Source organism: Neomonachus schauinslandi, chromosome 12 (genome assembly GCF_002201575.2).
Source record: "Neomonachus schauinslandi chromosome 12, ASM220157v2, whole genome shotgun sequence".
NCBI lineage: Eukaryota > Metazoa > Chordata > Mammalia > Carnivora > Phocidae > Neomonachus > Neomonachus schauinslandi.
This window is the reverse complement of record NC_058414.1, coordinates 64,046,854-64,171,322: the sequence shown is the minus strand read 5'-3', so window position 1 is coordinate 64,171,322 and position 124,469 is coordinate 64,046,854. Positions and strand designations below refer to the sequence as shown.

At 39.5% G+C, this 124,469-nt stretch overlaps 1 protein-coding gene across 1 annotated transcript; it reads left to right on the top strand.

Annotated features, from left to right (window-relative positions):
• Positions 1-63,237: 63,237 nt before the first annotated feature.
• Positions 63,238-116,075, top strand: TBX20 (T-box transcription factor 20). The gene is made up of 8 exons (XM_021699403.1): positions 63,238-63,364; positions 66,691-66,943; positions 67,980-68,144; positions 71,915-72,023; positions 75,899-76,057; positions 84,756-84,832; positions 114,169-114,281; positions 115,735-116,075. Exons 1-8 carry the CDS (start codon positions 63,238-63,240, stop codon positions 116,073-116,075), a joined length of 1,344 nt encoding a protein of 447 aa, XP_021555078.1.
• Positions 116,076-124,469: the final 8,394 nt, after the last annotated feature.

Sequence of the window (124,469 nt, the reverse complement as noted above, 5' to 3'; positions counted from 1 at the left end):
CATTCTTCCCCTCCCGCTACCTTCTTCTTCTTTTTTTTTTCTTAACACATATTGCATTATTTGTTTCAGAGGTACAGATCTGAGATTCAACAGTCTTGCACGATTCACAGCGCTTACCAGACCACCACTATTTCTATCATTATCACCACACTACCAACACTGCTGCCCACATCTGTAAAAACCCAGGCTGGAAAACAAGGATTCTACTGTGAGCAACCTACTCTTGGTGGAGAGAGGAGGTAAAAGTGTGATAGGTGCCTATGAATTTTCCAGTTACATCAATGCCAATAGTTCTCCATAATTAGCTAGTCCTGAAAACTTACTGATCTCCCATATCAAACGATCCCAAGCTTATCTGATCCTCCATTTTCAATCAGTCACTAAATACTATAGGTTCTTATTCCTAATCTGCCTATATCTCTTCCTACTTTTCCATTCCTGCTGCCATCATCCCTCATTTGACAAATGGGTGATTACTGCTATTTCTTAACTGGCCCTCTGCCTCCGATATATTTCCCTCCAAAGCATATTTCATGTCCTGCCAAATGAATCTTTCTAAAATACTGATTTTATTGCTTTTCTACTCTTTCAAAAGAGCCAAACTTTTCCGTATAGAACTAAAAGCTCTCAATCCAGATTATTTTTCACATCTTCTATCCTGTGACTCTCCCCCTGAAACTCTGGGGTCATTAGGCTGAGTTACTCATTATTCTTTAAACCTAACATAGTCATACCCATCTCCACTCTGCCGCTCAAATGTGTCCTCTACATGGTCTGTCACAATCCTCTGTTTCTATACAAATCCTACTTACTTTTCAAAAGTGGGCTTAAATCAAATATCTTCCATGGAATTTAAGAGAGTCCTCTAACATTAAGGGATTTGGCTTCAAGATGACAGAGTAAATCCCCATGTTAAACTCTCCATCTTCTGAACCCTCAGAAAAATGACAGTAAAGCAACAAAAAGGCATAAATCTATCAGAGCAAGTGACTAGAACGTTACTCATCAACAGAAAAGAGATCGTAACAAATTTCAAGATGATAGAAAGTAGATGCAGAAGCATCACTGGCTTGAAGCAAAACAGGAAATAGCAGCCTTGAGGAAGCTATGGGATCCAAAAGCAGCAGAACCATAGAACCTCTGGACTCAGAGTGAACACATACTGGAGTGGAAATAAGACGCAGAGCTGAATGGGGCACCTGGGCAGCTCAGTCGGTTAAGCATCTGCCTTCACCTCAGGTCATGATCTCTGGGTCCTGGGATGGAGCCCCATGTCAGGCTCCCTGCTCAACAGGGAGTCTGCTTCTCTCTGTCTCTCTCTTTGCCTCTCCCCCTGCTCATGCTCTCTCTGTCTCAGAGGGAGAAGCAGACTCCCCACTGAGCCAGGAGTCCAATGTGGGACTTGATCCCAGGACCCCGGGATCATGACCTGAGCCAAAGGCAGATGCTTAACCATCTGAGCCACCCAGGTGCCCAAATCTTTTTTTTTTTTAAAGAAGCAGGTAGGAGAAGGAAGAGAAAAATGAAAAGGGGGGGAATCAGAGGGGGAGACAAACCATGAGAGACTATGGATTCCGAGAAACAAACTGAGGGTTCTAGAGGGGAGGGGGGTGGGGAGATGGGTGAGCCCAGTGATGGGCTCATATTAACCCCAATGGATTAAAGAGGGCACGTATTGAATGGAGCACTGGGTGTTATACACAAACAGTGAATCATGGAACTCTACATCAAAAACTAATGATGTACTGTATGATGACTAACGTAATAAAAAAATAAAAAAGGCAGGGTGGAAAACCAGGGAAAAAGTGAAAAGACTATAAACAAAATAGTAAATATCTCCATTCTTATACAAAGCTCCAGCAGGCAGGCATTTACCTCCAGTCAAAAAACAAGGACATTTTTCTAAAAGATAAAGAAAGGAAGAGAGAGAAAGAGAGGGAAATGAAGAAGGGAGGAAAGGAGGGAAGAAAAAGAAAAGAAAGAAGTTACAATATACCTTAAGTGAAGTAAGTCAACTAACTACTGAAGGTGTTAGTGCCTAAAAGTAAAGCAATCTTCATACTGGCTTTTGGAGGGCCTTCAGAATAATGGCTCTCCACTTGTTCATGTTAAAGACATGCCTGCCAATAACAAGCCCACACCCATGCACAGAGAATTCCTGATTCATCTTCCTAGCCACACTTTTAAAAATCAACAAACACTTGAAGGTAGCAGACATTTTAGGAAAAACAGCAGTTTGAAAGAGAAAGTCCAAGAGAAATCGAACATGAACATAATTCAAGTTCAGTGATTTTTTTAAAAAAGTCTAATCAATAGGCTCAATGAGATTTGAGGAACTGTTTAATCCACAAATCAGAAACAGGAAACTATGCAAATGAATGACCAGGGTATAAGAAAGTAGTTTGGGAAATTAAAAATATGATTGATGAAATAAAAATTCAATGGGAGCATTGAGGGAGAAGTCTAGAAACCTGTTAGAATATAGAAGTAGAGTGGCAAAGGGATGAAAAATATGAGCAATAAAGATGAGACATAGAGGATCAAGCCAGGGGGTCCAATATCCAACTAAGAGAAGTGCAAAATAAAAGACAACAAATAAATGCAGAGGAAACAATTCTCAATGAAAAAAAAAAAGGCCCAAAAAATAAAAAATGAAGCTTTCCAGAGCTAAAGATAGATGATAATTTCAATTTGAAAAGGTCTACAAAATACAAAATGGAATGAATGAAAAAAAAAACCCACCCCTAACATATCATTGTCAAAAATACTTATTTTTATTTATAAAGCCAGGTAGGAATACATAAATTTTAAAATATATATAATATGTATTATATACATATACATTATAATATACATAAAATTTAGTATTTATAGTCATATATATCTTTAATTAAAATATAAAATATATGCTATACATGCCTTTAATAAAAATAACAAAGTTGATGGGAAAGGAATGGAGGTTTAATATAATATAATACTAATACTACTTATGCCTACAAATAACTCCATAGTGGTTATTTTGATATCTACTAAAGTCCTCCTGTTTTGTTCTTCAAGACAGTTTTGGCTATCTTTAACGCTTTGCATTTCTTTGTAAACCTTAGAATTAGCTTACAATTTCCACAAAGAGAAAATAAAAATGCTGGGATTTGCTTGGCATTTCACTGAATTTATAGATCATTTGGGTGGAGAAAGAACTCATATCTTCTAACAATAGTTTTCCAATCCGTGAACATAGTACAACTTCATTTATTTAGGTCTTCTCTAATTTCTTTCCATAGTATTTTACAGTTTTCTGGATAATAGTCCTGTATATCTTATGTTAGACATAATTCTAAGTATCTGATGTTATTTTTATTCTATTGTAAATGATATATTTCTAAAATCTATACAATTGATTTTTGTAATATTGTGTAATACTGACATTGTAAGTTGTATATCAACTTACTGATTAATCCATATCTATAGATTCTTTGGCATTTTCTATATACTGCAATACAACATCTGATAATAATGACAGGTTTTTTTTCTTCTTCAACATTTTTATTTAACTAGTTAGTTAACATAGAGTGTAATATTGGCTTCAGGAGTAGAATTTAGTGATTCATCACTTACATATAACACACAGTGGTCATCATAACAAGTGCCTCCTTAATACCCATCACCCATTTAGCCCATTCCCCCCAAATCCCTCCATCAACCCTCAGTTTGTTCTCTATCATTAAGAGTCTCTTATGGTTTGCTGCCCTCTTTTTTTTCCCCCTCCCATATGTTCATCTGTTTTGTTTCCTAAATTTCACCTATGAGTGAAATCATATGGTATTTGTCTTTCTCTGACTGTTGTATTTCGCTTAATATAATACACTCTAGCTCCATCCATGTCACTGCAAATGGCAAGATTTCGTTCTTCTTGATGGCTGAGTAATATTTCATTGTATATATATACCACATCTTAATCCATGCATCAGTCGATGAACAGTTGAGCTCTTTCCATAGTTTGGTATTGTTGATAATGCTGCTATAAATATTAGGGTACGTCTACCCCTGTATTTTTGTATCCTTTGGATAAATACCTAGTAGTGTAATTGCTGGGTCATAGGGTAGTTCTATTTTTAACTTTTTGAGGGACCTCCATACTGTTTTCCAGGGTGGCTGCACCAGTTTGCATTCCCACTGACAGTGTAAGAGGGTTCCCCTTTCTCTGCATCCTCACCAACATCTGTTGTTTCCTGTGTTGTTAATTTTCACCATTCAGGTGTGAGGGGGTATCTCATCATGTTTTTTTTTTTTTTTAAGATTTATTTATTTATTTTGTGGGGGGGGGGGCAGAGGGGCAGAATCCTCAAACAGATGCTCCACTGAGTGTGGAGCCCAGTGCAGGGCTCATCTCACGACTCATGAGATCACAACCTGAGGTGAAACTAAGAGTTGAATGCTTAACTGACAGAGCCACCCACGTGTCCCTCATTATGTTTTTTTAAAAATTTTTTATTTAAATTCAATTTAGTTAACATATAGTGTATTATTAGTGTCAGGGGTAGAATTTAGTGATTTATCAGTTGCATAGAACACCCAATGCTCATTACATCAAGTGCCCTCCTTAATGTCCATTACCCAATTACCCCATCCCCCCACCCACCTCCCCACCAGCAACCCTGAGTTTGTTTGACTTGTATTTCCCTGATGATGGGTGATGTTGAGCATCTTTTCATGTGTCCATTAGCCATCTGGATGTCTTCTTTGGAAAAATGTCTATTCATGTCTTCTGCCCATTTCTTAACTGGGTTATTTGTTTTTTGGGTGTTGAGTTTGATGAGTTCTTTGTAGATTTTGGATACTAACCTTTATTAGATATGTCATTTGCAATATCTTCTTGCATTCCATTTTAGTTTTGTTGATTGCTACATTTTGTTGTGCAGAAGCTTTTTATCTTGATGAAGTCCCAAGAGTTCATTTTTGCTTTTGTTTCCCTTGCCTCCCGCAACAGGTTTAGTAAGAAGTTGCTGTGGCCAAGGTCAAAAAGTTTGCTGACTGTGTTCTCCTCTAGGATTTTGATGGATTCCTGTATCACATTTAGGTCTTTCATCTTTCATTTTGAATTTGTTTTTGTGTATGGTGTAAGAAAGTGGTCCGGTTTCATTCTTCTGAATGTTGCTGTCCGGTTTTCCCAATACCATTTATTGAAGAGACTTTTTTCCACTGGATATTCTTTCCTGCTTTGTCAAAGATTAGTTGACCATATAGTTGTGGGTCTATTTCTGGGTTTTCTATTCTGTTCCATTGATCTATGTGTCTGCTTTTGTGCCAATCTCATACTGTCTTCGTGGCTACACCTTTGTAGTATAGCTTGAAGTTCAGAATCGTGATGCCTCCAGCTTTGCTTTTATTTTTCAGGATTGCTTTGGCTATTTGGGGTCTTTTGTGGTTCCATACAAATTTTAGGATTGTTTGTTCCAGCTCTGTGAAAAATGCTGGTGGTATTTTGATAGGGATTGCATTAAATATGTAGATTGCTTTGGGTAGCATAGACATTTATTTTATTATTATGTTAATCACCATACATTACATCATTAGTTTTTGATGTAGTGTTTCATGATTCATTGTTTGCGTATAACACCCAGTGTTACATGCAGAACGTGCCCTCTTTAATACCCATCACCAGGCTAACCCATCCCCCCATCTCCTCCCCTCTAGAACCCTCAGTTTGTTTCTCAGAGTCCATAGTCTCTCATGGTTCGTCTCCCCCTCCGATTTCACCCCCTTCATTCTTCCCCTCCTGCTATCTTCTTCTTCTTTTTTTTTTAACATATAATGTATTATTTGTTTCAGAGGTACAGGTCTGTGATTCAACAGTCTTACACAGTTCACAGCGCTCACCATAGCACATACCCTCCTCAATGTATATCACCCAGCCACCCCATCCCTCCCACCCCCCACCACTCCAGCAACCCTCAGTTTATTTCCTGAGATTAAGAATTCCTCATATCAGTGAGGTCATATAATACGTGTCATTCTCTGATTGACTTATTTCACTCAGCATAATACCCTCCAGTTCCATCCATGTCATTGCAAATGGCAAGATTTCATTCCTTCTTATGGCTACATAATATTCCATTGTATATATATACCACATCTTCTTTATCCATTCATCTGTCGATGGGCATCTTGACTCTTTCCACAGTTTGGCTATTGTGGACATTGCTGCTATAAACATCGGGGTGCACATACCCCTTCGGATCCTTATAGACATTTTAACAATGTTTGTTCTTCCAATCCATGAGAATGGAATTTTTCCCCATTTCTTTGTGTCATCTTCAATTTCTTTCATAAATATTCTATAGTTTTCAGAGTACAGATCTTTTACTTCTTTGGTTAGGTTTATTCCTTGGTATTTTATTGTTTTTGGTGCAGTTGCAAATGGGATTGATTTCTTTTTCTGCTGCTTCATTATTGGTATATGGAAATGCAACAGATTTCTGTACATTGATTTTATATCTTGCGACTTTGCTGAATTCATGTATTAGTTCTGGCAAATTTTTGATGAAGTCTTTTGGGTTTTCTACAAAGAGTATCATGTCAGCTGTAAATAGTGAATGTTTGACTTCTTCCTTGCCAATTTGGATGTCTTTTATTTCTTTTTGTTTTCTGATTGCTGAGGCTAAGACTTCCAGTACTATGTTAAATAGGAATGGTGAGAGTGGACATCTTTGTCTTGTTCCTGAACATAGAGGAGAAGCTCTCAGTTTTTCCCCATTAAGGGAAAAAGCTGCAGATCTTTTGTATATGGCTTTTATGATGTTGAGTTATGTTCCATATATCCCTACTTTGTTGAGGGTTTTTGTGAAGAATAGATGCTATATTTTGTCAAATCCTTTTTCTGCATCTGTTGAGAATTGTATGGCTCTTATCCTTTCTTTTGTTAATGTGGTATATCACACTGAGTGATTGGTAAACATTGAACTACCCCTGAAGCCCAGGTGTAAATCCCACTTGATCATGGTGAATAATTCTTTTAATATACTGTTGGAATCAACTTGTTAGTATCTTGTTGAGAATTTTTACATCCATGTTTATCAGAGATATTGGTCTGTAATCCTCCCTTTTTTGGAATTTTGTCTGGTTTTGGAATCAAGGTAATGCTGGCCTCATAGGTTTTCCTTCCACTTCAATTTTTTAGAAAAGTTTGAGAGGTATAGCTATTAACTCTTCTTTAACTCTGGTAGAGTTCCCCTGGGAAGTCATCTGGCCCTGGACTTCTGTTTGTTGGGAGATTTTTTTTTTTTGGTGGGGGGGAGGATTTTTGATTACTGTTTCAATTTCTTTGCTGGTTATGGGTCTGTTCAAAATTTCTATTTCTTCCTGTTTCAGTTTTGGTAGTTTGTATGTTTCTAGGAATTTGCCCATTTCTTCCAGATTGCCTAATTTGTTGGCATATAATTTTTCATAATATTCTCTTACAATTGTTTGTATTTCTGTGGTGTTGGCTGTGCTCTCTCCTCTTTCATTCATGATTTTATTTATTTGCATCCTTTCTCTTTTCTTTTGGTAAATCTGGTTAGGGGTTTATCAATTTTGTTAATTCTTTCAAAGAACCAGCTCTTAGTTCTGTTGATCTGTTTTACTGTTTTTGTTTGTTTGTTTCTATATCATTTATTTCTCCTCTAATCTTCATTTCCCTTCTTCTGCTGCTGGCTTTAGGCTTTATTTGCTGTTCCTTTTATAGGTCTTTAAGGTAAAAGGTTAGGTTGTGTATTGAGGCTTTTCTTGCTTCTTGGGGTAGGCCTGTACTGTAATATACTTCCCTCTTTAGGACATGCCTTTGCTACATCCCAAAGGTTTTGGACTGTCATGTTTTCATTTTCATTTGCTTCTTTGTATTTCTTTTATTTCTTCTTTAATTTCCTGGTTAACCCATTCATTCTTTAGTAGGATGTTCTTTAACCTCCATGTATTTGTGGTCTTTCCAAATTTTTTCTTGTGGTTGACTTCAAGTTTCATAGTGTTGTGGTCTGAAAATATGCATGGTAGAATCTCAGTCTTTTAATTTTTGTTTGTTTGGGAAACTCTTTATCTCTCCTTCTATTCTGAATGACAGCCTTGCTGGATAAAGTATTCTTGGCTGCATATTTTTTCCATTGTTGAATGTTGAATATATCATGCCATGTTGAATATATCATGCTGAATAGATCATGCCACTTTCTTCTGGCTTGTCAATTTCTGTAGATAGAGCTACTGCAAACCTGATCCGTCTTCCCTTGTAGGTTAAGGACCTTTTTCCCCTTCCTGCTTTCAGGATTCTTTCCTTGTCTGTGTATTTTGTGAATTTAACTATGATATGTCTCGGTGGTAGCCAGCTTTTGTTGAATTTAATGAAAGTTCTGTGGGCTTCTTGGATTTCAGCGTCTGTTTCCTCCCCCAGATTAGGGAAGTTTTCAGCTATAATCTGCTCAGATAAGCCTTCTGCTTCTTTTTCTTTCTCTTCTTGTTCTGGGACTCCTATGATATGAATGTTATTATACTTTAAGGAGTCGCTGAGTTCCCTTAGTCTACATTCATGATCCAATACCTTTCTTTCCCTCTTTTTTTCCAGCTTCATTATTTTCCATAATTTTATCTTCTATATCACTGATTCATTCCTCTGCTTTGTTCATCCTCTTTATCACCGCATCTATTCAGTATTGCATCTCAGTTATAGCATTTTTTTATTTTGGCCTGACTAGTTTTTAGTTCTTTTATCTCTGCAGTAAGGGATTCTCTGGTGTCTTCTATGCTATTCTCAAGCCCAGTTAGTATCCTTATGGTTATTGTTTTACATTCTGGTTCAGACATCTTACTTGTATCTGGATTGATTAAATCCCTGGCCATGACTTCTTCCTGTTCTTTCTTTTGGGATGAATTCTTCCATCTTGTCATTTTGTCTGGGTCACTAGTTTTTGTGTGTGTGATTGTTAAGAAAGCCTGTTGTATTCCTGCTCCTAAGAGTAATGGCTATACTAAGAAGAGGTTCCCCCACCACCACCACCAAAAAAAAGGAAGCTAGATCCTAGGTGTGCTTTGGTCTGCTTATTAAAAGAAGCTAGATCAAGCAACAACACCAACACCACCACCAACAACACCTAGATCCTATTTCCCCTAGAGCTGAAGCTTTACTGCTCTCTATGATCAGTAGACTTGGTGGGTGAGGAGTTTGTGCTGGTCTTCTGGGGGCTGGGCCTGCTGCCCTGCTTCTCAGGAAGACTTGCCCTGCAGGGTGCAGGGGGGTGGGGCTTGGTGTAAGTGGCTCCGGCCTCCACTGGGTGGTGCTGTTTTGCTCAGTGAAGTCAGTCAGTGCTGATGCATGGGGGGGAAATGGTGCCCTGTAGCTCTCTGGATCAGGAGAAGGAGTTTGTGACCAACACTCTTGAGGAAGCCCTCACAGAAGAGGAAACAATCACCTTTCTTGTGTCCTCAGCTGCTGCCAGATCTCTGCCTTTACCCTGCCTGTGTCTGAGCTGTCCACCTGCCAGGTGGCACAGTACTCCTGTGTTTTATCTCCGGCATGGGGCTGGGTTTCAAAACTCCATGTTTTAGAGATCCCCATGGCATGGACCTGCACTGATCCCCAGGGGGAAGGTCTCTCTGTGCTGTGGGCGGTGCTGGTTTGTCCTAGAATTTGGTTGCATGACCACGCCGTGGTTTGGAGTTTATGGTAAGGTGCAGCAGACAGCTAGCACCAAGGTTTGCAGGCTTCAGCTGGTGTCTCTGTTCCTATGCCGGTGAATAGGGCAGCATGTTGGTGTCACCAGTTCTCTTGTCCCCAGAGAGGTCATGCCACCATTCCCTAAGGCTCTCCAAGCAGAGGAACTGCTTCTCCCTATGAGACCCAGGGGATCCTCAGACTGTGCTGCCTGATTCCAGGTCTCTGCCCTCCTTCCCCACCAGAGCACCGCCAAGCCTGCCAGGGTCAATGCTGGCAATGGTTCAGATCTCCAAAACTTCAGCCTATGCTCTGCTGCTTATAAAAACTTGTGGTAGTCAGTCTTTCTCCTTTTCCCAGTCAATGGTTTTAGGGAAGAGTTTTTCTTGTGCAATCCACTGTGAGTGCTTTCACTCTCTCTCTCTCTTTTCTTTTTCACTCCTCTCTCCATAATCAGGGCTCCCTCCCCTCCCCAGCACCTGCAGCTCTTCTCTCCCCCAGATCAACTCTCCAAGCCTTCTACTTTCCATGAGGTGGTCGTTTTTCTACCTGTAGATGTGCAGTTTTGTTATCTCAGTCCTCAAATAGATTTCTTGGGTGTTCAAAATGATTTGATATTTACCTAGATGTGTTTGAAGGACGAAGCAAGCTTAGGGTCCCCCTACTCCTCCACCATCTTATCTCCTCCTCAGTAATGGCAGTTTTAAATAATTTCACCTTTTATTTCTCTTTCTTGCTATTACACCAGCTTGAACATCTAGACCAATGTTGTATAGAGGTGAGAATAGCAGCATTTTTTTTTCTCCTTTCCAATCTCAAAGGAGAAAATTTTAACACCTTCCCATTAAGTATGATGTTGCTGCAATTTTTAGATACCATTTATCAGACTAAGGAAGATTCCCTCTATTCTTAGGTTGCTAAGAGGATTTACATGTGTGTTTTGTTGTTGTTTATCATGAAAGGGTAGTGAACTTTTAAAATGCTTTTTTCCCTGTACTTGTTGAAATAATCATAAGGCTTTCCTCTTTTATTCTATTAATTGATTTTGGAATGATAAAATTATTTTGGCATTCCTGGAACAAATCCAATTTCATTGGAATGTATTATCCTTTATACTTGGTTCGGTTTGCTAATATTTAGTTAGCACCTATTTTTAAATTTTACATCCATTTTCTAGAGTGAGATTGACCTATAATTTTCTTTTTTGTACTGTTTTGTCTGATTTGGTATTGAGGTAATACTGGCCTCATAAAATGACTTGGAAAATGTTGCCTCTTTTTCTCTTCACTGGAAATGTCTGGGTTGATTGGTCTTATTTTAAATATGTGATAAAATTCTTCAATTTTATTTTTGGAATAGTTTAAATTATGGGTTCAATTTCTTTAGTAGTCATCAGATCTCTCAGTACTATTTCAGTTATCTTCAAAATGTTTAATCTTGTCTTTGACTTCCTTGAACATATTAGCTTATGTGTCTTAGATATAAATTTTATATCTGATAATTTTATTATCTGCATATCATGTGGCTTTGTTTCTATTATTATTTTTCTTAGTTTTCATTTGTAGTGTTCAGATATGCCTGGTTGTTTCTTATTGTATGATGGACATTGTAAATGAAAAACTATAAAGGCACTTTAGTCTAAAATGATGCTACTTCTTCCAGAAAGGATATTTTGTTTGCTTCTGGTACTTGGCTGTACTGGGGAAATCTACACCCCCCCCCCCCCCGCCCCCCGCAATCATTTTCATCTAATCAAGGATTGAGGTTGTGTGAACCTGGTCTGCTCTCTGTCATTCTCCTTACGTATACTCCCTCCAGCTCTCAGCTTAAAGCTTTTTTGGTAGGTGCTAAACTCCAATTTTGTCCCCCTAGCCCTATGACTCTGTCAAAAGTTCTAAGTTTGACAACTTTTAGCTACCTCTCTGGATCTGCAAAATACTTCTAGGGACCAGTCACCTCTCTGAGTTTCCTTCCTCTAGTATCTGGCTCTGTAATTCTCCACTGAAGCCTTCAAATTATTTTTTTTAACATTTGCCCAGTTTTTTTTCTAGCTGTCCTCAGTGATAGGGTCATTCTAAATCTAGACTGGTATTATTGCAAGCAGAGCACCTCCATATTATTCAATTTTTAAACTGTATACTTCCATTATTTTGATTTAAATCAACAACAAACAAAATAAGGAATAGATTTACAGAATCAGAATCGCTGTGGACAAAAGCCTAGAAATTTACCTTTTTAAAACAAACATCCTAAGTGACCTTTGTATATAATAAAATTTGAGAAGCACTTTCCTAAACCATCATTATCTACCAGTAGCTAAACACTGTGTTTGTTTCTCAGATAAATGAGTTGGAAGTAGAACTCCAAAAGTGGTTGGGGTCACAAGAGACAGTTAGTTTGGGGGTGTGGTCAGGGACCTGGACTCTTGTCAGGAAAAATGAAGATGGGGTGGGAGTGAAGGGTTATGTTGAAAAGCCCTAGTCAGGAGGAAAGACCTGAGTGTCTAGCAAGTGTACTGATGTGTGTACTTGTGTGTAGAGAGATAGAAAGGGCTGTGCTTGTGGGGAAATGCCCCGAAAGACCCAAGTCATGGAATGAGGTCCTGTCCCTAGGGAAATGAAATCTGCTCCCTGCTGCACTTAATACAAAAATCTGTAAGGTGGTAGTTGGCACAGAAATCTACACTGAAAGGACAGATTAATTCTCTCCAGTTAGCCCTATCCTTCGTGATATATTTATTCAGTGGCTCCAATAAAATGTCCATGAGAAGTTAACACAAACGAGGCCCCAGTTAATGACAGTAACTCATACTTCACAGATGGGACACTGTAACAATGAGGTTTGGCAGGGAGTGGGAATTACCCCAAAATAAGACAAAAATAAACCTACACCCATAATAAGTGTTGGATGCCTTAACGAACAGAAAGGCGGGCGTTTTTGTTCATAGCCCCCAGAACAAAGCTCAGGGCTACTGAGATAGAGATGGCTACTCATTCACGGCTTCCTGGGCCATGTGCCATATTTGCAGCTAGCCCATCCGACCTGTCCTTTCCTTGAAGAAATCGACACCATAAACAAAGAGTCCGGCTCTCTCTGCATGTTTGTTTTTGCTATGACTCTCTTGGAAACTGGCTGAGAAAGGCAGGACATTGTTGGACTATCACTCAGAAGCACACCATTTCTCTAACTTGGCTTATTCCTACCACCTGGGATGGGGGAGAAGAGGGACAAGCCAGTTTTGATGTTGCATATAGCAGGAATTAGGTGCACTCACACTTGGCTTTGTTTTTTCTTTTCTTTTCCTTCTTTTCACCAGGATTACATATAGGGAAGAGGTACCATCGTAAAAATCCTATTGAATTTTTTAACTTGTATTTTTCATCCATAGGCAAATGCATTCTCATGCTCAGAGTCTGAGAGAGAAGGAACTTGCTCTGTGTGCCACACAGTCACTGGCCTGCTCCAGCAGCTTACTTGCAGACTTACAGAGGCCTCGCGGGATAAAGAAGGTAATGGACACAAGACCCTACCTGATTTCACTAATATTCATGGTGCAAAATTCTGGGCTAAGGGTTGGAAATCTGAACTGCTGTGTCCCTTTACCTCCCTTCTTTAATTAGTTAATTTACCCATTTTGCATACCTACAGAGAATTGTGGAGATAAACAGGATTACTATACTAAAGCAGTGTCTTAACCTCTATCAAAGGCTGACTGAAAGAAACAGTATTGATGGACTACTGCATAAAGAATATGCACTGTATTTATTCTTCTGGATATTCTTTAAGTTATCCTTGAATTAAGTCATCTCACTAAAGAAAGTATTTGAGCATTATTATATAGCTCCCTTGCCCCCACCTACCCCTATAGAACCACTCTTGTTGAAGCATCCTTTGTTGTGTGCAATGTCCCTGGCTCAGCCTATGAGGGGAGAGTAGCCAAAATGGCATCAAGTGTGGTGTGGTCTCTCCTTCAAGGATGATGTTCATTAAACAACACTGCATTCTCTTTCTGAAGAAGTTTTTTTTGGTTTTAGTATCAGGAATACCTTATACTAAAATGTTTTATTGTTCTGTTACTAACATTGAATTAACTGATCTGGTTTCCATTTTCATGTTGATTATCAGAAAGCTTAGGTCTAACTTTGAGGTCCCACAGCATAGAGAATTTGTTTAAAAAGTGAGATTTTCTTCTAGTGTGCTCAGTGTTAGTCCTCAACTTTGGAAATTCTGAGGATCCAAAAGATTCAGAACTTTCTTTTCCTCACCAAAGAGATACATACAATGCAAGAACACTTTCAAGGGGCTAGAAACTCAAAGGTGATGTTATCAATTGCTATGTATGTTACAGTTTATGTAACTTTCATGTGCCCGCTAATTTCTAATAACAGTAGATTAGCATTTTCCCAGGTTACTACAAGGACTTTGAAAATAAATTGGTATTAATGATATAATATTTCAGCAGGTGAGTGTATTATATTTCCCTTAGTCATTGCCATGTTGTTAGTCATTAAAGCTTATTCAGTGTTTTGCTGTCATCAATACTGCTGCAGCAGACATCTTTGTGCACAAAGCTCTTCCATAATCTACATATTTTTCCACAGACCAGATTGCCAGAAGTAGAATTACTGGGATAAAACATGAATGCTTTCAAGCTCTTGATTCATTGTCAAGTTGTGCAAAGATCACTTGAAAAATATTTTTGGAAACATAAAATAAAGTGGTTTGGGGGAAGGGAAAGATGTGTTTTCATGTTTTTAAGAGGAAAACATTCCTATAGAGGTAGATTTACAGTGAAGATAATGAAGTGTGCCCTGCAGAGCTCCTCATTTGCACAGGCTTTCTCCCAGGCCTTGGACGATCACCAGTAATGTGCTCATATGGTCATATGTTGCTTGATTGCTTTGTAAGTGGCTAAAGTAAGACATTTTAACCCAGTTTGCAAGACTGTTGTCTCTCTCCACTCCATCTTCTACTTTATCACACCTCTCATCAGGTTGGTGGTTTTGAAATATCATGGTCATTTTGGTGATATGCCTCAGGGGAAGTTGAATACCTAATTTTGTTTTTATAATATTATATAATTTTTCTTAAAGAGGGCCCTTAAAAATTGTACCAGCTTTCAAGCCTCACAAAACGTGCATCTGACCCTGGATTTCTACTTAAGATAGGCAAGTTGAAAAATGACAGTATCCATATACTAAACCCTATGGAATTCATACCAAGCAGAGTCAGTTTTGAGAAAAGCCAAGAGCTGTGCCTGGGCCAACTCTTGGATGCAAGAGCAGGATAAAAGCTCTGAAAACTGTATTTGTTGAAAGCCGGCTTTCCTGGACAGATGGAAAAGAAGTCTGCCAGTGGCTGGGCCTTTGAGAGAAAGAAAAGGCTCCATCAGGATCCTTGCTCTGGATTCCAGGAACAGGATCTGAATTCCTTTCATCTGGGTGGTTGTGCTCACAGTCCTCGGCACCATTCCAAAGATCAGACTGAAGGCAGGGCTCACCATGGTTCCATGCCAGGGCTAGGACTTAGTGGCATGAAAAGTGCCAAAGGGAAATCAGGAACTGCCCTAAAGTGGCTGGGATGGTTAAGACCCAAGATATGGTTGACTAGTACCCACCAATTCCATCCTTTAGGCCTTGATTAGGGAAAGGGAGTGAAGAAAACTTATATTCACACACATAACTCTATTCCCTATGCAAAGTCATTTGTTTTCCCTTTGCTTTTGTAGGACAATAGATATAGGAATAAAGATAGATTGAGGAAGAAAAATGATGATGAGAGGGACATCTAAGGTCTCTTAAAAGTGGAGGGCAGGGAAGAGGTACCTAAAGCTAGCCAAAGGGCTAGCATATGCCTTTGATTTGGGGGAACAGTCTCAATTCTTAATGTTCCTTCCTACTGTCTTGATTTGGGGTTTGGAACTGATGGAACACGTCTCTCTCTGCTTCTCAGAGCTCCATCTTTGCTATTGAAAGAAGGGTCATAAAAGAGAGAAGATAGGATCTGACTTTGAGAAGAAAGGGTAGTAAGGGGACTAAGGAGGCTGAGAGCCTGGAAAAGGGATCACAGTCTCCACAGAGTGCAGTGACAAAGCCCCACATTCTGGTTTTTGAATTTTGATTCATACATTAAAGCAAAAAGAGACTTCAAATTTTTAAGTCAGAATTTTGCATATACAATAATAATCAATAAACAAATTAAAGCTTTCCAGGGACTGATTTCAAAACTCCACTGGAGACCAATCTCCCTTGTCTCCTGCAGCCTGCTCCGCCCATGCCCCCAGAAGCTGGACTACAACACTCCACCACCACATGTGAGGAAGAATCCAACCCAGACTTGATGGATGCTAAATCTTTCCTAGTCCATGGAATGTAATTATCATTAAGGTTGAAAAATGAGGGCGATGAACAGTAGTGGCAGGTTTTTTCAAGTTTACATAAACACTGGCTGCAGGGAGATGGCTGGAACATTGGAATCAAAGCATCCTTGTCACATCAGTGCTTTAAATCTCTAAGCAACTCCTTGAAGATCATCTGGCCTCTGTGAACATAGCAGCTGATAAAAGGCCCCTCTAAGCTCACTTCTTATCTGCTCCCACAAGCACAGACTGCCCTAAAGTAGCATCCTGGGGAACCCAGCCACCCAATAGTGCATGGGAAGTGCCTGCAAGCCACAAGACAGGGACAGGCTTCTGGAGCAGTTCCTGTAGGTGTATTGGGCTCAGGAAGGCTTCTGGACTGTAAAATTGTCCCACAGTAAATCACGCTTCAATCCCCTCTGAGGCCACATTTATTTCATTTGGTCAAATGAATTCCTAGGCTACCAACAAGAAGCAAGAGAGCTATGGCGTACTTGAGGAGAGTGAGGAGAAAGAGAAGGAATGTGTCTGTGTCCTTTGTCTTAAAGATCAGGAAATCTATGACTTGAACAAAAGCAAAAACTGGGACTAAGATGTCTTCCCCAGGTCTTGTCCACCAGGGAATCCTCTGAACTCCTTTCATTTTTGAGCAGAATATTGATGTGAGCCCGCATCCTCTGTGGGCCTTGTATGGTGGCTAAGCTCCCTGACACTACTCTTGATTATGGTGTTAAATCATGAAGATAAACATGAAAGGGGAGGAGGGGCTTCTTAGCTTCAAATTAGCAAGCAACCAATGATCAGTAGCTAGTAGATAGTTCAACTGAGTGATTTCAGCCAACGAATCCAATTTTCCCTCAATTAAAGGCCATTTCAGAAAAAAAAAGAAAAAACAACCACTATACATTGCCTAGTATAGTGCCAAGGATGTCATAGTCCATCAATAAATGTTGGTTCCCATTTAACACCTGCCCTGCATTTCTTCGCTGTGGATGGTTCATGAATCATCTATGCTCAAAGGAAGGTCTGGCATATAGAAAAGCTGTACCAAGATGCAAGGTTTTACTCCACTGTTAGGATCGGTATCATTAGATCAGTTACTAAAATTAACCATGGGAAAATTTCTAAAAATGAGAAGTAAAAACCAGAAGTAATTTCTTCACAATGGTATGCTGCCTATTATTTTTAATAAAAGAATGTGAAAATTTTCTGATGACACTAGCAAAGCAGAATAGAGATGGCACTAGATTTGTCCATGAATCTGAGATTACAACTTGACGGATTCTATTTTTGCACTGTGATATCCATCCTTGACTTTGAGATATTAAATCTGGGACCATGTAAGGAGCTTCACTTGGGCCATCTTCTTACCTTCTTTAAGAACTACACCAAAGCCATACCAATTGTGTGGGTTGCAAACTAGTTTAACCTACTAAGCTAATAAAAAAGCAATGATCATAAAAACAATTCTGAACTGATTTGTCTAGTCAAACAGGCAAACCTTGATTCATTTGTTCATCTACTGTTTTATTAATTTAGTATGTTCTAGGAACTATTTTAGCTCTTGGACACAGAGATAAATAAGACACAGTCTCTAACCTACTGTCTCCCACAACCACACACAAACACACACACATATATCTATAGGATTTGATAGTCAAAAAGGGAGACAATTCCTATAAAAAATGAATCACAATACCAATCTGTTAAATAGCTTAGCAGAGATCGCCCCAAAGTGCTCTAAGATCGCGGGAGAAAGGATTGTCAACCCATCCTTCCCAATCCTTCCCAATAAAGGAAGACTTTACCAAAGAGGTGAACTTTCTGCTGGTCCTTAAAGCAATCAGTCTGGTTTGCGTGTCTAAACACCTACTCAGTTAGCCGACCAAACTGACCAAGACCTGATGTCCAGAGGGAAGTTAGTTCTTAATGTCATGCGAATATGATGACAAAAAGAGAGAAGGAAAAGGAGAGGAAGGGAAATCAGAGAAAATGTACTGTCATTTTAAAAAGTACCTTCTAAGGTACACTGCCGACTGTACCTTCTTTGGAGATATATCAAGAAGAAAAGAAAACTTTATTGATGAATAGAGAATGGATAGATATAAGATAAAGCAAATAGGGTTAAATGTAATTGTCAAAACTAAGTGAGTATATGGGTATTTGTTGTACAATTCTTTCAACTTCTCTCTGTTAAAATTTGTCATATTATAATCCTAGGGAAAAGTCACCTTGTGTAAATTTTCCTGAATGATCTGTGCAGTTTTAGATTTTGATTATCTTTCATTATTCGTCCACTGCTATTTTAAGTACTCCATGAAAAAAATTTTTAAAGGGCTTTATTCTAGTTCTTTTTCCTGAAATCTCCTAGAGAGTGGATTAGAGATTTCATTTAGAAACTAAAAGATTATTTAAACTAAAATCTACATACTGGCGGCAGCTTCCATTTGATTAGCCTGTAAAAACCTTAACTGTGAATCAAAAATAGGTAAAGACTTTTATTTTAATATGGCAAGCTAAGCACACACATGTGTCCCCGTTCTCTGCCAAAATCTATTTTAAATGACACAAAGTATATAATATAAAAATAAATTTATAGCAACCTGGGAAACTGGAAAGGATACTACCAGTAGACCATCTATTTTGGAAAATTTCTAGAAATTAAAAAACTAATAAGATCGGAATGATAGAGAAACCAGAATAGAATAAACTACAACACAAAACAGAGGGGGGAAAGCCTGCTGCAGAGAAGAAAGCAGTTTTTCCCCAAAATAGCTCTTCAATCTTCAAACTCAGAGAACTAGAGGAGACCCTGGCCATGGGGCAATTCTCAGGACAATTAAGTAAGGGACCGCCTGCTGAGTCCCTGGGTCTGTAGTCCCCATCCACCCCTCTATATGAACTGGGAGGCTGGTCATAGTGTTTGCCTCCAGGACAAAGCCTTGAGAACACTTCCCCTGGTTGCAAATCTTCCTTTTGGGGCTGGGAGGACAGGGTGTCCTAACATTTTTGAGTTTGAAAAAAGAGAAAAGTAGAACAGAACTCCAAGAAATTCCAGTCCTACATAACAGCCATGCAGGGAAAAGTGGGTAGGGAAGAAAGGCAGCTCTCCCAGAAATGAAAACACTAAAGTATTCTAGTACTAAGGTAAAGTCTTCCTCACCTTGGCAAGCTTATGGGACCCCACTGTGCCTCTGTCCTCCACTCTAAAGAGAAACATGCCCATCAGCAGGCCCAGTCTACAGTTATCCCTTTTAGTTGGGGAGAAACCTATTATGGAAACGGATATACACAAAAAAGGAAATCTATAGCAACTTCAAACACATATCATCCAATATTTCATTTATAAATATAAATGAGCAATTAAAGATCATCAAACATTTGAGAAAACCAAGAGTGATAAAGAGCAAAGACAAAAAGGCAGAATGACCAATTTTAAAGAAAAGGGAATATGTGAAAAATGGAAGAGAAGTTTTAAAATTTGAATTAACATCCTCTAAAACTTTCAGGAGGATTCGTGAAACAAGAACTAGAACTAGGTGTTATTTCTAAAGTAGAAGTCAAAAAATAAGAAGCAGTTGCTCAAAAGAAATGCTAAAAATTGAAGCAATTAAAATTTGGCCATCCAAAGGCCAAATTAGAGATCTGGAAAATAAAGCAATATCCCATAAAACAGAACAATAAACAAAGAAATGAAAAATCTGACATAAAAGACTTAGGGTATATATTTAGAAGTTCCAGCATCTACTTAGTAGAAAAGAAAGAAAAACAGACTGGAGAAACGAGAAACAATAAAAGAAATAATCAAGGATAATTTTATTGAGATGAACAAAGATTTGGGACTTCACTATTGACCACTAAGCAAAAATAATTAATAAAGATGCTTATCTAGTCATCCTAGAATATCTGTTAACTCATTCTAAAATGAAAGTAAGGAATTACTTACAAAGAAACTGGCATTTGAGCAATATCCAACTTTATTTTTACAATATAGAATTCTAGAAGACAATAACATTATCACTAATGTGTAAGGTAAAAAAAAAAAGCAAATATATCTTCAATTTTCAAAAAATTTATGCAAGAAAATTCTTCAGCAAGACAAAAAGTAAAATGAGCAAAAAGGAAGGCTTGAAATAAAAAGCTTGGTGATAAGTAAAAATAATTTAAAATATAAGGCTAAAGGATTTTATTATGGTTATGATCTTGATACAATTGTTATAAAATATTGAGGCAAAATATTAAACAAAATTGAGCAGTCTTGAACTAAAATTAGATATAATTTCAACTAAACAGAAATTTGTGGTGACAGGGAAAGTAAAATAATTGTATTTGTATAGAAAACCATGTGTGTATTTTTTCATCAATATATCTGAAAGTGTAATATTTGTTAATAACTTTTCCAGGGGTATGAATGGACTTTCACTTTTACTGTTTACAATTCATGCTAATGGAATTTTTATAGCAACTTTGTATTGCTTTTATAATTTAAGAAAGTAATAAATACATTTCTAAAGATGTTCACTAAAAATTTAAGAACAGTCACTGGAGTAATGAAATAATGCTCACCAAAGAAGATATATAGATGACAAATAAGCATACGAAAAGATGTTCCGTATCATATACCATTAGGTAAATGCAAACTAAAACAATAATGAGATACCACCACACACCTATTTAAATGGCCAAAATCCAAAACACTGAAGTAATCAAATGCTGGCAAGGATGTAGAACATCAGGAACTCTCATTCACTGCTGATGGGAATGCAAAATAGTACAGTGAAAAACTGAAAAACTGAGGGTCACTTTGGAAAACAGTTTGGCCGTCTCTTACAAAACTAAATATACTCCTACTATATGATCCAGCAGTCATGCTCCCTGGCATATACCCAAATGAGATGAAAACTGTTCACACAAAAACCCACACATGGATGTTTATAGCAGCTTTATTCATAATTGCCAAAACTTAGAAGCAATCAATATGTCTTTCAGTAGGTGAATGGGTAACTAAACTGTGGTACATCCAGACAATGGAATATTATTCAGTGCTAAAAAGAAATGGACTACTAAATCATGAAGACATTGAGGAAGCTTAAATGTATATTACTAAATAAAAGAAGCCAATCTGAAAAGGCTTCATACTGTATGATTCCAACTATATAACATTCTGGAAAAGGTAAAATTATGAAGACAGAAAAAAACATCAGTGTTTGCCAGGAAAGAAGAAGGAAGAAGAAAACAAAATTGAAATTATAAGCTAGCAATAAGTGGTAATGAAAACACTACAGTTTGATATCTTTAAAATTTGACCAAAGAGTATTCAGAGAAAAATTAACAGCTTTAAAATAAATAAACCAAGCATTCAATGAATGAAGCTAAAAAAAAAAAAAAACTAAGGAAGAGATTAATTAAAAATAAGAACATAAATTAATAAAATATAAATTATACAAGCCACCAGAGAGGAGTAGGTAATTATAAAATCAAAGGCTGTTATTTTAAAGGTCAATTAGAAAGTTAAAGTTCTCAGAGAAAGACAAATACTAAATGATTGCACTTATATATGGAACCTAAGAAACCCCAACTAAAGATACTGAGACAATTTAAAAAGTTAAAATTCTGACATATCTAATCAGTAAGGAGAGAGAAAGAGAGAGAAAATATGTAAAATTTAGGAATGCATAGGAAGGTGGTTACATTTATTAGGAAATACTACATGTGAATTTATAAAAATATAAATTACTAAAATTGATGCAGGTTTGATAGATAATGCACAGATACAAGAACAACTAAAAAGTGTATTGATTTGGGACAGGGGAGAGACCAAAGTGGTTTTTTAAGCAGAAGTTACAATTGTCTACCTAGAATATACAAGAAACTAATTAAAACATTATTAGAATTAAAAAAATTTTAAGTATGTGGCTGGATATTAGAACAAAGTGGAAAAATTAATAGCTTTTCTATATACCAACTCAAAAATGTAATATTAAAAATGTTATTTCAATACCAGAATCACACAAAGACATTATGACCAACAACTCCCATGAACATGATGCAAAAATTTTCAAGAAAATATTAACAAATCAAATCTAGTAATATATAAACAGGATATACAGCATGACCAAGTGGGGTTCTTCCCAGGAATAGCAAGTCTTGGAAAACCAACTTTGGAAAACATTCAGTGTGATTCATTATATTAACAGATTAAATAAGAAAAACCATACGATCATATCAATTGAGGCCAAAAAAAGCACTGGACAAAATTCAACATTCATTTATAATAAAAACTCTCAGCAAACTAGAAACAGAAGATCCCAGATAAACAAAACCTGAGAGAATCCCCTGCTATCACCAGCCCTACAAGAAATATTAGGGGGATGAAAAGAAGGGACACATGCACCCCAATGTTCATAGCAGCAATGTCCACAATAGCCAAACAGTGGAAGGAGCCGAGATGTCCTTCAACAGATGAAAGGATAAAGAAGATGTGGTTCATACATACAATGGAATATTACTCAGCCATCAGGAAGGATGAATACCTACCATTTGCATCGACATGCATGGAACTGGAGGGGATTATGCTAAGTGAAATAAGTCAAGCAGAGAAAGACAATTACCATATTGCTTCATTCATATGTGGAACATAAGGAATAGCACAGAGGACAATAGGCGAAGGGAGGGAAAACTGCATGGGAAAAAATCAGAGAGGGAGACAAACCATGAGAGACTCTGGACTCCAGGAAACAAACTGAGGGTTACGAAAGGGAGGGGGATTGGGAGGATGGGGTAACCAGGTGATGGGTATTAAGGAGGGCATGTGTTGTGATGAGCACTGGGTGTTATATGCAACTAATGAATCATTGAACACTACATCAAAAACTGATGATGTTGGCTAACTGAACATAAAAATAAAAAATAAATAAAAGACACTACCAATTTAAAAAAAGGAAATATTAGGGGGAGTCCTTCAAGCTAAAAGGAAAACACAACAGAGTAACTCAATTCTCCATGGAGAAATAGTTACAGAAGTAAATATACAAGCAAGTATAAATGTATAAGGGCACAAAATGTATATGGAATAAACGTATATAAAAAAACTAGAAACAGAAGAGAATTTCCTCAACTTGATAGTCTATAAAAATCATACAACAGTACAATGATGAAAACCTGAATGCTTTTTCCCAAAAATATGAAACAAAGCAGAATATCAGCTTTCACCATTCTTATTCAACATAATACTGGAAGGTTTATCCAGCTTAATAAGGCAAGAAAAGGAGATAAAAGGCATAGAGTTTGGAAAGGAAGAAATAAAACTTTCCCTTATTTCATAACATGATTGCTTATGTAGAAAATCCCAAGGATTCTCTGGAAACAAACAAAAAAAAACCCAAACAAAAATACTAGAACTAATTGATTTTTAACAAGGTTACACAGAATATAAGATCAAAAACAAAACCAATCATATTTCTATAGCAGGTGAATGTATGAAAACTGAAATTAAAAGCACAACGTCATATACAATCACTCCAAAAATGACATACTTAATATAAATCTTTAAAAAAATGTAAGATACATATGCTGAAAATTACAGAGTTGATGAAAGAAATAAAAAATCTAAATAAATAGATACACCATTTTCATGTATTGGAAGACTTAATACAGTAAAGATTTCATTTCTCCCCAAACTGATTCATAGGTTTAATGCAATTCCTGCCAAAAAATCCCAGCAAGATTTCTGTAGGTATATGCAAGCTTATTCTAAAATTTATATGAAAATACAAAGGAACTAAAACAACTAAAACTATCTTGAAAAATTCCACTTTATAGACTTACTACATAGCTACAGTAACCAATAGTATCTCCCTATTAAGGCTATTTTGAGGATTATAAAAGATAATATATGTTAAGACATTAGGTATGTATCTTGCACATAGTAAGTACCTAACGAAGTGAGCTATTACTCAAACATTTTACATCTGAGGAAGTGACATTTAAGTAAAATAAAATGCCCACAGTCATACAGATAATAAGTGTTGGAGCAAGAATTTGAGCCAAGTCCCACTGACTCCAAGTCCCAGTGACTTACCACTGTATTATAAACATCACCAAAAAGAAATTACCTTACCACAGGCCACTCAAAACTTCCCACTCAAATCTTATTTGTCTATGGATGATAACACTCTGAGATCTCTTCAGAGTATCCCAATTTACAAATATTAGAATCTTTTGTGGCCCCAACTGGTCTGCCTACTCAAGTCATTTTTTTTATATTAGTTTTTTTCCTTTCTAAGAAGTGAATCCCATGGTTATCCTTGACTCCTTCAGTAATGGGACTCTGATAGATATTTAAGGACCCAAAAGTCCCATTCTGTAAAACATAAAATGCCTTGTCCCCTTCCTATAAATGATTCATCACAAGTATTATCCCAACAAGCCTATGATCGATAGGAACATCTTCATTTGTGTGTAAATGATACCCGTCTTCTTGGGCCAGTGCTTTCTCTCACTCCTACACCTGCAGACACTAAAAGAGATTAAGTGGGTCTTCTCAATACATCCCATGAAATATTGATTAAAGGTCTAGTTAAATAAGTGTATTAATGTAGACTTAAAGCACTCAAGTGAGTAAGAACACCCCAGGGGGAAACATTTCTACAGAGCAAGTGAGACAAAAATTGGATACTTTGGAAATGGTGAGAATGTTCCTGGGTACACAGATCCTTTTTGCAATGTCACACAACAAAGTAGGACTTTTATCAAATGATCCCAGTGATAAAAGCCTGGCCCTTGGAGAAGAGCTAAGATGGGAGAGGGGAGGGGAAGTTAAAAATGAAACAAACGAGCAAGCAATGACATTATAAATTATTTCTCAGCAAATTCACTTAAAATCATGAAACTTTTTACTGTCTCTTTTTATTTAATCTCCTTCCCATTCCCCTCCCAACCCCCCAAAATAGAAATAAGCCATAATGCCCGCAATTCACTGCCTATGTTTCGTTTCTTTGGGGAAAATCATCTCAGACTTAGCTTTTTCCTATGATTTGGGGGTACACTTAGTCTCTTTTTTAGAATCCAGGAAGACCCTTCATATTTCTATTACTTAGAAATTGTAGATTGGGTGGATATAAGAGCTGCAAGAGGTCTTATAGAACTTCTAATCCTTTACATTTTCAAACATGGAAACTAAGATCTATAAAGGTAAAAAAGACTTATCTAGAGACTCACAGTTTGGTAGCACTGGAATCATGCCATCAGATTTTCCAATCTGGGATAGAGGGGGAAAAATGTTGTCATTCTTCAGAAGGAAAATCTCTTTAGATAAATACCAAAAGTAGAAATATTCCTCTCCCACATCACAGCTCCAACTGTGTACAGGAGGTTGAGAATCTGCACATGGCCACTTTGCTCCCAGTCACCAGGGATCAGAGAAGGAACGGAACACCCCTCAGGGCATCCTGGATATCAGGGCAATCAGCCCTGGCATTTGCTATGTGTAAGGAACCAGGTGGATGGGACTGAGCTGGCTGGCCAGGCACATTGGCCCTGCCTCCCACCCCATGTGCTCCCTCAGATAACAGGACTCTGAGAAACAAAAAGGAATGCCTCAGAGGACCATTTCTTATTACTTGTTTGGGTACCATCCAGAGACACAGAAAGGAGTTTCCTAGCCAGTGGCTACAAACAAGTCTTACTGTCTACAACCCCAAAGCCAAGCTGCTAAATTGGGTCTAAATTTTTTTTAAAACAAATTTAGCCCTATTACACTATTATAATACTTCTCACTACATAAATGGATGAAGTACTCCAATTAATAGACAAAGATTTGGGTTTAAGAAGAAAAAAAACCCAGACTGAGTTTAAGAAAACAACAACAACTACAACAACAATATATGGCTTGTAAGATGAACACCTAAGATATAAGGAACAAAAAAGGTAGAAAGTAAAAAATAATTATACATAGAACATAAATAATATTTTTATATAGTCTATGAAAACAACAACCACATGAAAGCTGGTGCAGCCATATTAATATTAAACTAGGTAGACTTCAGGTCAAAAAAGTCACTACATATTAAAAATACACTATATAATGATAAAGGTTTGGTTCACCAACATGTATACATCTAAAAATAGGCCCTCAAAAAATCTAAAGAGAAACTTTGACAGAGCTAAAAGGAGAAATAGACAAATCTACAAGAATCTTCTGTATTCTTAGTGTCAGACAAAGGAAGAATGTGGAAGAGAAGATATGAACAACACGATTATATATGCTCACCCACTGACATATATAGAACATGGCTAAATGCACATCTTTCATCTTTCAAACACAAGTAAAATGTAAAAAGAAGGGGGGAGGCAACATATACTAGGTCATAAAGAAAGTCCTATCAAATTTCAAGTGATTGAAATCATGTGGAGAATGATCTCTGATCACAATGAAATAAACCTAAAAATTAGAAAATACCCATATGTTTGGAAATTAGAAAATATACTCCTCAATAATCTGTGGGTCAAAGAAGAAATCACACTGGAATGAGACATTAAGTTTGAATATAAAGCTAACAAAAAAAATCTACATTTTAAAAAGTGTAGGCTGCAGCCAAAAGAGTTTTTAAGGAGGAAATTATAGCCTTAAAATGACTATATTAGAAAATAAGAGGGACCTCTCTTGTTTTTCTTGATCAGTTCTGCCAATTGATTGCTTTTTTTTTTTTTTTAAGTTTATTTATTTAAGTAATTTCTACACCCAACACAGGGCTTGAAGTCATGAACCCAAGATCAAGAGTTGCATGCTCTACCAACTGAGCCAGCCAGGTGCCCCTGGTTTCTTGATCAATTTTAATAGTCTTCAAAAAAACCAAACTTTTGGTTTTGTTGATCTGCTCTATTGAATCTGTGTTTTTTATTTTATTAATTTCTGTTCTCAACTTTATTTCTTTTCTTCCACTTTATTTCAGTTTATTTTGCTGTTCTTTTTCTAACTTCTTCAAATAGATGTTTAGGTCAAATTGTTTCCTAGTTCCCCCTGAAAATTATACTGTAGCCTCCAAAGGAAGCCAATCTGAGAACCAGACAACATGTCAATTGGTCAGCTCAAGTTAAAAGTGTTCATCAAGAATGTTATTCTTTCTAAAAATTTCTATTTTTCTAAGAAAGTTAAAAATAAGTGATATGAAAAGACTAAAAGTAAAGTACCTTCATCATAGTCTGAAAAATTTTTAAGTCCATCAGAAAGAAATAACAGGGACCAAAAAACCCCCACAAGAAATATCACTAAAGAGCTCTTCCTCTCCCTCTGCTCCCCCTACTCAGGCGCACTCCCTCTCAGTCTCTCTCTCTCTCTCTCAAAGTGAATAAATAAATCTTCAAAAAAGAAAAAATAATTTGAATATTCCCAAATAGGAAATAGGAAACAGAATTTACCCTTTCTGGCACAGTGGGGTATATCCATGAGTCTACCACAGTGGCTAGAAGTAGCTACCACATTCACTCCACCTCCCAATAAGCATGAAAGTAAGATAATTCTGGGGCTCATTTGTGAATTTGTGGAGACAGGCCATCCACAGCTTAATATGACTCCAACTTTCAATCAACAGGCCAGAGAATCAAGTGGAAAATTCCCTTCTTAGTCATTTTCTAAGCTAATGATAAGAATAAGAGGAATCACTAAAAACAGATGAGACCATTTTCCCCAAGCAGACTGAGTCATATCCCTTGACTCCCGAGAAATTTCCAGAGGTGCCTAAACATTGCTAAGTTCCTCCACATCTTCTTTTTTTTTTTTTTTTTTTTTAAAGATTTTATTTATTTGACAGAGAGACGCAGCGAGAGAGGGAACACAAGCAGGGGGAGCGGGAGAGGGAGAAGCAGGCTTCCCATGGAGCAGGGAGCCCGATGTGGGACTCGATCCCAGGACCGTGGGATCATGACCTGAGCCGAAGGCAGACGCTTAACGACTGAGCCACCCAGGCGCCCCACCTCCACATCTTCTAAGCAACCAAAAACACAGCTTATTGCACTTTGAACAATTGCTCAACCATACATCAGCTGTATCTAAAAGAATAAAAATACACGCTACTGTGAGAGAAACTGAGAACTCTTAAGTGGGACCACATCCACACCTGTCAGTGCAGCTTTGCAGAAGTTAAACTTTTCATCTCTTATTCAACAATAAAAGCATTCCTTGTGGTCTGGAGACAATTTCTGCCTAAAGGAGGATATGTAACTGAGAGCACAAACAGGGTAGTAGAAATCCTGTGTTCAGCTTTGTCACCACCAAATTACACCAGCAGTGTATTAGTCAGGATAACTTCACTAGCTTCTGTAACAAATAACTCCCAAGATAGTAGTAGTCTAATGCTGTAGTTTCACCCATGTCATGGTCCAATCAGGTGTCCAGTCTTTGATGTAATAGTTTAGGGATGCCAGTTCTTTTCATCTTGTTGTGCTTCCATTTTCTAGGATTTCCTGAGTCTCCCATAGGATCCTTTGCATTCACCTAGTGAGTGACAGAAGAGGATTGTGCCCAGCTCAGAATAGCACACACCACTTATGCCCATATCTCATGGGTAGTATCATAACTCTAATCTAACCACAGGTTTAGTAAATGCAGCGGAAGTAATGAGATGGATGAGCACCTGGGCAGTCTGTCCTGGTGAGAAAGCACATCATTCAAATACTCTGGCACTCACTTTAGAATGATACATAAAATGAGGTAGTGGAACAATAGAATCTCTAAGTTCACACCCAGTTCTCGCGTTCTGTGATTCTCAAATAGGAGAATATCCCTAGCTTGGGTTCACAGACATGGTCTGCACATAAGAGAAGGTGTTTTACCATTCTGCTATTATCTGAGACTTTTCTTCCACTTCTTGACACGACATTTGTCTTTAGCACTTCTAGTAATGTCCAAAAAAGTAAGGAAATGCATGTGATTAAAGCTGACTGACGGGCGCCTGGGTGGCTCAGTTGGTTAAGCGACTGCCTTTGGCTCAGGTCATGATCCTGGAGTCCCGGGATCGAGTCCCGCATCAGGCTCCCTGCTCGGCAGGGAGTCTGCTTCTCCCTCTGACCCTCCTCCCTCTCATGCTCTCTGTCTCTCATTCTCTCTGTCTCAAATAAATAAATAAAATCTTTAAAAAAAAAAAAAAGCTGACTAAGCCATCAACAGCAAATCAGGGGCCCTGCTAGCCCTAACGTTCCATGATCCATTGTGTCATGCTCCTCATTTAGCAAAAAAGTTGTCCAAGAATCCCTGGGACTGGAACAACCATATGGCTTCAGTAGCAGTTCTCTCATAAAGGCTGAGCTTCATGGTTATTGCTACGGTCATAAGAGAGATTAAGAGGCTAATGATCTTAGTGGACTTCATATATGTGTGTTTTTCTGAAGATCTCCAAAGTCCGATTTTCTCCATGGTTGGGAAACATTGCTGACATGAGCATAAATGAATAATCTGTCATTGATATGTATCTGACTATTGCTATCAAGATTTGAATAAGCATTTAAATCAATAATAAATTTGAAACAAAGTGGTTAACTACCAAATAAATCAGCCCGATGTCATTTCCTTTGGTGTCTTATTTTCTTTGTTTTGTTTTACAGTATGAGATGTAAAATGAGAGATAGAGAATATCAAGATGAGATAGAGCATATCAGTCCTGATGATGTTTTCCACTTTATCATAACAAGTAGTCCAGCTTTGTTGTTTAAATATTCTAAAAGTCGGGGCACCTGGGTGGCTCAGTTGGTTAAGCGACTGCCTTTGGCTCAGGTCATGATCCCAAGGTCCTGGGATTGAGACCTGCATTGGGTTCCCTGCTCAACAAGGGCCTGCTTCTCCCTCTCCCTCTGCCACTCCCACTGCTTGTGCTCTCCTGCTCTCTCTCTGCCAAATAAATAAATAAAATCTTTAAAAAAAATTTTTTTAATTTAGAAAAATATACTAAAAGTCGATTTGAAGAAAGGTTTAGATAAAATACCATATTTTTCAGTTAGGATCTTGTGACAAAAAACAGGTAAGTGTATTTGTTAATAGAGATCAGATGTGGTGTTTTCACAGCTAGAACTGTAACTGAGTATCAGAAAAAGAATTTTATATATCAATATTTTATTAAGTGGGGTTATTAAAGGAGAACTTGCAAAAATAATTGCCAATTATCTTTTTTTTTTTTTAAGATTTTATTTATTTATTTGAGACAGAGAGAATGAGAGAGAGAGAGCACATGAGAGGGGGGAGGGTCAGAGGCAGAAGCAGGCTCCCTGCCGAGCAGGGAGCCCGATGCGGGACTCGATCCAGGGACTCCAGGATCATGACCTGAGCCGAAGGCAGTCGCTCAACCAACTGAGCCACCCAGGCGCCCGCCAATTATCTTTTTTAAAATACTATTTTCATTGTCTTATTTTATAATTTGACCTTAAATAAACAACTCTTTCTATAATATTTGTTTTTGCTACAACTAATATATATAAAGTGAGATTTACACAATAGAATTTTCTTTAGAATACCCTCTCTGTAGACTGGCCATATTTCATCAAATTCTTTGCATGCATTACTGAGTATTCTTATAGATTAACAGTTGCCTGATATCACCTTGAACCAGAGTTGGGCAATTTCATTATGTAAGGGAACTATAGCACCCTGGCATAATTTGGTGAAATTTTCAATAGCACAAATCTATTTTGTTTTAAGTGTTTTTATAATATATGCATCTAATTATAGTTGGCCAAAAGTCAATAATTTAATTCAGCTGAAATTCTCAAATCAATCAATGTATCATACTATATCATGACCAAGTTACCATTACCTAAGAATGTAGGGGCAAATTTACCAATGAATAGCATTTATTAATAATCAAAGACTAAAAGATCATATGATTATCCTCATAGAAGTCAAAGAGGATCTTAAGAGTCAATAGCACTTTCTATTAAATAATCTTTAAAAACTATAAATAAAAAGAAGATATTTCCTTAACATAGTAAGGATCAAATTAATAATGAAACACTACAATGTTTGCATTAAAGTCAAAAGCAAGCCAAGGATTCCCACTATCACTACCATTATTCAACACTGTACAGTGACTTTTTGCTAAAGAGGACAAGAAAAAAAAAAAGAACTAAGTTTAAATATTAGAAATGAAGAGAAAATATCAAGCAGGAGAACATCAACCCAGTTAATGTCATCTCCTTTCAATTTATCCCTGGTGTTCCCTGGATCAGTGGTTTGTTTAAATCATAGGTCTAACCCCTCGTCCCTGAAGATTTTATACTTGGGGTTTTAACATTTTGGTTTTTAAGTCACTAAGTATTGGAGTTGGGAAATAAAGAGATGAGGTACTTGGGCCTGAGTTATCCAATGTGGATCCTTTAGAGTACTGGCATTAATGAGTGTGATGTGAAAATGGAGTTGTGTGGCTAAATAAGGTAAGCGAATTCTACATAAAACAGGACTTTTTTCCCTACAGGACTCCTCAGAACTACCATGTGCAGCTTTGTGTTATGAATATCCAGGAAGGCATATAGCATATAGTGTTCCCCAAAGTACCTGACCATGGAGACCCTCCTTGCCCTTTTCCTGAGAAGTGTCTCAGGGGATCAGGGTTCCATGAAACACATTTTGAGAAACAGTCTTCTAGGATTATCCCCTCATTTCACAGATAAGAAATCTGATGCCCAGAAGAAGAAGTGACTTGTTGAAGGTCATTCAAGGACTCCATAGAGAGGCAGGAACTAAAAGCCATGTTTCTCCCCTCACTCTCCCAACTCCTGCCTCTCTGAGATGCTCCTGTAACTGCTTTCTCGCCACACCCTGCCCAGTATGATTAAGTGCTATCCTAGTTTGCTAGGGCTACTATAACAAAATACCACAGGCTGGGTGGCTTAAACAACAGAGATTTGTTTTCTCATAGTTCTGAAGCTAGAAGTCTGAGATCAAGGTGTCAGCAGGTTTGGTCTCTTCTGAGGCCTCTCTCCTTGTTTCTACTTCCACCCAGTTCACAAACCTAAGCCACTTGGCATGTATGCACATGTCTGTGGAAAATCTCCTTTTCCTATAAGACACCAGTCATGTTGGATTAGGACCCAACTCTATGACCTCCTTTTACCTTAACTACCTCTTTAAAGGCCCTATCTCCAAATGCAGTCACATCTGAGTACTAAGTTAGGACTCAACACATGACCTTGGGGAGGACACAATTCATCCATCACAGGTGCCATTTCTCAGGGTCTTGTAGTGCCCAGTGCTTCTCAGTCATAGTTGCATCTCATTGAGTATAGACAACTATGGTATGTGTCTGGTATGGTATCTGTGGACAACTTGAGATAGGAATTGTGTTTGTATTACTGTCAAATGTTACAGATCCCGGAATACTCTAGATGCTAAGTGAATGTTTGTTGTTGCATATATGAATTACAGAGTCAAAGGACCTGACTACAAGCCTGTGCTCTACCACTTACCAGTAGGACAACTGCTGAGACAAATGGTGATAAGAGCCTCCCATCATTTTCGTGAGAATTCAATAAAATATGTCCCTGGCAAAGTGCCCAGCATATGGAAGGAGCCCCATAAATGTTAATTGAATCTGAGGTTGTATCTTCTTCCAGATCTCTATAAAAAACTAATTAATAACAGTGATTGCTAATGCTTAGTAATTAAATTGCTTTATAAAAACAATAATAATGAGGTGTGCCAATGTGGGCCACATAGACACATAAAGGATTTGCCATTGACAACAATATTCCATAAATTTTGTCTCACAGGTCAAAGCCAATTTCAAATCTAGGTAATTAAAGACTTTTAGCCAAGGATTTTGTCTCCTCCCGGCAGGGTAGACACCATGTGACACCTTCTTGGGCAAAGTAATGAACAAAAAAGTGCCCTCTAGGGGTGGAATGTCAGGTCTGTTGCAGGACATTCTAGGTCTAGGTGATACTGTTGGCCAAGAACATTTTAAAACTTTGATGTTGTTCAAGGAAAAGATTCTCCTCTAGTTTGAGTCAAAGAGACACTTTTAGGGTAAAGACCGGTCAAGCTCAGGCCATAACAAAAATCCCCAGAGGCATTGAAACCTGTTTGCCCCATGTATGAGTAAGCTATTGTCCCAGTTCTGCTGCATAACAAACTGCCCGATGCTGCTCAGACCTCCTGCTGCAGGGGAGTATAACTGAGTAATAGCCCCAGCTGCTGCCCTTCTGGATCCACCTGGAAGGCAGTGAGGCCACACTTCCAATGAGAAGCACAGTAGGGGTACTAATGCAGACCTACTCCTTTCATAGTGGACTCAAGGACTCCCCATCAGGCTGGCCAGAACTTCCTTAGCCCTGTGCTGCAACCTGGGACTTTACCTACTCACTCCTTCCTTCCCTCTTTCTTATACAGAGGCCAGACTTGTGGCTCAATCTGAAGGATCTCCCTACCTTCTCTGTCTCTCTCCTCTTTATCCTTCAACAGCATTTCATTCAATAAATCTCTTGGACATCTATTTCCAACTTGGCATCTGCTTCTCCAAGGATATGGACTAACATATACCCCAAAGTTTAATCACTTAAAACTATAAAGTTTTCCTTTTGCTCATAAGTTCACAGGCTGGTTGGGTGGTATTTCTGGCCCAGGTCATACTAGGTTGACCTCAGCTGGGCTTGCTCATGATCTCTCGTCTTTGCACTTGTGTACATTGTGTACACAATGTACATTGTGTACATTGCATTTTCTCAAGAGAAGAGTGTAAGTGTTCAGGCCTCTTAAGATCTGGGGTTGGAACTAACATCAACTTATTTCCACTGCATTCAATTTGTCAACACAAGTCAAAAGGCTAGCCTAGATTGAAGGTTGGAGCAACAGACCCCACCTCTTGAGAGAAGGAACATTCTAAAGGGCATGGCCATAGGGTGGGGTAAAGAATTGCAATCAATCTCTCACACCCCATTTACCAGCATTATCCCCAAACACACTGCCATGTCTGTGCCAATAACTGCCTTGGCCTTTGGAGAACTGTCCGAGTAGACCTGGCCAATAAGTATCCCTGGTCTCCTCACTTGGGCTTAGCTGCCCATCACAGAGCCTGGCACTGTCCTGGGCAGAATTCCCAGCAAGAGGTAGCCATGTGAATTGATAAACGCAGCTTCAGGAAGCTGCTCCTAGTGGTCCAGTCTTCCTAGTGGGGAACTTGAAAAGGTTAACTCTGAGTACAACAAGGAGTCTTTCCCGTCTGTTCCCTGTCACCCCGCATCAGTTTCAGGTCAGGAATGCTAAAAGAAAACAGGGCACATAAGCATTTGAACTCAACCTTACTTTCCTGAGGAGCAAACTGACAATTAGGACCAGGACCTGCATCAAAAAAGAGCAACCCAGCATGAAGTCCGTCTAATTAGTCATATGAACAGAGAGCTTCCCCTCCGCTTCCTCTAGAACATACGCTTGTCAGATCTTATCAGGAAGGCTTTGTTCCCTGACATGCTATTGAAAGGGGATTGGGTACAGGTAGCTTCACATTAAAACCATGAGTGCCCCTCTCCAGGCCACAAAACATTCTTCTGAAAATTACTTTTAGATTTATTTTTGGCCTTGTGAGCTGCAAATTAATTTGTGAAGTGAGGCTTTTAATTATGCCTCGAAGATAGACCTATAAAGAAAACCAAGCACATGGTCTCTGGTTCAAAACCCCGACCTTCTTAATACCTTGTCTCGTGTTAATGGGAAACTGAGCAAGATGAAGAATTCAAGGTGAAGGCTGGACATGGTCTGCTAATCCTGGGAACTGGATTGTTTAGACTTCTGTACTTTATACTTTTTTTCCCCTTAAAAAGTTTTTGTGTGCCACTGAAGGTCACCAGGCCTGTCATCAGAAAAGATTAGAGAAGACATACACATTGCACCTTGATCCAGGCATTGCAGAAATGACTTTCCTACTTTTGAGGGTTTGGCCAGACCCAGACCTCCAGGAAGACAAGGCCTGCCGGGGTATGAGATCTTGCTACTTCCTGCATTCGCACAGTGGGTTGGCCTGGCTTTCTGCCGTGTGTCTGTATTTTATTCAAGTGTTAGGTTTTTGGGCAAGTCACATCTCTTCTCTGCATGCAGCTCCTGGCCCAAGCAGATTGTGACCACATGACTATTAATGTGATTTGAGTCATTTATTTTCTGTTTGGAGTTCATGCCCATATGTAAAACTATTCTCTCTACTGGAGCCATGTGCATAGAAGCACGCTTTTATTTTCTCTTTAGACCGTTGAATAGAGATGCATACGGCATGTCTAATGTATGGAGAATGAGAAGTGGAATATCAGCTCTGCTACCTTCACATTCCCAGCTCTCTTTCCCATCTGAGAAAAAAATTCCTTTTATCAATTCTAGGGGGCTTTGTTACTTAACTGGGTTGTAAACTCCTAACTGCCCTTCAAGATCTTCTCTAGGAAGCCTTCCCGGGCAACGCTCCCACAACACTTGCCCCATGCCCCTGGTACTGATGACCTTGCCGGGACCATTCCCTTTCATGCCTGACTCACTTGTGTCCTGGAAGACAGAGCCTCTGCTGAGCCAGCTGTTCATCCCAGACACCTGGAGGCTCTCTATACCTTTGCCCAAGGAAGGGAGAGAGGGAAACCACTACACATAAATGAGACTTAGTTATTGCTACAGCAGAACGGAAGTCCTATATCTTGAAGCTTTTCCATAGCACTGCCCAGTATTTGGTAAAAGGAGAGGTGCATGGACATGCCCAAAGGAGGTGAGTTACCCACGTCTGAAAGGCTCTCCTAAGAAAGTAGCCTGGCTGCTGAGACCCCTCAGAATAGAATTAAAATGGAGGTCCCAGGCATTGGCATGGCTTTCTATGTTCAATTGTGATGCTTCAGCGGTCCCAGAAGAATGATCCATCTTGGGGTGGGAACTTCTCAAAGAGGTGGTTCACACCTGTTGATCCCATTTGCTGGCCACCCAGTCTCACACTCACCCCTGTGCTCTGGCCTCAGCCCCAGCAACTTGCACAAACGATTCTCCCAAAGGTCACCAATCACCAACCTGATCACCAAATCCAATAACTCTTTTCTTTGATGCATTGGCTGCTACAAGACCCTCTTTACTGCCTTGAAATGCTCTCATCTCATGAGTGTGTGCTTCTGATAGCCCCCTCCCTCAGAGGGAGTGGCTCTGTGGTTTCAGCTTTTCTGTCTTTGGGACTGTCTCCCGTGCAGTCACTTTCTTTAAAATACTTCTGGGAGCGCCTGGGTGGCTCAGTCGTTAAGCATCTGCCTTCGGCTCAGGTCATGATCTCAGGGTCCTGGGATCGAGCCCCGCATCGGGCTCCCTGCTAGGCGGGAAGCCTGCTTCTCCCTCTCCCACTCCCCCTGCTTGTGCTCTTTCACTGTGTCTCTCTCTGTCAAATAAATAAATACAATCTTTAAAAATAAAATAAAATAAAACACTTCTGTGTATGATGTGCATGTGTGTGTGACTTAAGCTTAGTCTACACCCTAGGCACTGGTTAGCTAGCAGGGGAAGAATCCACACCCTCCCTACCCCCACCCCGTGTGCCTGTGTAACAAGCACTTCTAACGTTGTTATTTACATCTGCATTAGAGGGAGTGTTATGTTGTACAAGGGCTGTTAACAATCATTTTAAATCAGTGAAAAGGTGGCATACATGATACGTGGTTGGCTAGAGAGATTTTATGAGCTCTGCCCTTACAGAAAGAGGTAGAGTAAGCTCTCTGGCTGACCCTCGGTTTACCACTGGGCTCACCCTGTGCCCATTCCCCCACTGCACACACACACTTAATGGGTGACTCTTGCCTGATATGACCAAAAGATTGTTTGCTCCTGGCATCAGAATATCCTTGCATCCATTACATGAAGAATATTTCAGGCGGGGTGCTTGTCAGAAGGCCTAAGGACAGACAGACCAGGGTTTCTCCAAGCTTGCAGGAACAGGTTGCTTCACTGTTTGATATAAATGTTCATGAGTCTGTCTGAGGCTTCACTTGCATATAGAAGTTTGTGGGGGTAGGGGGAGAAGGGAGAACTTTACCTACCATTAAGGCCTAGAGGTTACTCCAAAACACTAACAACTGTTATCACAACTCCTGTTTACATCACTTTGCTCCATTCCAACTCTGGCTGTGGGTCATCTGCACACAGTGTTCTGAAAATCACAAACTCACAAACTCTGGAGCCAAACTCACCATCTATTCCCTGACTTTCATGTCTCTCTACATAGTAAAGTCATTCTTCCATCCAAGAAGATCTAAACACTGCGAATTTTCTGAGACTTCTACCTTTCCACCTTCCCTCTTCCTTCCAAATCTCACCCACTCTCCACAAAGACATCTTTGTAACCACTGGTTATCAAGGTCTGTTGGCCCTTCTTTAGAAACTTCTCTCTCCTCTGTCCCTTGTGTGGACCTGGGACCTTGCATCTAGACCATCAACCGCTACTGTCTGTCCCATCCACTATGTCTGCTCTGTCTCTCCCTCCTTTCACCACCATTGGGTTGTCATAAAGCCTGCAAGGTTCCCAACTCTCCTTTCCTACAGAATACATCTCTATATGAAAGACCCTCCCTCCTCAATTTGTCCTCAACCTGACTCTTTATCCTTGTAGTACTTATGTGATTCTTCTCCTCTGGAATTTCTTTTCACCCATATAAATCCTATTCATCCATCATTTCCAACTGGATCCCACTTAGGACCTCCCAACCTCCTCCTCTGAACACCTGCAATTTAATCACATTCTAATCTGATACTGCTGGCTGTTCAATCATACATCCCCCAAGGGCAGGAGCCAAGTCCTACCCTTTGCATCCTTAGGTGCCCAGCACATTCATAATTTATTGATTATTTACCCAGAAAACATGCTGGTACTTGAGATTTGGTTTTATATAATTCATGTAATTCCAGATTCATATAATTCATATTCATATTAATATAATTCTTCAAAAACTGGCACTGTCCAATTCTGAATTATCTGGAGGGCATGTCTTAAAGAGTAACAATTTCCATACACTAAGGCTACTATCATTTTCCTCTCTTATTAATAGGTCACTGCTGTTTGGGGCGCCTGGGTGGCTCAGTCATTAAGCGTCTGCCTTCAGCTCAGGTCATGGTTCCAGGGTCCTGGGAACGAGCCCCGCATTGGGCTCTCTGCTCCGCAGGAAGCCTGCTTCTCCCTCTCCCACTCCCTCTTGCTTGTGTTCCCTCTCTCACTGTGTCTCTCTCTGTCAAATAAATAAATAAAATCTTTAAAAAATAAAAATAAAAAATAAGTCACTGCTGTTCATCTGACAGAAAGAGATGGGATGGAGCCCTCTCACTGTGAAGGGTGTCTTGTGGCCAGCCTGTCACCATGAACTCAAGAGACAAGCATTTGCAAGAGAACTTCCTTAGCACTAATGAGCAGCATTTGTGCCATTGCACTGACTATTCTAAGTGAGCATTATCCTAGGGAATGTTAAACAAAGGGAAAGGAAAAATTGTGATGTCAGAAATTCATTCTGAAGCACAGCTAGCTGGCTTCAGAATAGATACTACTGATAGTATCTATAAAACCAAAATGGACAGTAACAAACTATTTTAGATAGTGGGAAAATATTATACATGAAATAAATAGCATAATCCAAAATTATCTTATGGATGATATTATAATATTTCTTATTATTAATGGTTACCACATATTGGGCATCTATTGGATGTATATATAACACATACTTTACATGTATTATATAATTTTCCTCATCACCACAACTCTATGAGATGTGTTTTATTATCCTCCATTGTATAGGTAAGACAACTAAAGTTCAGAGAGGTTAAGTAACTTAGTCACAAAGGTTCCACGACTAGCAAGAAATGGAAGCAGGTTCAAACTCCATTGTATCTGACATCATAGTCTTTTGAATGTGTTGTTTATCATTGCTAATGATTGTATTTTTTCAATATAGTATGAAGGTACATTGAATGTGAGAGTGGTCTAGCTGGAGCATTTATTGCCCTATTGATTAATAAGGTTAATTCATACAGCAAATGACATTAGCACTCAACACAAATTTGTTTTACAAAATAACTTTCTTGACCACCAGAGTTGATTTATTTATTTACCATGACCATGAGTATGTTATTTATTTATCACGATTATATTAAACAAAACCTATCAGTTTGTCTTAGGTCACACAAAAATAATAGTTTATAAGTCATAAAAAATAATTATTTAAATAATTATATCTTTTTCAATTTATTCATACTTATTGTTGGTCATAGAGAGAGGTCTGGAACTAAGTTGGTAGACTATATTAGCAAGACTGGTCTTTGAATGATATTTTTAATGCTTTTTTGGAAATATACATATAGTGCATAAATCATATAGGTATAGCTCAATTAACTCTACATGATTATATCCCCATGTAATTGTTACCCAAATCAATACACAGAACATTTCTAGTACTTCAGAAGCATTTCTTGTCAATACACTCCTCTCCCACCCAAGCACTCCTAGGCAGACTACTATTGCTACCAGAACAAGAGGAGACTTTTCATCAAAAACTACAGATTCCAGAAGATAAGGAAATGACATCTTGAAAGTGATAAATGAAAAAACTAGTGAAAACAACATTAAAAAAAAAACCCCGAATGGCACTGTCAGAACCATGTTGAGACTAAGGTGAACTGTGACTACGTGGAATGTGGGATCCCGGATGGGGTCCTAAACAGAAAAAGGACATTAGGTAAAAACTATGGAGACCTGGATAAGATTTCAGTTCATAATAATGTATCAATAATCATGGCGATGATGTATCAATGTTTGTGAATTATTTGTAACAAATGTACCATACTAATATAAGATGTTGACAATATGGGCAACTTCGTGGGGTGTATTTGGGAACTCTATCTTATCTGTGTAATATTTCTGTAAGTCTAAAAACTGTTCTGAACTAAAGTTAGGAAAATTAAATAAAGATGAAATAAAGACATTTCATATAACTAAAAGCTAAGAAAATTTATTGTCAGCAGACCTGAGCTACAAAAAATGCCAAAGCAAGTTCTTCAGACTAAAGGAAAGCAATCTCAGATGAAAGCATAGAACTTCAGGGAAGAATGAAAAGCACTGAAAAACGTAAATGTATGGGTAAATTTTTAAAATATTAATTGTTTAAAACAATAGCAATAATGATGTCTTGAGTCTATGAAATATGTAAAGTAAAATATGATAATATGGCATAAAAGGTTGGAAGGGGGCAAATGGAATGAGATAGTTATGAAGTTTTTGCATTGTTCAGGAAGATCCCATAGCCACTAATGGAGTACTGATCACATGTGGCATGTGATGACATTCAGATTACTTTAGTTATTATGTGTGGTTGCTTAGGATGACTGCTGGTTGAAGGCAAGTCTTTAAGAGATCAAATGACCACTGCATTGAGCCATTATGGTATAAATAAAATATAACAAAGACTGGAATGGGCTAGATATTTCTAATAGCCCTGGAGAAGTAACAGAAATAAAATTATAAGCATGGTGATTTAACTCCCAACTCAAGGTATGTTCAGAGAATCAGAGAGATTCTACAGCAACCTTAAAAAATGTAATTTCTTATAATCACAGGGCAGACATAGCTAATGATCAGATTTGACCTGTGCTGGGTTACTGAAAGTTGAATAATTGTTAGACCTTATATCATATAGGCTAATTTATCAAGAAGGATATACTTACCCAACTTTCTGAATTTAGTATGCTAGCTCACCTGGCTGCAAACGGATCTAATATTTTGCTTGTTTAGATAGATGAAACTATAAGCGGACAATCTATATCCAATGAGTCAAGATGCCAGAACTTCTCTGGTATAATGTGGAAGAAGGAATCAAAAAGCTTAGGGAGATGTAAATATTGCAGTGAATTTATTATAGGCAACCTACCCCTGTGTATCCTGGGAGGTGTCAGGACATAGTCCATCATGGAATTTAAAAATGCACTGGGGAGGGAAGAAGAAGCATCCTTAAAAAGCTCTGTGGTGGCTGTCCTCTATAGGCTGAAGATACTGCCTACTAAAATAGGTGTGCTGTTTCAGTGGAAATGATGGGATTTCAGAGAAATGGTAGCCAAGTGGCAGCATGATGGGTGCAATTGCCATAATGGGCAGCAGGGTTGGTTCAGCGGCAATCAGAGCGTTTAGACACATAAGGCTCTATGATGGTAGTTAACTGATCGTGGTGCCTCTAGGACTGAAATAGGCTGCCTAACAAAATATTACTTGATTTAGAGTATCAGGAAAATTATAGATTTAGGAGCATAATTCTGACTTGTGTTGCCACAACAAGAGATAAAGAAAGACCATTCACCCAGTTCACAAACCTAAGCCACTTGACAGAAGCAGAGCCTTTGATCTGAGGGAAAAGCAGCTCCCACTGCCATAAGTATGTACTGTAAATCTTTCTCCACACTTTCCCCAAAGGGACCTATGACCATTTAATTAAGTGACAATATACCAGGAAGAGAAAAAAAAAACAGTAATACCAACTTTTCAGAAGTTATTACACTGGCTTTGAGTTTACATTTCACTGTGATCTACTGGTCATAATAGGAGGTTTATGTATGCCTAATGTGGCAAATAGAGCTTGGGTCCTAGTCAGTCTCAGAATAGGCCTAGAGAGCCTGCTCCCCCATCCATGTGGTTATTTCCCAGGTGTTGCATTGTTGGAAAAGACATTAACAGTAGAGAACTGGGAGAATATCTTCACTGGCTCCCTGACTTAATGTAAGGGCTTCTATGGGAGGAAGGGCCATGTTGAAAGCCCCGGAACCATCACTTTTTACCAAAACAGTAAACCAAAGTAATGTCACGTATCTGGTGGAATTGCAAAGATTAATGCTAGCATCTAAGACTTGAAAGATGCAGGGGTGGTGATTCCTATTCTTCTCCATTTTAACCCACCTTTTTTTGGTCAGATAGAGAATGACTCCATTTACAGAATGATAGGAATTATTGTTAAGTTAATGAAGTGGTATATTAATTGCAATTGATGTTTTAGATGTGGATATATTTCCTGGAAAAAGGTAATAGAGTCCCTAGCACTTATTATACAGCTAATGATTTCACAAATGCTTTTTCTTTTTTATCAATTAGCAAATTCAGTCAGAAGCAGTAGCTGGTAAGAACAACAATACACCTTTACCATCTTGCCTCAGGGTTATGCTACCCCTCTTGCTCTTTGTCAAGTATTGTCCACCATGTCCCTGATCATTTGGACATTCCAGAGAACATCATGGTGGCCCACCACATTGATAACATCATCTTGACTGGACTTGGTGAGTAGTAAGAGCAGGTATCTTAGATGCCTCAGTAAGACGTGCATTTTAGCAGGTAGAAGGTAAATCCCATAAAAATTCATGAGCCTGCTGCTTGGTTAAAGACAAGTGGAACCTTTTGGTGAAAATGAAAGATAATGTAGTTCTATTTTTGTATCCTTTGGGTACTAGATATTTACCCAAAGGATACAAAAATAGAGATTCGAAGAGGTACATGCACCCTGATGTTTACAGCAGCATTATCAACAACAGCCAAACTATAAAAATAGCCCAAATGTCCATCAACTGATGAATGGATAAAGAAGATGTGGTATAGGGGAGCCTGGGTGGCTCAGTTGTTAAGCGTCTGCCTTTGGCTCAGGTCAGTATCCCAGGGTCCTGGGATCGAGCCCTGCATCGGGCTCCCTGCTCAGTGGGAAGCCTGCTTCTCCCTCTCCCACTCCCCCTGCTTGTGTTCCCTCTCTCGCTGTGTCTCTCTCTGTCAAATAAATAAATAAAATTAAAAAAAAAAAGAAGATGTGGTATACATATATATGTAAATATATATGTATATATAGTGGAACATTACTCAGCCATCAAAAAGAATGAAATCTTGCCATTTGCAATGACATGGATGGAGCTAAAGTATATTATGCTAAGCAACATAAGTCAGTCAGAGAAAGACAAATACCATACGATTTCACTCATATGTGGAATTTAGTAAACAAAACAGATGAACATATGGGAAAGGGAAAAAGAAGAGAGAGAGGGAAACAAACAATAAGAGACTCTTAACAATAGAGAACAAACCGAGGGTTGATGGAGGGAGCTGGGTGGAGGATGGGCTAGATGGGTGATGGGGATTAAGGAGGGTACTTGTGATGATGAGCACTGGGTATTTTATGCAAGTGATGAATCACTGAATTCTACTCCTGAAACCAATATTGGACTATATGTTAACTAACTAAAATTTAAATAAAAAAAAAAGAAAATGAAAGATAAGTTGATTCGTGTTGCTTAGTGGGCCTCTTTACATTTTGAAAGCAATGGGCTCCTCATTGGAATTTGCTACTTCAAGTCTTTTATGGAGTTACCTGGAAGATTGCTAGTTTATAGAGACCCTTTAATTTCTCCAAGCTGTAATACCAGCTGCTCTGCAACTCTCAGATCTTCTGACTTGGCAGGTATGAGAGTGCTTAAAGTGTCTGTTGCAAATTGGGATGCTATATGGGCCCAGTGGCAAGCCACAATAGAAAGATTCTACACAGACTCCTAAATTTTGGAACATACCGTATCTCATTCTGCTGATTTTTTTTTTTTTTTTTCCTTTTGAGAACAACCTCTGGCTTACTACTAGGCCCTCAACTCTTAACTGCAGGACACCAAGTGACTATGCTACAGAATCACCCGTATTAAACTTGGGTGTTCATTTGAGCCATCAAGCCATAAATTAGAGTGGTCACAAAAGTAACCCATCATCCAATAGGAATGGTATATGTAAATTTGCAGGTCTGGAAAGCTCAAGAAAAATGCTTGAATATGTAGTTGACTTAGACTATCTGGGACCATCTTCAGTGCATCACTACCTCTCCCTCGATCCATGCCTATGGTCATATGAGGAGTTCCCTATGGCCAGTTGTTGAAGGAAGGAAATACTTGGGCTTTTTTACATATAAATCTACATGATAAGTTGGTTCCAGCTGGAAATTTCAGCTAATAAAGTTCCATTCTAGGGTGGCTTTAAATACAAGGGAGAAGGGAAGCCTTAAAAAGGAAGTGAGAAAATCTTTAAGGGGTACATCAGGTTGTCCACTTTGCCTGGAAGGAGAGATGTCCTAACATACGGATCTATTCTTAGTCATAGGCAGTGTCTAAGTCTCCCAGTTGATCGAAGGCTTGGAAAAAATGAGGCTGACTGCAAGAAAGTACATGAAATAGGTGGCTGACTTACCTAGAATGGCTACAGAGTGTGAAGATATTTGAGTCCCATGGGAATGCTCTGTAAAGGGCCTCCACGATAGAGAAGACTCAATATTTGGGTGGACAAGGTGGCCTGTTCCATGAACGAAAGTTGTCCTCTTTCCTCCGTTACCCCAGTGCTTGCTTGCTCAGTGGACCCATACACAGAACTGCCATGGGTCCATGTACAAAATGGCCAGGTGGTATAGGAAGAGATGATTCATGGCACTTATCTTCATCCAGTGTGATAGGGATACTCCACAGATTCACCTTCTCTGCCCACAGTGCTTCTGCCAACACCACCACCTGTGGAATTACAAAATATTTAATTCACTATTACATTTCTAACCAAGGAACTCACTTCATAGCGAGAAAAATCTAGTAATGGAATCACCCTCATAGAACTTACTGATCTTACAATATAACCAGCACTCAGAAGCATCGGCCTGATAAAATGGTAGGATGGCTTACTGCAGATTCAGCTACAACACTAGCTGGGAGATAAATGCCTTGTAAGACTAAAGTACTGGTATTAGTTTTTTGTTGCTGCTGTAAAAAATCACCACAAACGTAATGGCTTCATCAATGCAAACTTATCATCTCAAAGTTCTAGAAGTCAGAAGTCTGACACAGGTCTCACTCGTGTTATATCTTTGGTAGGATAGCCTTTCTTTCTCTAGGCTCTGCGTAGTATCAGTCCCCTTGCCTTTTTCCAGGTTTTAGAGGCTGTCTACATTTCTTGGTTCATGGTTCCCTTCCTTCTTATTCAAAGCTATTAAAAGAGTCCTTCTCACATATCATTACTCTGACCTTGCCTTTATCATCACATCTGTTCCTCTGATTCTCTTCCACACTCTCTTCTCCTTTTAAGGATTTTTTGGGTTACAGTGGGCCCACCTGGGTAATTCAGGATACTCTCCCTAATTTAACATCAGCTTATTAGCAACTGTAATTCCATCTGTAATGTTAATTCTTCTTTGCTATGTAGGCTAACATATTTATAGATTCCAGGGATTAAGACATGGGCATCTTTGGGAGGAGGGGTGGTGTTATTTTACCTACCGCAGATGTTATCCTGCAGGATGTAATACATACCCTGAACCACAACCGATATATAGCGCTGTTTCTCCGTAATACAGAGGTCCAGATATAAAGAAATGGAAACAGAAGGGGCCACTTTACACTTATTGGCTCCCTTGAAGAATATTCACTTCCGAATCCCAAGATCTTTGGCTATGATTATTTGGAGGCCTTGGGGATGAAGCTTCCACTAGGAGACACAATGTTTCTACTGAATCTGCTTCTGAATCTGTGCTCCTCATGGCATCGAACCAACAGGAAAAGAAGGAGGTATGATGCTGGTTGAAGAGTCAGATCCTAATTACCAAGAAGTTGAGTTGCTGCTACATAATCGGGTCTTGGAGAACTCTTTAGAACTGAAATTCACTGGGACACCTCTTACTTATTCTATATATGTGTAATGGAAGACTACAGAAATTCAGTAAAGGCAATAGCACTGAGACTTCAGGAACTTTAAGAGTGAAACTTTGGATCTTCCCACCAAATAAAAATCCCAGACTAGCTGAAATGTAAGCTGAGGACTAAGAGAACATGAAATAGTGGTAGAAGAAGAAAGTGATAAATATTAACATGGCTTCCAGTTACAGAAATGAGGACTGTAGTAATAATGCACATTTTGTTACTCTATATATTCACAACATTATAATTAATATATCATAATAAATATAGTTGCACACACACACATACACACAATGATTTCTTTTCCTTCCCCTCCATTCCCCTATTATTTGAACAGGGAATTTGGGGGCTCTTTATTTATCGATTACCAGACCATGAGGAGCCATATCTGATCCTAAAGGGGACAATTGTATCACTTGGTGATTCCAGACCTTGAAATGGGCAGATATGGACTTTGATATGACTGATGCAACTTTGTGTCTCCTCGTCATAGGAGGGTGAGAGTCTTCATCTGTATGCATAATAGACACGTAAAGTTGATATTGCTTGGGAAATAAATATGGGTAGGAATGTGAGAACAGATACTGAGTAGCAAAAAAGGTGGACTGGGCCAGCTGTTTGACTTTTAGCTCTCAGATCCACTCCCCACCCCTCCCCTGCTCTGATTCACAAGGGGATGACTCTAGCAAATCTTATTTCCAAGGTCTGTTTCTAAAAGGATTCTGGTTAGGCTAGCCCACCTGGGACTGGCGGACAATGAAGGCCAGTGGAGGGGACAGAGCCACAGCATTTCTCTCAGTTTCTCTCCACTGAGGGTAGCAACTCCAGAAATAGCTGCTTCTTCTCCAGCCATGCTGCTTTCATTGTTGTTCTAGTCCTGGGCACATGACCCTGGTTTCTCCAGTCAGACGGGCAATAGCAGCTTCTCAATATTGCTAATCTGAGTTGCCTGTGCCCCCCGCCATTTCCTGTTTGGCTTTTTAGCTCCCTCAACTCTGTGACTGGACCCCCATCTTAAATTCCCTCTACTGAGCTATTCAGCATGGGCTGTTTTCCTGAGGAGAGCCTGACTAACCCTCTTGCTTCTCAGAGGTTCCTCTTCTCTTCACACTGCCCAGTTGCCTCAACTGTGTGCTATGATTTGTCAAGGGCAACATCAAGACCAAAACACCCTTCATTAGATTAAATTACTGTATATGGACATTTTGCCTCTCACATCCTTACTGAGGAGTAAGGAAATGTGTGCCCAGTAGGCTTTCTTGGTCAAGTTCTCTGAAGTTAAAAGAATTCCTCATCAGCATCTCTGCCTCTTTACCTCCCTGTTAAAACCTGTATAAATTATCTATTGCTGCCTAATATAGCATCTTAAAATAATTAACATTTATTATTTCACACTGCCCATAGGTAGAGAATGTGAGAGCAGCTTGCCTGGGTGGTTCTAACTCAGGATCTTTCATTGGGTTGCAATCAAGCTGTTGGGGGAAAAAATAAAATCATCTAGACGCCGGACTTGGGTGGAGAATCTGCTTCCAAGTTTAGTTGTCGGTGGGAGACTAAGTCCTAGCTTCATGGGCTTCTGTATGGGGCTACTCATAACATGTCAGCTTACTTATCCCAAAGAGAGAGAGAATAAGAGAGGAAAGCTTCATTATTTTATTACCTAATCTTAGAAGAGATATATAGTATTGGTCACAGAGGCCAACTCTGGTATAAGATATCACAAGGATGTGATATCAGGAGGTGGGTTCATTGAGGGCCATCTTGGAGGCTGGCTACCACAGAACCTATGATCAGTTATTAAGGAAGATCAGCGTCCTTCTCTTCTGGATATTTTATGTTTAATTTTTACTTCAAGAAAGCTGAGGCTAGCAGGGGGAAAAAAGAAAATGGAACGTTACAGTGTCAATAAACCTATCTCAACCTTCCGAAGTATCTTTTATTAGGATTTATAATTTTCAAAGGGGAATTTTATAGCCTTTATTTCATTTGTGCCTCACAAAAGTGCCATGAACTTTACCACAATTAACTAAAAGAAAGAAAAATACTGTGAAGAATGTGGGGTTGACATTTTTCTCTACCTTTCATAGATGAAAAATTCTGAGTCTCATAGGCCTGCTGAGGTTACTTGGAAGGAGTCAGGAGAATTCAGTTTTCTGACTTCTAGTCTGGCAGGCTCTTTACTACACGTTGCTGCTTTATCTTTGAAATGTAAACAGATTCCAAATTCATTTGGTTTTTGTTTTAAAACAACACCTTGTGAAGGACCCAGGTTGGTTATTTTTACTGATGTAAAATCACTAACGTAAAATTAGACTCGTAATCGGACCTCATGGATTCTCTTTCCAAAGCAATAGTTAAAGTGGTTATCTCCCTTTTAAGAGGGCCGGCCTGTGTACTTAGCAAATCCACATAATTTATTCTAAGAGATCTGAGGGGATTTTCATTTTCAGGTTTCTTTTACTCTGTAGCCTTTTAAGCTAGAATACTAATCATTCTGCATTACAGTAAACATCAAGTCAAGAATGGAAGGCTTTCTGTATCCACAGGCCCCAACATTGACAAGTTAATTGTATGGGTTTGAGGGTTATTGTTATTATTACTATTATTTTCTGGTAGGAGAATATTGCTTTTCTCTATCACCTTGGCTTAGTTAAATAAGAGTTTAACTATTTAAGGACATTCAAGATAGCTCTTCCAAAAATCATCATTGTTAACTTTCATCTACTTGATTTTCTTTTTTCCTATGAAATTCTGCTAATTTAAGTAAAAATAAAAACACCCATCAGGATCCAATGTGAAGCAACCAAAACTTAAATTAGTAATACATTAGTAATTTTTATATTTGACAGACAGAGAGACAGCGAGAGAGGGAACACAAGTAGGGGGAGGGGCAGAGGGAAAGGGAGAAGCAGGCTCCCTGCTGAGCAAGGAGCCCGAAGCAGGGCTTGATCTCAGGGGAGGATCCCAGGGGACACAGGGCTCCAGCCCAGGACCCTGGGATCATGACCTGAGCCGAAGGCAGACGCTTAACTACTGAGCCACCCAGGCGCCTCTTTTCTGCAGCCTTTAAATGCAAGGTTCGCTTCCACCCACCTCCTCATTTCCCATTGTCCTATCCCTCCCCGGGAAGAAGCAGACAGTACTGACAGGCCTGGCTTGTATGACCACATGCACAGATTGAATTATAAAGCTAGCTTTGAGTCATTAGCAAGTATAAAACAGAAGAAAACAAGTAGTGCTTTTCCATTCATGTGACCCACAGTGTCATAAACGCTGTTTGAACAGTGTGTTTGACACATCACATATCACAACGCAGATTCCCCACTCAATTTGGGGCCAGAGTGTTCTATTTCCACAGCTGCTCAGTCTCCATCCTTCAGGGCCCCCAGGCTGGCTGCTCCTTGCTGTCTAGGACCAGAGTTTGATTCACATTCTGTAAATCCCAAATCTCATGGCTAGTAAAGGTCTCCATTCCTCTTTTCTTTCTTCATTCTAATATAATAGCTGCATGGTTTGGGAAATTTAATTCTTCAGAAGTTAGTAAACTTGGAAATAAAACTAAAAATTCATGATGGATGGACACTGAGGAAAGGAAAGAATGGAGGAAAGAAGGAAAGAGGTCAATAAAGAAAGGGCTTAATGGGGTTTTATAGAAAATTTGCCTTACTACATGAAGAATAGAGAAAAACCCAATCCTTGCTCTTTAAACCTATCTGAACATTAATAGATCTGGCAGGTCATAAATGCATACCTGAAATGGGAAAAATGGAAGGGGTTTGCTAACAATCAATATGCCTAAATCACTGCCTTCATGTGAAATCAAGATATGCTAAGCAGTGTTTGCTCTCTGGAAATTAACCAACAAATAATCCTTATGCCAAAGTAATTAGATAATTAATGACATTTTTAAAATATAGTATTAATCCTCTGTTGAACAAAAAGCCACCAAAATCCCACCTGAGCTCTGAGGCCAATTGTTTGGCTCATACCCTGCCCTCAATGAATTTGTCATTGGATCTCTTTTAAAGCATCTGCACCAGTGGTTCTCAAAAAGAATCACAGATTATGTGATCTGCTTATTTAATATGTAGATTCCCATCCCCCTGCAAAGAAACTTCGCATTCAACAAGTGGGGGTAGGTGAGAGAGGAGCTCCTCTCAGGTTTCTGATAAAGGATATCCTTAGAAGAATGACTGAAAAATCCTCCAAATGTGGTCTATCTCCGAACTTGTTGAAATGCAGAATCTCTGGACTGACCCAGACTTACAGGATCAGAATCTGCATTTTCCTAAGATCCCCAGGTGCTTTGTATGCAAATTAAAGCTGGAGAAGTACCACGCTAGAGTAAGGGTCAGCATATTTTTTTCTGTAAAGGACCAACTAGTAAATATTTTAGGCTTTGTAGGCCATGTGGTCTCTGTCACAACTACTCAGCTCTGCCACCACACTGCAAAAGCAGCCAATAAAACGGGGCTGCAAATTATGGCCCATGGGCCAATCTAGCCAGTTACCTGTTTTTACACAGCCTGCTAGCCATTCATGGTTTTTACATTTTTAAGTGGTTGAAAAAAAAAATCAAAGGAAGAATACTATTTTTTGACATGTAAAAATTATATGAAAGTCAAATTTCAGTGTCTATAAATAAAATTTTAATCAGAACACAGCCATGTCCATCTGTTTACATATTGCCTATGCTGCTATTATGTTACAATGACAGAGCTGAATAATTGTGACAGAAACCATATGGCCTGCAAACCTAAATGTTTACTATCTGGCCCTTTACAGAAAAAAGTTTGCCAACTCCAGCAATAAAACTTTATTCATGGACACTGAAATCTGAATTCGTATAATTTTCACATGTCACAAAATACTGTTCTTCTTTTGCTTTTTCTTCCCAACCATTTGAAAATGTGAAAGCCATTCTTAGTTCGTGGGATGTGCAGAAACAGACAACATCTGAAACCACCTATGTTCTGCAAAGCTTCATTTGGGAAACACAATCCAGGTTTCCTGCAAAGAACAAAAATCTTCTCAAGCCAAATTTCTGAAGCTCCAGTATGCAATGGTAATCCCATTTTTCCTTAATGAAGTCACCCCTTTGCTGGTCTCAGTTACATGGTTCCAGAGGACTTCCACTCTCCCCAAACTCCAGGGGTAGACCCCTGACTTGGTTAAGCCAATCCTTTGATCATGATTTTGAATTCAAGGCACATGATCCTAAGCCAGTTCCAATGAGTGTAAAGATATTGCCTGGACTCATTTCTCTATAGGTGCTACTGAAGGAGAGAGCCCCTAATGGGTGCAAACACGTCAAAATGTAGCCATGAGACATGCTGATAGCTATCTTGTGACCCCAGGAGAAAGCCTGCCTAAAAATAGCACTAACAGCAAGAAGCCAGAGATGAGAAATGGAGATTTCCTTTGAGCCTTGGATGGCACTTCATCAGAAGCTATATCTAAACTATATAAGTGTGGGGTAACAAAGTCCTCTTATTGTTTAAACTAGATTGATAAGGATTTCCCATTGTTGGAAACAGACTCTTAATTGATGCACATATTATTTCAACCCCCTCTCCTAAAAATTTTGTTTCAAATACTTGCATTCTATCCGGTCATATGTAAGTCTGCCCCCACCCCCTCAAAAAAGAGCAAATCAGTCCTACAGGTCAGTCAACCTTAAAATCCAAAGATGACTGTTGTCTGTAATCCAGATAACAAGGAACTCCTCTGGAAGTCAAATCCTTATGCCAAGGGCAAGACTCCCAAGTTTTCTTCCCTGCTCATGGCCAAATTAAGCCATGCTATAGAATTCAGCTTCAAGTCTTAGAGAAGTTGTGTGGTCTTCATGATCATCCCCCAAAAGCCCAATATGCGTGGGCCACGACTCAGCGAGTGTAGTTGCATATATCAGGAAACAAATGATAGATAATGAGAAGGCTTTCCTACTCCTAAGGAGAGCTCCCATAAAGGGGTCAGTATTAATTCAAAGTCAGCCAACCTGGGTTCAAAGATAATGACCAGCAATGTGACTTTGAGCATGTCACTTCCTAACTCAGCTTCAATTTTCAATTTCCTCATCCATAAACAGGGAAAGAGGGGGATTTGAGTGACCCTGCTTGTCTTTTCAAACATTCTGAAATGTCTTGGTCCCTGCTGTAGTAATCCAAGCTAAAGACCTCACCTCCAGCTCTGCCCTCTCTGTAAGGTGTGTGTGGTGGGGATGGGACTTGCTGGTGGCTTTTCTTTTCCCAAGTTGCACAGAGTCAGTCATCCAGTAGTCCAGTATTCACCTTTGAAAGAAATAACAGACATATCAGAACCAGAAGTCACCCTTTCTGATTAAAAGTGTGGTGGGAAATTATAAAAGTTATAGGTTTCAATGTGGGGCTTTTTGATTATTCACAGATGGCTTCTCAGAAGAGGTGAACAGTCCTTGTTTCTCTTTTGCTCTGGTCAAATCTAAAGCCAGATGTGGCCAATAGGAAGAGTGGAATGCCATGAAGAGGAATAGTTGTTCAGAAGCTTCTTGGGGTGCTTGGTTCAGAAGCATGTTCATCCCCCGTGCCTCACCCTGATAGGCACTGCGGACCCGGAGTCCAGTCACTCTGGGTGGAGCCAAGAAATACACAAAATTCCTAAGTGCTTTGGATTCAGGTAAACTTTGAACCACGTATTGAAAAGGATGTATTTTTTTTTTCAAAATGTTTAAAATCAACAATAGTTCTAATAAGCTCTTATTTTTTAATACTTTCAAATAATTTGGCTCATTGGATCATTGCAAAAGCCCTGTGAAGTAGACAGTATTTATTATAAAATAAAATTTATGAAATTTATTTTACAATGAAATGATGTACCTAAAAGCATCTACCACAGGCTTTGATACATTAGATCTCACTAAATGTTAGTTATATAACAGTTATACAATGTAAGAAGCATGCGATCATTTAATAAAAGAGTAATGGTGGCTCAAAGGAGAAGGGACTAACAAGAAGTCATTCTAACTAGTAAAGGCCCTCAGACCCCTACCAGGTATTGTATTCTCAACCCCTGGGTGCCTCCTTAGAAGCAGAGAACATCCTGAGGTTTCTTTGTTTGTTCCTTTTCCTCTAGACTCACTGAGTTGCCATCCTCTTTGAAGTGTTTTTGGAGTTGTAGAAGAGTGGAGACTAAAAGCAATAGGAGATGGGGACATAGAAGCCTTGGAAAAAGACAGATAAGAATTCCAACCTATCATCAACTATCAGCAGTCTGACTGATATTAAGTTACAGAACCTCTCTGTGCCTTACTTTCCTCATCTGTAAAATGGGGAGTATCAAATGAGATAGTACAGCTAAGGTACTTAGGATATTGCCAGGCACATACAAGCACTTGAAGTAAGTTAATCATTATTATTATGAGCCATTTGTTTACATGCCAGAGGAAGAAAGTCAATCCAAAAGCAGGACGAGGCTTTGGGGAAAGCAAGAGAGCTGGGGCCAGCATTGGCTGAAGCTAAGCACAGTCCTTAAGGATTGGGCTGTGTGCCCAAGCACATCTCACTTAAGAACCATTTACAAACATTCACTACTTAGAGGGTCACTTTAATAATTAGTCTTGCTTTGCTAATTACACTTCACTGATTAGAAACTACCGCTGACAACACTGGGGTTGCTGCAAGTGCTAATTTTTTAGCAGCCATCTGAAAATAATAGTGACTGATTTTGCTGTCCGCCTTTTATCTTAAATGGACAGTGTCAATAGGGTATTGTGGTGGGAATGCAAAGAGGAAACTCTGGAGGCTAAAAGACACTGTCCAGTGATTCACAGTCCCTTTCCCTGGCATTTTCAGCCTGATATTTAGCTCTGAACCTAAGTCTGCCACCTCCCCACTACCATCCCCCCATAAATATCCCTTAGGATCAGAAGACAGTTGCCTGTTTGTTGGGAGATTTAGAGGAAGGAAGGAAGGAAGGGAGGGAGGGAGGAAGGGAGGGAGGGAGGAAGGAAGGGAGGAAGGGAGGAAGGAAGGAAGGAAGGAAGGAAGACTGGTTTGTAAAAATTTTGCTAATAACAACAAATAACCTGTGCTTGAGGAGCCTACTCCGTGCTCAGCATTCTACGTGCATCATCTCATTTTTTTTTTTTTTAAAGATTTTATTTATTTGAGACAGAAAGAATGAGAGAGAGAGAGCACATGAGAGGGGTGAGGGTCAGAGGGAGAAGCAGGCTCCCTGCCGAGCAGGGAGCCCGATGCGGGACTCGATCCCGGGACTCCAGGATCATGACCTGAGCCGAAAGCAGTCGCTTAACCAACTGAGCCACCCAGGCGCCCCATCGTCTCATTTCTGTGCACAACAGTGCAGCAGTGCAGGTGCTAGTACTTCTTCCATTTCACAGCTAAGGCAAATGAGGCACAGAGAGAGGAAACGGAATGCCCGAAGTCATATCGGTTAGCCAGTGACATAGGTGAAACTGGAACCCAGTCAGTCGTGAATAAAACCAGCAAGTCTGTAAGCAATCTTGGACTTCTTTGAAACATTCAACCTCTGTCCCTCTTTTCCCCTCCTTTTTAATGAAACAAACAAACAAACGGGTGGGGGCTTTTTAAAAAGGCAGACACATTTCTAGTGTAATAATAGCAGTCACACCATTTGTGCACATAACACTTAAGATGTATCATCTTAGTTAATCTTGAGACAGTTAATCTTCACGACAACCTTGAGTTAAGTATCTTTCTGAACCCATTTTACAGATGAAAGACCGAGGTTTAGGAAAGTGCAGTGATTCGCCCCAACGTCACAGAGCTAGTACGGGTCGAGCTGGGAGCTGGGAAATAAAAACTGTCAGCCTGACAAGGGCTGGGTTGAGACTGGCCAAGCCGCTGCCAGACCCCGCGCCTCGGCCTTACTCTAAGCGCCCTCAGAAGCCCTGCAGCTGCGGCAGGACAGGCAGCGATCTAGGGGCCCAGCCCCCACCCCGCCCTGAGCTAATGGGGGTAAAGCTCCGCCGGCGCCATCCTGCAAGCCGAGTCTGATAATAGCCCTGATTAAATGGCGGGGCAGCCAAGGGAAGGCCCCCGCCGCCGCCAGCGCCACCATCACCGCGCCGACTGACCGGGGACCGGCAGCGGCGGGGGCTCTAACTTGGCCGTCTGTGTCCCAGCCCCGGGAACGGCGGCGGCCGGAGCCGAGGGCGCCGTCTCTGGCCTCAAGTCCTGGCTGGGAACCGCGTGTGTGGGAGGATGGCCCGAGCGCCGCGAGCGGAGAAGCGGGTCCAGGTCAGCTGTTCGCAGGGACCAGACAGCGTCGCCCTGGGAGGAGTCTTTAGGAGCTAGAGTCCGCTTCTCGAGTCCCCAAGCGGTGGAACTAACTAAGTAGAACGGGGCGTACAGCGCTGTTGTCCCCTGTCCTCTGGTCTGCCTTGGCCTCTCCTAGGTGGGAGGTCTGGGACTGACGACCGCCGCAAAGGCTGCGGTGGGTTGAAGGAAGAAACCCAGCAGATCCCGGCCCCGAGAAGCGGGAGTGAGCCTCGCTAGCCCCTTCGCTAGGTGCGCCTCGGCGCTGCTCGGTTGCGGAAAGTAACCTGCTTCCTGCCATCGCACCCCCCTAACTGGGGTCGCTGCACCCAGTGCGCTCAGCCGGCGCCTGGCACTGGGCGAACCTCTCTCTTCACAGATATGGAAACTAAGTCTCAGAGCAATCCAGATAGCTCAGATCACACCGCAGGCAAATGACAAACCCGGCTTCGAAGCTCCAAACCTTGGCAGTCTGCCTCCAAAAGTTGGGGGTATGCGGGCGGTAAGCCTGTACAGACTCCTGCCAAGGAGTGCGTGATCTCCCGGCCCGCCCCGCCACCCCCACCACCGCCACCCCGCCGGCAACTCTGCTGTCTCCGCGGAACCCACAGATTACTCGGTAATTACCCCCAGAAAAAGAAAATTACAAAGGCCGCCTGGTCCCGCGGTCCACGTGCGACACCGAAAGACCTTTTACTTGGTTTGCCTTTTCCTTTGCGCGCTTTGAAGGTGGACCGTGGGCATGCTACTCACACCAGCCCACGTTTGAAGGAAACAAGTCCCCGGGCGCATCGGGCGGAGAACAAAAACATGCACGTGTTCCCGGGCCCTGGGGCTGCTGTTTACAAACAGACCGAGAAAATTGAGCCCTCTCCTCCGAACTGCCTCAGCTTCCAGAACAGGAAACCTACGAAGTTAGTGATAGAATTCGATATGGGGTGGAGGTGAAGATCGGGGAGCAATCGGGTCACACAGTTCGGGGTCGCCTCCTGCTCTACCACGAAGCTATCCGTGTGCACTTGAACAAGTGAGCTAGCCTTCGGAGACTCATTTTCTGCAACTTTAAAATGGACATGATAATGCCACCCTACTGATATTATCAACATTATATGTTTCTTGGGAAGCCTAGTGTAGCGCCTGGCACATATGAAGTGCACAGTAGAAGCTCTTTGTAATGCATTGAAAAACTAGCTTCCAGGACTTGAAATGTATGCAAAATGCCTTCAAACTAGGTGAGTTAGTGAAGAAAAAAAAAAAAAAATGCAGCGGAGAGGCCTCCTGTGGGCCTCCAGCCTTTCTAGCACTGGCTTCATAGCAGGGAGGCTGAGTGTCTGAACATCTGCAGGGAAGCTTTCCTCCTGGAGGCACATGGGTTTCTCTTCCACCATAGAACTGAGACCCAGAGCCTCTACAGACCCCACAGAGAAAGCTGTTTCTTACATTCTTTGAGTGCAGGGTGGAAATAAGGGCTCCTGAACACAGTTCTTGATCAGATTTAATCTATATCATCTCTAAATCGCAATGGAGGCTTTTTCCAAGTTCCAGAGTTGGCCAGTAGTAATATCTATGAAGTCCTTTGCCCTCACACCAATATTACACCATTTAATCTTCACAACAAACTCTCGATGTAGATGTTTCCATCAGTAACCACATTTCACAGAGGTGGAAAAGGAGTCAGCACAGCTTGCTCCAAACCAGTGTTTCTGATGCCAGACCTCAACACTTTTCTTCTGCCAGGATTTTTATTAAAGTTCTTTATTCTGCTTTATTTTCTTAACATTAAGCCATTATGCCTCCTCATTCATAGAGCTCCGTGTTGAGGAGAATGTAATATATATTCTTCATGTTGGTGCTTTTTTATACGTCCCTAAGTGGGCTTTGAAACCTGGAGGGACACGGATTGCATGCAAATTGTCCAATGCTAATCTCACCCCACCAAGCCAGTGCCTGGTCCAGAATGAATGAATGCCCACAAATAGATGGGACTAGCTATCTTTGCTCCTTGTTTCCTGGAGTCTATCACAATTTCTATTTCTTGTGGTTTTTATATGCTTATTATTGGTGTCTCCCACCAGACTGTGAGTTGCATGAGGCAGGAATATTAGGGTTCTGATTACTGGTCAATTCCTGGAATCTGGCACAGTATTCAGCCCAGAGTAAGTACCGGGTAATATTGGATGACTGAACAAATACTCTGCATTCTTTCTCTTTCTGCATACATCTTTGCTCCCTTACGTAATATATGCTTCAAGTCTCTGGTGCATGCTCACATGGGGATAGGAACCCAGGTCTTACTGGGTGTCTTTTCCCCTCCCCAAGGAATAAGAGGAGTTTCAGTAGGTTTCTGGGGTGACTTGCAGGGGCAGCTGGCGGTGGAGAGCTTGGAGGACTATTTCCTGCCTGCGTCTTCCCGTACCCTAGTCTCCCAAACCTCCTGACAAAGACACAGATAGATTGTCACTAAACAGCCAGCTCTGGTTCCTGAAGAGGGAAGGCAGGACGTGCCCCTGGAATCACCAGAGGGGACAGGGAGCAGTTGGCTGTTGGAAGGCTGGATCATCTGAAATGTGGCGATTGCTTTAAGTTTAATTAGGTGACATCTTCAAAACTGACGCTACTTTGTGAGAGGAAGGGTGCTGGCAAGCTGTGGTTGCTCATCGGCGGAAGTTGTCTCATTAATTTTGAGTTTGTCTTCAAACACCTAAGAAACTGAAGCTCAGGAAGCTTGCTGGGGCCACCTGTCTGACTGTCCTCTGGGCCCATGAGTCTGTGTGAGCAGACGAGGACACCTGGCCAACAGGACCTTCATCCTGAAGCAAGGGACTGTCCTCTGTCCACGCTCTCCTCCTCCTAGTAGGAGTTCTTGCTTAATCAGTCTAGAGTGCACCGCAATGGCAGGAGCGACGCTTTCCAAGCTAGAGATTGGCCTCAGAATCCCCGTTCTACCGCTTAAATCAGTGTAATTTGGATCAGATTCTTAACCTTCTTGACAGGGCTGGGAGTAGGGTGAAAGCCCCCAATTTAAGGGTCGACAAAAACCTCAGTAATCGAGAAATAATATTTTAATGCAGCAATTTAAGACGCAAAAATTCATGGTGTACAAAATATTTTAGCTTTAAATAAAGACTGGATCCGTCAGCAGCCGGGCTGTTGGGTGCGGGAAGACCGGGACCGCCCAGGAGGAGCATTGGCGGAGGAAGGCGGGAGCACGCGTGGAGGAGGAGAAAGGAAGGTGGAGGGGCGAGGGAGAGTGGGTCTGGATTCCTCGCCCCCGCGGTATCAGCAGAAATCTTTCTGTACTGGTCTTAGGATCACGCTGCGAGTTTTGCACCCAACTCTAGTGCACGGGTTCTTCTCTGGTCAGGGGGAGATCTGGGGGGCGCTGAGGGCCCATCCCTGCAATTGCGAGCTCCTGGGGGACGAGGATCCGGAGGATCGAGGCCCTGAGGGAGCATCCTGTGAGGAGTCTCTGAGGCCCCACGCCTGACCTCTGGCCTCAGGCTGAGGAGGGTGGGGGGGGACCCGCTTGATGAAAACCGGGGTGGGGGGGGCCCGGGGTGGGCAAGAGCGGCGGGCACCCGCAGCGGCAGGCCTCCACTAGCCCGGTCCGGCGGGGTAACGTCGCAGTACCACGGGCCGCAAGTGCTTTTCCCTTCACCACCTGAGGACAGGGGCCCCGGAGATGGGCACGTCCTTCCCTAGGCGCACAAGACATCTCTTTTCTGGGTCCCACGGGCGGGCACGAGTGTGAAGTCCCGAACCAAAAGCGCGCACACCTGGGACCAAACAGACGACAACCTCCCGCCTCACCCCTAGAGGAGCTGATCTTTGCCTTGCCCTTAAAGCCGGAACTGGGCGAGGGCGCCTCGAGCGCCAGGCCCAGGGGCCTCCGGGGTGGGCCCGAAGGCCTGGACGCTCCAGGCCCGTTCTTGGGGCCGGGGCTGGAGGGGCCCTTCAAGGGGACCATTTGGATTCAAGAAAACTTAACCCCGCCAGGGTGTGCGTCTGAGCCAAGGCCCGGACTTCCCCCCGGAAAGGCTTGGACTAGCAGCGCTCTAGCCAAGCGGTCGAAATCCCGGGCCTCGCCGCGCGCTCCCTTGCCGGCGCGGGGACGCGCTTTGCTTTCCCCTGGGACTTGCTGCGGCGGCCTCCGAGGGGCTGCGGTCGCGCTCCCCACGCTGCTTCGGGCCTTTTCTGTTCCGTAAGCCGAATTTAGGAATCCAAAGGCACCATTTCTGTCGCTTTTTAAAGCATTTACCAGAAAGAGAGGAAAGGAGGATGAGGACGGGATCTCGGACCAAGTTCGCGAGTAGCTGCCCTTGTGCCCTGAAGCAGGTCTCTTTTCTCACCTTCTCTCCCGCTGTCACCCTCAGGTGCACGGCGGCGCTCTGGGTCTGGAACCCGGTCCCGCAGCCCTGGCGCAGCTCTCGCTCCTGGTGTTGGCCGCGGGTGAGCGAGCCCAGGCGCTGACGGGTCCCAGCCGCTGTCGGCGGAGGGTTCTGCGTTAGCATTCGTTAAGCGAGGGATCATTGGCCAAAAGCGGGAAACCAGTTCCTTCCAGGGCTGTTCTCTGCGACCACTAATTTTTGAGTTCCCGAGACTACAAATGGGAATTTGAAAGTGTGGAATGTATAGGGAGACGTCTTCCAGTTCTCCAAATTCCGTATAACCAAACTCAGACGTATAACCAAAATGTTTAATTCTTAGGCTCCAAAGTTTAACGGGATGTAAGGAAGGGCTCATTATCACCATGTGACTCCACTCTGCGCACATTCCAAAACTGTCTATACAGTTACCTCGACAAGCGTGAGCGAGAGATACGTCTCTACGATCACGAAGTTGCCGTTCAAAATTTAAATATAATAAAATTCTGTACTTATGTTTTACATACATTGGTGTTAAGGTTATAGTTTAGGGGTTTTACACGTTATCTCATGAATCCACAGAGCCATCTTCCAGGCCCTTTTTTAATGTAGATGGTGAAACTGAGGCTTTGAGAGGTTTAGATAACCTACACAAAGTCTTAGGGCTAAAGCGGTCTAAAGTCAAGATTCAAAGCCTTCTACAAGTCCGATTGCACGTTCCCGTATCCGAAAGCAGCCCCCGCCCGCCTGTCGTCAGCCTGAGCAGGGCCTGGAGGGAAGTGTTAATGTGATTGCTTTGTTCCAACCCCTGTGGTGGCTCTACCTGTAACCCGCGCTAACACTGAGATTTTGAAGGGACCTCAGAACTTCAGCGCTCTCCGCTTCAGGACGGCTTCGAATCACCCTCTGACCGCATCTCTCTGCCAAGCACCGGTTCCCCGTTTTTATAGCACCATATTGACTTGCAAAGGCAATAAATCTAAGAGAAGGGACGGGGTGCCCCCCCCCCCCGATAATTATATTGTAGTATACATTTTACTGCCACGGTTTCAACACCAACAAGATACATAGCTTGTTAGGGATCCCCAAACGGCTCACCTCTCGCGCCCGGATTTGTTTAAAGTGGCCTTTTCAATTCCTCTGGTTTGCCTCCTGCCTCCGCGCGCTCATTTAGCTTTTTGTGCTTTCTGTTTTACCTTTAATACGATGAATAGTCGGAGTTTTGCCCACAAGAGACTCAGAACTGGGCTACCGCCGAGGCAATTGGAAAAGGAAGCTGAAGCTGATTGGGGGCAATCAGCTTTCCCCTCGCTGGGCCAATTTTTCTAAAAATGTCCCTGTCATGAAATTATTCAAATTCCATTCTAAACCATTAGGATAATTACGAAAAGAAACGATGTTTCCTCTGTGTAGAAAAGTAATGGTAAGTTTTTAAAAATTGCGGTATAATTCTGTAAGTTTTTGAAAACTAAAACCAGCAAAAAGATCTTCACCACCCATTTGAAGCATATATTAAGCTCTGGACCAACCATGACATCACCCTCACTCCGATAAAAAGTTAAAAACAAACAAAAAACCCTCTTATCAGAAATCTCCCTTTCTGAGACAGGAAAGGAACCAGTATGTGCCTTACATTCAAGAGGGAAATGTCACTGTTGCATTGAGATGGGGTATGTGCTGGGGGACGAAGTCGTCTTCAACAACAACAACGGAGGGTCTGGGTTGTCCAAAAACAGCAAAAGACTAAAGGCTCGAGAATGGAAAACGGATCCTTAGGCACACCTGGTTGGCTTAGCCTCTGTTCTTCCTGAGGTTTAATCTGAGAGCCCTCTGCTCTCAGCCGGTGTTAGCTCTACTATCAATCTCCCAAGAACAGCCCAGGCGCAGCTGCAGGGCCATGGTGTGACCAAGACAGTGGCCTGGAGTGCCGGTCTGGCGCTCTGGGGTCTGCCTCTAGCCGGCTGGGCCGACTGGAGAGATGTGCCCCTGCCAAGCCCTACCTGGTGTTTCCTTCTCAAAAGCAAATGGAGATACGCTACAGAACGTGCAAAACCCTTCCAGCAATAAAGCCTATGATTTTACGAATTTCCCCAAATATTTGCACATATTCACTTTGTACCTGGAGACTGAGAGCAGAATGAGTTTTTTTAGTCACTGCATGCAGCACCTTGTTAGAAACTATCGATACACATTGGCAAAAGTGGCTTAAATCACGACTCTCCCAGATGTCATCACTTCACTTTCATAAAAGTTCTCAACTTTTTAGCCTTTTCCCATAAGTTTATTTCAGGAGACTGGGGGGCAGGGGGTGCAGGGAAGGGAGAAAAGGGCTGGTGGGAAATGGAAGTTATTTTCTCTTTCTTTTAAATTTTAAGACCCACCAAGAGGCTCCTAATCGCCAGACCGACCGGCTGGAAAGGAGCGCAAATATTTACATGTACAACTTGAGTGTGTGTGTCAGCCTGAGTTTACACGGCTCCAAGTGAAGCGGATTACCCTGCGAATTCGGAGAATTTGAGTTATTCAAGCTGAACAGGGCCAACAGGACGACCCCCATAAGGCCGTGGGAAGTCCTGGTCGCAGCCTAGTTTGCGAAGGCAGAAGAGCCCTTGTCTACCAAGCTCAGGCGCTGTAAATCTCGCACTCCCCCACTGCGTGTCGCGTGGTCCCCGCAGGGTGCCGCGCCCCCGCCCCGCGCCTTCCCTTCGTGGGGGCCCCACTCTGCGGAGTCCCTTTCGGCAACAGGAACCCCGCATAAGTGGCGCACTGCTGTGCAGCAGAAGTTGTGTCTCTCCAGTTCCCCGAAAGCAAACAGATTTTGGAGCCCAAGGAAGGAGGGGACCAGCCCTGGGAGCTGTCCCGCGAATAGGATCTGGCCCGTTAGGTGCTGGCTCTGTGGCGCCGGTTTCCGCTCTACTTAGAGCTTACCAACTTTCTTTTGGAACTTTGAGCGCGGGGAAGAAAAATAACGGAAGAAGCAGGAACTCCCCCAGGCTACCTCCGGTCTAGGTTCCCGCACTGGGCCACTCCCAGAATCCCGCGTCCTAGCCGCTTCAAAAATACCCGCTCCCGACCGCGCGCACGTCCCTTCCGCCCTGGGACTTCGAGACCAGGCTAGGGGCGTCCGCAGCAGCTTCGTGGTGACACTTTTTTCCGAACGGGCGCCAGGTCCGCGGCCGGTAGCTGCGCGAGGCCGTGCGGGCACCACGCCCGGGGCGCGCCCTCCCTGCCCAGCCCGCGGCCCCGCCCCCGGCGGCGGAATCAGGAAGCGGTGACGTGAGGCGGCGCTGACTGGCTGCGGGCCGCCGGGATAGCTGCCGCCAGCAAATTAAGGCGCAGGGCTGCGAGCGCCGGGGCGCAGTGTCCTCCGCGCCGCGCCGTGCTCGGCACGCCTGCGCTCGCGCTCCCTGACGTCCGCCCCCTCGCAGCGGCGCCCCACCGGTCGCCACCTTCCTGCAGCTTGGGCCGCTCTGGCTGTTCCCAGCGCGTGGAGGGAGAAAGGACGCAGAGGGGGTGCGGCAGGACCCCTGGGCTTTGGGCGTCCGATGCTCGTCTCCACCTTCCGGCCGCTCAGCCGGTGGTTCTGCGGAGCGCCCCAGTGTTCGCGCACCCGGTTGAGCCCGCTGCTGGTCCTCTCTTGTCCTCTCCGGCTAGTTGGAAGTCTCTGGGGCTGGAGGGCTTTGCGGTGAGGGACAGAGGCCAGTGTGGAGCTCTTGGGAGGTTGGGGCTGACTCATCTGGAGTTGCCGACTCCGCTGAGACTGCACTTGGAAACTTTGCGCTGTGTGTCGGTTTTTGTCTCCCTTGGGGAAGCTGGACGGCAGTTCGGCAGGCCCCGTCCGTGGCCAGGGCCGTGCGCTGGGGGCCATGGAGTTCACGGCGTCGCCGAAGCCACAGCTCTCCTCCCGGGCCAACGCCTTCTCCATCGCCGCGCTCATGTCGAGCGGCGGCTCCAAGGAGAAGGAGGCCACCGAGAACACCATCAAGCCTCTGGGTAAGTCCTGAATGTCTGCCGTGGGCAGGGGCGGGGCTGCAGCGCATCCGTCTGGCCCTCCGTCCCCTGCCTGCGGGAGGCTCGAGAGGGTGGCCGCCTTTCCCTGCTGGTGGCGCCTTCTGATCCTCAGGCCAGGGGCCCGACGCTAGGGGTTGAAGACTCTTTCCTTTTCCTCCCAAATTTTCTTTGGGGACTTCACGGATAGCCGGTTTCGCGTCTCCTCTATGCGCTAGCCACTTTCCCTACCTATTCGTTTAGAATCCCCATGTCAAGTCGTATGTATGAGAGTGTGTGTAACTTTTTTGGGATAAAAACAGTCAGGGATAAATAATAATTAACCCCTTTTAAGACTCAACAGAATTTACCAAGCGTGTACACCTGTGTGTGCATTTGATACCAAGGAGACTAAGCGACTTCACAAGGAACTAGTTGAATTTTGTTTTTCCTCTGACTTCAATCGATTAAACAGAACCAGCTCCTTAAAACCACCGTCAAGTGCTGTAGAATAAGCCAGTTCTCCCCACATGAACCATTTTCTTCACGGAAGCTCCAGACTTATCAATGAGGCATCGTTTTATAGCTGCCATCATTTTCAGTGGAGGTTGGCAAAAACATTAGCCAGTAACCATTTTCCAAATTCCTCAACTTTTAGCTATACTGTTTATTTAACAACCTTTACCATTTATAGAAGACACGAGGCTCAGAGTAAAGGGAAAATAAGGATTATGTTCCCCGAGCACAAGTGAACTGTGTGGGAAAGAAACTGCTGGACTTGAGTGTTTCAGAGTCCCTTTATAATTGACAGAGAAAGAAGTGTTATCATCACCTCTTGGGTCCCCTGGAAATAATTATTCCACATCCTGATCATCTGATAGCCCTAAAACGGTGAGAAACGTCAAATAGCAAACTTAGGTAATATTTCTTTTTTAACTCTCCCCAGTGTTTTCTTTTTTTTCTCCCTGTCCTTTCCAATACTTTAACATCTCACATCTGAAACAACAATCCTAGTATGAAAGACAAAGTGTTAGAGATGAAAAAGAAGAGGGCCGGGCAGAGAGAAAAGAAACAGCTAAAATCCCCGGAGCAGCTTAGAACCAAGGAAAGGGAAACCGGAAGATCTCCAGAAAATATAATGTCAAAAATTCTCCCCTCCAAGGTTTTCACTCCCTTTCCCTGGTTCTTCCCACCTGCCCTCCTGTCGAAATCTAAGCCTACGGAAAAAATACGGGAACAACCAATGAAACAAAAACCCCAACTGTTTACAGAAATATTAGCCACCAGTTTCAAAGTTATATTTGTGAAACTGCCCAACGTTATCACTCCTATTTAGAGGGCCTCTGAATTCTTTATAAACACCCCCATCACAGTTTGGTAGCTAGAAGGAAAAGATCACTTGGGGTTAAAATTCCTGTCAGAATTACAGGCAGCAGACTGGGAAACATGCCATTTCCAGCTCATGTCAGTATTGCTTTCTTTTCTGTTTCTTTTCCTGAGAATACTCACCTTCTATCTAAATTCTAAACTATAAAGCCATCCCCTCTCCCCCACCACAAACACACACAGTCTGTAAAATGAGCATCTCTCCCCTGGGCTTTTGAGACAGGCTCTGAAAGAACCAGAAGGCATTCTTGTCCTTTCCACAGGCCAGTTCAACAGAATACAATAAGCCAAGGACTCCCGCAAGAGAAACACCTAGAGGTTCTGTTAAGAGAGAATGTGGTACTTTGGAACACGAGAGCTGCTGAAGGAGCTGTGGGGTGGGGACTCGAAAGTGTCTCCTGCTTGCCCATTTAAACACACTAAATCTATTTAGAAGAACTGCCTTAGATCACTAGAACATTTCTTTTAAAAAAAATTTTTTTTATTGAGATACAATTGACATATAACACTGTGTTAGAGCAATTCTGTATCATTTTCTTCCTCCTTCACTTTCCAACCCTGACAGTCTTTAGTCTGGGGCTTAGGGACTTGCCTTTTTCAATTGTCAGAAAATAAGAAAATTTCTGAGGCTACTTGTTGATTCCCTATAAAGACCTTATGTGAATGTGTTTCTGAAAATACTCGTTGCAAACAAGATTGTGCTGTGGCATACTTCTCTGTCTTTGAATTTGAAAATATAAGGCTAAGATAATTAATTTGGTCATCCTTAATTTAAAATGTTACAATGAGTTGGATTATCATTGTAAGAGAAGAAAAGGTAAAAAAAAATTCCGTTTCCTGCTTGCCTGCCCCAAGTCAAGGAGAAATATGGGAAATAAAATACTTTATATGATATACAGCATTTATATGTATATACCTACATTTAGAATTTGTTTCAATTCCTTGAGGGCACTCAGAACAGAGTTGTTTAGAGATCAGTTTCACATTGCAGATTCAAGTAGTTTCTTTTTTAAGGGATGCAAGATAATTGGGACAATTACAGAAGTCCCCCTGTATTCCATCAAAGTGACTGGTGTAGTCCTGGGCCCTTATCAGCTGTGGAGGAGAATGTTTGGTTCATAGGCAGTGGTATTCCAGCTTGATGGTGGATGGCGTTCTTCCTACTTTAATACTCTGCTAGCCTGGGGTCGAGGTTGTTTTCCTTACTTCCAGGATTTTTTTGAGAGAAAAATACACACACTGCCCTCAAGTAGTAGTTTCACACCGGTTCCCAAAATGGCCTGGGGAGCTCACTTGATATGTTAGAGTCTTTCATAAGATCTCAGGCTGGGAGGGATATTGTAAAAATGCACTCATATCAAAGCCTAGAAAACGGAGAGCCAGGCAGAGAAGTAAAGTAACTTAATTTTTTTGTTTTAACCACATCCCCACTTTTCTCCACTTCTCCTCCCCTTTTTCATTTTTTTCTTATGGAGGGAAGGCTCCGGATGGAAGGGAAAGTTTCTTTCAAAGTAAGGAAGGTGCTCATCTCTTCATTCCCTTGGTCTCCCTGGAGAAAAATCTCGCCTGGTTGTCAGAGAGGCAGGACTGGCACCAGATCCCACAAGCAAAGTCTGGAACTTGGGAGGGAAAACAAAAGGAATATTTGCTTTTCATCTTTCTTGATCACCTCCTTTCCCTTTATCCACTCCTTATATTTTTCGTCCCCAAAGTGGCTTTCATAATGGTGGTAATAAGCTATTAGTTCTAGAACTCATTTGGTTTAGTATGTCACTATATCGCGGGAGATAATATATATATATTGATGGGTTATCACTGCCTTCCTGGAGTTTCTGACCTTAACTTTTCCAAAGTCAAGTCCAGAACCTGTTTTAGTTGTGTTGTTCTCCTTCCTGTGTCTTTGCTTGACAGTGTTAGCTGTCATCCTCCATTCTCTTTGCCCGCAGAACAATTTGTTGAGAAGTCATCGTGTGCCCAGCCCCTGGGCGAACTGACCAGCCTGGATGCTCACGGGGAGTTTGGTGGCGGGGGCAGCAGTAGCCCATCCTCCTCCTCTCTGTGTACTGAGCCGCTGATCCCCACCACCCCCATCATCCCCAGTGAGGAAATGGCCAAAATTGCCTGCAGCCTGGAGACCAAGGAGCTCTGGGACAAATTCCACGAGCTGGGAACAGAGATGATCATCACCAAGTCGGGCAGGTAGCGGGGGTCTTGGTGTGTGAGGAGTGGGGCGGTGAAAAGAGCGCCCTGGGTGGCCTAGGGTGTTCCCAGGAACTGGGTGAAACCCCACTAATCCAGAGCACTGAGAGGAAGCTTCGCTTAATGAGGGCTTCTTTCCCCTGACTTGCTTTTGGAAAGAACTGCTAAGACAGACGTCTAAGCATTTGCTTTCTCGCGATCTGGCCATGAAAAACCCAACTTGGCCTTGATGAGAGGGGTGCAGGGACCAGTAATCTTGGGACGCTGCAATCTGAGAGGGCTTTGGGCTGCAGGGTTGGCATCTGGAGGGAAGAGGGAACTCATGCTGGGAGTGCAGGGCGGGCTGCTAGGTACTTGGAGGGAGGCAGGTAGCTTCCCTTTTATTGGTCTCAATTTGCAAAAGCCACCAGCTCCCATTAAAAACCAAAACTAAAACCTGTGCCGAAGAATGAAATTTGAAACGACCACACTCTGTGTAGGACAGAGTGCTGGTGCTGCAGGCCCCCTGATGCTGTAGCCGGCACCAGGGCTGGAAGCCCCAGGGGTGCAGGCGGCTCCCCAGGCCTGGGGCAAAGACTCTAAAGGTGGCCAATGGCAGCCCTGGTCACTCCAGCTCTCTGGACCCTGGGAAATACCCCCAGGGTCTCCGGAGACCCAACCCTGCCCTAGATTTCTGTGGCTGGGGCAGAGTTTTCTCTCTGCCACCCTAGGGGCTGGGCGACTTGGTCTGCTCCAGACACTTTGGTCTGGGAGCCTAACAGGCTTGATAATGTAACCTAAAGTTTTCCCTAATCACAGACCTTTGGGTATTAGAAAACAAAACAAAACTTTTCACCTAGCAATGAGGACACCGGAAAAGGTGACGGCTAAAATTATTTCTGCTTGGGAGAAGGAAGATCTCCAAATTCACATCTCTGTGGAAACAAAAAAGGGCTTGGGGGCCAGGTAGGGAGGGGAGTAGGACCTCCCTCTTTAATTCGGTGGGCTCTTTTGGCAGTATGAGCTGTGGCCGATTCTCTTTGTTTCCCTGTGTCAGGAGGATGTTTCCCACCATCCGAGTGTCATTTTCGGGTGTGGATCCTGAGGCCAAGTACATAGTCCTGATGGACATCGTACCCGTGGACAACAAGAGGTACCGCTATGCCTACCACCGGTCCTCCTGGCTGGTGGCTGGCAAGGCAGACCCGCCGCTGCCGGCCAGGTTTGTGCCTCCAGATTTTCGGGCAGAGCAAAATGCGTCTTAACCCCGAGAGCAGACTGTCTCTGGTTGGTTGCATTTTAAGCAGATCTGTTTGCACAGTGGTGGGCTCTGGTAGAAAGCATTCCAAGCCCAGATGCTCCAGGACTGACTCTACAAAATATCTGAGAAGGGCAGAGTTTGCAGAGACAGAATGTTGTCTTTAATTTTATATTTCTCGTAATTCATTTCCACGCTTTCCTAATTTCAGTTAGAATATTCATTAGAAATCTGGACCCATTTCATAGGGCACCCATCATTTCTAGTTGGCTATTTAATACCAGACTGAATACACCTAATGCTGAAGTGGTTGCCCTAAAAATCCTTTTTAGAAGAGTGCATTTTAGTAAAGTGGTTGCTTATAGTAAATATTTTTAAGTAATATGGTTATATCTGCACACAATAAAGGTCATTTTGGTGAAATGTGGTTGTTTTTGACCAATAAAGGACTCAGACATTTTAAGTAAGAAAAGCTAACTTTGGGGTGCCTGGGTGGTTCAGTCGTTAAGCGTCTGCCTTTGGCTCAAGTCATGATCTTAGGGTCCTGGGATCGAGTCTCACATCAGGCTTCCTGCTAAGCAGGAAGCCTGCTTCTCCCTCTCCCACTCTTCCTGCTTCTTTTCCCCCTCACGCTGTGTCTCTCTCTGTCAAATAAATAAAACCTTTAAAAAAAAAAAAGGAAAGCTAATTTTTTTTCCCCCTTCTCCATAGTAAGTTCAGTAGATGCATGTAATTCAATATCAGGTTAATATTCTTTTACATGAAACATTACTCAGTATATTAGGGATCATATATGTTTATTATTATGCTATTCATTGGTAATAATGTTTTTCAAGGAGAACCCTGTTTAAAAAATCACATGCTGTTTTTTTATTGTTGCTGCTTTACCCAAATTAGCCTTCTAGGGGGAAAAAAAAGCATGTATTAGTTTATGCAAAAAGTAGTAGCTGAAGTTATAGGAACCTAACTGCACACTTTAATACAAACAAAGGATATTAGTAGACTTTACATTTAGGGTTCTAAAACCAAGACTTACTGTTTTTGAGTTGTTTTATGACTATCTAATTTTTCTAATTGGTTAGAAATTCATATCAGAATTAAGAATTTATTTACATGTACAGATTTAGGAACTTTGATGGTTGGTTCTTTGTAAGTATCTAGTCTGGAGTTTTAGTCAAGGCACAGAATCAACACAGACAATTTACACATACTAGTTCAGATGGAATATTACGCTTACTTAGTCATTAATCACATTACTGAGCTTACAGTATGCTAAATACACTGGAGAAGAGATTAAAAAACTCTCAGAGTTTTCCATTCCCACAAGAGACTAGGAAGGACATCTTCCCAGCCCTTCCAAATCAGCATATTAAATAACAAATAACCAGACTAAGAATTTTTTAAAAGATGTTATACCCTTTTTTTTAATTGAGCAAGATTCACCAGTTTCTAGTAGTTTATAATTAGTATTCTTTACTATTTATTATTAAATAGCTGATTCACATTACTCTGAAGCTTCCTTCCAAACTTTCCAAAATCTTTTTAAATGAGAGAGAGAGAGAGGTATTTTAGCAGATTCCTAACCATTTTTACAAGCAAATCCTTCCCCCCCCCCCCCCGCCCCCTGAGGTCTTTCCTTTAAGAAGTTAATCGCTCTTATTTAGCATACGTTTTCTTCCTATTGAAGGTATGGGGAACTGGTGCTGGCCAGCAGGACTTTGGAAATATGAAATGCCTTGTTTATGTTACTAATCTCTTCTGGTTGGAGAAGGAAAGCGCGTACCAATACACTATCTTAACTGAAGCATGTTTAAGCTATTGCTGGAATTTTAAGTCCTGGGGGACTTGAGAGAGGAGGGGCTTCCTGTATGCTTTTTCATTCATCTTACTTCAGTTTATTTATATTGATATTAGATAAAAATGTTTAGTGTGTTAGAGGATAGAAATATGCTAGATAATTTAAGCAAATGTTCTTTATTGTTATTAAAAAATAGTGCTACGTTTCATAGCTCCATAAGGGAAAGGTGAGGAATATGGGAGGTGATCATTTTTGTATTGATGGTGGAACTTCCTTGTGGTTCTTGTTGAAACATTTATTTCAGATGGAAGTTTACCAGTCAGTTGTTCCTAATCAGAAGAAATAATACTTGACAATATCATTTGATCTCAACAATGGGCAAGACATTATCTAAAATAATGTTGTGTTTTCATATAGAACATTTCGTTGTCTTTAAAGTAACTGATATTTAAATGTTAGACTTTATTAATGTGATTCCACATGTTGAATTGATAGAGAAGGGAACATTTCATGAGCTTCTAGGAGTTTAAATATTTTTGAAACTTTTTTGGCGGAGTAGGTAGGATGTGCTGGTCAGTAAAACCATTGCATGTGTGAAGTTTTAGCCTTAGAGGGGTGTACTTGAAACGGTATTATGGTTGTGTCATCAAGGAATACTTGAATTGAAAGGCACTGTTGAGCAGTCCTCCAAAACAAACAGGCAGACAAACCCACACCTAAAGCCTTTAAAGTTCTTCTATGGGTCTAGTGAGAATTTCTAGTGCCTTGTTTGTGCTCTGCTTCTGGTGGGCTTTAGCCTGTCAGCATGGGCACCTAATTCTTAGTCCTCTGTGTGACAAAGCATGGCACAGCCTTCTTGGTTTTTTTCCATAAGTACTGCAGGGAAAGGTTTTGTGACTTTCTCCCCTGACTTTGCCCAAACTATAATATTTATGTTTAATTAAAATTATAAGGAATCTATATAAAATTGAGATATAAATAACCTGTTAAATGGATAAAAGGATTTGTCCTATTAAATCAGGGATATTTCCTTTTCTTTCACGAGTTCTGTAATCTCCCCTGACTTCAGAAAAGCTTATGTCGAGTGGATACTAGGATTAGAATTTACAAAGTGTTGTACTTTGTGTAAACCATCCCTGGTAGAACAGATGGCCTGCATTTAACTGTGAATGAGGAAAAGATTGCCTCGTACGTAGCAGCTGATCAATAAATGATAAATACTTGATAAATATATTTTTCCCATCAAAGGTTCCCCCCCAAAAAAACTGTTTATGAATAAATGCACTGAATAATTTGAGGTTTATCCAGCTTATTTTCACTGTCATTTAGTGGGCACTTAACTAGATGAAAGTAATAGTATTTAAGGTAGTGGAAGGAGCAAGACTGTGATCTGTGGACTATTAAAAGTTAGCCACGTTGCTGTATTAAAATTACTTTGTCTTGTATTTATAAACTTCAAACTGAGTCATCCTCAAGTGTAAATGAATGAATTCTCTAAAATTGTTTCCTCTTCAGTTCTTTATGCCTTCATTGCTTTTTAGCAGTATTTATACTAGGAGCTATACAATTAGTATAAACTAGTCTGTCTTTTGAAAATACTACAACAGTAATAAAATTTTGTATTTTATGGAAGCAGACCAATAGTTGATTAGATAGATGGAAAAATATGCACCTTTTTAAAAATGGCTTGCTGAGCAGACAATAGAAAATTTACTAGGTATTACCCCTTTTAGATCATCGGTACATGAAGAAACGTATTTAGATGTTTTAGAGTTATTTTGATACTGTTAGATTATTAAATTTGAGATTATCTAGGGCAAATAAAATTCACCATTTATATGAGGTTTTTGTGTTCCTTTAGAATCAGAGTATTTTATAACCCACAGAGAACAGAGTTTTAAAAGATGTCTCAATAACATTCTCATAATTTTCTTAGGTTGTACGTACACCCAGACTCTCCTTTTACTGGTGAGCAGCTACTCAAACAGATGGTGTCTTTTGAAAAGGTGAAACTCACCAACAATGAACTGGATCAGCATGGCCATGTAAGTACAGTGCCTTGGATTATGTGGATTCCCTGGGATGGAATGGAGAAGTCACTCAGAACTTCCTCCCTCTCAATCTCTTCTTCCCCTCCCTTTCCCCATCCCATCTTCCATCTCTCAGTTATTCTGTGAGAACATTCATGTGCTGCTGTTCAGGGAACCCTGACTGCTCTTCTTAAGAGGCCACTTACAGGGATGCCGTATGCCATTTCTACGCAAGAGGGTCTGGGACCTTCGTTCGGCACTATGAATTTCCTAAGACTGCAACTACTTTACTACCTGCACCAGCTAGACAAAGGGAATGTGCATTCCAGAGGCTATGATAGTTCTTAGGTGAAACATCTGATTTCTGTCAGTGGTATATTAGATAACACAGCGTAAAGGAAATGGGGCTGACATCCCCTATGGGGATTTCCCAAAGTGTGTTTTGTAGAGCCTGTTCATGTGAGACGCAATAGAACAAAAGGGTTTTATGTCCAAATAAATTTGGGGAAGTACTCTTTACTCATTATCTACCCCTATTGTAGAGAGTCTTATGAATAGTAAAGCACAGAGAAGTCTTGAAATTAAAAACAAAACAATTTGATTTTTTGTCATAAGGAGTTCATCAAAATATGGAAAAAGAGAAATTGGAATTCTGAGCCCATATCAATAATTAATAGCACAAATAGCCATTGACACAGGCCTTTACACATTTGATAAGACTGCTTTGTAAGGAACTATGATGTTATTCCATGCTCTAAAAGAAAGATTTACATAAAAATGGTTTTAGATTTTATACTAAGAATACTTGAGACTTGCATACTTCTTTTTGATAAGGAGAGGACTGTTTCTTTCTTTTTTCGCCTTGATTTGCCAGAAAACACATTGGCATTTCATTGGTTATTCTCTGTCTTACCCCTTTATTAAGACTCTTGTTACTTAAGGTTTTCATTCTTACTGGATCTGTGCAGTTTAGTAGTTTCAGAACTCTTCTCAAAAAGGGTGGTTATAAGTAGATATAAATTAGAGAGTTCTAGCCAATGGTTTCAAATGGTTTGAGTGAAATTGGAACCAAATAAATCACTTTGGGCATTGCCACCACCCATTTGCCCACCTATGACCAAATCAGAGTAACCAGGTTAGCTCATGACTGCTGGTGGCAGTGTTGCAGTGTTGCAAATAGGTTAATAGGTTTCTGTTATTTTATGTATTGGAAAAGATAATTGACTTTTATCTTTAAGAATGTTGGGATAATTGTCTTTTTCTGCTTTTTTAAAGAGATGTTTTCATTGATAGTTTTTTTTTTTTTTCTGATTAAAAATGATGAAGTATCTGGGAGACATTTTCTGCAGGCCAGATCATTCCTAATGTCATTCATATTAAAATTTCTTGAGTCCGCTGAAATCTTTGCAGGGAGAAATGAAATTTTTTATGGTTGTGATATTTTCCATATGTGAAGCTTTTATTTATTTATTTTTAATTTTATTTTTTAAATCATTGAGGAAACTCTTGGAATAGTTGTGTGTGTGTTTTTTTTAAAGATTTTATTTATTTATTTGAGAGAGAGAGAGCAAGAGAGAGAGCACAAGCAGGGGGAATAGCAGAGGGGGAGGGAGAAGCACACTCCCTGCTGATCAGGGAGCTGGACACGAGTCTCCATCCCAGGACCCTGAGATCATGACCTGAGCCGAAGGCAGATGCTTAATGGACTGAACCACCCAGGTGCCCTTATGTGAAGCTTTTAGAAGCACTATTTGGGTCTTTCCAGAAAGATTTGAGAATTCATTTTGAGATCAGCTGTCCAGAATTAATATGTTTTCCTTTTAATATCAACTTCATGGGTGGACATAGCACCAAGCTGTATTTTAGGAGCTCTGAGTTCTCATCTGATTATGCCAAGATTAGACCTTGACAGATTATTTAGTCTTAGATGGTTGTTAATATCCATTTTAGCTTTAAAATTTTATTATTTAATATAACCTTTTGTCACCATAAGTAATGTGTTCTGAAAACTACAAGAAAAGATTTTTAGATCCTGTGTCGTTCAGCCAAGTTCTTTGAATTAGTTTTGAAGAAGCCCTTCTTATAGATGCATTTTTCATTTTATAACAGGAAAATTCTTTACTTCAGGGAATTTATTTCTTCAGTAAAGCAAAGTTGACATTTCTATGTAGTATTCCTTAGCCTCATGAGGTCTTGAGCAGAGAGTCAAGGAGCCCTGGGGGCTGAGATTCAGTCTGAGGTTTGAGTCTCTCTGGCACCTTTTCCTGAAGGAAATTGACCTTGGGATGGTGTACGTAGGGAAGAAGGGATATTATTTAAAGCTTAGGGCTTTTTCCATTGTGTGTGTGTGTGTGTGTGTGTGTGTGAAAATTCTTTCTAACTTGTTAGTACAACATATATGAATGCCCAGGTTTTTTCTTATATCATTGTTAGATATAAGATATATAAATATTATCTTAGATGTAAGATAGATATAAGTTAGATGTTGTCACTTTGAGTTTATTCCAGTTTTATGAATGAGCATAAATATCTTGAACTCCCTGAAATAAACACATTATATAAAGAGATGACTTTTTTTTTTTTTTTAAGTCTATTTCAGCTCATTTGAAACTCATTTGTTTTAGTGATTCCTATTCAGGTTTGGGACCATAAAAGGATGGCATGTTCAAAATTCAGTACCAGCTAATGCCCTGTAACTTTAAGTTGGCTTACGTCTCAGCACAGGGAGAGACTGCTTCTATATTAATCATCCCACAGTGACTAGTATTTAACTCTGTTAAAGTCAACTAGCCAAAACACTCATCTACCACACCCATGGTAGCCAAGAAAACAGGGGCACTGTCAGTTGCAACAACACTGCATGCCATTGACCCTGCTCCTGCCACAGTATGTATCACATGCCTCCCCTGAGAGCCAGGCTCTCTGCGAGGCCCTTGGGATGAAGGGCATGCAGTGTGAGCCCAGGAAAGACATACCCAATTTTGTAGATTTAGGTAGCTGTCTGAGTGGCAGGGGGGAAGATGTGGAAAAACTTTTATATCTGAAAGTAAATTTTGTTGCTCAGATTTCGTAATGGCAAATCAAAAGACACATGAAAAATACTGCCTTGTTAACCAAAGTAGGCTCATGATTTCTAAGTATTGGGCAACTTTTACTAGCTGTGCAACGGAAGATGGTCATCACTCTCATTCATATTTGGTTTATAACTGGAAGCCAGGGATCAATGAAGCTGTCAGAAATAACAACAATATTAATAATGTTCATGTTTACTGAGCACTTCCTATTTGCTATGTAATTTATAAGGGCTACATCATCTAATCCTTCCTACAACTCTGTGAGGTATGTTTTTGCATTTGAGAAAACAAGGTTGGAGAGGTGAGATCAGTTGGCTCAAGATGAAGGAACTAGAAAGTAACAGGCTTAGCACTCTAACTGAGGTCTAATACCACACAGCCTCTCTTAATTCTTTGTATCCCCCCCGCCAACAACCATAAATAGCAATCTGTCCTCCTAGAATGTATAAGTTCTTACTTTAGAAAATTTAGACCATATATCCTTTGGTCTAACCAGACTAACAAAAAATATTTTAAAGACTTGATTTAAAAAACAAAAATCAACATCCTTCAGATGACTTTCCCCCCATCATTTTAGAAAGGACCGTTGAAACAACCTGTATTGTGTACAATTGTTTTGATAAAATGTGATTTCACAACCATGACTCTGCAGCAACTTATGAAAAGGATTTGCCTTGTGAATGGAAAGGGTATATCCTAACTTAAAACTTGAATTCGAAGCTGAGATCTTGTGGTTCTTTCTTTGCCTCATTGAACTTTGGCCTGTTTAGCAATATGAATACTTAAAATTCAGTACTTCCCATCTCTTCATCATAGATAATTTTGAACTCAATGCACAAGTACCAGCCACGGGTGCACATCATTAAGAAGAAAGACCACACCGCCTCGTTGCTCAATCTGAAGTCTGAAGAATTCAGAACATTCATCTTCCCAGAGACCGTTTTCACAGCAGTCACTGCCTACCAGAATCAACTGGTGAGTTCAACATTCACCATTCATTTCCTACATAAGGAAAAGATTTAGGAGCTTCTTTCATTTTCTTGGAGAGAAGGGCTATCCCAGTACTCAAAATCGAAGTTCACTTTGGTGAGTGCTATTGAGTATCAGCCGCAGAACCTCTAAGCATGTTGAGTGACCATGGCTAAAGGTTATTAAGGTCTGTATTATACCATCTTTTCTAGAATCTTTATACTCTTGGTCAGTTGTTCATTGCCCACTCTCCCACCCAGATCTGCCGCATCTGACTTCTCAAATTTTCTTCTTGAGAAAATCACCTGCTTCTTTTTCTCCTTCTGGTAGAGCCTCATGATGTATATAACCATACACTCATTGCTTCACAAAATTTAGAGATTCAGTTTTTCTGTGAAATTAACACACATATTCCAGCCAACTACCCAGACTACTGATACTTCAGAAATTTTGTGAAGCTTATTCAGCTGTAATTTAAGGTAATTCTAGTAGAAGGATTTTTTAAATGCCTCTTTAGATAATAAACTATAGCATGTAAGCAGTGTGTATTTAATCAACTTCAAGATATCTAATTTATAATATTGAGTTTTACAGTTTCTACTTTTTGATATATATCACATTTCAAGTTTATGCATTTCTTCATCCATAAGGTTTAATCCAACTCAATTAATAACTATCAAAGTCTTACTGAGGGCTGGGTGCTGGTCAGTACTTCCCCATATATTTTATTCTTTCATGGTCAGCATAACCTTGAAGACTGGGGGTAATAGGAATATTCTGTAGTGAGGAAGCTGAAGCAAAGAGAGGATAGTAACTTTTCACCGTCAGGAAGGACCAGAAATAGAATTCCTCTGATATACTTCAGTAAAAGGAACTCATTCAGGGGCGCCTGGGTGGCTCAGTCGTTAGGCGTCTGCCTTCGGCTCAGGTCATGATCCCAGGGTCCTGGGATCGAGCCCCGCATCGAGCCCCGCATCGGGCTCCCTGCTCGGAGGGAAGCCTGCTTCTCCCTCTCCCGCTCCACCTGCTTGTGTTCCCTCTCTCGCTGTGTCTCTCTTTGTCATATAAATAAATAAAAAATCTTTAAAAAAAAAAAAAAAACCCAAGATATTTAAAAAAAAAAAAAGAAACTCATTCAGTTTACTTGGCAAATTTGGTTGTTTGTGGCCCCTCTAGGTCTTTGTAGCTTGCCTTTATTTGGTTAGTTTTAAGGTAGCCAGGACTATTGCCCTCTTCTTGTTTTGACATTGTTATATTTTGGGTTCTGAATGAGTAATTGTAAGGTGATGCCTGATTGATGGTTCAGAGGCCAGAGTGGGATAGGTCAGCCAGAGGAGATACGGTGTTGTGTCTCTTGAGAAAAGTAAGAAGGTGAAGCTGAGAGCCCAGGTAGCCCTACACAAATGAGGAAATAGGAGCCCAGGGAAGGAATGTGAGCAAGAGGCAGGAGTGGATGTGTGTCTGTAAGGCATAAGCACCTACAATTTCTGTATGACTTGGAGTAGATTTTACTTCACCACTGCTGTTTTCCTTACCTGTTAACTGGAGCTAAGAACTGCCCAGAACATCTTGGGCATTCCTGTGAGGATCACATGTGGTGCTGTGTGGAAACATGCCTTTGGAAACTGTCAGGCACCCTGTAAATAAGGCATATGGCGACTATCGGACTGTCTCGGGAGTGTTCAAAGTGACAAAAGTGTCACTTTTTTGGATTTTAAAATGTTAGTGGCACATTTTTTTAATGAGCTAAATGAAGGCACAAATCATACTAATCATCTTAAAGTAAAAGCAAAGTATTAAAACTTTTGGTTGTCAGGCGCCTGGGTGGCTCATTTGGTTAAGCACCTGCCTTTGGCTCAAGTCATGATCCTGGAGTCCCGGGATCGAGTCCCGCATCGGGCTCCCTGCTCAGCAGGGAGTCTGCTTCTCCCTCTGACCCTCCCTCCCTCATGCAGTCTCTCTCATTCTCTCTCTCTCTCTCAAATAAATAAATAAAATCTTTAAAAAAAAAAAGAATTTTTTTTTTTTTGGTTGTCTCTAAGGCAACAACACAAGAGTAGAAACTTTCAGAGAATGACCAAGCTAAAAAGTTGGGTGTAGATTGAAGCCTACAGGGGTGTAAAACCCTAATACTGTTTCACTGAGAATCTGAAACATTGACACCAACTATCCCAGTTTTTATTTGAGGACACATGTAATACAGATATAGATTCAGAGAATATTCCTAAAACATTCATTTTACATGATTTGAATTTATAGCTTTTATACTATACGACATTAGATTTGTACTTCTACAAGAAGTCTGCTGATGTTTGAGAATAAACCAGAAACTTGTCATGTGAAAATTTCATTGCTTTTATCAAAATTCTCTGTAAAGAAAACCAAAGCAAGAATAGGTAAATTGTTTTTTTTTTTTTAAATGAAAATTACAGACTGAAGAAAATTGAAGGAAAGTTTCTAAGAAACTTTAGATTTAGTTTTATAGGTGAAAGAGCAGTCCTGGATAAACCTTGGCAGGACCTCTCAGGTTATGGTACGCTGGAATAGGAAGTTTTATCTACATAATTGTGATAATAGCTAATATTTGTGTACTTACTATGTGTTGGGAACCATTTAAAGTGAATTGTCTTATTTAATCTTCACAAGGATATTATAAAATAGGAACAAACAGTATTTGTTTGTTACATTTACAGCTGGGAAAATTGAGGCATGGGGTTAAATAACTCATCCAAGGTGACCTTCCTGGACCTCACCTGCCCTATTTCTCTGTATATGTAGTTTTCTCCTTCCCTGAATCATTTGAAACTAAGCAGCATACATCATGATACTTTACCTGTCAATACTTCTACAAGTATATACTGGCAATAAGAATATTATTTTTGTAAGCACAATGTCTTTTTCACAGCTAAGAAAATTAGTAAGTTATTCCTTAATATCTTCTAAAATTCAGTTTCATATTAATATTTCCAGGAGGGACCAACAACCTTTCCCCCCTTTGAACTAGGATCCAACTAACATTCATGGCTTGGGTTTATTACTTTTAATTTAGAAAAAAACTATCTACATTTTTTCTGAATATCTCATTTAATTCTGACACTAGTCTCCTGAAGAAGGCCCTGGGAGCCCGATTTTGTAGATGAAAAAGCAGGTTCAGAGTGGTTAATACATATGCCCAAGGTCACGAAATCTGGTGAGTGACAGAACCATCTTCTGGGTCTTAAAGTCTCCTTTGGTGGCCTCATGGGAACTAGACTGCAGGCCCAAGGAAGTGACCACTGACAGTGTCAAGGTTTGGAAAATGAATTTGAAAATGTTGCTAAATTAAAACAGACTACGATACTAATAAACACACATCCTAATATTAGTTGTTCTTCTTGCAAATGTTTATTTCTAATTGAGATTATAAATGGGCTCGAAATCTAGTTACCAGTTCCTAGCTCTCATTCACTGCATCATTAAGTATAAAGATTAATATGATTAGTATATCATTTCATTGCTAAATAACCTACAATAGAAGTCATTAGATTCAGAAGTAATTTTTCTCAATAGGTCCTGCTGTGTCTGAATTTATTTCTTTACATCCACCTTTAAACCATAATTTCCATGCATATGTATATGTATATATATATATATATATATATATATTTGAAATTCAGGTAATAGTCAAAGATTTCGTTTGGTATACTAATAAGCCAGTTTTTGCAAATGGTTTAAAACCTCATAAGACCAATCAAAATTCATGTTCAATAAACATATGTGGGATGAATAGATCAATTTGGGGGTTAGTATTTTCTTAGTCTTAAGCAATTTTCTAAACTTATCCTTGATTCTTTCTCAAGCCTCCCCACATCTACCACTTTTTCACAGCTGTAACCTTATTTGTGTACTATTTTCCTACAGCAGATATATAATAAAATAAATATACAGGAAATAAACACGTACTTAGCGTATTAGAATTTTTCCATGTGCAAAGAACAGAAAGAGAGGAAGATTTAAAAGTTCACATTTAGGATCACCTTCATATCTCTTAAACTTTGGACAGGACTGTTATTTTTATATCTGTTAAAACCCAATTCAGTTTCCAACAGAATTTGTGAAAAAGCTTCTCATTTATTGTGGCTGGTAGTTTTATTTGTGAGTAATGAAAATGGGGCATATTTTGCTATTTTTCTCTCTCTCTCTCTTTTTTTTTTTTTTGCAAGGAAGTGATTGCATTTCTTTACATTATTAGATAAAACCTAAATACATTACACTTTCAACAAACTATCTTATAATTTCAGATTTAAAGGTCATGCATTGTTTTTGAGCGGGCCGACCATTGCTGTAGAGTTGAAGTGTAGGTCAGGTTTCATTTTTAAATGCCTTTGGACAGATCTTTTCCTGATAATTGGAGAAATGGGCTCTGGGGGCCAATTTCACCTTGTGGCTGGGCACCCCAGCTGGGTCCAGAGTTCAGCGGTATCACATGGAATAACGACCACTGGGAGAGGTCCCCCCCTCCTCGGTGCCACTGGCAGTGTCAAAATCTGCTCTCTGGTTTTGCATACACTTGTGACCTATAGATAAAGGAGATGTTAAGAGTGAATTTTCTGGCTAAGAAATGCATTATGTCCTATATTATTGAGATAACAGGTGAAAAAACAGTGGCCGTGTTTTGGCCTGAATTAGTCAGTTATTTGCATATACACAAAACTGCGGGATTTCTTAAGCACACAGAGCTGCCCTGTAACGCTTTTTCCTCACAAATGAAAAAAGTTGCTACTTTTACATGTTGCCTTTGAGTTACAAGCTGTACCTGTAGTTTCATATATATATTTTTTTAACCGTATTATATTTGGTAGTTGGCTACTTTGGGGATCCTTTTGCAGTTTCACCTTTGACATGGATGATATTGTTCAACAGCGTTACACATAGTGGCAGGGATTCTGTATTAGGGTCCAGCTGAGATCACTGTCTGTAACTTGGGTCCTTTCTCTCATCAATTCGCAGATGTAGAACTTTTTCAGTTATCCCAAATAGTATAAAGGGATATAAAACTGTATCTTCAGAAATGAATTTCTTTCTCTGTTACTATCAGTTTTCATTGAAATATCCATGGAATAAAATCTATGCCTGACCTTTTAAAAATGCATGATTACCTGGAATGTTAAAATCCTGCTATTTAAAAATTATTTTATTTTAAAATTAGAAAGCAAAATGAAATGTTGTTTAGGTAAACTCAGGAAGTTTTGCTAGTCCATAACTGGTAAAAAGATGAAATCCTATTTCTCATTGCTTGCCTTGAAGCAAACTTCAACAAACATTTCTGGGGGTGCTTACTGCTGACACCCCAGAAAACTCAGAGACTAGTGATAGCACAGTGAGCATGGTGGGTGCATTAAGAAGTTCAACTCACAGTCCTTGTGCTGCTAATCAGTACTCCATAAAACCTGTTCGAAATGGTAGTGTTACTCCAGGGCCCCCCTACAATTTTAGTAATTAGACATCCATTCATCTTTATTTCCTTTAACTTCCAAAAGCAGTTATTTTCTCTGGAATTAGATAAAGTGGTCTATGGAGAAAGTCTTAAGCTCCATTTCTAATTAGCACACTAAAGTCAAATCATTGCTGTAACTAACTGGTGAATCTAGGTGTATGAGAGTACCTCATTCTATTCTCGAAACTTTGCTATAGTTTGAAGTTATATCAAAATGTGAAGAAAAAGAAAAAAAGTTACCAGTGATCTGCCTGGGTATTATGAAAAAGAGACTAAAAAGAAACTGGAAATAGAAAATTCTAATAATGAAAGAAAATTCCAAAGACATCTGAAAACTTGTTGAATGTAATTCACTTCTTCAGAGTTATGGCAGTAATGGTAAATATGGTGACATACTGCTTGAACAACACACACTTGCTGAGAGTATTTATTCTCTATGACAATCATCATATTCTGAACCTATAGTCTTTACCTTTTGGAAATAATGAAGAAAAGCAAATACAGTTTTCACAGGGGCCAAGTAGATCAAAAGTCCTTTAAGTCCTTTAATCATTACAACAGAGAGATAATACTTTCTATTCTTTTAGTTTGTAAAGACTCAAACAAAATGATACAGTTCACGTCTTAGAGGAGTGGCTGTAAAAGGACTTTTCAAAATTACTTTTTCCATCAGATATCTGCCACTGTCTTTTTTTTTTTTTAAGATTTTATTTATTTGACAGAGAGAGACACAGCGAGAGAGGGAACAAGCAGGGGGAGTGGGAGAGGGAGAAGCAGGCTTCCCGCCGAGCAGGGAGCCCGATGCGGGGCTCGATCCCAGGACCCTGGGATCATGACCTGAGCTGAAGGCAGATGCTTAACAACTGAGCCACCCAGGCATCCCTCTGTCACTGTCTCCATGCAATTTTATCTATTCACTTCTACATTTTATCTATGCACTTTTACATTTTATTAATTAGCTTATAGGAATTGAGCTTGAAAGAAGACTTATTATTCTACCTCAATTTCAGTTTGAAATTTTCATCTGGGTTTGCTTCACGCTTAAATCACTAACACTGCAGTGGATGTGGTGTCACCCTCTTTAGTGGCATGTAAATCACCTTCAGTTCTGGTAAGCTCTGTGTCCCTCTGCTTGTGCCTTGCAGTTTGAAGCTCCATCAGGGCAGGGCCCACGTGTTCTTTATCTCTGCACCATCCAACACTTGGCATAGTGCATGATAAGTAATCCGTCCTCATTAAATATTTGTCAATGAATTAATTTGAAAGCACTTTCATGAACCTAAAACGCTTCAGAAATATAAGGCATTTTAACTTTTAATTATTCAGTAGAAAGAGATGCAGCTCCTGTCTGAGGATTTAAAAATCTAGTTGGTGTTTTATAATCTTAGGACATACTAAATGCTTGTGCTTTAGAAGATGCTTACAGTTTATTTGAGACAAATAAAAATTTTCTCCTGCATCCTGAAAATGGACCTGCAGAACTAAATCGTAGTCTGAAAGATGGCTGAAACAGACTTCACCCTTGAGAAATCCAGGGCTATGACCGTGGTGGCAGTGTGCTAGAGAAGGTTCTCTACAAACTCTGGATGGCCACACATTAGAGGCAACCTCTGAGGTTCCTGTGTATTTCTTTATATGCAAATTTAAATTAGCTGTTGTTATTCACTAAGAACAGTTTTCTTCCTTCCTTCCTTGTTTATCATGTCCACTAACTAAGCTGAAAAGGAAATTAGTAATTTTTTTTTTTTTTGGCTGCACTAGAGTGAAAAGGCTAACAATGAGCATTTGTGAGACACTGTCATGCACTCTTAGAAATTAAAACTATCAAATAATCAATCTTATAACTGGTCAGTGTTCATGACAGAAAAGGGGGGTCTCTGGATAGGATAGTGTGGGAAGTTCTATTTTAAGTGAGATGAGTAGCTTCTTTGCAGCTTGTACATTGGTTAGCTCATATTTAGAAAATTCGAAAAGGGAAATAATGCCTTTCTTTTGTAATGAAAAAGGCAATTCTTTAGGTGTTAATGATTTAAAATGAATAGCAGAAACACTCTGATCAGAGAAAACGTTGTGTTTTGGTGAGAGAGTATTTCAGGCAATCTATGGTTGTGTTTAGTGCTTATGAGGAGGACATGCCTCAACTTTATAAACTTTTCTCCAGGCTAAGACTATTTTGTGCATCTCTCTCTAAAGATTAGTGTGGGTTCTCGTTCTGATGCCAGTGAGTTAGGACTCTTTTTTAAAGGTGTCTATGGTTCTAATTCAGATAGTGACTACCTGTGTCTTGGTCCTTCTGGGTTCTTTTTGGCTCTAATCAGGAATTTTACAAGTCTCGAGTATCTTTTATTCAGTGTTTATTTTTTGCTTTATAACCTAATGTCTCTTTCTTTGGAGGCACAGCGCATATGATTTAATGGATCTTTTTACACTAATACTGTGGGAATTATGGACTAGCACATCTTACATACTTAATCCTTCAGACTATGATTCTTATTAGGGAATATTTTCTTTTATATAAGCACAGAGTCTATAAATAGCATTGTATGAGAGGATAACAAAAGACTGGTTGATTCTAATTTGGTCAGATGGAAGGGGAGCAGGGGTAAATTTATATTTTGAAAGCTTTATATCATGTATTTATGTCATGTATTTCAGTACAGTATTGAACATGAAGCTATTATTGTCCATTTTATCTTCTTCTCCATTATGTTATATGTATATATATATATATATATATATATATATATATATATGTGTATATATATATATATGCCCATAGGATTCACAAATGATACTGCCAAGTCAGCAGGAGGCAAGATTTTTGTTTGTATTCCCCATTACCTACCAATGCTGGTCTGCTAGACAGTTCTCCCATTCTCGGGGCAACCCTAGCCTTTCACTGCTCTCTTAAATTCTTCACCTTGCAGCCACACTGTTTACAAAAGGCCCCTTCCCTAATTGTCTCTATCCATTGACCTTCGGGCTGTTTTCTAGGAACAGCCAGTCCTCAAATCCCTCATCTCTGAAGCCCTCCCTGACCAACTGTCCCACTGGGTTGTGAATCATCCCTCCTGTGAACTTCTCTTTCACTTTCCACCCTTCTCACGATCCTGAGAGACATTAAGTATTCTTGGGGCGGCATGGAAAATGAACAAACTCTTTATTTCTGATTTTGCTTCCTTGACCTCGGAAATGATATTGTTCTGTTACCCATTCATTCCTTTGCAGATAACCAAGCTGAAAATAGATAGCAACCCTTTTGCCAAAGGATTCCGGGACTCCTCCAGGCTCACTGACATTGAGAGGTAATGAGAATTTTCTGTTTACTTTTTTGTCCAGATAAGATAAAGAGAAGAGTGAGTTTGTAAGAACACACTCCTTTCAACGCCCAAATGCCATAACCCTACTGTAGATAGTCTCCGATCCCCCCAGCCCACCTTCCCTTCCACCTCGAAGCCCTGTAGACATGCAGCTGCTTAAGCTCTGACAGCTGCTGCACCTGCATCTGTTCCGCGCTGTTTCCGAGGAAGTGGTTTCTTTGGTCAGGACATTGACTCAACTGTAAAAAAGTAGGGTTTCTTCCTTATCAAAGATTCAGTCCTTTTGATGATATTAAGCTGCATCTCTTAGGTGGCAATCTGCAGAGAAATGGAATCTTGATAGTCTTAGCCTTCTGAAGTGGACATATTAGCGAGCCTGAAGAATATGAGTAGTTTGGAACTCTGAAGCAAGGAGATGTCATTTAATTCAAGGCACATATTTTACATATGGCATAGACTACTCATATTTAATAGGAGAGACATCAGGTCTCAGGACCTTTAAGAAGACAAGTGACAATCACGGGCCTGTAACTTACTCCACTTTTTACTTAATTAAAATGGTTTACACAGTGTGAGATCATCTTCATGGTGAGTAATGACTATGTTGAGATCCAGAGCTTGCCCATAGGAATGTCAAAAAAATGATGTGTTTTTTAGGGAGAAGATTTTTCAACCTAACAGATTATTTGTATCTCTTACACATACTATGGAACTTTCTGTACTTCTTTTTTGTGTGAGAACATTTAAGTTCTACTTTCTTGGCAGATTTCAATTATACAATAGTGTTATCAACTCTAGTCAATATGTTATACATTAGATCTTTAGACCTTATTCATCTTCTGTACTTCTTCTTTTATGTGGCCCAGAGTCTTTCTTTGACAGGTGGTGTACCCTAGCCACCAGAACCTCTGGTGTATTTTACCTCCAGGTCTTTGTGTGATTTCCTCCCCACCAACTGCTATACATTTCTGTCACACTCTTTGTTACCTAACACATGGTCACATCTCCTGACCTCGGCACTTCTCTCCAGCCTTCCTGGAAATGCAGTTGAAGGGGTCATTGCATATTTTAGCAATATCTATCTAATCCTTCCTTCAGCCCTCCCAAGTAGCAGAGCACAGTGGGTTTTGATTTGGAGGAAAAGATATAGAGGCTCAGTGAGGAGGCAGAGAAGCCAGCAGGAGAGGCTGAAAGTGGAGCAGGTGCTGTGGGATTCAAGTAGAAGAGAGAAATTAAGTCACTGGAGAGCTTGACAAGTGGTTGAGGGGGCTGAGATCAGGGAAGGAAACTTGAGCTTGTGGTTGGAAGTCGATTGCAGACTGCAGAGAGACACCAAATGGATAGGCTCTCCAATGAGGTGGGACATAGGCAAGCAGATAGGCCTTGAGACCCAAGGCAGTGAGAATGTGGCATCAGAAGTGTGGGTGACAAATAAGTCCATTTACAAAGGCTGCTTTCATTCAGCCATGACCTTTTTCATCTCTTATTTCTGGAGAGCCAGAAGCAGTGACTCCAACTGGATGTATACAGGTGGGATTAGAAGTGAACTTCTTCATTTCAGTCAGGTAGCAGATAAGAATGAAGACAGTGGCTCAGTGGGACAGCAATGGTGTGTTTTTATAGTGTGTACCTTATCTTCTATCTCAGATCAGGAGGTGAGCATGATATACTGGGAGACAAACTCATGGGTTAGAGTCCCAGCTCTGCCTTGTACTGGCTGAGTGATCCTGGAGTAGTCTCCCAGCCTCTGTTTCCTTATCTAGAAGATGGGAAAAATAACCCTGCTCCTTTAAAAGTTTATTATGAGAGCCAAGTAAGGTGACATTTATGAAACACTTTATAAATCTAAAAATGTGAAATAATTATTATTTTTTGCCCCATCTAAGTGTACTTCTAATAGTCTTAATAAACTACTCCTAGAGTAAAAATAGCCCCTTATTTGCACGTGTGCTCACAAGATACGAGTCCCCAGGCTGACTGCCCTTTAGAACAGCAGATTTGATAATGCATGCAGGCACATTTTCCACTTATTGAATAAACATCCTGATGTGGGGAGCACTCACACGTCCATGAAACTGAGTAGCTTTCAATGGTCTGAGGGCGAAGAGAGCATCTTCTGTGACCAGCTAAAAGTTTGCAGGATGACCTAACTAGTGTGAAATTGGCCAAGGTTTTGGATTTCATTTCCAGGTATTTAAGTCTGAATTTTCCCTAAACAGCCTTTGGGGATGGGTCAAATCAGATCAATTGATCTTTAGAGACCTAAAGAAATTAAATTAGTCTGGAGTCAGTTACTGCACTAAACCATCTAGTAATTGAATTGCTCCTTGTAACTGATTGAAAACAGCCCTATCTGTAACAATATAGGGGACTTTTCCTTATAAGAGATCTGAGACAAAAACACATCTTTTTATGACATGATGACAGAAATTACACTTTTCTAACCTAATTGAATGTGATGTTATAAATATGTGACCTTAATGATTTCAAGTTTCCTGTTCTAGATTTACAACTTTGGTGTGGGACACCCAAACAAAAATGCTTTTGGGACTGGATCTGTTTGCCTTACACCTCCAAACTCAGTGTTTTATTTCTTCTACAATTGCACAAGCTTTTGGGATACCGTATAAGGCATTACAGTTTTCCTGCTCTCATTTTAATGGGTTCTGTTCAGACACTTGAATGTCTCCCATGCTCCGTGTGTAGCCTTACTACTCTTCAGCAACAGCATCTCCTTCATTTGTAAAAGGAAAACCATCTCATTAGCAAAAGTAGAAAGCATTTTCATCAGATGCTTTGCACATATACCTATAATGGACAGCTTAGAAGCAAACCAAAAGCCCAAAGGAATTTCTTAATATCACCGAATTCATAATTATTTAGTTCAGAGAAAGAATTACCTGCTGGTCTGTCAGATAATAATAAACAGACTGTTAGTTGGTGTTTTCTTTTTTTGGTGGGGGGAGGGAGGGCACTTTGTACAGTAAGGGAAAGCACAGTGTTACTTTTGAGAAAGGAAAAATAACTAGGAGGGTTTTTTCATGATTTCTTCAAAATTTTCTTTTGTTAGGTTTTTTTTTTTTTTTCTTCCCCAGAGAGAGTTCATGCTCATTGCAGAAAAATCTAACAAGTAAGAAAAAGAGCATAAATAAGTAACAAATTCCATTCACTCAGAGATAACCACTGGCAAAGACTTATATATTCTTCCAGGTACTTTCTTATGCATGTACGAACATTTACTTCCTTTAAGGTTTACACACATATATTTTTAATCATTTCCCCTTAATATCAATAGATATATGACTATAGTATACTTTTTAATGGCTGCCCAATTTTCCACTGTGTCTGATCACTTATTTGACCAATCCTATATATTAGTTATTTAGGTTTCCCACTTTTTATTATTACAAACAGTGCTAGGAGGAAAATATATATCTTAACTCATGCTCTTCATTATTACCATAGGATAAATACTAACAAATAAAAATGCTGGATCTAGGGATATACTTTTTTATTTTTATTTTATTTTATTTTTTTGATGTAAAATGGTGGTTTTATTAAAGCATGAGGACAGGACCCGGGGGCAGAAAGGGATATACTTTTTTTATTCATAATGTTGTTTTTATTGTTAAAAATTTGGGAAAGACCTAAATATTCAATAATAGAAAAATGGTTTAATAAATGTGTATGGCCATGCAATGGAATTTTAAAAAATCATGGTAACGTATGCAACATAATTTACCATTTTAATCATTTTTAAGTAAACAGTTCAGTGGGGTTAAGTATATTCACAGTGTTGTGCAACCATCACCATTTTACATTTCCGGAATGTTTCCATCATCCTAAATAGAAAACTTGTACTCATTAAACAGTAACTCCCTGTTCCTCCTCCCCCAGCCCCTGGTAATGTCTGTTCTACTTTCTGTCTCTATGAATTTGTCTAGTTTAGATACTTCATATAAAGGGAAAGATAATACATGTTTTTAAGGTTTTTCATACAAACTGCCAAGTTTCCCTCAAGAATGATTGTCCATGGCATGGTCAAGAATACCCATTTCTTGTACCCTTGTCAAACATAATCACCATCTTTTCATCTTTGCCAATTTGATAGGTGAAAATGTGTACTTTTTCTTTTGTAAATTGGCCTGTTTATGTCATTAGCTCTTTTTTTTTTCTTTTGGATTGTTTATCTTTTCTTTTATTGATCCATATAAGCTACTTATATTAGTATTTTTATTGTTTATTTATATTGGAACCATTTTGTCAGTTTGAAATTAGCTTTTTATGTATGTTTTTGATAAACAGAATATTTTATCACGAAATCTGTTTTACTTTATGATTTCTATCTTAAGAAGAGGTTCCCTACTCCAAAACTCTATAAATATGTAAATATTCAAGTACAGATTTCTGTCACTTTACTGCTTTCTGATTTTTTATTTAAAAACTCATACAGTATTTATTTTGGTATGAGATATAAAATAGACATGTCACTGTATATTTTTTTTATTTTACATTTTTAAAATTTTATTATGTTAATCCCCATACATTACCTCCTTAGTTTTTGATGTAGTGTTCCATGATTCATTGTTTGCGTATAACACCCAGTGCTCCATTCAGTACGTGCCCTCTTTAATACCCACCACCAGGCTAACCCATCCCCCCACTACCCTCCCCTCTAGAACCCTCAGTTTGTTTCTCAGAGTCCATAGTCTCTCATGGTTGGTCTCCCCCTCCGATTTCCCCCCCTTCATTTTTCCTTTCCTACTGTCTTCTTTTCTTTTTTTAACCTATAATGTATTATTTGTTTCAGAGTGATAGACATTGGGGAGGGTATGTGCTATGCTGAGCGCTGTGAATTGTGTGAGACTGTTGAATCACAGACCTGTACCTCTGAAACTGTATATTTTTTATAAGTGGTTCCAATACCATGTATGTACTAGCATATTCCTTTCCTATTTATTTATAATTCCCCCTATCATATACTAAGTTTTTGTCTGTGGTAGTTTTGTAGTCTCTTTATTGATCTTCCAGTATTGTATTAATTTTTGTAAATTGATAAAATATATAAATAGTTGATGATACTTAGATATCTGATATGGCAAACCCCAAACCTTTTTACTTGTTATTTTCAAATTTTCTTGATATTCTTTGACATTTATGCTTCCAGCCTTTGGAATCATTTTGTCAAGTCTTCCCAAAAAAGTCATTGAAATTTTGACTGGGCTTAGGTTCAATTTATACAGTAATTTGGGGGAGAAAATTGGTATCTTTATAGTATTGGAACTTCCTTCTAGGAATATGTCATGTTTGTCCTTTTATTTAAATGTCTTCTTATGTTCTTTAGAAGTTTTGATATTTTCAAGTTTGTAAGTCCTGCCCATATTTTCTTGGGCTCATAGCTAAGTCTACTAGAGCTACACTGTCCAATTTAATAAATAGCCACTGCCCACAGATGGCTAGTGAGGACCTGAAATGTGGCTTTTCCGCACTGAGATGTCCTGTTAAGTACAAAAAAACAAACCCCATGATTTTGAAGAATGAAAATATCTCAAGAATAGTTTTAAAATATTTTTAGATGTAAAAATAATATTTTGGACATATGTTGGGTTAAATATATTAAAATTAATTTCACCTATTTTTTTAAAAATGTGACATCTAGACTATTTAAAATTACATATATGGCTCACACTACCTTTGTATTGAATAGTACTATACTAGAGAGTTTTTGGGAGGAGAGAGCTTGCTTTTGAAAGTAGAATTTTTAATTAGAAATCTACCTAGTTTAGTCTATAAAAAGCTATTGATTTCTATAAGTCTTTGGCATACTGCCATTTTACTGAACTTCAAAAGAATAGTTTTAGTAGTTTTTCCTTTTAGTCTCTTGAGTTATCCAGTTAGATTGCTATATAATTTGCAAAAAATGATAATTTTATCTTTTTCTTTCTAATAGCTATGCTTTTAAAAATGTCTTTTCCTTGTTTTATTACACTGACTTAAAATTTTCCAGGATGCTATTGAAAAGTAATGATGATAGTTGGCATTTTTCTCTTGTTCTTGACTTACTTAACAATGCCTCTAATGTTTGGTCATCATACATGATTTTCACTGGCTATGGGTTTCAGGAGGATATTCTTTATCATATTGAGGCAATACCCTTCTATGCCTAAAGAATTTTTTGTTATCCTGAATATTAGTTGAACTTATATTTAATGCTCTTTTAACATCTGAGACAATTTTAATTATTTTTCTACTTTAAAATAATAATATTAATTATACTCATAGTGTCTATGTTGAACTATCCATTTATTCCTGGAATAAATCCTGTCTGGATTTTATCTGGTTTTCTTATAATACATTGCTGGATTTAATTTATTTGTATTTTATTTAAGACTTTTTATCAATCTTTGTAACAGATTTGACATTGTTTATTCTTTCCTTTTCTGTCAGTTTTTGGTATCAGGTTTCTACTAGTTTGTTCAAATGAATTGAAATATGTTCCTTCTTTTTATTGTCTGGATCAGAATAGCAAGGAAGTGATTTTACAGTCTTGCCCATAAATTCATCTGGGTGCAGTACTCTTATGGGGAAGACTTATTTAACTACTTAAGTTCCATAGTGTTTCAGTAAATATATATGAACTTCTATCCCATTTAATGCTTTTTGTCTTGGATTCTACTTTGCCTAGTCTTATATTGCTATGCATTTTTGATTCTTGCTTTATTTGCCTTTTAATTTTGAAAAATCTCCGTCACTACAGCAGTATACCCCCTCTCTCTTGCATCATCAGATATCCTGACATTTCTTTCATGAAGGTAAAAACAACCTTCTCTTGATCCCACTTGTCTCTTCAATTACTACTCTTTCAGTTTTTCTGCTCCTTCTCAAAGTAAAGCTGCTTAAGAGTTGTGTGTATCCTCTTCCCTTTGTCTTTGCTACCCTGCCTTTCAGACTTTCACTCCCTTTGCCACCATGCCACCCTTGTCCAGGTCACCGGTGACCTCTGCATTTTTAAATCCAATGGTCAGTCTCAGTCCTCACCCTCCTTGGCCTGTCAGTCAGGTTTGACACTGCTGTTTATTCTCTCCTAGTTTCCACCTGGCTTCCAAGACCTCTCACTCTTCCCATTGGCCGTTCTTTCCTCCCCTACGCTGGTTGGTTCTTCCTCTTGTCCTCCATCTTTAGACAGTGCTGTGTTCTGGGCCTTGGTCCTGGGACCTCTTTTTCTCAGTCTGTACCTACTACCTGGGTAAGTTGACCCAGTTTCATGCCATTATATGCTAATCACTATCAGATTTACATCTTTGCTTCTGGCCTCTCAGAGTCAAAGATCTGACAGGCTATTTCTTTTACTCTTCCCTCTCCCCTCGGGTACCTCAGATTTCACATATCTGGAACAGGGATGCCCAATCATACTCTTCCACATCTGCTCTTCCCTTACTCTTCCCATTGGTGCTGCGGACTGCTGCATCCTTCCCATTGCTCTGGCCAAAAGGCTGGCAGTCACCCTTGGCTCCTCTTTTTCTTTCATTTTCCACATCCAAACAGTCAGCTAATCCTTCAAACTGTTCAGAGGAATCCAACTACTTCTTATCATCTCCACTGGTACCACCCTTATCTGCGATACTATCATCTCTTTCCTAGATTGTTACATTAATTTCCTAATTGATAGTTCTACCTCTACTCTTACTGCCCTTAAATCCATTTCGAGTACACCAGTCAGAATGATCTTGTCAAAGAAAGGAAGTTGGACCGCATCACTCTTGCTCAGAGCTCTCAAATGACTCACCTTCTCAATGATGGTAAAATCCCAGTTCAGACATGGCTTGAAAGGACCTGTGGAATCTGACCCCAGCCTTCTCAGGTCTGTCTCCGAACTCTTGTACCTTTCTTTCTCTTGCTCAGTTTTCTCTCAGCATACCCAGGCCCATGTTCGCCTTAGGGCCTTTATACTTACTTTTACCCTCTGCCAGGAATGTGCTGCCCTCAAATCTGAATGGGTCTGAGGCTTTGTCTTTTTTTTTTTAAAGATTTATTTGAGGGCGCCTGGGTGGCTCAGTCGGTTAAGCGACTGCCTTCGGCTCAGGTCATGATCCTGGAGTCCCGGTATCGAGTCCCGCATCGGGCTCCCTGCTCGGCGGGGAGTCTGCTTCTCCCTCTGACCCTCCCCCCTCTCATTCTCTCTGTCTCTCATTCTCTCTCTCGCAAATAAATAAATAAAACCTTTAAAAAAAAAAAAAGATTTATTTGAGAGAGAGAGCATGCATGAGAGTGCACGAGTGGGAGGAGGGGTAGAGGGAAAGGGAGAAGCAGACTTCCCCCTGAGCAGGGAGCCTGATGTGGGCCTCCATCCCAGGACCCTGGGATCATGACTTGAGCCAAAGACAGACACTTAACCGACTGAGCCACCCAGGCGCCCTTTGTGTTTTGTTTCCTACTATATCCCTAGATAATAGAATAGTGGCTGGTAAATAGTAAACACTCACATTATTTGTTGAGTAAATAATGATGTGTATCTACAGAGTATCTTAAAAGCCATAGTTTTGTTTTTTTTTTTTTTTAAAGACTTTATTTCTTCATTTGACAGAGAGACAGCAAGAGAGGGAATGCAAGCAGAGGGAGTGGGAGAGGGAGAAGCAAGGCTTCCCATTGAGCCGGGAGCCTGATGTGGGGCTTGATCCCAGGACCCTGGGATCATGACCTGAGCTGAAGGCAGATGCTTAACGACTGAGCCACCCAGGCGTCCTTAAAACCCATAGTTTTAAAGATACTCTGTAACTACAGAGTATCTGTAGTTTTAAAAATTTTGTCTGACGGTCTTTGTCTTTTAATAGAGAAGTGTAATCCATCTCCAAGTATTGTAATAACTGATATGTTTGGTATTTCTGCTCTCTGTTTAATTCAGCTATTTACTTTACATTTTATTTTCTCCTCTTGTCTTTTGTTATATTTATCAAGTTTTTGTCAGGCAATGGGCTGTATGCTTTACACACTTGATTTTAGTCACTCGTCGAAATAATCCTATAATAAAGAACCATTATTGTCCCTATTTGGTAGAAGAGATAGCAAAGTTTAGAGGGACTGATACTTTATTCACACAATTTGTGTGTGAGATGAGCCTCACACCCACTTTAGTTTGTCTGAAACCAAAGTCCTTTCTCTAATGTTGTATTTTTTTAATAATTATGCTTTCAAACTCTAAAAGACATAATTGTAAAATTGATATCTCTGTTATTGTCAGAAACTATACACTTTCTTTTCTTGTAAAATAGGAGATATTTAGTATATGATTCTTCTTTCTACTATCCTTCCTTCAACCCTTAATTTTGGTTTAAATAATTTGGGATTTTAAATCCAGATTTTTATTCATGTATCTTCTTTATCTTTTTCAAAATTCTTTTGTAAGGATCACAGTGCATCAACTATAATCTTTTAGATTGAATTCTAGTCATTTCATTGTATACTGCTCATTTCTCGAGTCTCTCCAATGTTTGGAATTGTGTTTTGACTTTACTCTCAGTTATTGGTAAATGTTAAGTAAATGTTAAGAAGGGGAGGCTATATGGCTCCTTTTCTTTATGAATTCTTGCTTATCCAAGAGGATCTGCTGCCATTATGGTCACAGTCTTTTCCCTCAGAACTCTTTCAGCTGTCCTTTGCCACCTGGCTTTTAAATACTGTGGAATAGAAGTGGGTGCCACAGCCTTCCCTTTTTTGGAAACTTACCTTTTTTCTGCCTGGATAGAATGCTTTTAGAAAATTTTCTTTGAAATTGAGAAATTGTGCCAGTATCTGTCCAGTTGTAGATTTGTGAAAATTAGTATTGCCTCTTTAAATGCTTTAAATTGAAAACTCAAGTTGTTTTTCAGCTCAGGCAAATTTTCTTCTCATTCTTTATCGCCTTCTCTTTTTGCTTCTAAGTGGTCTGCTCTACTCATACCTTCTAAAACTCCTATTATACATATGTGGCATCTCCTGAATCTATTCCCTGTTTCTCTTATCTATTCAATAATTTTCATCTCCTTAACTTCTTACTCTGGTGTTGGGACAATTTCTTGTGTAAGACTTCTAACTTGTTGATTTTGTTTCCTGTGGCATCCAGTGTTCTGGGTACCGAGTTCTTTTAGGATGTGGTGATTATTACTTTGTCATTTCTGAGTATACTTTCCCATCCAGATGGTTTCCTTTTCATGCCTGTTAGTGAGTACCTGCTTTGTTAATACAGGATATTAAATCTTGCTGCAAATTTGAAAATATAAATTAGAGACTTAAAATATCTCTCTCTGTTTCTTGAAACAAGTCTGTTTCCAAAGAGAACACTTGTTCTGCTTTTTAAAATTAGTTTTCTTCTGGGGCGCCTGGGTGGCCCAGTCGGTTAAGTGGCTGCCTTCGGCTCAGGTCATGATCCTGGGGTCCTGGGATCGAGCCCCACGTCCGGCTCCCTGCTCAGCAGAGAGCCTGCTCCCTCTCCCTCTGCCTGCCACTCTGCCTACTTGTGCTCTCTCTATCTCTCTGCCGAATAAATAAATAAAATCTTAAAAAATAAATAAATACATAAAATTAGTTTTCTTCTTTTGAATTGCTGAATGTTTTGTTAATGTCCAATTACTTTTCCCCAGGTCATCTATAGAATGGGATGTCTGTTTGCTTAGTGTTCGAAGTTGAGATTAATTTTGAATAAAAGCATGTGGATCTTTGTTAAATCTTTCAGGTGCAGACCCAAGAGTGGGGTGATAATTTAAATTTATTATAATTTGCCACTGTGGAAATATAATGACTCTGTTCGGGGTCGGGAGTTGTGGCAGGTGGGTGGACATAGTCTTGGAAAGGGAGTTTTCATTGTGCAGTGACCAACCTCCTCTCTCAGTTGGCCTCAGCAGCTGGAAATCAGCTCCACCACACTTCCTTCCAGCCAGGCAGAGCAGCCTTGCAGCCCTGCTCCAGAGCTAGCCATAGTCCTGGACCCACAGCCTTCAGTATACCATAACCACCCTGTGCTGGCTGAGAGCACTGTGGTGGGATTCCTTAGTCCTCGCCTCCAGCGGCATGAGAATCTGCTCCCAGTCAGCGACTAAAAGACCTGCCTTTATTATTAATCTCCGCTGCTCCACGGTGGGGTTTAGGTAAAGTTTTGACGGAGGCCTTTTCATTTATTCCCTCCCCAGCTAGCTTTCTCCCTTGTACAGTGATGACTGGGCACACTGCTTGATGCTTCCCTCACTCCTCTCCTGTTTGTGGCTAAAATATCTAAGTGTGCTATTGGAATTCTACCTGATTTCCTGAGTTTCTCTTGTTTTCTCAGTCATGTCACTGGGACAGAGAATTCAATACATAGGCTTATCTCACCTTATTCATTCAGGATTTGTACTGAAAGTCTCAATAAAGTAAGTTTAAAATCCCCTGGCATTGAATAAAACTTTCAAACACATGAAATTTGGACACAAGCCCAGTAGGAATCAGGTCTTTTTGCTCAGAGCTCAAAGCCACTCTATTAATTTAGATGAGGAGGGAAACTCCAGGGAAGTTGCAAATCTAATATTCTGGGAATTGATAGAAGTTTTATCTGCATCAAGCCATAGAGCAGCAAATGTTTTGGCAACTTTGCTGAAGAGGTTCATAGTTTATGGATAATTTCTAGATCTTTCATGATGACGTACGGTGTTAAAAAGAAAGTAGTGTTTGGTTCTAACACCGCTCTTAGCTGGCTTGTGGAGTTTCTGAGGCCGTAAGGTGGTGGGGAGCAGCGCAGGGCCAGTGGGGCCCATCTCTAATCAGGTAAGTAGCTTAGAGCAGGGGTGGCAAACTGCTGGCTGCTGCCTGTTTGGTAGAGTCCACAAGGTAAGAATGGTCTTTTACATTTTTAAATGGTTGAAAAAAAATATAAAAGTAACGCTTTGTGACATACAAAAATAATATGAAATTAAATTTTATTGTCTATAAATAGAGTTTTATTGGATGACAGGCACGTTTTTTCAATTCATGTATTGCACGTGGCTGTTTTCCTGCTAGAGTGACAGAGTGGAGTGTATCTGGCGGAGACCATAAAACATGTGAAGCTTTAAACATTTACTGTCTGGCCTTTTTAGAAGAAGTTTGCTGATTCCTGGCCGAGAGCTTGAAGGGGCCATGGAAATACTTAACAGCAAGGAAAACTCCAACCCAGCAATTTTATGTCCACAGGATGATTTTTTTCCTCTTTCTGGGTTAAAATGAAGAAACTCAGAATTTCATTTTGAGCTTGTTGACAAAGCTGGCGAGAAGTGATCTCTGCCAACACCTTATCCTTCCTGTCTTTTCAGTGGTAGTTGAGGCATCCTCATAGGGTCATTTCAGCACCTGTAGTTCAAGCCAAAGAAAGATGACAGAGTAGGGCAACAAAGTAACAACCCAGACATGCATACAACCCAGACTGCAGATCTCAATTATCTATGTTACTTTTATCCATTTTCTAATCTTGTACCTTAACTGTGATGAATAATTAGAAAACAGGCTGTAATTTTTTTTTTTTTCTCTCTGAGCACTAGGAACTTTCAGGGTCTTCAGAGAACAATATGAAAGGATTTGGGGAAAGCAGGTGTTAAAAAGACTCCTAAAACATCATCTGGTTTATTGTGAGGGAATTAGAAAATACTTTTTCTAGTATTTTTCAGATTTGCATTTTAAAATGGCAAAGTAACATACTTGAAATGCATAAGAAGCAGGTACTCAAATTTCAAATAAGTAAAATGTGAGCCACCACCTCTCCACCTAAGCTTTCAGTTTGAAGGGGGTGTGCATGTGCGTGCGTACTTTGAAGATAAAATCCAACAGGAGTTCAAATGAACACTTTCCATTTAAATTCAGGGCTTTTATGCAACCTCTTAGACCTTAACAGCTGTATCTCTTCTCTCAGGCTGAGAATGCAGCCCTCACTAATACGTGGAATGATAGACTGTTCTGTCATTACTCGTTTGCTTTATCTCACAGTGCATAGATCCACAGCAATCTCACGATACGTGAATCACATACCCCCAACAATGTGGCAACTAAAAATAGCTGAAAATCTTTTTGTGGTTCTTTTTGTCCTTAGTGTAGATTCTACTAGGGTGTTCGTTTTTAGTTCATTTAGTTTCTTTTTCCTTAGTTCATTACTAAAGTATTCTAAAGTCATTTGGAAGCATTTCTCTATGTAGTTATGCTTATTACCCAGTGATATACATTTAGGTTCATCTGTTTTATTGTGTTTTTTGTTTTTTTACATTAAAAAATGTAATTTTCTTACATGATTATTTAATAAATTATTTACGTGGTTTCAAGACAGATCTACAGAACATGGCTTATTCAAAGATGTCAAGATTCTCTCCTAATCCCCTCCACCCTATGTCTTCCTTCTCCTATAAGTAACCATTTAAAAAAAAAGGACTGTTTATCCTTCCAGTATGTTTTTTGATATAAGCAGATACATATTTATATATTCTTTTCCTCTTTATCTTAAATGTTAACACACTCTATACATTTTCTACCTCATTTTTTTTCACATGACAGTGTACATTAATATTATGTGTTGTACATATATACTATGTAAGTATAAAATATATATAATATATATGTAATGTACATATTAATATGTTTGAATTCAGTTGTTCCATTATATTGTTTTGTTATATTTAAATAGATAAATAAGTCTTTTATGTAATCTCTTACTATGTGGTCTATCTTATTAGCAACCTTTTTTTGTACTATTATTTTTTGGTATCTAGCAAGGTTTGTACTCTTACTCTGTTTTCCTTTACACTAATGTCTTTTAAAAACTCCTAGTCCCCCGTTTCTAATTTTCTGTAAGTCCCCTCCTATGAGCAGAATTGAAATTAACTAGTAACTTCTTTTTTTCTCCCCCCCCCCACTTTTCCTGTTTTTAAGCATTTGAAGACATAACCCTTTAATCTCAGTTAATAAATACAGATGACCGACAATCTTATTCTACTTATCATCTTCCCTCCCCATCCTCCTCCCATTCTTGAGAATTGTACTTGATTTACCTTGTCAGAGTATAGACTCATCACACAGGTACTCTTTATTTTTTTTTAAAGATTTTATTTATTTATTTGACAGAGACAGCGAGAGACAGTGAGAGAGGGAATACAAGCAGGGGGAGTGGGAGAGGGAGAAGCAGACTCTCCGCTGAGCAGGGAGCCCGATGAGGGGCTCCATCCCAGGACCCCAAGATGGTGACCTGAGCCGAAGGCAGACACTTAACCGACTGAACCACCCAGGCACCCCCACATGTACTTTCTTATCACCATGGTTTAATCTTAGTTTTTCAAGTAAATATAGATTTAATGGCCACTGATGCATCCTATGTCATTGTCTCCCTAGTCATTTTGGTTTTCTGAAGCTCATTTTCTGCTAGATGCCTCAAGAAAGCTTGTGGGGCCAATATTCCTTGCCTTTTGCCTGAACATGACAGCTTGGGCTTTTATTTGCAAAAGTCAGTTTGACTTGATAGGCAATCCTTGCCTCACATTTTCTTTCCTGCCATATCTTAACTATGTTGTTATTGTGTCCTGATGTAAAGTGTGGCTGTCACTCTCTGATGGCAATCTAATATTCTTTCCTATTTAAGTGATGTAGTCTTTTATCTGGAATGACCAAAAGATTTCCTTGTTTTTCCTTTGTTCTTATTGTCCTTGATCAAAGGACCAAGGGCGATCCCTAGTTCCCAGAAGAGGATTACCTGGACTTGTTGTGTCCCTGTTTCCTTCACTCATAGGTGTCATTAAGGGATGGAAAGAAGGTGGCATCAGTCCTCTGAAATGTTACTCATTTGCTCCCCTTGTACCTCGTGCTTCCTTATAATGAGTAGTTGTTGGAGTACAAACTAAGTCTCTCCCTACACTAAAGTCTAGTAAGCTTCCCAGTGGAATCATTTTTGAATTATCAGAAGCTCTGCTGATAACTTTAGAGGCAGAGAGGTGGAAATTCATGGGTGCAGTGGAATGTGAGGATTATGTGGATTTTCCTTCTCTACATCATGGGTCTCCTCTAGACACCTGGCACTTGCATCATTTTGATGGACTCCGTGGTAGAGCAGAATGGATGGCATGCTCAATACTCTCTCCAGATGTCTGATAGTACAGGTATTTCTTTAAAAATTCTCCTCTACCTTTGTTTTTTTTTATATTAATATGTTCAATTAGGCAATATATAGTACATCATTAGTTTTTGATGTAGTGTTCAACAATTCATTAGTTGCATATAACACCCAGTACTCATCACAACACGTGCCCTCCTTAATACCCATCACCCAGTTACCCCGTCCCCCCACCCCCCTCCCTTCTGTAACCCTCAGTTTGTTTCTGGAGTCCAGAGTCTCTCATGGTGTGTCTCCCTCTCTGATTTCCTCCCATTCAGTTTTCCCTCCCTTCCCCTGTGGTCCTCTGTGCTATTCCTTATGTTCCACATATGAGTAAACCATATGATAATTGTCTTTCTCTGCTTGACTTATTTCACTTAGCGTAATCCCCTCCAGTTCCATCCGTGTCGATGCAAATGGTAGGTATTCATCCTTTCTGATAGCTGAGTAATAATCCATTGTATAAATGAACCACATCTTCTTTATCCATTCGTCTGTTGAAGGACATCTCATTGGACATAGTAGTTATCTTTTTCTTGAGGTTTGGTCTAGAGTGAGACTTCTTTGTGCACTTAGCTCATCTTTCCTCTCCATCTTCACTTTCCCCTTCTCAGGGTATCTGCTGATATGTGGGCTTTCTTCTAAGCATTTGGGCTAGCTTTGGAAAAAAGAAAACTCTGACATTCAGGGCTCCCGAAGTCATGCATTTCGTGAAGTAGTTAGTCGAGCCTAATAATTGTTGCCCAGATAGCCAACAACATAAATTCTCATATCACTCTTACATCCTATCTTTGGAGATAGGTATAACCAGCAGAATAGATTTAGGCAAAGGAGAAAAGTATGTATATTGGGAGGAGGGGACTATACTAGCTGAAAAAATAAGTAGATTAAACTTCCGCCCAGTGAATAGAGAAATAATAAATAGTTATGGGTCATAAAGTTTGCTAATTCCCTTAATGTTTCATGATTACAGTGATACTTGAGCATTACGGAGACTCTTACAAAGTAGATTATGCAGTGTCTGTAATGATGTAAAACTGAAATATAATTTCAATGAAGTCTGCTAAAACCAAACCAAACCAAACCAAAAACCGTTCCTTGACTATTAAAGGCAGTGACTATATAAGAGGCAAGCTACTTGCAAATACACATACTAAAGATAGCAAATGGCAAAAGCTAATAATGACAGTCTCTGCCCTTTGGAGCTGCCCCTGCTCCCAGTGACCCACAGTGTTCCCCTGGGACCCACTTTCTGTGACAGGAGCCACAGAGCAGGCCAGGGCTTCTGCGATAGGGGAGGACAGAAGACCTCTGTATCACCTCTGCTTGGAGGGACATACCCCAGGAATGTGATGTTGCTCAGAATGAAGAGACAGAAATCAAAGTGTTAAAAACGGAATTTTATCTCTGAGATTATTGAGCAACATATAATACTCCAATCTTGTATAAATGAAAATGACTTTATTTTAAATTATTGGCATATAGTTCTTTCTTAAGTACAGATTAAAGCATAAGAAAAATATTTTAAATTATATTGTTCATACTGAAGTGTGCCTTGACATTTTGCGGTTAAACTTCCAAAAAAAACACTGAAGCCACGCTTTCTAGGAAGTATGTATTTTGAAGCTGGAATGACTTGGGGAGCCATCCAATTTATCTATCATTATACCATTGAAGCAACGAGGACCCAGAGACTGTAAGTGATTTGCTCAGGTCACAGTTAGTAAATGTGGGGGTTAGAACCCAGGGTTCTTTACAACTAGTACTGGACTTTTTCATAATAGCTATTTTTAATTCTTCCTTTTTATATATTTAAGGATTCATAAATCATTAGCACCATATGAATCTTAGAGATTATCTAATCCAGCCCACCAGCTGCCTACCACACCCTCATTTTATAGAAGAAATAAAAACCCAGATCCAGATAAGGAATCCGATCACACAGCTTCTTAGGAAAGAAACACTTTTTTAAATCATCTCTAAAGAAGAGACTTAGAATAAGAGCCTGCATGCATAAAAGGAAAGCAATTTTGTTTAGTAACTGGATTAAAGTCTGCTTTTAAATAAAATCTATTAGTTGAATAAAGTAAAATAATCTGTTGATAACAATCTCAAAAAGGAAGGGATGGCTTTTAACAGAATTAATTTTTTTTCAATTTGCAGTCACTGCAATATTCCTTTAACTAGCAAGCTGTGTTTCTGCACTAAAAATGTTAACTCATTTATTCACAGCTTATAAGAGGAAGCATTTATTTTACAAAGTAGTGTTAAACAAACCAGTAAGTCAGGTAGGTAGAGTAGCAGAGTTATTCACAATTGGCTTATACTTGTAAATTGTCCTCCTCCTTTTTTTTTCTCCTGCTTGTGTCTTTCTGTGTATGAAGGACATTTGTTCCCTACCTCACAATTTACTAAAGTTTATTTAGAGGCTGAGCAATCTGTACTTTGCTTGAGAGCTTTCTTCTAGTTGCCACAGCTCTAAGACTTAGAAACTAAACATAGTAGCTCCCCCCACCCCCAGTGGTCCAGTTTACTTATTTAAATTGCTAATGATAATAGAAAACCAGAAATATATATTACTACTGAAAAGAAAAACCAGTAGCATTAAGTGAAATAAATAATAATAAACTGAAGTCTAAAAGCTTCTAAAAAATTAGTTATTTTGCTTTTGCAAAATGGATTGTATTATATATTTCAGTTTTCAAATTAAAATTAATGATTTATAATACATCTCAAGTTGTATTATCTAAAGTTTTCATTTATTAAGTACTTTGTGGAAGCTACACATATTGATATATTGTCTTCCAGTAATTTATAACATTATCTGCATAAATCTTTGGGAAAATATTGTGACAAGGAGTTATTTACAAAGGCCCAGGAGGACGACGTAAACTTGAACAAATTGATGAGCAAGAACAACTTTAAATATTTTGTTTCTTATAAATTAGAATTGATTTTAATGGATTTGACATTTTCTCCCTAAACAGTTTTTTTCCAGGCCTGTATTTAGGAGAGAAAGTTAGAATGTAAATTGAAATCCTATTTAATTTTCTCCCTGTCATGCATAGTGTAGGATGGTTTAAATGAAGCCTGGCAAGTTAGAGTGACTGGAAGTCCTAATTTCATGTAAAATGGTCATGATTCTGTAACCAGCTTTAGGAACACATGATCTTGATACTCAATGATAACAGCAAGAATTTAATTTTATCTATAAACATTTATTGAATGCTTATTATATCCCAGGTACCAATATACACTCTCCGTGTGTATTAATTCATTGAATCTTAATAATTGCCTTAAGAGCTAGACCCTATTAATATTCTCATTTTACAGATGAGAAAACTGAGGCATGGAGAAGTGAAGTAATTTGCCCACAGGCACACAACTCTCAAGTGGCAGAGCTAGGATTCAAGTTAAGCAGGTGCCAGCAAACAGACTTGTAACCATGACACTAGGGCAGTGGTTCTCCAAGTGTGGTCTCTGTGTCAGCAGCATCGGCATGCCCTTGAAACACCCAGGAGGTCACGTTCTCAGGCCATACCTCAGATCTACTGAATCAGAAACTCAAGGGGGGGGCTCCCCAGTCTATGTTTTGACAAGTCCACCATCAGGTAATTCTGATGCACGCTGTCCTCGTCTGTTTGGGCTGCTATAATAATAATGCCACAGACTGGAGTGGCTTAAACCATACACCTTTATTGCTCACGGTTCTGGAAGCTGGCAGAGTCCGTGTTTGATAAGGGCCTGCTTCCTGGCTCATCTCAGTGTGTCCTCACATGGATGGAAAGCAGAAGGCCAAAGCAAGCTCTCCTGTCTCCTCTTATAAGGGCACTAATCCCATGTAGTAGCGCTCCACCCTCAAGACCTAATTGTCTACCAAAGGCCCTGCCTCCTGCTTGCATCCCTTTGGGAGTTAAGATGTCAACATGTGAATTTTGTGGGAGACACAGACATTCAGTCCATAACACACACTAAAGCTTGAGAATCACTGCCTAGATTAAGTATTGTCCCCTCCTTGTTCAAAGGCCAACAGCATAGTGGTAGAGACAGTCATGTCAACACATGATTGTGATGAATCTAGTAAGTACAATGAAAGAGGAATGTATTAGGTATAGTGGTGCAAAGGAAAAAGGAGAAAAGGAAGGTTTTGCTTTTTGAACGCTGAGAAATTTGCCCTCTGGTTTCAGAGACAGACAAACCAGCGATCAGTTCCAATACTGATAGAGTGTGTTGGTTTTGCTTATCTAGAGTTTGAACAGTGACTTCAAACAGGTATGAACATTTTGGCAGGATCAACAGAATCATTGTAGCTACTCTTTATCTTGCCCACCTTCTGGCTATGATAGTATCTCTCACATGTATATTATTCTTGAAATTGATGGTTACATAGTAGTCAAAAGAGATCTTTTAAAAATACCTAAGGTAATAATGTCCTAACGTACTTTTTTTTGCCTAGCAAAATAATTTAGTATTTAGATATTTAGAAAGGCTGATAATGGTACTTCAGTAATGGTACCCATTTTATTTATCTGTTAAATCCAAAGGAAGCCTACTGAAGCTATAGTCTCTTGCTTTGGGATATTAGAGAATTGAGCATTGCAAGACACTGTCATAGCTTGTGATACCTAAATTACTTAACCCATTAGGTGAGTCATCCCTTATTTTTCAGGGTACAATATTTTAGAAGTCCTTGCAATAGGGCTTCTAGGCTAAACAAATTCTTTGCACTTTTCATTCAGCTAGAAACAGGGATTAGACACAAAGTAAACAATGTGGGCTGTCTACTCTTTGCAACATCTTCAAAGAGATGGCCCTGATATTGCACCACTGTTTTCAATCACTTAAAAGGCAATAATTCAATTATGCCGTCCTTTATATAAGAACTGCCATTGCTTTCAGTTCACTTTCAGGCCTGACACAAGTAAATCACTTTGATAAAATCCTTTTTTTCTCCCTCTTAGAGACGAGAATAAGTAATGATACCAGTGATCTACCAAGGACAAAATGAATATAATGTACTTCTTATAGAAAAGCAAGATATTTCACAAGGCAGTGATTCATTCTGTTATTTGGGAAATGATTTATCTGGGTGTGTATGTGAAAGATGTTTAAGTGATTTTATATAAGGGTACTTTTAGAGAAGCAAATACTACATTCTGGTTTTGAATTTAAATGATTGGATTGAGCAGTTTATGTGCATAGTATCGGAAGAGGAATATACCTCAGAAATAGATCATCCAAAACGGGCTCATTGATAGCCCTTCTTTTATAACTATACAAAGAGAAAATGTTTCCTAGGGTATTTGAAGCAAGTTCCTTTCTCATGTGAAAATAACCATCTAAGTTCATTTTAAATGTTAACAGTATGATACATCCTCAGACTAAAAAGGACATCAGCTTGGTATGTTACAATCTTCATATTAGTAAGGGTTGCCAAGCTTGCTTGACTTTTTTCTTAATGACCTGAGTTACCCACAAAGACAGTCACTCTCTAATATTGTAGTGAATTAAGTCCTTGAGGAAGTGACATCTGCTGTTAAGGCTGTGGGGGTCCAACATCACCAGAGTGTGGGCATATAAAGGTTAAAGTATGGGGCAGTTGGCAAATTGATTAATTAGCATCCATGTCATGCCAAATTATCCTTTCCATTAAGTTTTGCGTTTAATATATTTACTATGCCTCTTAGTATATAATAAAGTATTTTCATTTCAACAAGTCTAAATCAAAGGATTCAACAAGTCTGTTCAAGAGATTTTTAAAAATAAGTTACACTTTTAAACAAGTGATATGGATTTGCTTAAGCTTAACATTTTATGTTTTATGATAGGTATAATTTTATAGGAGAACTGCAAATAACACTGTAGTCAAATTCTCTGCTGACTTTAGTATTCTATCACCGAGAAAAAACTTCCTGTTTAGATCTCATTATTCTGTATTAGGATTATTCAGATGGGTAGAATAAATTGGAGACAAATATAATCTAAGAGAATAAAATATTTTTACCTGCTTTAGATATACTTTTATAGGTTACTAAGTACCTCCTACATGCCAGACTCTGTTTTGGCCAGTTCAAATGCCTTATCATAGTTAATCCTCACAGTTTCAGTTCTTATCACTAGTCCCTGCTTTATTTTTATTTTTCCATAGCACTGTTATCGTCATCTAATATGCTTCATATTTTTCTTAATGTCTCTCTCTCTCTCTTTTCCCTCTAGCCTACTCCCCTGTTAGACAGGGATTTTTATGTTTTGTTTATTGCTATATCCACAATTCCTAGAATAGTGCCTTGTTCATAATAAGTACTCAGTAAATATTTTTGGATGAATTAATGGCCCTGTGAGGCTGTTATTATGCTCCTCAATGTATAGATGAAGAGAGATTAAGGAAGTAACAGAACTAGAATGTGAAAATGGTTCTAGATGGTCCACCTAGTCATCTGTACATTCATCCATTCGATAAATGACTTTAAAGCCCATGATATTTCCAATATACCACTCTACCTTCAGTGCATTTACTATATAAAAAATTGGCATGATAATGACAATTTTTATCAATCATTATAAGGAATAAGTATTGGTGTTAGTTCAGCTGTTCTTTTCTTTTTGTTAATTGGTAGGGTATTACTTCCATGACATTTTTATAGCTTCCAATTAATTGTGAATGAACAATACATATGTTCAAAATTCAAAGGGTTTAGGGGAGTATATGGTGAAAAACATCCATCACATACCTCTCCTCTGTTCTTAAATTTGCATTCCTATTGGAGTCACTTGGGGAGCTTTAACAATTACTGAAGCCTGTGTCTCACCCCCAGAGGTTGTGGTTTACTTGTTCTGTTGGTGTGGCCTGGGTTTTTGAATCCTTAGAAGATCTCCAGGAGGGACTTTGCTTCAGGTAAAGGTAAAGTAGCAAGGACCAAGTATACTCTATTGCCTTAAATAATTAAGAAACACACGAAATATACAAACAATTTTTTTTATTATATTGGACATTAGGCAACAAAAGACAGTAATCCCCATGGGATGGGAATCAAATGAGGTGAGCCCTTTGATGGCATCAGCATATAGTCTGAGAGTGTATCCAGGCCATGGCACAAGAGCAGAGAATACAGGCAGAGCTTGGCAAATTTTCTGAGTTTAACAGTCAGAGCTAAGAGTCTGCTGAGACCAAAACAGAATCCACAGGACAGACTGTAGGATAGGAGAACTCCAAAGATCTTTAGGGGATCCCTCTTGACTGTTCAGCAGAGATCCGAATAAATCGTGCATCCAAGGAAACTACCAGAGGCTGGGGGGAGAACACACCTGAAAAGATTAGAGGAAACAGTCTCTAGTATTTATACAGAAGTGGGAATAGCGCGTGTTCTGACATCTAACAGATGGACTGGAAAACCTTGTGCTTTGCAGGGCATTTGATAGAATTCTCAGAAGGTTTTTGCTTCAGTGGTGAGGAAAACTTAATCCTAGACTAAAGAGTGTTCCAATCTTCCCTCAGATATCTTGAAAGCAAGACCCAAAAGGATCAAATTATTTCCAAGTAACTTAATTTTATCCCAGAACAAAGCTCAAGAATATTTATAGGAATACAAACACATCCAGCACCCAACAAGATAAAATTCACAGTCTGGTATCTAATCAAAAATTAACAGAAGTACAAAGAGGTAGGAAAATATGACCAATAATGTGATAAATTTATCAGCTGAAAATGAAATTGACACAAATATTATAATTACAGGACAAGGACATTAAAAACAATTATTATATCTATGTTATATATTCAAAAAATTAAACAGAGAGATGGAAGCTGTCCAAAAGATTCAAATCAAAATTCTAAAGATAAAAACTATAATGTATAAAATGAAAGATAACACTGGATGGGGTTAATGGCAGAGTACACATTGCAGATGAAAAGACTGGTAAACTCGAGACACACAATAGAAACTATCCAAAGTGAAATGCAGAGAACAAAGAGAAATTTTTAAAAATGAAGCATATTGGTGAGTTATGAGAAAACTTTAAGCAGTATAATATATGTGTAATTGGAGTCCCTGAAAGGTAGATGGGAAGTTGGGGGGGGTGGGTATGGTGGGAGAAGAATTATATTTAAGTAGTAATATCCAAAATTTTTCCTAATTTAATGACAACTGAAAACACACAATCCAAAGAGGCTCAAGAAACTTGGAGAAATAACATCAGGGCACATCATAATCACATTGCTCAAAAGTATGATGAAGCGAAAATATTGAAAGCAACCAGGGAAGTAAAGACATCACATAAAAGGAACAAAAATAAGGATGCCAGCAGATTTCTTCTCAGAAACAAAGTAAATAGGAAAAAAAAAAAAAAGTAAATGAGACAGTGGAGCACCATTTTTTAAGTACAGAAAGAAAACATGTCTGTCAACTGGGAATCCTATACTCAGCAAAAATATCTTTAAGAAAATAAAAGTAAAATGAAGACATTTTTCAGATATATGAAAGCTGAAAGAATTCACCATCAACAAACTATACTACAAATATGTTAAAGGAAGTTCTTCGGGTAGAAAGAAGATTCGATGTCAATCTGGATCTACACGAAGGAATGAAGAGCAGTGGGAATGGTAACTACAAGGATAAGTAGATCAGATTTTTTCATATTATTTCCATCTTTTAAAAAATAATTGTTTAAACAAAACAGCAACAATGTAATGTCAGATTTATGTAAAAGTAAAATGTTTGACAAGAATAGCACAAAGGATGGAAGGGAGAAATGGAAATATATTATTATAAGTCTTAAGTATACTTGAAGTAATATCATTTGCCTAGTAAATTGTAGTAAGTTAAAAATATTTACTATAATACTAAATCAACCACTAAAATAACAAGAGTAAGTTATAGCCAATAAACCAACAAAGGAGATGAAATGAAATAATAAAACAACCTAAAAGAAGGCAAAAAAAAAGAAAAAGGCAAATAGCAGATGAGAAGGTAAGAAGCAAATATAGGAATGATAGACTTCAACCTGGCCATATTAATAATCACATTAAATATATATGCACTAAATACCCCAGTTAAAGGGGAGAGATTGTCAGTTTGGATTAAAAAGCACAATCCGAATGAATATGTGCTGCCTTATGAGAAATGCACTTTATATCTAAAGGCAGCAGGTTCAAAGTAAAGCAATGGGAAAAATATACCATATTTACACTAGTCAAAAGAAAAACTGGAATAGCTATATTAATATCACAGATTTCAGAGCAAAGAACTTACCATGGATAAAGTAGATCATTTCATACTGATGCAGGCATACTGCATTATATTGCACATCACTTTATTGTGATTTGTAGTTACTTCATTTTTTACAAATTGAAGATTCAAGACTTCAGTGGAGGAAGTAACTGCAAATGTGGCAGAAATTGCAAGAGAACTAGTATTAGAAGTGGAGCCTGAAGATGTGATTGAATTGCTGTGAGCTCATGATAAAACTTTAATGGATGAGGAGGTGCTACTTATGGATGATCAAAGAAAAGTGGTTTCTTGAGGTGGAATCTACTCCTGGTGAAGATGCTGTGAAGATTGTTGAAATGACAACAAAGGATTTAGAATATTCCATCAACTTACTTGATAAAGCAGCAGTCATGGTTTGAGAGTATTGATTCCAGTTTTGAAATAAGTTCTGCTGTGGGTAAAATGCTATCAAATAGCATCACATGCCCCAGAGAAATCATTTGTGAAAGGAAGAGTCAATCTATGTGGCAAACTTCATTGTTGTCTTATTTTAAGAAATTGTCAGTCATCCCAGCCTTCATCACCACCACCCTGATTAGTCAGCAGCCATCAACGAGGCAAGACCCTCTACCAGCAAAAAGATTACCACTTGCTGAAAGCTCAGATGGGGTTAGCATTTTTTAATAATGAAGTATTTTTTAATTAAGGTATATACATTGTTTTATTTATTTTTTTTTTTTTTAAAGATTTTATTTATTTATTTGAGACAGAATGAGAGACAGAGAGCATGAGAGGGAGGAGGGTCAGAGGGAGAAGCAGACTCCCTGCCGAGCAGGGAGCCCGATGCGGGACTCGATCCCGGGACTCCAGGATCATGACCTGAGCCGAAGGCAGTCGCTTAACCAACTGAGCCACCCAGGCGCCCCTACATTGTTTTATTTAGACATAATACTATTGTACGCTTAATAGACTACAGTGTAGTGTAAACATAACTTTCATATGCACCAGGAAACCAAAAAATTCATTTGACTTGCTTTATTGCAATATTCATGTTATTTTGGTGGCCTGGAACTGAATCCACAGTGTTTCTGAGGTATGCCTGTAAAGGGTTTAATTCATCAGGAGAACTTACAGTCCTACATATTTATGTGCCTAATAGACCTTCAAAGTACAGTACATGAAGCAAAACTGACAGAACTGTAAGGAGAAATAGAAAAATAAACAATTATCGTTGGAGATTTCACTATTCCTCTCTTAAAAACTGATTGAACAAGTAGACAGAAAATGAGTAAAGATATAGAAGATTTAAGCAACTCTGTTAACCAACTTCACCCAATTGACATTTATAAAATGCTCTGTCCTACATCAGCAGAATATACTTTCTTCTCAAGTGCACACAGAACATTTGCTAAGATAGACCATACCCTGTGCCAAAAAACAGGTCCCAATAAATTTAAAGGCATTCAAGTCATACAAAGTATGTTCTCTGACCACAATGGAATTATGTTGGAAAGCAGTAGTAACAGGAAGATAACTGGAAAATTCCCAAACATTTGGAAAATAAATAACATGTCTGAATAACCCAAGGGTCATGGGAGATATCAAAAAGGAAATTAGAAAATATCTTGAACTGAATGAAATTGAAAATACAGCCCATAAAAACTTAAAACTTATAGGATGCTGCTAAAACGTAGAGGAAATTTATAGGCTACATTCCCACTTTATGAGAGAGAGAGTGAGCAGGGGGAGGGGCAGAGGGAGAGGGAGAGTCTTAAGCAGACTCCCCACCGAGTGTGGAGCCCAATACAGGACTTGATCCCACAACACTGAGATCATGACCTGATCTGAAATCAAGAGTCGGACGCTTAACTGACAGCCACCCAGGCACCCCTACATTCCTACTTTAGAAGTGAACAAAGATCTCAAATCAATGACTTCAGCTTCATCTCAAGAACAAACTGAACCCAAAGTAAGTGGAAGAAAGGAAATAATAAACATCAGAATGGAAACAGGTGGAATAGAAAACAGGAAAATAATAGAGAAAAGTGGGACCAAAAGCAAAAAAGATTAATAAGATTGACAATCCCCTACCCAAACTGATTGGGAAAAAAGGGGAGAAGACACAAATTACTATAGCCAGGAATAAGAGGAGTAATATCACTACAGATTCTACAGATACTGAAAGGAAGCATAATAAAGCAGTATTATGAATGCTTAGCTTATAATTTCAACAATTTAGATGAAATGGACAAATTCCTTGAAGACAGACACAAACTACCAAAATCCATTCAAGAAGAAACAGACAATCTGATGATAGTTTTGAATTTGTAACTAAAACCTTTCTGCAAAGAAAACAAAAGATGTGAAAGCATATGTCCATTTAAAAAAAAGTATACCTGAATATGGGTAGCAGCTTCTGGTGTAACAGAAATTAGAAACAAGGCAAATGTTGGTCAACAGGTGAATAGGTAAACTATAGTACCTATAGTACATACTATAATTTGGACAACAATGCTACTCAGAGTAAGACTTAACTATTTGATATATGCTCCAACATGATGGATCTCAAAGTAATTATGCTGAGTGGAAAGCCAGATTAAAAAAGAAAACATGAGAGAAAGAAAACATAAGATATGATTTCATTTTTGTATAATTTTAGAAAATGCAAACTGATCTGTAGGAACAGAAATCATATTAGTGACTTCCTTGGTCAGACTTGTTGGGGTGGGGACCAGGAAGCATGAGGAAGCCTTTGTCAGTGGTAGGTATGTTTCTTATCTCACTTGTGGTGGTGTCACTGGTCACATAAGCCCCAACTTGTCAAATTGTACACTTTAAATATGTACCATTTGTTGTATATTAATTATACCTCAATTTAGTTTTTCTTCGTTAAGAGCCCCAGGCGACTCAAGTGGATTTGGGACAAATTTGAGAGTCAAGACAAAGTTGGGAATCATTGCTCCAGTCCCTTAAATCCCTGGTTCCACCGTACAGAGACCTATTCTAGGCAGTTTTCTGTAATGAAACTGGAACATTCCAGAAATATTATGCATATTCAAACATATATATTCCTTGTTTTATTTTTTATTTTTATTTTTTTTTAAAGATTTTATTTATTTATTTGAGAGAGAGAGTGAGAGAGAGAGAGCACAAGAGGGGGGAGCGGGAGAGGGAGAAGCAGGCTCCCCGCCGAGCAGGGAGCCTGATATGGGACTCGATCCAGGGACTCCAGGATCATGACCTGAGCCGAAGGCAGTCGCTTAACCAGCTGAGCCACCCAGGCGCCCTATATTCCTTGTTTTAAATCCACAAATGGTAGCACTTTATACCTATATATATCTTCTGTACTTTTTTCACTTACTATATCTTAGAGTTCTTTCCATATCAGTGAGTATGGAATGGTTTCACTTTTTAAACTAGCTGTATGTTAATCTATTGGATATGGATCCTGATCATTTTGACCACAGGAAGTTGGTACTCTATGCTTATTTGAAAACTCCCTTGGAATGGAGATGTAACTTGAATTGTTTCTATAACTAATTTTTCTTTTAAGTTTACTCTTAAGTCCTCACTTGCAAGCTACATAATATGACAAAATGCTTTCATTTCTGTGAGTATACAAGTTTTCTAGAAGGCCAGATTCACTATAAGTTAGTATTTTTTTCACCAGTAAAGTCTGTATATCTATGTGAAATGTTGACAGGTGTTACATTTTGAAAAGCTATTATGACATTTTGCTTTCCTTGTCCCTTCAATGTGAAATTTGGTGTTTGATTTGTTCTTCATTCAACACACAGTTTTTTAGATTAATTCTTTTTTTTATCCTTTGGTGGTTAATTCAGTGTTAATTGTTAGGCCACAGCTATTCTAGAGATGTATACTGTGTAAAACCAACCTGCTATCAACTTGCATTTTTGGCAAAGAATTCTTTGGCTAAACTCTTGCTGGCTTTTTTTTTTTTTTTTTAAACAGCAGCGGGTCAAATGGGCCAATACAAAAAAAATTTTTTTTTTTTTTAGTTTTTTTTTTTTTTTTTTTTTTTTTAAACAGCAGCTGGTCAAATGGGCCAATACCAAAATAATTTTTTTTTTTTTAAGATTTTATTTATTTTTTGACAGAGAGAGAGACAGCGAGAGAGAGAACACAAGCAGGGGGAGTGGGAGAGGGAGAATCAGGCTTCCCGCAGAGCAGAGAGCCTGATGCTGGGCTCCATCCCAGTACCCTGGGATCATGACCTGAGCCAAAGACAGACACTCATTGACTAAGCCACCCAGGCACCCCAGTAATTCTTGTTTTTAAAGTTAACTGCATTCTTTAGTTGTCAGAGTATGTTTCAACAGGAAGACTACCTTCAAAGTCAAGGAACCAATTTATTTGGGGGCCTCAATTTCCTAATGGCCATTTTATGTGACCATCACAGGTTTTCTATAATTTTCAGTCTTAATGCAACAGGAATCTCAAAGTGTACATCATCCAAATTACCCATATTGTCATATACTCTGTGCACTTACTAGGTTTACTAGTGAACGTTGAGTCTTTTTATGACTAATGATATTCTGAACTTCTGGCCAGCATTTCATCAGATGTTGAGTAAGTGCAGTTCGTATCAGTCAAGTATTTGTTTTATATTCATTAGCCGATGAAGTCAGAAGGGTCATTGCAGCTCCTCAGGATTTTCACTCACTCATTTTTCAAATCATTAAATTCTACATTGCTATAGTCTGGTTTCCCAGCTCCTTGTTCATCTCTTTGCCATCCATGTTGTAGGATTTCTGGGGATCGTCCCTATCCTATCCAGTTATGTTTGCTTGTATTTGCATGCCTGAGGTCATGTTTCTGAGGGGTCTATAGCGGCATAAATGTACATGTTTTGAATGTCATCTTTCCCCGAAGTGGGGGTCTTTGGCTGAGAAAATGGTTTTACTGAGTAATAAATTATCTTTCAGACCCATCTCCATCTCCGAGTACTTTTTAGTTTATTCAGGATGTGTGCTTCTCTAACCTAGGGAAAGTGTGGAGAGCCTGATCCAGAAGCATTCCTATGCCCGCTCACCCATCCGTACCTATGGAGGAGAAGAGGATGTGCTGGGGGATGAGGTTCAGACAACACAGAATCGAGGTAAGACAGCTTCCGGGCTATGTAACTGCTGGGAGCAAGAGCATCCAGAACGAGAAAGAAAGGTAGATGATGAAACTTGTAGTCCTCAGGGTGCAGTCTGCCCCCAGAGTATTTCAGGAGTCTCTTGAGGAAAGGATAGCCCCTGAGGCTGATTTTCATACAGTTCATTATTTTGCTTCTGAGTCTTAAGTGATTATTCTGCCTGATGGTTTCCTGTGGTTTTCTAGTGAAAGGACATCAAGCCTCTGAGTCAGGGCTCAGGAGTTACTTGTCCGTGATCTACCACCAAAGACCTGTTGGACTCTGGGGGCAGTCCTTTAGTCTTTCTGAACCCTAATTTTATAATCTGAAAATCGGGGACTATATCTGTTCCTCTTATAAGATATTCTAGAAATATCTTATTAGGATCGATGACTAAAATGACTTTACTTTTTAAAAGATTTTGAGAGTGTGTTCACGCACATGAGCGGGGGTGGGGTGGGGAGGGACAGAGGGAGAGGGAGAAGCAAACTCCCCACTGAGCAGGGAGCCCAACATGGGGCTCAAACCAGGACTCTGTGATCATGACCTGAACCGAAGGCAGATGCTTAACCTATTTAACCCCCCAGGCGCCCTGGAAAACACTTTTTAAAAGAAGATTTTCTTAGTGAGGGGCATTATGTACAGGCAGTGGCCCCAGCGGTGACAGTAGGGGGATACTGAAAAATTCCTCTGTCCCAAAGACTCACAGAGGAGCACTTTGCACTTGGGAGTCCAGAGGGTGCCTAAACCTGGGCACAGGGATGTTTGTGTGGGGAAAGAGCCCTCTGTCATAATTTTATGTCTCTTATATGGAATAGCATAATCTGTCAAAATATAGGACATCTCTTCGAACTAAATCCAAATGGACTACTAGTAATTAATTATACAGTTGGAAAATTCAGTGTCAACTTTTGTTTAAACTTGCGGATGCTGTGATATAAGAAAAACTTACGCTTGTAACTTGTCAACTATTTATTTAATAAGGAATTATGGAATCTAGAAAAAGAAAAACATGCTTGTGGGTTTTCACAATGCCTTTAGAAACCCAGTAACTTTGTTGAGGCTCGTATGTCCAGCCTTCCTTATAAGGATGTTGTAGAGGTCAGGACAGATACCAGCTATCTGGAGCTCTTTTAAAGGGAATCCAGTTATTACTTCCAGGCAGGGTTCTAGTGTTTTGGCCATTCTCTGGGAGTATGTAGGCCATCTAATGAGTTAAGTCTTTTTCTGTTTGGTAAAGTCTCTCTTCCATATATGGTAGAGATGATATCTTACCTGGAAAGGTAGCTGTGACTCATGGTTGACATGCTTGTCTTTTTAAATTGCAGATCTACTATATTTTTTAAAAAATAAGTCAATCCTTACAGATAATGTAATTCTTGATTCGCACACCGAAAGAGCTTCTGGTCTAACGAGTTGTTTTTCCTTTCAGGGTCAGCCTTTACAACGTCTGATAATTTGTCTCTCAGCTCCTGGGTATCATCTTCATCCAGTTTTCCTGGATTTCAGCACCCCCAGTCCCTGACTGCACTTGGCACCAGCACAGCATCCATAGCAACACCCATTCCTCATCCTATACAAGGTTCATTGCCACCGTACAGCCGACTTGGGATGCCTCTGACACCATCAGCTATTGCCAGCTCGATGCAGGGGAGTGGCCCGACATTCCCCTCATTCCACATGCCCCGGTACCATCACTACTTTCAGCAGGGGCCCTATGCTGCTATCCAAGGACTGCGCCATTCCTCTGCGGTGATGACCCCGTTTGTATGACTCTTCCAAACCTTGGAGAATCCAGATCCAGAACGTGCAAATGGGTATGGAAATGTGGGACAGGGTGGGGTGGGTGGGATGTGGGGTGTTAGAGCAGGAGCTCTCCAGGAGACATGGGACCTATTAAAGAGGAGAGCTGGACTCACAGTAAAACCTACTGCTGAGGGAGTGCACCACAGACCAGGAGCCATGTGTAGTTTGGGAACAGCTCTTGGGTTCGAGAGAGAATCAGTATAGACTTAGCCAGCCTAAATCCTGCAACCAATAGTATACTAACTTACCCAGGAAATTTCATAACACAAGGCAGATGAATTTTAAGGTGCATTATACCTAGCAGTTAAAAATGCTGTGTCAATGCAGTAATGTATGAAATCAATGTGTAGAGGTTTTCTTTCTGCTTTCCACAGGTCAAAAGAACCTTCAAAGAGGCAATATATATAACATACCAACCGTAATGCATAATGACTAACTTAAGTCCATTTCTCCCTGTAGAAAATGAGAGCCAATAGAGAAATATTTGTAGTGTTGTAGCTTAAGCATGTTTAGTTTTCCTTTGTATTAGTTTGCTTGGGAAGGGGCTGAGATAGTGCTGAAGCATCCTATTTTGTGGATGAATAGGCGGTAATGACTTCACGAAGCTCTTTTTGTCATAGTGAAGGGCCAGTACCTGACAAGCTCTTTTTCCGTCTTGGCTTCTTTCTTCCTAATTCTCTTTCTTGCAATTACTTGCCATTTATGTAGGAAAAACCTTCTATACACAATTTTGAAGCAAGAGGCTCTATGTGTTACATTGTAAAACTGAGGTTTTATTTTTCTGGGCTGCATTCTAAGTGCACTACTGACTTCCTCATGGAGGAACACTTCTAAAGCCTCTATGTGATGACACGTGAGACTTTCTCTCAGTCTGCAATAACAGAATGGTTGCCCTGTTCTGAAGGGAATTTCTCTGCCATGGGTACCAAAGGCCCCTTCATTTTTACTTCAGCTTTGGGAGATCTTTTGGATGGTAAAATGGACTGGGCCAAATTCTCATTTTTGGTAAATCTGCTTTGTTATTAGATTAGCTGTTAACCACTGATTGACAAGGATTTGTGAATGATCATTCTGAATGCCCATATAGCCACCATTTAACCTATGCTTACAAGTTGTGTGTCCATATATCTGGTTTGTCCTTCTTTCTTACTGTTCCATTCAGTGACTCCTTTACCATTTACCTAGTCCATTATATGAAATTGTATGTCAACTCAATGACCCCCTGACTAAAACACTGGCAGTGCTTGTAAATCAATGTAAAACATTTATCCTCTTTATTTTGCATTCTTACTGTCTTCTTAAGCCTTCCTTTAGTGGTTAGTAATTAATTATATTTTAGCTATATATAATCATTATATTTGGGGGGCAACATATATCTAAGCATTTAGTCAGGGTAGTATATTTGGCATTTTGCAACAGTTCGTTTCCCTAACAACAGAAATTTAGTAAAGTTTACAGTCCTTCAACTTTAGATTGCTATGAGATATAACCTGTCTTCTTTACAGTGTTCCCCAAAACTCTATTTTAACCTAATTGAGATTTTGTATCTACTTTGTTCTGACTGTAAAAGTACTGAATCTGTTAAAAGAGATGGGACATATCACTGCTGAGAGTAGAGATGGGAGTAAATGCAATATACTGATCACATCAGACCGCATGGAATTTTATTTGGTTGTTCTATTAGGCTTTCCCATACCAAATGCTTCTCCGGGGCATTTCTAGTCTAGGAGACGAGGCATAATGGCAGGGCCTGTCTATGTGATGCCATTGTTGCTGGACTTTGCAATGGTTTTTCTCCACTGTGGCCCCATAGTTTACTTATGGAGAAACGTGGGCTGTGCCAACCGAGCATCTCAGAGTCCTACGGCAGACACCGCAGGCTAATTTCTAACTTCTTGCATGTTATGCTACAGTATCCACAGGTAGTTTGTTTTCAAACACAGCATAAATAATGCGTTTCTTAAAAAAGCAGCTATGACTAATGTTTTAGTATCCATAGAGCTTAGGATAGGGATTTGATACTTAATAGTTGGCCTGTTGCCAGTACTCCTTTTAATACACAGTACTGCTGCTTAGGGCAGGAATAACAAAACTAAATGCTATTTAACATGATGCTACTTGATACTCTGGTAAATTACTGGTCTACTAAAGTGAATCTGTATCTGTATTTTCTTTTCGATGAGAATGAAAGGATCATTTTAATACTATTTAGACATTTTTCCCAGTTGATGTGTCTTAAAGTAGGTGTTTTATGTTTTTGTTAAATATGGTTTTACACCAGTATTTCCTGACTTCATAACTTGATTTTGTAATTAAGCAGAATAAGGTTAAAAATAAGTAGAGTGCTTAGAGAAAAGCAAAGACTAAGATACCAAAGCATGCTCTTCAGAAATAACACCTGAAATTCTAAATTGGATATATTCTTGAAATATTTGGCATTATTATTTTTTTTATTTATTTATTTACTTGAGAGAGAGAATGAGAGAGAGAGAGACCACATGAGAGGGGGGAGGGTCAGAGGGAGAAGCAGACTCCCCGCCGAGCAGGGAGCCCGATGCGGGACTCGATCCAGGGACTCCAGGATCATGACCTGAGCTGAAGGCAGTCGCTTAACCAACTGAGCCACCCAGGCGCCCGAAATATTTGGCATTATTTTAACCAGAAATAAAAAGCACAGGGTACATGGAGCTTAACTTGATCAAAGTCACCCTAGCCATGAGAACCAAGGGTAGAAATTTACTCCAGCCTGGGTCTTTCTGAGCTATTCTGGTTGTTGATTCTTTCTTAACTCTTTGGGCATTTAAGATTTTAAAGTCTAAAGTCTTTCCTACCAAAAGTAATTATTAGAACTAGATAGTTAGTGGAAAAGCCAATTGAATAATTAAGAGCATGAGTTACAGTATATTTGGAATAAATTCAGGGTTCCCCCCCCCAAGGTATATTACAGTATCAAAATACATGGCTAATGTGCAGTGCTGCTAAAAAAAGGCCCTTTCAGAACTGCTTTATCTAACCTGAAGGGATTAATTCATATCTTATTAGTAGGTTCTGCAGACCTGATTTGTTTTTAAAACATTTATCAATAATGTTCAGTTATTTCTTTTACTTCTTTTTCAAGTCTTGCCCCTCCTCTGTCCACTCTTAGCAATATTATATAGGTAAAGTATATCCATCTTGTGTCTAATATATCACAAATTATTAGGTTACAAGTTCTATATTAATGAATTTAGGTTGCACTGCTGGTCCTTTTGAGTTTATAACAAAGGTTTGTTGTTCTTCCTAGTAGATGGGCACAGAATGGGAGGTATTAGAAAGATACTAAGAAAAACCCTGTGTAGAGCTCTACTATAGGAGTTACATCAACTTCTGGGGTATTCCAAGATCTTCCCTCCCTCACTCTCATCCATGTCTCTGTTATAACACTTCTCCAGCCACAACATCCCCAGCCTCCCACGCAAAAAAAGAAAAAGGACGCCCTCCAAAAGCCCAAGAAAAAAGTATTTTTACTTTTATTTTTTTTTTATTATGTTAGTCACCATACAGTACTTCATTAGTTTTTGATGTAGTGTTCCATGATTTATTGTTTGTGTATAACACCCAGTGCTCCTTGCAATACATGCCCTCCTTAAAAGTATTTTTAGAAGAAAAGGATTCCCCATTCCCATACTGCCTGTGAATTTTTCAGAGAGATGTTAGGATATTTAACCCATTTCTAAATTTCATGGCTTTTCAGCCTGTCTTGCTAATATTTAAGCTGAATTATATTGAGAAAAATGAGCTTCAAATAAAATGGATAGAATGACTTTATCACCCCATTAAATATGCAGCCTAGCTTAGCCATGACTCAGTAACTAAAGTTCAAAAAGCTCAGTTATGTAATATGCAGGGTCACATATTACAAGAAAAACAATATTTTAACTCAGTCTTCCATTGAGTAAGGAAACTATTTACATTATTAAACATGTATGGAATTGATAATTATTACAACAAAACAATATTATACCCAAAGAAAGCACTGGACAGAAAAGATTTTCATCTGGCTCCTTTAGACAGCTTGGATGGAGGAATGGATTTTACATGTTTTTATATTATTTCAGAATGCAAGCATTTTATGTAAACAAGCAAAAGGAAGGTTAAAAATTCTTAAACCTTTAGAAAACCGTAAAATAATTTCTTCACTAATATTCCATGCCAATTATAAAATATTCTAATATTTATCTTTCTTCAGCATGCTTAAATATGCAAAGGTTCATTTATAAATATTTGATAGGCAAATAATCCATAAGTATTTTCTGGCCCTTCTTTCTCTGTCCCTCCCTCAATTCTAATCCTCTCCCCTGATAATAAGAAAATAAAAACATTGGTAAAATAATACATCTGGACAAAAAATACAATTTGTTGTATTTTACTTCTGATACATTAAAATATGTATTCAGTTTTTTCCTTATTTTCAGAAACCTAAAAGAATGTCTTTTATTTCCTAAAGGATGATTTTGGATATAGCCTCTTTAGTAGACTCTATCACAGTTCTATTGTTTGCTGTGTTCATTTGCTTAATGAATTGCGTGAGAACAGTCACTGTAATGAAGTGTGTGTGTTGGGGGTGGGGGGAAGGGCATGGGAAATGTTTTATGAAAAAGAAGTTATAAGCCTAATACTATGAAGTAACATCTAATGAAGTTCTTTTTAAGTGCAATATATTTATTTCTGCTAGAAATGTATTATCAACATTATGTAATATTTGAAGCATTACATGTTATTTGTAAACAGCTTAAAATTATATATTACCCAAAATTGTACAGAAGTACAAATGTGTGATATTAATTTCTTTCATTAAAAATGGCGTGTTTTGATATATATGCACACATTTACACCTTTCATTATCTTACACACTTGCTTCATGACTTTTGGTACCTGTTTGCTCACTTGGAAAAAAAAATGGATTAGGTAAGATTAGGTGTCATAGCTGGCCACTCCCAGACCAGACACAGCCAATGGGATTACTATACAGAGTTTGGTTTTTGTCTTTTTTTTTTTTTTAAAGATTTTATTTATTTATTTGACAGAGAGAGACACAGCGAGAGAGGGAACACAAGCAGGGGGGAGTGGGAGAGGGAGAAGCAGGCTTCCCGCTGAGCAGGGAGCCTGATGTGGGGCTCGATCCCAGAACCCTGGGATCATGACCTGAGCTGAAGACAGACGCTTTAATGACTGAATCACCCAGGTGCCCCTGGTTTTTGTTTTTAATTGTATTTGGAAGCCTATAGAGAAGACATTGCTCTCAAGTCCCCAACTGGTTCCCGTTTTCCTACACCTAATCCCCTTCAGTCATTTACTCCACCTGATGAATTCTTAGAATCATGGGATTTTGCACCTCTCTGTATGGAAAGATACTGAAGACTCCATAAAGCTTACCGCTCATTTCAGCCATGAACTCTTCGATGGGCTGTAATGGTATTACACAAAGTAGGCTGATACAAAATAAGATTAGCCAATTTCAGTCTTAATCCTTCCACATGACAGTCCTTCAGAATATTTGACGTTATCATACCTTCTGTTTTCAAAAGTCTGCTCTATTATCCTTAATTTTTTGTGCATGCCAAACACCAACCTTTTAAAAATCTTTTATTTGGAATAATTCCAAGCTGACAGAAAAGTTGCAAGGATAGTATAAAGAACACTGTATACTCTTTACCCAGATTCACCCATTGTGAACTTTTTGCCCCATTTGATTTATCATTTGCATTCACACTGAGGTAGTGCATTACTACCCCCTACACACACGTAATATATACAAATTGTTTTCCTCCATTTGAGAGTAAGCTTCATATATCATGCCTCACTATCCCTAAGTAATTCAAAGTGCACTTCCTAAAACCAAGACGATTCCATTAAATACCCACAGGAGAGTTAGCAATTTGGGGACATTTAACAGTGGTAAAATGCTGTGATCTACCATCTGTATTCCAATTTTGTCAAATGACCCAATGATGTCCTTTGTGGCATATTTCTTCCTTCAGTATGGATCCAGTGCAGGAGCACATCTTGCATGTAGTTATCATGCTTCTTCAGTCCTTTAAACTGGTACAGTTCCTTGGCCTTTATGTCTCTTTCATGGCAAAAGAATTCCTATTTTTCAATGTTTTATAACTTACTACCATTCTTAGTTATCTTAATGCTCAAATCACCCCAGTATGGTCATCAAGAGCCCCTCAAGTTAGCTCCTGTGTCCTTTTGACATGCCCTAATTGACTTTTTTTTTTTGCACTTCAGTTTCTGGCATAATACATTGTTGAAGGCTCATCTTGTACCCTTTCTGGAACCAGCCGTTTCTCCAAGGAATCCAGATTCCTTTTAGTTGAGGAACTATATTAGAAACCAAAATCTGGGTGCCAGATGTGCTCATTGGGGTATATTTGTGTCTCGGCCCTCTCAGACAACAGAACTGGGAATATATATGTATATAAGCACACACACCTGTGTGTGTGTGTGCATGTATACAGGATGTTTAAGACATCATGAGTTTATGCTGCTATCTCCAATTCCAGTGCACTCCCATAGGGGACTTTTTCCCTTGCTTTGCCCCATTCCATATCTGTATGTGTCTTCTTCCACAGTGAGACACCTCTGGTTCCCAACGTCAACATATTTACTCAATTCTACCATATGCCCCAAATAATTTCATATTGCTTCACTCATAAAACTGCAATAAACAAACCTTCTAAAAGGAGTTCAGATTTTGTTTGCAGTTGTTCCCTGCTGCCCCACTCCCGACTAAGGGAATACAGTCAAGTCACAGATTTAGCAGTTACTTAGATTAGTTTCTTTTTTATCCTACTGTATGGTTATGTCACTCATTCACAATACAACTGGGTTCATTTGTTCAGTTTCTTACAGGTTTTTTTTTAAAATAGTAAATAAATAAATTTATTTATTTAGTAAGCTCTACACCCAACGTGGGGTTTGAACTCATGATCCCAAGATCAAGAGTCACATGCAACCAAGCCAGCCAGTTGCTTATAATTTTAAGGATTTTTTTCCTTTTCATTCTTACTGGTTTTTAAAAAAATATAGAACACTAACATGCTTCCAACAAAAAACTCATAGGACTAATAAGAAATTATATCAAGGTTGTGGGATGCAAGATTAATATAAATAAATAAATAAGTATATTAATATAAATAAGTAAATTGTTTTGCCATATATCAGCAATGAACAATTAAAATTTGAAATTAAAAACATAACACCATTTATATCAGCACCCAAAAAGGGAAAAGAAAATACCGAGGTATAAATATAATATGTACAAGATCTATATGAGGAAAACTATAAAACTCTGATGAAAGAAATCAAAGAAGATCTAAATAAATGGAGAGATAGTCCATGTTTGTGGATAGGCAGACTCAATATTGTCAAGATGTCAGTTCTTTTCCACTTGATCTATAGATTCAACATAATCCAATCAAAATCCTAGCAACTTTTGTAGCTATCAACAAACTGACTCTATATGGAAAGGCAAGAGACCCAGAATAGCCAACAAAATACTGAAGAAGAACAAAGTTGGAGGTTGACAATACCTGACTTCAGAACTTACTATAAGCTAAAGTAATAAAGATAGTATGGTATTGGTGACATAATAGACAAGTAGATTAACAAACAACAGAGAGTCCAAAAAATAATCCTTGTACCTTGGTGTTGGGAAAATGGTGCACTGCTTTGGAAAACAGTTCATCAACAGGTTAAACATAGAGTTACCATATGGTCCAGGAATTCCACTCCTAGTCTACACCTAGGAGAAATGAAAACATATGTCCACACAAAAACTTGTACATGAATATTCATGGCAGCATTTTTCATAATAGCCAAAAAGTGGAAACAACTCAAACATTCATCAACTGGTGAATGGATAAAATTTGGCATATCTATACAATGGAATATTTAGGTATAGAAAGAAATGAAGTACAGATGAATATTACAACATGGATGAACCTTGAAAACCAGGTAAAAGAAGCCAGACACAAAGAACCACGTATTGTATGATTCCATTTATATGAAATACTTAGCATAGGTATAGTCATAGTGATAGAAGGCAGATTAGTAGTTACCAGGGGCTGGGAAGGAAGGAGGAATGAGAATTACTGCCAATGGATATGGGGGTCTCTTTTGGGGGTAGTGAAAACATGAAACTAGTAGTGATGATTACACAACCTTGTGAATATACTCAAGTCACTGAACTCTACAATTTAAAAGAATGTCTTCTATGGTATGTGAATTACAGATCACCGTTACTTTAAAACATAATAGAAAAAGCCATGCAGCAGATCTTTTATTTCCATTTTTAGTGCCCAACTTGTCAACTTT

Bases quoted from the DNA above. Each gene is read 5' to 3' on its own strand.
- TBX20 (XM_021699403.1), top strand. From the start codon at position 63,238: ATGGAGTTCACGGCGTCGCCGAAGCCACAGCTCTCCTCCCGGGCCAAC. The intron at 72,024-75,898 runs GTAAGTACAGTG...TCTTCATCATAG, and splicing joins AACTGGATCAGCATGGCCAT to ATAATTTTGAACTCAATGCA. The intron at 76,058-84,755 runs GTGAGTTCAACA...ATTCCTTTGCAG, and splicing joins CTGCCTACCAGAATCAACTG to ATAACCAAGCTGAAAATAGA.